The sequence below is a fragment of the Ornithodoros turicata genome, chromosome 8 (genome assembly GCF_037126465.1).
Source record: "Ornithodoros turicata isolate Travis chromosome 8, ASM3712646v1, whole genome shotgun sequence".
Lineage (NCBI taxonomy): Eukaryota > Metazoa > Arthropoda > Arachnida > Ixodida > Argasidae > Ornithodoros > Ornithodoros turicata.
Window position 1 is genome coordinate 19,102,282 of NC_088208.1, and position 124,160 is coordinate 19,226,441.

Sequence of the window (124,160 nt, forward strand, 5' to 3'; positions counted from 1 at the left end):
CTGCGTTCGTTCTCCGTCATGGCATGTACGAAAAACAAAGAGGAGCAACACAAATTAAAAGGTGCGGAGGCAGGGATTAAAACAAAATGGCAGGCAGAAAAATGCTGATTTCAATGAAAACTGTCTTTCTTCTCTATACGGATGTTTGTATATCCACACAACGTGTGCATGTACATAAGTAGGTCCGTGCAATGTCCAGACATCTCCACATGTAACATCCTGTGAGGACGAACGACGGATATATGTGGGAAGTCCGAACCGTGGCCAGTCGGAGATGTGGGGGACGTCCGTCGGAAAAATGTCTGTCTCCCAGGGAGATCCGAATTTCCGTCAAAGGATATCCGCAGAAACACCCCGGGAGGTTTTGTTCTGTTTGGGGAGGGGAACCCTCCTCTCCCATGTAAAGTCCATACAACCCCTGGTGAAACTGGTGTACTTCGAAATAAAGTGATTGAAACCAGAGTTGTGCCTAACTCGTTACAAGTAACTCATTACTTGGTAACAGTTAAGCTTTTGGTAACGAAGTAACGATTCAGTTACTTTTTAAAATATGGTAATAGTAACGGAATCAGTTACAAAAATTGGTAACTCGTTACTGACGTTACTCGTTCCTTTTGTTCATTTTGGCACTTGGCACATTTTGGCACTTTGTGTAGTGCAATGCGTGCAGATCTGACCTGCGTGACCCCCGACCATGTGCGACTCAAAGTATTATTGCAGTCCCTCGCTGGATGTGTTGTTGTCTTTTCTCTTGTTTCCGTAATCTCCGACCATCACTCCTTCCCAAAAATGGCCCTAAAGAAGAAGCCCTAAATTATGACGCAGCCCCTCGTCTGTTTTTTGGGAACCGTTGGTGAGCGGTGGCACGAAAACCGGTGTCTTTTCTTGTGTTTTCATAATCTCCGATCACCCCCACTTTGGAAAGAAGGGAGAAAGTCCGGCAAGCTGATATAGAATCATGGTAAGGGGCCCGAGAGACACGGAACACGAAGGACGGACGACAAATTCTCAGACTCGGGAAAAGGTTTATTACGGTCACCCAGACTATATACCCAAGACGCGACGCAGATGGGGAACAAGACAAAACGAAGGGTCACTAATCACGTTGCCACGTGTGGCGATCAGCTTCTTCTGAAGTGCATCTCCTTTGAGTTGAGGACAAGTGACGGCATGTTTGTTGGCTCCTCATACTATGCGGCGGTAACGTAAAAGTAACTCGCTACAAGTGAGTAACGAGAACTCGTTACTTTTGTGTGTTGGTAACGAGTAACGTATTTAGTTACTTTTTTCTGAGGTAAAGGGTGACGGTATTTAGTTCTTTTTTTTTTGTAACGGGCACAAGTCTGGTTGAAACCCCAGTTGCAAAACAGCCAACCCGTCCACGGGCAGGCCCTCCCTGGGGGCCTGTGCAGTGCTTTAGAATGCACATATTGCAGTAGCAATCTTGAGCATTCAAGCTCATCGTAGCATGCACTGGCAACACCTAAAAACAGTTTTTATGGCAAAATAAACGTTACTCTTTATTTCATAAGGTCTTTTCATTATGGAGGACTCCCTAAGGGAAGTAATGGCACTCCTGACAGAGTTTTGCAGATGAATGTGGTTGCTGTTTGCATCAGTGCAGACTTGTCAAAGTTTAACATCTGCGGCAGGCCTGCCGTAGAAGGTATGGTCCACTCATACTAAAGCTGATGCTGCTGACGGCAGGAACTGCCCTGCTGGTTTTCGTTCTGGGGATTTTCTCTCTGAGAGATCACATGCTTCCTCAGAACGATACGGATCGTTGAGGCAAATGCGGGTCTGACTACACTGTGCTCCACAACTGGCATATTGGTATTAAAAGGCACACCTCACATTTTTCACACCATAGTCCCTGGTCCCCGCAGGTGATGGTATAACAAAGACCAAAATCCAGCAAGTTCTGAATCTTTGCCTGGAACATGCTATGAAACAATATGTTAAGAGAGAGATAACAAGCAGGAGGAGCAACTTTGCAAGGCCTAAGCACTAAAACATACTTCAGTAGTCAATGATGAGTTACAACTCAGTTTTCATAAAAATAAACATTTCGTAATGGAAGACAGCGTTGACGTATATCGCAAGTGTGAAACATGTTTGAACGCACAAATTGCATGTGACATTCACTAAAATTCAACAGAAAACAAGAGTTGATTGGGCATTGATTGGGCTACGTTGGCCAAACTGCCTGCTGTGAACTCTAACAATCATGAGAGCTCTCGAACGTCAATCCACTCTAGCCATGCTCACATTGTTACATTAGTCATGAATAGAGCCTGAAGTTTTAGGGTTTTACCCGATTCTTCCCCGAATTTTCACCCCGAATTGAAGGTTGACTCTTTAGGGTGAAACCCGATTTTTACCCGGCAAATTCCCCTCACTGGGATGTCTGTAGGAATGCAGTAACATACTTGTTTGGCAGCAAATGCAGCTACATCACTGTTTGTACAAAGCCAGTACAGTTAGTTTGAGTAACTGAGCCGGATTTCTCCCCGAATTTAGCATACTGGACGTTTTTCCACCCTAATTCACATGAATTTAGAGCACATGTTTATTTGCCCGATTTTTACCCCCGAATTTAGAAAAAAATATTTCCCGAAAACTTCAGGCTCTAGTCATGAATGACACATACTTCAGCCACGTCAGTGATTCACTCTGTAATACCCCTGACACACGGACACTGTAAACGGCTTTCAGATGTGTAACACTGCTGATACACGGCAACAAAAAATCTCCTTTTGGATACCAGCCCTTTTCTAAAGAGGAGATCGACCACGTCCTCTCAAACTGACATGACTTAACTTGGCCTTGACCACCTGATTATTGACAGTTTATGATTATTTAAAGAAAACAAGTGTCCTTTTAAGATATGCATTAGTGGTTAAAACAGTTGCCTATACTTATAATAGTTTCATTATGTCTAGGACAAGTGATTTTTGATTCAACACTCTCGCACGAAGGTAATTGTATCTACTGTCAGACTGGAGACTTCATTACTGCCAATTTGTTGCTACCGGATCCAGTTTTCAGTTGCGCTTTCTTGCATCTTTTGCAAGTTATTGCTCCCAAATAGGCACCATAGCTGTCTCAGTGTTTGTATGAACATCGTAAAACGTGATGTTTCCAGCGATGCAGAATCAAAAATAATAAAGACAGTAAAGAGCATCAACTGTTTACTATAAATACATTAAAAACAAGACTTTCGTGCAGTAGGCTGTGCTTCTTCAGGTTTCAGGACCTCTTACAAGTGGTGAAGCATATCTTGTACCATGTGACTTGTTTTTTTTTATATATGATATAGGCAATGTGACACTGAGCACTTCAAAGTTGTAGAAGACCCAAAATCAAAAGGGGTTCTAGCTATCCCATGTGCTATAAGTATAATATGATTCATGAAATGAGAGGGACATAGTAGCTATTACAGCATTTCATAAAAAAGCCTCGGGCTGACAGATAGACATTGCATACATAACATATACTATGAACACGTCTTCTCACATATCAAGGCCTCCGGTCACTTCTAGAACGGACCCAGTAACGTACGAACTGCTCGGCAGACACAAGAATTTCACAACTTCGGCCACTTCCTCGGGCGTCCCCATTCTGTGCATGGGTATCTTTGGAAGGATCTTGGACAGAACCTTCTCGGGCACCGCGGTCGTCATCGGAGTTTCGATAAATCCAGGCATGACCGCGTTGCAACGAATGCCGTGCCGCGCCAGCTCACGGGCGATCGATTTCGTAAACCCGACGACGCCGGCTTTGGATGCCGCGTAGTTGCCCTGTCCCATGTTCCCAGTCTTGCCCACGATGCTCGATATGTTGACGATGGATCCCTCTGCCACTTTGTTCGTGACCATTTCGCGTGCAGCGGCTTGGGTGATGAGGAATGTGCCCTGAAAATGAAAGGGTGCAGTAGAACCTGAGTTGAGTTGATAAGAAAGGAAAAAAAAATTCTGAAATAGGCACTCGGAAAAAGGCGTTTATAGCAGTCAGACTAAACGCGGCAGCACGCAAGTCCCATATAGCGGTCAGGCTATACACGGACGGAGGCAGACTATAAATTCAAAATTCAAAATTAATTATTAAATATAAAAATTATAAATATATATCAAAATAAAAATATAATGAAATAAAACATAAAATAACGAACAGTAGAACCTCACTGTAATGAAGCTGGTCAAATTCCTAAAACCTTTCACTATATCAGTGTATTATTATATGAGTATTTCATTGTAGGGGTTTCAACACACTGGGACTTGTTTGTGCAACACACAAGAACACCACCAGAACAAACGGTGCAAACACATAGGAACAAAAAGCAAAATGCAGCACTGCGCATGACACTGAAAGGTGCACTTGCACCTCTAAAAAAGGCTGTTATGGCATCTAAAAATGTTCAAAAAGACTACAATTCAATAGAGTCGATAAAAAGGCAGGCAACCCTAAAAATGTCGCATTTAGGTGTTCGCAGGCAAATGCCTAAAATTCCACGCCCCGAATAATAATATAGCAGTCAAATAAAATGAAAGCAGCAAGGAGAAGAGGAGGAGGAGGAGGAAAATTAAACATTTTGGGGGCATACGAAAGGGACGGACATGTATTACTCTGTCGCCTCATGATTATAGATCAAGAACATTACAAATAACAAGGAAGTAAAGAATCTACAGCTTAGATACAGTGCGAGCGTATATAAATTTATGATGCCTCGTAAACCATCGAGAGCACCTTCTGCTCTCTAGCAATGTTGCGCTCTGACACTGTGTACCTAGGGTTCTTCGATTTCAGGTTTTATGATTTTTCAAATTTGGGAGGGAAAAATCGGGTGAAAAATGCTGTTTACACACGAGAATTGTGGGAGAAACCATGCGCTACAATCTCTGTTTGATATGTCACTGGGGAATTTTCGGGTGAAACAAAAGGCATATGAAACAAGCCACTGCTGTGACACTAGGATGCGAAACAAGGATCTTTATATTTCCGCTCGGATCTGGGGCAGTGAATGGTCACAGTACTCAAACACTTGTCCAGTTCCACCACAAAAGCTCGTCTCTGACTTGAGACTTGAAAGTCAAGCTCGTAAAGGATTTCAGGTAGATATCGGGTTTTACCCAAATTCTTGAAAACTTGTTCGGCGGGAACTATCGTGAAAAATCGGGTTTAACCCGAAAACAAAGAACCGTATGTGTACCTCATGTTACACTTAGCTTTTTACGTCCAACAGAAATCGTGCTCACCTTTAGGTTGATTTTTATGACATCATCAAACATAGCCTCGGTCATGTCAAGAAGAAAGGCATCGCGTATAATGCCGGCACTGTTCACAATGATGCTCGGTGGCATGGTGTATTGCTTTCGTATTGCCTCAAAGAGAGCTGCTACGGATTCTGCGCTTCCGACGTCAACTTGCATGCCCTGGTGCTCGTGGCTGCCTAGTGACATAAAAACAGGAATGAAAATGGATTGGGTAAAAACAATACTACAGCTTGTTGCAAAAGTGCATGCACAATATGCCTTGAGGATATACTAAACGATTGTGCCAAACATTTGAGGGGCTGGAATAATCACTTCCTAACAAAAAGTCAATAACATGCATTTATATGTACACTGTAAAAGCCGCCTTAATGACTGCCAGAAACATGTATTGTATTCAGTGAGCCATGCCTGCATTTATGTGTTGTCCAAAGAAAAAGAAAAAAAGAACTAGGTTTATACAACTGGCAAGTGGCAGCCATATATAAGCCAAAGACATAAAAATTGCAGCGGGCTATGATCAGTGGTTACAGACAGCAAGATACCCGACCCAAGACGTTTTACATTGCCTTTATTTAGGTGGCCAGAATATAGTTGTGTAATGCGACTGCACCTGTGACAAGTTTTTTGAGGTAGCAGAATTCGCTTGCGCGAATTCAACCTCCCTTTGTTATTTTAACAACCACCAACCAACCAACCAAGCTTTTTAGTGGATGCGTGTTAACTTATGTCAGTCAGCGTAATTTTCTTCATATGGGACCTCAAATTATCAAGTCACCGTTGTCCTTGTGAAGTACAGCAAGGGCACGCTGGGTGGCATATTACAAGATATGAAGAGAAGGTCAACGCATACCGGGTAAACATTTTGCTGTAAAAGCAGCAGCTTCTTTGCTGATGTCCGCTGCAATTATGCGGGCTCCTTCTAACGATAGGGCCTTGCATACTGCTCTGCCAATCCCGCTGCCACCACCTGTAACCACTGCCAGGCGACCCGCAAGCAGAACCCCAGCTGACGAAGAGGATGCCATTCCACAACTTCCCTCGGAGGGACACTGTCCGCGATTGAAAACGAATGAGCTCGACGGTACGAGGCTTAGCGTGTCCTTGGGAAGTTTTCCGCGATAGAAACGGTAGATTGGAAGTCGTAGTAATCAGGAAATACTTCGCCGGTAGCACACGGTGATTACATGCATGCTTTTTCCATGGAAGCTGCCATGATTGTCCAGCGTTGCCGGGAGCTTTCTGACTGCATCTACTAAAGGCAGCGCAAAGCGCAAACAGCGACAATGCCCAAGGTAAATGCCAGGAGAAGTGTCTGCTGGAAAGTATGGTGTATGGTGGGCTGGAAAAGCATTCCTTTTTGTTGAAACTTTTCTGGAACAATATATGAGGCAGTGGCGTAGCCAGACCTCCAAGGTAGGGGGGGCTCGATACGAAAACTCGCCCCCCACCCCCCGCTGATCCTGTGTCGACAACACACACATACTTGTGCACACTGCAAACTGAGGATTAAAAAAAGGAACGAAAAAAGTTGATTTAGACGTTCACAGTACGGTACATGTATAGGCTGTCACGACCAATGAGGTGGTGCCACGAGATTGGAAGTATTTTGAAAAGCTCATACTTTGAAAACCATTCAAGAGTGCTTCTTAGATAGACGCCATGAACTGCAAGAACTTTCGCGATCGTCGCACTGCCCCCCCCCCCCCCACACACATATATATTATGTTCTCGGATTTGCACGATTTGTGTGGGTCGGTCCGTGGCAGGTAGGGGGGCTCGAGCCCCCCCCCTAGCCCCCCCGTGGATACGCCACTGATGTAAGGCAACTCGATCTGAGTTCAATGCCCCAGACTAAATCGAAACGATGATCCTGTGAAACAGCGTTCGTTGAAACAGCTTTCTCTGAAATATCCCGTATTCCGCTCGGTAAAGCTTCTCAGTTTCATGTTAGCACTAAGCAACACCACAATGTTAATTGTTACCTAATTCTCTCATCCTAACTCTCACTTCTTCACCGTGTGTATTTCACTGTGTTCGAGTATAATGGGCAAATGCGTTCCAATTAAGTCTATCTGGGTTTATATAGTTTGGAAAGTTTTAGAAACTTCACGGTTTATATAAACCTGACCTCAACGCACACCCTCCCACGCAATCAGGGCGACTTGGGTCCAATCGCGAAGTGGCAGGCACAATATTTAGAGCTGAAAGTATGGGGAACTTTTTTGTGTGGGTAATTTTGACACCATATTTTTCTGGGCAAGGTAGCGTTTCAAATTCCTCATTAGGAATCGTGCTGGCTCCTGTGGCAGATGCAAGTGGGGGGCGATCGCCCCCCCCCCCCCCCAAGAAAAGTCAGATTATACATTTAATTTCCCTCTCTTCCCTCCACCACACGCGCTCCGACAAAGACCCCCCCCCCCCCTCCAAACCGAGGATCTGGGTTCGCCCCTGGCTGGCTGTTGTCAATATTTTGGTATTTGTTAGTTCCAACAGAAATTCCGAAATTCGGAGAGCAACATTCTGAAAATGGTGCTCCAGGCTTAGGAGAGCATACTATATACACAATATCACACACACACACAGTATATCAATTGTAGCATTCGGTGACGAACAGGCTACCCCCGGTGACAACAGAAATTGATGGGAGGGATGGTGTCATCGGGAATGAGCCGGTTGACAGCACAATGGAAGCAGCTCCTTCGTTTAGTAGACGGAGGAGTACTGCACCCACGACCTACTTAAGAGAACGACCAGTTCACTTGACCCCCCTTCCAGCGCCGGCTTTTCTGTTTCACATGTTTGCCGCAGGAGCATTGGTGGCGCTGCCGACATTCCCTACTTCAATGGGGGTTGTAGTGCTTATGCGGTAGCTTTCTACGGACTTCTTCGCATCCGCGTCAGATATTTGTGCCTTCTCTTTTTTTTTTTTTTTGCCAAACATATCGTAATCTTTACGCACCAAACCGCCACGAAGACCTCAGTTCACATGAGCATGGTTTATTCCGTAGTGCCTTTTTGCAAGGCAAGATGCCTCCTCGCGTGAAAAGCGAAAAAGTGTGCTGTCATCCATCTGGATATTTCTCCAAAACCTTGCAATTCAGCTGCGGTCACTTTTACTTTGCCCCTTAACATATTACTAACATTTCTTCCTTTTCTTTTTGAGCATGTAGAAGAGATTTCCTACAACAATTCACTTTGGAGATACCGAGTGTGTACATACAGACGCACTTGTTCAGTGCGTGATGGCACCAACTTTAAATTAATCTTAAATTTAAATAACGGCATACAGGAGCGTATCGCCACAGGAAGAGCAGCAGGAACTGCTCTTAACCTATGGCCCTTTTTTTACCAACAGTGGTTAACTTTGGACTAAGATCCAGCGTAGCGTGATCTGATGAATATTCCAGTGACAGTAACTTCCTTTAGTGTAGCATAGTTAAACGTTAAATTCAAGTTAAGGGACCGTTGTTCTCGGTTCAAATGTTAATTGGTGATGGTGAAACCGGGCCTTAGTCTATCACTGAAGGACTGGAACCGAAGCGGATATCGGTTTGGTTACGGTTCAGTGTCAGAACTCTGAAAGCTGTTACAGGTAGGAGGCTCGCCGTTTTAATGCTTGTGGTTACCGGTAACCAAGCAGTTGAACCGGTACTTTTTCGGTTTTCTCTAGGATGTATCTGCTGGCTGCGTGGATGTCGCAGAAGCACGTTCAACGCCACTAATCAGAGTTGCAAAGAAATATATATCGCATCCAAAGCTGATCGCGTTCACGCGTGAGCATATTCTTATGAACAGGTAACCGAAATCACATAATTCGGTTCAGGTTGCGGCTTTGGTTAGTGGCGAATGGTGGATTGCAGATGTGGATATGGAAGAAATTTGGGTCGAAAGTCGTCTTCGGTTTGGCCCCGGTTTCAGTCCCTGCGCGCACTTCCACGTGCCAGAGCATGATTGTCTCCACTGCTGGGTCGCCAATGATTTGATTGGACAGCGATATGGGGGTGGTGAAAGGGCTCACTGTTGTCTGCCTCACAGATGTGGGCAACGTCATGAGGAAAACGCGTCCTGGGGCAACTTCAAGGGAATTGTTCGGAGATATGTCTAAAAGTGTCTGATGAAAACCCACGAAAAAATCCACACTGCACATCCAGCTCCGGGACTCGAACCCCGGTACCTCCCAAGTTCTCCCAGGTATGGGGGAACTTGCTTTTCAAGGACGGCGTGGTATCAAATGAAGTACCTTGTACTGTGTACCAATATGTCATCGCACGAGAAAACAAAATAAACGGCGTCCATGTAAAGTATACCCCGACAAAACGAGCACAGGAGTCGATGTTGTACACTAGAAATCAATATGGACGTCGAAAAGATGTACACGAGTCAATACGAACACCATGTCGTCACATGTCCCAATGCGGAGCCCCCCTGTTTTAGGGAATGTGGGCAGCGCGCCAAGCGGGCGTTTCACCTGTGAGAGGAGGAAATTGCGAGGAGGTTCCGCGGACAGCCGCTCCATAGGGATTTGGGAAAGTGACCTGGTCGCTCTCTTATTAAGTAGGTCGTGACTGCACCGCTGAGAGGTGAGCGTCGTTCCATTCTTCGACGATTAATGGCACCCCTGGATGGGTCTCAGGTGGATCTCTCGCCCTCTTACCATGACAAATATTGCTTTGTCCATGGTCAAATTCAGTCCACCAGTGCTCTGCAAAGCAAAGCACTACCAACGTTTTTGGACAATGTAGGACCTCAGTACTCACTATGAGACTCGTCAACCAAATTACCAATGCGATGGGATCAGGGGTGGATCCAGACCCTCGGTTTGAGGGGGGGGGGCGGTTTCTTTGTCGGAGCGCGTAGTGGGGGAGGAGGGAGAGGGGAATTCAATGTATAAACTGACGTTTTGGGGGGCGATCGCCCCCCCCCCTTTTGGATCCGCCACTGGAAGGGATATAGTATCGCCCCTCTTGATGAAATACCTCAGTCATCACGTGCCCCTACCAGAGGCACATCCAGGACTTTCCACGCAGGAGAGGGGAATCTCGTGTAGGACAGCATGCTACAGGTATTGCCCGGAATAAAGGATTTCTTTTTTTTTTTCCAATAACAAGAATAATTTATGTTCAGTACTATATCCATGCCCATTCCGAGCGGGGTCAAGAAAGCGGCGTGGCCTCCTCTGGAGATCACAGCCTGTGGGAATTGCCCGCGGATTCCTTGCATATCATATGTTTCGACTGTCATGTTATTGTCCAAAATCCAGGGGCGGACCCAGGATTTTTCTGAGATAGTGGTCTTGGCTAGCATAGAGTCACTAAATAAGCTACGCTTCACAGTATCGACACCGAGTTCCAAGAGCGAGTATGCGCCATCTCGTTTCCGCGCCACGTTGCCCACGCGCACTTTAGGGAGCCTCCATGCGCGTCCCCTAGAAGCCCAGCAACCCATAGAGGCTCCCTAGCGCACTTCAGCGCATGATGCCATCTATCGTGCGCGAGTGAAATGTTCCTTTCTCTTGGAAGCAGCGCATCAAGGCTGACTGCCCTGAGCTCACCCTGACTATACCACGGGACGCTCCTGCTGACAATCAGTGGCGTATCTAGAGCTACCTGCGCCCATGGCAACATGGTTAACATGATGTCCTTGGGGATGCGTTTTCGTGTTGTCCGCACTAGGTTTCACACTATAACCTCTCTAATGGCGGGTGCTTTAGATCATTTATGAATGTGCCAGGTTGAGCACCCGACCTGGCACATTCACATCCGACCACATAATAGCGCCCCTGTTCACCTGGCGCCCATGGCACCTGTCCACACCTGCCACACCCTAGATACGCCACTGCTGACAATACATGGATTATCGCGCAACTATCATACACGCTTCTCTCTCCCACAGGGAGTATTATGTTAGCCGTCTTTGATCCTCAAATGGGGATGGTACCGGTGTGGTGCGGAAGCAAGACGGCGCTCCCTCTCTCCCCCGAAGCGAAGATTATTTAGTGAGTCTAGTCCAGCATGGTGGATACACGATCTAGGTCAACTAAACACTATGTGAAGACAGAAATTCAGGAGGGGGTCATCCTGACCCCCCTCTGGATCCTCCCTTGCCAGAGTCTATACAGGTTGCACACTTTGCCTCCCCTTTGGAAGCTCTTTGCCCTCCCCCGAAAAATATGCCGGAAATGGCCATGACCGTATAAGTTTTATTTCAGAAGACATAAACTACGTACGCGGGCATGCTCAAGTATGAATTTCACGGGAGTATTTTATTTTTGGACCTTTCGATATCAATGCCGAAACATACATCTCGATGTCATGTACAGGGTGTGTGCAGAAAAACATGACCCGCATTTAGGCACATGGCTTGTTGCCTACCTAACTAACGAACTTCCGGTGGCGCACGATGGCACATTTATGCCTGCGAAATCTGCAGAAAAATTGTGGAAGCCATACTCAGCTTAAAAAATGAACGGAACAACCAAAACGTCGCCTTCCGTGCATCAGAATAGGGCAACATGGTGGACAACAGGGTGTATGTGAAAGGGCACCATGGTGAACGTAGGAGAGTTGTGTTCAAGTCCCGCTAGGGGCGCTATCGGTGCCTAAATCGGAACGATGTCCCACATCATGGATGCTCATCGGCAGTACCTCTAGCGGTGCCTGCACATAACTCTCGTGAGACCGAAATGCACTACCATGCACTATCATGACCGCCCTATTCTAATGCATGGAAGCTCATGTTTTCGCGCTCTGTTTATTTTTGTACACTGAGTATGGCTTCCAGGATTTTTTTGTAGCTTTCGCACGCATAAATACAACATCGTGCGCCACCGGAAGTTCCTCGGCTAAGTAGACAACGAGTTACATGTAAAAATGCGGGTCATGTTTTTCTGCACACACCCTGTACAAATTTCACATCCGGTAAACGGACACAACTCATGCGTTCACGCCTCCAGCGACTTCTATCGCAGCTCCTGTGATATACGAACTCTTGGGCGACGCCAAGAAGAGACATACGCTGGCTATGTCTTCGGGTGTCCCTTCGCGCTGCAGAGCTGAACGCTTCACTAGAGCCTGAATGGTCTCTTCGTCCAGGGGAGACAGCAGCGGTGTGTGAGTGATGCCGGGCAGCACAATGTTGCAGCGGATGCCAAACTGGGCCAACTCTAACGCTGCGGATTTCGTGAAGCCGATGACTCCGGACTTGGCTGCGACGTAGCAGGACATTTTTCGGAATCCCGTGGTGCCGAGAACGGTGGAGATGTTGACGATGGAACACTCCTTGAGCTTGTCCTCGACCATTTCTTTGGCCGCTGCTTGCGTGATGAGGAATGTACCCTGAAACAGCACGGGGATTGTGTGAATCGTTGCAATTGACGGTGTTGGAAATGGAAGTTCTGGGAGCTGCTGAACGTACATTTTGAAGCAACTAAACTACGATTACGCGCACATACGGTTCATAGACCTCTACTCGAGTAACGTTATCATGACGTTGGTGGACAGACTGAAACCGAAACAATCGGAAGGGGAGGGCTGGGTTCCACGAATAGGCACTTGTTCGCTGCCGAAGGTCGCGTCCCTTTCAGGGACCATCGTAATCCCCTCAGGACCGTGGCTTTCGGGCGCGACCTTGTTCACCCCTAGCTTCCAGCGTAGTTCAACTCTACCAAATTGGTGACGCTGTCGAACACTATGACGTCATTTGTTTACAAACAGGGAGAGGTCTGTCACATAATGAACGAATGGGCCCCTTCCCGCGAAACGTCCTCGTGACGTAATCATGACATTGGTATAGATATCGTGAAACGGAAACAACGAGCACGGAGAACGTCGCCGTTTCAGTGTTGCTTCACATCCTCGATGACGTCACCTACTCCTAAAGAATCAGAAACTACGAAGTTTTGCGGCTTCATTCGGGAATTCGTGGAAACGCGTATTGTTCACCGACGGCATTAAAATTTTGTGTAATGATCGAGTCCTTGAGCGAAGTTGATTTCTAACACACAATAAAACAATAATCTTTCTTCTTTTTTTGTTTCTAGTGGCACTTTGAATGGACACTAAGGCGCAAGCGCTTTCCCTCCCTTTCTCAAGAAGCGCGACAATGCGGAGGTGCTTCGGATTGGTCTCTTCAAGCGATCTCCCGCGATGATTGGTCAAATAGTTTGAGGTGAACAATAAGAACCTGTTCCGCATTATCGGCCTTCTGGAAAGGAGAAGAACAGGGAGAGCATACACTGCGTTTTTTCTATCGATCATAAATCACGAACGACGCAACGGGTGGGCCCCGTACGTGCCTTTAACGTTGGTGTCAAGGTAACGACATTTTTCATTCCGCGAGCAGAAGCTCTTGCACGTTCGTCCCCCTCTCATGTGTCAGGTATAAACACACGAAACGCGAAGCGACGAGGGAAGGTAAGGGAAAAAAGAACGCCATTGCAGTTACACCCGCTATCTTGTGTAATGCTACTATGTTCTATAAAATATGCTTGCCTTGAGGTTCACGCGAACCATTTCGTCAAATGCGCTCTCTTCGGTGTTGAGCAAGAAACTGTGGCTCAAGCATCCGGCTGAATTGATGACCAGGGAAGGTGCGGAACTGTACAGGCGGCGAATTTCGCTGAAAAGCCGCTTCACCGACTTGGAATCGCCAACATCTACTTCGATGGCCTGGTGCTCATTCTCGTCTGCAATGAAAATGGCGGGTCACGTTTGGCAGAATTGTCGGCACAGTTCCCCCTGAAGTCGGCCCAGGACGCAAACTGAACCCCTGTCCCGCACGCCTTCCTGCTGTCCTCCCTCCATCTGTCCACGTCTGTACGCCACTCATAGCCACAGTTGCTTCGCGGCGTTAACACGGGATTTAAAAAAAAAGTGTCGGAATCCCAAACTCCTAACCCGACCTAACGTTGACCTAAAGCAGCGAGGTCCCGAGAAATCGACCTCTTCGAGCTTCCAGGGGGGGATGTTTGTGCTTTGGTAGCTGAGCATTCTCAAATATTTCAGTGGTGCTGCAAAAAGCAAGGGGTGTACACCCCCTGGGGAGTGCAGGGAAGTCCTTGCGCTAAAGGGAGTTTGAATGTTTTGATAGTGACACATAACATAACATAATGCACCCATTTCATCGCACTTACTAACCCATTAGCGCATTATTATCGCACCCATTAACGCTCCAACGCACGCACGCATTAACGTGAGCCGCTTTTTAAAATTTTCCTCTCGAATTTATATCGCCGGATTTTGACCTGTCTTACAGCTCGCGAAATTAATTCCGATTTTTGACCCCCCCCCCCCCCCCCCCAAATCATAAAGGTCTACTTGTATTGCACGCCAGCGTGCTGAGGAAGAAAACTAGTTTTCTTTGTGTCGTATATACGTCGTCGGCGTCAAGCTCTGACGTAAGGCCATCGAGAACAACGGTTATTCCCATTGGTAGCCGGGAGCACGTGACCTCGCTCGCACTGTTTCACTGACGGAGATGCATGAAGTCGGCCCAGGGCGCACATTTCCCCAGGGCGTCAGTAGTGACGTTGCCCACATACGTGAGGCCGACAACGGCAAGCCCTTTCAACATCACCACCACCACCACCACGGAGATGCATGCCGCGATGTCAGATGAATTCCGGCATTCTCAGTGCTGTCTTTTTTTTTTTTTTTTTCTCCGCGTCTATTTACCTCCCTTGCTGTGAAACTTGGAATGCATGTTTATACCCATGCAAATAATTGTATCAATGTCACTGCCAATGCCGACTCTCTCGCTCTCTATTTATTGTACGTCCCCATTCTCCTTTCATTTTGGTATTTTATTTTGCATTTAGTGCATTTTAGTGGTTTTTATTAGCGTTCGCGCACCAGCTTGTGGTGCGCGAACGCTCCGGCACAACTTCGCGCACGTGCGAGTTGAGTTTACGTTGTGCGCTCACGCACCTCCGTATCGTAGCACTTAGAGGTCATTCATGACTCCAGGGTATTTGTACTGTATGTGCCAGATAAACACACCAATAACGGCGACTCACAACAGCATACCAACGAAGTGCAGAACTGGAAATAACGAATGCGTCGTGGACTGCTAAAGAAGATTGTATTTTTCTCCTTGAACTTACTTGGCAGCGTCTTGAGCGTGTTGAGTGCCATCTGCTTGTTGACGTCGGCGATGACCACCCTGGCCCCGTCCATGGCCAATGCAGCGCAGACGGCTCTTCCAATGCCGCTGCCGCCGCCCGTCACCAGGCCCAACCGACCTCCTAACATGGTTCAGGAAAGGTCACTAGCTCGACCGCGGCAACAGAGCAAGCACGGTTGCCGTGTATGTCCCTATACAAAGTGCAAACAATCTCGCCGGCCGGCAGCAGATATGGCGCATGTATGGAGATAACAGGGAAGCCTTCGGAACTATGCGCATGAGTGTGGAAGAAGGAGTCGATCGGAGAGATAAGCGCGAACGCCTTAGAGCTATTTATAAATGTAGAGTATCTTATACATGGCTTCCGTTGCTATACGTTTAAAGGGACATGAAAGTGCAAAAAATGTTCACCTTCCCGAAATGAAAGATACAGTTACCTTGACACCAATGTAAAAGAAACGCGAATCATCGCTTGAGCCGTTCGTGATTTATGAGCCAAAGAAAGCACAATCTACGCTTTCCCTCTCCTTCTCATGAAGCGCTGGAGAGCCTTCCGATTGGTCTCCTCAAACGATCTCCCGCTACGATTGGACGAATCGTTTGAGGAGACCAATGAGAGACCGCTTCGCATTGTCGGCCTTCTTGAGAAGGAGAGGGAACACGGAACATTGCGGTTTCTTTCACCCATAAGTCACGAATGACGCAACCGAAGAATCCCGTTCTTTTTATGTTGATGTCAAGGTAACGGCATATTTCATTTCGGGAGGGGGGGGGAATCTATTTATTTTCGCAGGAAAAGTCTTTCATTTCGCGAGGAGCAGTTTTTGCACTTTAATGACCCTTTAATAGTTCGCGGTTGGCTGGTTGATTAATTTTCCGTATTTGGGGTTACCTAACTTTCTGGGGGTCAGTTTATAACAGTAATAATGACCAGTAACAGTTTTATGCATCATCGCCGACATAAGACCACCCTGGCAAGAGCCAGGTAAGAGCCAGCCTGGAAAGAACACCCTGGAAGGCAGGGGATGTTGTCACACATTTCGGGGTGTTAGGGGTTCCAGCAGGTCCTTGATAAATAACTGAATGTTAGACTCGAGGAATCTGTGATGTACTCGCAAAGACGGATCGAGGATATTTCTGAGGGGCCTTGGAATATTCACGAAATTGTTTTGTGGTAGTTCGAGAATCTTTTGAATGCTTTCCTTGAAATAGACCTATCCTAATAAACAAATGACATCACAGTGTTCGACAGCGCCACCAATTTGGTAGAGTTGAACTACGCTCGAAAGCTAGGCGCGAACAAGGTCGCGCTCGAAAGACACAGTCTTGACGGGATTACGATGGTCCCTGAAAGGTACGCGGCCTTCGGTCCCATTTTTCCGTCAATAGGAGGCAGCGAACAAGTGCCCATTCGTGGAACCCAGCCCTCCCTTTCTGGTGTATTTCGGTTTCAGTCTGTCCACTGTCCACCAACGTCATGATGACGCTTCGGGGATAGAGGCCTATTATAGTAGTATTTAGAAGAACTGGTAATAGTCAATGATGCAAAATACGTACAGGTTGGGACAAAAGTTTACGGAACACGCGAGCGACGTACTCTTTCACCGGTGCGACACCCTAGCGGCTGCCGGAAGCGAGTGAGTTCACTGTTTCGGAGGGGTGGAAGGGTGCGCTGTTAGCGACACACAGCGGTAACTTGTACTTCCCAGGCACGCATAAGCACGCATAAGCGACACTGGAACCTGGAACCACTGTGTGTCGCTAACAGCGCATCCGTCCACCCATTCGAAACAGTGGACTCACCCGATTCCGGCAGCCGCTAGGGTGTCGCACCGAAGAAAAAGTACGTGGCTCGCGTGTTCCGTAAACTTTTGTCCCAAGCTGTACGTTCTAAAAGTGTACCGATAGTGCCTGCTTCACTAATAATTTCCAAACATTTCTTTTCCAATATCTGAAATTTTCATACATCCATTAATTATTAGTAGTTAAAATTATATGAAAGAGAAATAATGGCCGTCCATGGCACGACACACAAGTTTCCTGTTACCCTGAAAACGAAACCGAAACCGGAGTACGGTATGAAACGTGAACACATGGAGCTCCAACAACATGGCTCCTTTCTATCTCGGAGGTTGATGCTGGCGGGCTACAAAAATGTCGTTTTCGTTTAACTTTGAGGTGCCAGGCGCCGAAAACGACACAGTTCAAACGCCAACTGATGTCGAGACACAACGTAAGGAACTTGTCACGTGCATCGCTAAGTTTGAAGAGGTGAAACCAAGCCCGGAGCATGAACATGTGAGCATAGACCGGCGGTCGAGGAACCAAAATGCTTATGGCAAAGTGCTTTTCAGGTTCACGACGAGCTTGAGAACAGCGTGCTCGACTTAGTTAGCCTGAAGGTTCAATTTCTAGTTGGGGGCCAAGTTGAACAACGTCTACAAGGCAGATTGGGTGATGCAGTACGAGAAAACCTGGACATCATACCCAGTGTTTACGAAGGTGTAGCATTTGTTTTGATCCCCGTTTTCACATGTTGTTCTTCTGTGAACACGACATTTTGTGCATGGCTGACACCATCTTGCCATTTTTTACTTGAAATGCAGGTGGAATGAAAGTGTGGGAAGGCTCTGTCGACCTAGCCGAATATGTCGAAGGAAATGTGACAGTTTGCTCGGATACGACGGTTCTTGAGGTGCGTAATTCATATTTTTGTGCTTTAAGTTTGTAGAATGTTCGGTAGCTGTACTTGCGTTGCACACTTTGAAGGAAACTATACAATGTGGGTGTGGTATAAAAATCCATAAAGTAAATCCGCAGTCTCCCAGACGTACTGAGATACTCTTACACATGTCTACACATACCTGATAGGGATAAACCCCAGAAGGAAATCAGCTGCAAGGTAGTAGATATGGGACTGAAATGCCATTCCAATTCTAACAGTTTCTGTTCTACACTGCACTACTATGAGTTTCTGCAAACCTTTACAAAACATTCACTTCGGAATAGCCACACATCTCCAAACAGATATTTTCATTCACGAATGAGTGCAGACTATCTAAGTGTAGTACTATCTCGGCCCATTTCTTCTCTGCAATATCACAATTTCTTTTAATAAGAAATCATTTTCTTTTTCATAGCTTGGCTGTGGTGCAGGATTGCCCGGTCTTGTCGCCGCATTACGAGGGGCAAGAGTAGACTTTCAGGACTATGTAAGATAATATTTTGTACTCTGTAAAGTGCTGCCCCCGCATGAAGCGCGTCGGTGCAACAACTCTTCGTCTGACCTAGGGGGTTGTCTGAGATACAGAGGAGTCCTCTGGGATGCACATACCAATCTGACTAATTTGATCAAACCGTTACAAAATTGACCCATTCGCTTCATTACTAACAATTACACGTGCCCATAAAACATTTCATCTCCAGACTTTCTGTTGGCATACCGGATCTTATTTTTGATATTATTTTTTGCATAAGGAAGCACCTTTTACTCTGTTTGTTTTTAAAGTTCTAGTCCCATTATTCCTACATTCGCCATAACTGCACTTGCACCGGCTCCCCTTGAAAATAAACCGTCTCCATTGTCGACACCGGCAGTACTCGTATTCTTCTTAATCCGGTTGTGTCTCTTGTTTGTTTGTTTTGCCGTACGCAGAATAGAGAAGTTCTGGAGCTGGTCACCGTGCCAAACGCGTTCGCAAACCTGGGCAAGGATACGTATCGACAGTGCCGTTTCTTTGCTGGGGACTGGTCAGATTTGCTCTGCCATTTGAAAGGCAAAAGGTAAGTGCGGAAAAAGAAACAATTTTTGTCTTTTTTTTTTTGTAGGGCCTAAGTGCACACATTAGAGCACTGCACGGGCTCGGGCTTACCCGAAAACCCGAGCCCGGCCCAGCCCGTGGACCGGGCATGCCTGGGCATAGGGCCTGGGCTGGGCTTCCTGAGGATCCATTCGTTGCCGCGAAAGACGGCTCTGTTGTCCTTGCGTTTGTCTTCGAAACGCCCCCCCCCCCGTGCCTCACTCCTTCCTGCTCTCCTCTCTCCACCTGCCCATGTCTGTACGCCACTCATAGCCAGAGGTTCTTTGCGGCACTGACTCTGAACTAAAAACAAAAGCAGTGGGGGGGGTCATACCATGGAGTGGCATTTGTTGCACTAGAACACATAGGAAGAAGCTCTGTATTTGTGGTACAGGATAGTGGGCATACCAAGAGAAATAATAAACCACATTCTCAGATGAGTTATATATAAAAAAGAAAATGAAGAAAAGATCTCGAGAAATTAAGTTGTTCTTCACATATCACTATGCCTGTGTTCAAGAGCTTGAATGCAATGGAACACCTGACAGTCTGCTTTGCTTGCCAGTTCTTCATCCATTTTTTCTTTTTTTTTGTAAGACAGCTACTTTGTCTTTGGTGGTCAAAGGGCCTTCAACCTAGCTCTTTGAGGCCCCTGCTTTGGAGAAAGGAAGGCTACAAGGAATTTGTCAGCATGACATCGCTCTGGGGGCACTCTTACAGGAAATCTACCTGCTATTTCAGACGGCATACATTTTGAGAAATCCGAGACTTTAATTTCTCAGTCAGTACTTTACACTCAAAAGGTACGTCGACGGGCTCCATTGGCCATGAGTGGTCAGACATGTCGGGTTGATTGGTATGTACAATGCGATTCACTCAAGCCACACAAATGCTGATTGCGCCAGAAATGTAAATGTCTCCGTTGTCACTGGTCCAGTTGCCTTCATTTGTTGTGTGTCCTCTTTTCACGGCGTTTTTACCTTAGCCATTGCGATGATGTGTCAGTGTTGTGTGTGACACTGTCATTCTTCGTTTCAACAGGTACGACCTGATACTCACCAGTGAGACCATCTACAATCCAGCAAACTATGGACAGTTGCTCGCGATATTTGCAGGCTGCCTAAAGAGCACCGGCAGTGTGTATCCTCTTCACGTTTGTTGTTCATGGTGAACTATAGTTGTCATATCAGATGAATCACAGCCAACTATTTGTATGGGGCAACATATTATCTTGGCATCAAACGGAGATTTGGAAGCAGTATGTTTGAACGCAGAAAGGATGATGTTGCAAAAATATTTTTTTTACGAGGGCCTTCAATTCGAGTGGTATGAAGTAAATTTCATGAGCTGAGTTCCAAAATGAGCCAGGTCATATTTTACATATAATATATATACGAGAAAATGACGATTGCACGGCCATGATTTGAAGGGACAGAGTCGCACCCAGAAAATCATCTACGAAACAGACACCACAATGTTCGACATCAGCCGACAACCTACTTGGCTAAATTTTTTGTCCGAAAAGTGCTTAGATATTAAGGAAACAAATTTTAAAGAACAGCGCTGCTCCCGTAGCCGCGGAGGCTCCAGCGACAACGAGATCAGTGTGATGTCACTCCCCGACAGGAGGAGTGAGAGGGCGTTGCTGAGACCATCATGGCGTTTCTCTTCTCAAGGCCGTGCTCTGATTGGTGGTGCAGAGAATTACATTTTTGCCTCTTTCCCGAGACGGGACTCAAGCATACCCTCATTATCCAACGTTTGCTCTTGTCACGTATTCCATTGAAAAGCAGCCAGACTGTGCCAATATTCCGCATGCGATTTTTGATACCCTGGTCACTGATCAGTGAAGAATAAAATGACGAGATAGCTTTGAAATCGACTGGAAGAGATGCGACCATCTCTCTAACTCATTCCCCCCAGAAACCTTGTCTTTTGTGCCGTAATTTTGTGTGGCAGTTTGTGAAACGTGGGGCACACAACGCTGGCTCTTGTGCACACTGTATTGAAAAGAATTTCAAACACTACAAAAAGTAGGGATGTGGAAATATTCACGTTTCTCAAATACCAAAGCTAAAAAGCACGTATCAGAAATTGTTATCGGAATTCCAAATGGATTACAGAATTCTATATTCACATTTTGAATCAAGTGAAGGTCTTCTTCAAACTGAGTACATTCGAATATGCATTTCCAAAACAGCACGTGTAAACCTGAAAGCACCACAAGAGAAAGCATGCAGCAACGCGAGAGCTGCTTCATACTTGTCCTTTTTATGCTGTTTCAGTGTAATGTCGCCCCAAACTCAGGGCCACGTCTACAATACAAATATTGCGATGCATATGTCAGATTTATATTCTCTATCTCCACGCGTACACTATATGTGGATTCTGCTCGGATGTACAATCAACCCTTGATTTATGAATGACGTACGCGACGTACTTGAGAAAAAATGTTCAGAAATCGAGGTTTGGGACTTGGAAGGGTGAAGTGTCTCGTGCAAGAGGGCACAGTTCATAAAGTGAGGAAATTCATGAATCGAGGTTTACCTGTATTTGCTAGCTATTTGCTTTGTAGTCACCTTGCTTTTAAAGTGATTGTTCACATGGTCCTAACAGAGAGTCTTAAAGTGTAAAAGTCAGGTTGCTAACGGTCGCAAAAAAACTGTTTATGAGTATGCATATACAAAATGAGTTTCTTTAACTGAAGTTGTCAGCCTCTTAGCAGCGAAAACTTGCTACTTTGGAGTGGGCGGCGGTACAAGAGAGTTCGAAGACCACGTGGTGAAGGAGGGAACCTTTCAGTCAAAAGTTGTTTTTGTCACGGACGTAGGTGTACAGCGTGAAATCTTAGAGTTACGACATAAAACATGATCTTGGTATGCCGAGTGTGGCTTGTAGTGTATATTTCTTCTTCTCTGTCTTGGGTGGGATGGAGTTATTATGTATCGTCTTCCAATTTTTGATTGGCAAATTTCCCATAGGTGTACCTTTTTTTTTGTTGTTGTGTAGATGAATTTTGTCCTTGGTATACTGCATTGTTTTGTATCTTAAAGGGTTCGTGACACATTTGCAGGGGGGGGGGGGGGGGAGGTCCCTCATTATAGGAGGGACGAGCAAAAGCTCAAAGGATTGGTAATAATAATCATAATAATAATAATAATAGTTATTATTATGGCAAGGCCAGTACAGCCTGACTTCAAGGGGGGTTTGCACACACCTTCATACACCCCAGCCCAGGTTATGCCGAATTAATTGAAAAGATATTAGAGTCGAAGTGCACCTGAAGTTCAAGCTTCACAGCAGAGGGGCGTAACAGGAGGAAACATACTTGGCTGTGGCAACACCACCTAGAAATGAAGCCCGATCGCTTGAGCAACGTGATATAACAATTAAAAGTCCGCCATTCACGAGGTTGCTTTCAGCGGCTGTAGCTATGGAAACAAGCCGCCATCAGCCGCATGGGCAGCCACTGCTAGCTGCAGAAAGCCTGGGTTTCAAAATCATCTGCAGCAACTGACCGACATCTTGGCCGGCTGCTGCAATTGGTGGACTTTATGTGGCTACGTGCGAAGGAGTGACAGAAGGCACCGAGCAGGCCTTCTATACCTAGGTGGCGTTGGCTGTGGCATCGTGGCAGGCGTCTCCACGAATGAGGCGACAGTGAGATAGGTCACATGCCTACAACAACGAATTGGAATGACCGAGGCTTTGTGCTTCTGTCACATCATAGCTGTACGCTCAGTGTTCGTTCAGGGCTGCGTATCTCGCCAACTACGGCACACGGAAATATAATATTCTTTTTTCCTGAATGTTGTGTCACGCAGTACAGTACAACCGAATGTACTAATGCGCTACAACCGGGGAAAGGTAACAGAACCTTGCGTTTCCGTTACCACCTCCGTCACCGACCCATATGTGTTTCCGTTTCAGTTTCCGTTACCACCATTGGGGTGTTTTCCGTTTCGGTACTGCACCACTCGGGCGGATCCAGACCCTCAGTTTGGAGGGGAGACGGTTTCTTTGTCGAAGCGCATAGTGGGGGAGGGGAGAGAGATGTTTTTTCTGGCGGCAATCACCCTACACTGTCCCACCTGGATCTGCCACTGGCTCCAACCTCTTGTTGTTTTCCTTCTTACTTTCTTTATTAAGCTTTGAGACCGTGACAAAACTATAATGCCTCTATGTATACATTCTGAAATCTATTTTAATGATTTTAGGTATGCACGCACACAACAGACCACATTTGTTCGGGTGTACATAATCGTGGTTTCTTTGAACAGCTCATACGAACATGGTTTTCACGAGTGTTATTCACGTTCGCAACTTGCATGTCGCCGTAAAAATTATGTTTCTCAGACTGTACATTATATATTTACTTACCCGAGCCCCATCATTCACTGTGATCGAAAGTTATTATACATGAAACGGAAATACTCTAGCTTGATAGTTTTATGTGAGTTTTAGTTCCTCGGTTACTTTTAGTTCGCTTTATTCAGTTCATGTCACAAAATTATCTAAATGTCACGGCAAAGGATTGTAATCATTCAGGTCCTGCCAAGGGAATATCCAGACCCTCATTTTCGGGGTAGAGTGGTGAGAGGGGGAAAAAGGCGATGTGTTATCTAACGTTTTGGGAGGAAGGCTGGGGGTGGGGGGGTGGGGCAATCGTCCAACCGCCATCCCTCTTGGATCTGCCACTGGGTCCTGCAGTATGCAAAATAATTACCGCAAAGTGTTTTCGTTTCCGTTTCAGGTGTTCCGAGTGTGCAGTATCTGTTTCTGTTGCAGTTACCTGCTATATTTCCAGTACATAATACTGTTTGTGTTTCTGGTACCTTTCTCCGTCTGCAGCTCCTTTTTCATGTTCATTGCTGCAGGAAATCGGGTAGGGTGTCACCAGCAGCAATGTAAAAAAACACTAATCATCATCATCATCAACATAATAAAGTTGTTGCTGTTCATTTTTATAGTCCTAGGATTTTTACATGACACAAGAGAGTACAAGAAGGTATTTTCATGCCGTAACCAAAAATATACCTCGATTATAAGAATGTTGAAGAAAGAAAAACTAATTGCTGCTAAAGGCTGAGTGCACGATGCAAATGGTCAGCTTGAAATGTAAAAGAAAAGTCTGTCCAAGTGGTTGATTTGCAGCCGATTTTAGTTCACGATGGCGCGTATAGTTGAGGAAGGTACACTCTACACGTTTTTGCTACCTAAATTTCAAACCTTTGCGCATAAAAAGTTAAGTCCACTAAAAGATAGATACACGACGAATTCTTCCTTCGTGACGTGGGTAACATATATTCCTAATTTGGGGAGAAGAAACAGTTCGCCCTTCCCCTTGTCTTCTCCCCAAACTCCAAGGATATGCTGCCCACGTCAAGTTCGCACCAGCTGGCTTGCAGAATCATTTTATGATCCCTTCGTGTCTTCGAGTTTCTCATGGCGAGATTCAGGCACGTTTGCTTGCTTGTACGTTCTCACAGTATACGTCCTAGGAGAATATCGAATAGAATATGCCGAGACGCAGGCAGTAAATGCTCGACTATTCTATGCTTTGTCACTATCTTTTGATGACCCATGGCATATCTAAATTGACATGCTTCCTGCCTCACATTTCATTTGTTACAGCAGCTCGGTTAGTGCTACTCCTTCTTTTTGATCAAAAACGCACAGCGTGCTTGAGAATTTCGTGCTTAAAAACTAAAACTATCACCCTTAACAGTGTGGAATCCAGCGAAACGAGTACCTCCCAAGAGCAGACGACACCCGCTGACGAAACAGGTTAGTCATCGGTCCACTAGCGCCGCCACTTGGTGACGTCATGCTAATGACATCACGCTTCTCTTGTCTGCTATTCGCTGAAGTTTCTCAGTCTGGCGTTTGCATGTTTGTTTCATCCTGCATCCCGCTCTGTAGTGTGAAGGCGAGGGGCAAGTTGTTGTTACAATCTTTCAGCGTTCCTCGTGTTTCAACCCTGGAGTGGCGGTGTGCGTGTTGAACTTGGTGAGAGTGCGGACAAGAAGTGTTTTTTTTGTATCAGTCCGCACGTCCGTGGCGGATAGACGTTGTGGAAAAATGTGCGCGGTAGCGGAAAGAGCCTGGCCGGCGTTTCGTGTGTTTACTGTGGTGTGTTTCTCCGTCTACCTGTTCGGTCGGACACGAGCCAATAATTTGGATATTGACCACCCAACCGTGTTCGAAGGAAATGCGGGGAGCTACTTTGGGTACACCGTAGCTCTTCTCAACAGTAGGAATACAACGTTGTAAGTAAACTTTCTTCATTTTTGTTCGAAACGGACGCGCCGGTCGTTTCGAGACCTTGAAATATCAAGTCACCGAAGACTGGTGGCCAGAAGTGCTCTGCGTTTGTCGTTTTTGTTGATTGATGTTGTTTAATATTGTCAGTATTCGACATGTCACGCCGTTTACGTGATGCTTTACTACTGTTTTATAATGAGTATCGAGTACGTTCTCAGTTCTTTACCGTAAGTCTCAGGAACCATCACCGGCGTCAGTTACTCGGTCATCATCCTGTGAATCATCTTTACTATGAGCATTAACACGTGCCATCTGAAACCGCGGCATGGTGCGTCGACAGTGAACGTCGCAGCTGTCTCACTCAAACGAAACGCGGTCAGCGACCTCTGGACAACATTCCTCGTATTTGCAGCTTTCATCGTAACTTTCGATTACTTCACACGAGCCGCTTTCACAACACCTGCTGGACGTGTTTTGTGTGTCAAGCCGCACTGTAAACTGACCCCGAGCTCCGTGACCTATTTCAACTTGGTCACAGGGACCGGTAGTCGACCAAGGTGATTCGCCCGTCCCTCGTTCCCTCCCTCCCTCCCTCGCGCGCGAAGTAAAAAAAAATCGCCCCGAAAAAAAAAAAGATTGTATCGGTGATATCATTCCCGTGAGGAGCCGTCTTGTGCAGGGTGTAGTCATGCTGCGGGGATTTTGGATTTGCCTCCTTTTTACTTTTGTAACTTGAAAGATGTGCGGCAAAGGTTCGTGACTACGTGATGCACGCAGACGATGGTTTTGTTGTAGGGTCGTGCGCAGCTCTTGAAAAGGTCAGGGCGTTCATCTGCTGTCAAGCGGCTTTCAAAAAACTTGGCGGCTGGGCGGAATTTACTGCCTGCGCTTGAGCTGCTGCTTTTCTTCTTTTCGGGGGCATTTTGACTTTCGAGCGTACCCCTCGTTTCATAGTCCTTCTTCACTTGCTTCCTTCATCATTAATTATGTTACTGTTAGAGGAGACACATGAAAGACCGAAACTCAGGTATGACACATGTTTATTCATGAACATTGTTTTGAGATCCGTCTGGCCGATGTCCTTCGATGCGAATTACGTTGAGAAGGCGAAGAGCTCATGGATACCTGTCTGTCGCCCACACTCAGGTTCCTCTCATCCTGGACCGAGTCGGCTATATTGCCTGCGTTTATGCTATCTTATTTGGCAAGAATTTCCGCATGCTTGGCAACGCAGACAGTCGTTCCACGTACATTCTCGCAATTGCAGGAGGGAGTTCAAAGTGTCGGTGTTGTATGCATTGTTCCCGTTCATGTTACACACACCCTGTGTGATGTCTGCGCGTATGTTTTATTTCGACTACTCTCTTCTCCAGTTCTATCAGCAGTTAACCAATCTGCTTTGAGGACATTTTTTATTCAATATTTCTACTGCGAAGCAATACCGAAGTGTCCACCTAGAAGTTTTACTTGCCAAAGGGAAATTGTGAAAGATTGCGCTTTTTATATTCCGATCACTATCGAGTAATGTCCGCCGCTCAGTATATGGTCAGTCCCTATCGTCGACCTTTCAAGATCGAAAACTTACGTCGTCTAATTGCGGAAAATTGCAGAACGTTTAGCAATCTGATTTGGAAGAGATGTTTCTATAAATAACCACCTTTATTTATTTCGGTGTGTAAAAAAAAAAAAAAAACGTTATGTGCATCCCCTTTTATAATTTTCACTGCGGTAGCTTTCTCAGTTGACATCACTGCCAAATATATTTAACGTAGAGTTCACCCCCTTCGTTTTCATTGCTACTGATAAATATTATCAGTATGCACTAATCTGCGGTAGATAGAAGCTGTCGACCAGCGCTGCCGTGTCCTACCTTACTCAATTCCCACTCTTGTTTACACGCATAGTAAGACATCCCCATTTGTAGTGTCGTTTTTCGCTCTTCTAGCGTGTGCCCAACATAACAGGAGGTCGCATTTCGCGGAAGAGTGCCGCCGTCAGAAGAGCCAAAGGATGTCGGCGCCGTAATTTCGGCCCGGGAGTACACCGGAGCTTCCTGCGGCTTGCGGAAGCTCGCAGGTGCGGTCGGTGTTGATGCACTGTCGGCAAATATACTGTCGCCGTCTGTATGTTACATGGCTCGGCGGCGTTTCGTGTGTCGCGTTGTTGTTTGTACGAATATTCAGTTCCGAATGAAGGCGACGTCTCTTTCAAACCGAATATGCTGTAAACCTCTTATCGTTCGCACGCTACTGATTTTCGCGGATTTTAAGGGCGCGCGAAAATTTCGGCACTTCAAAGACAACGATAGTTTCACATTGCGTCGCTATTGTAAGCATTTGAACTGCTTTGCAGCACGAGCGTGTGAAACGTCGTTTTGATTTGATATACAGTCAAACTCCTTTATAGCGAACTTCAGGAGACCGCAGAAAATCTTCGTTGTAAAGGTAACTTCGTTAAAATGGATGTTTCAAAGGAAAAATGCCTTATTCTTGTTTACTGGTGGAATTTCATTGCTCTGATCAAAACGCACCTCAGACATTTACCTAGAATACACATGGAACCTTATCTTTGTTTTGACCTTTTTACCCCCCTCGTTATTTCGGTACGTACGTTATAAAGGAATTCGTTTTAAATGCCCGAAGTATACATTGAATCCTATGGGCGCCTTACCAGACCGCGAAAAACTTTCGTTATAACGGTCTTTTCGTTATAAAGGCGTTCGTTGTAAAGGCATTTGACTGTAGTAAGACCAAATTACAGGCAGGTTTCACACTAACGCTTTTCTCGTCCGTGTTTTTCATGGAGCCAAAACGGACCCATTTGACACTGCGCGACATGGGTTGACCTTAGGTTCTATTTTTGAAACGAACGACGAAAACGTGTGTATGAAATGGGCCTAAGGGCGTATCACAAAATGGTATAGTGACCGTATATGTGTCCGGATCGATCATATCGCTATTCGCTTCATTTTCTAAACATTAGTATTCGAAAAACCCTTGTCATTTAGTTACAACTACAGTTACCACGTTCAAGTAATTCCGTTTCTTTACAGTTACTTTCTAAGAAAAAAAAGAAAGAAAAAAACACTAATGTGACTCCGAAATACTTCGTTTTAGTACTTGGCAAAGCATGCTAGATATTATCATAGTTGTCTCGCGCGCAGAGCCCATCATTCTGAAATTTCGTCATACGCATTACTTAGTAATTGGATTCCGGTCGATCTCTATCTACATCATAAGTCACGCAAGATTGTGTGCTTTATAATAAGCAGGGGGAATATCTTCTCGGGCGGAATGCTTCGCAGCAAAAGACGTTCCCATGACACTGAATGGGCTATCTCAGTGGCGTAGCCGTAGCTGTCGGAGTGCACTCATGCTTGAAGACGAGCAGGGTGAAAAGTATTGGGGGCTGTCAGAATAGGGGGGCGCAATTTCAGCGGTACCCGGTAAGCACAGGCAACGCGAGGTGGTTTTAGAACAGCGTTTCGTCGAAATAAAGTGATCGAGATCCGCGTTGCGAAATAAGCAGTGACCGCCCGCGGTGGCCCAATCGGTAGTGTCTCAGCCTGCTGATCCCGAGATCGCGGGTTCAAACCCGTCCGGGGAAGGTGGCATTTTGGTGGAAGGGTACAAGTTGCTCACACACGCCGTCTTGCGGGAGGGACGTTCAAGGGGCACTAAAATTCAAAAACAAGTTCACTTCAAATTACGTTACACGCTATGTTAATTTCGTACTTGTTATGATCATAATTCAAAACTTTGATTCCGTTACGAAGCTTCAACCAAAATTATACCGAACTCTTTCTTGCTTCGGCGCTAAGCAGTGAACGGCACATCAGCTCGTGCATCCGTGTTTTTAGCACGTCCTACTAGATTATAGCGACCACGTCATTATCGGTGAACTCGATGAGGAGCCCGTCCGCTAGGGGCGCTACTCATCGGCCCGCGAGATCTGCATCGCGATTGGACGATGGAAATTTGAATTTTGAACGCGCAGAAGCGGACGCGCGATTACCGTAGCAGACGACAGCAACAGTTCCTATGAAAACGCGTAGAATGATGATGATAATCAACTTTAGAACGAAGCATCTCTAGGGTGACATGCACCACTTGTACCAAAATACTAAGGTAAGCTAAAGTACAGAGTACTGTAGAAACTGAGGAAGAAATAACCGGGCCGATGAGTAGCGCCGCCGCTAGCTTCCAAATGCGGCGCTGGGAAGGAGTGCCTATGACATGGTCGCTATAATCTAGTAGGTCGTGGTTTTGAGTCGATTCTGCGCGTGACAAGACGGCGTATATGCATGCAAGCTGCAAGTTCACTTTTGTGCGAGTTTGGGAGACACGGGTTGGGTTCTCCTCTGGGCATGCGCAGTGACGGCCCCAAACCGCATCGACACCCTATAGTTTACTTTAGTTAAGCGTGATCCTGTACACGCAGCTTAGAAGATTGTATCGTCTCATTGAAGCTGAGCGACAGAGACTCAAGACAGAACATGGATGGCAAGACTCATAGAAGCCCGCTTGGGTTTCTTGCAACCTGATCGACGTCTGTATACTCGTACAATATTCCTTCGGTATCCAAGGCGTTGCTACGTGTTGTCTCGGCATGCCAGATAGGGCGCTGTATAATTCAGGTGTTTGCTCTGCACTCACAGATAAGTAACGCCCGAACTGACCTTTACGCTACGGAGCGCTTGTACACTCTCTCTTATCGTTTAGTCTTATCGGAGGCGGCTAGATATACTGCAGGAGTAAAGTTAAGTACATCGGGTCCTGAGAATGGCTCTCTGGATACTTCGCGAATACACTGTGACCCTGGTTTCAAAAACTCCGACTAACATTTGAACCCAGATCAACGGCCCCTTAACTCGAATCTAACACTGAATTCTGCTTCTCGAAATAGATTTATTGTCACTGAAACACTCATCGCGTCAGCAACTATCCTAAAAAAAAAAAAAAAAAACGAAGGAAAAAAAAAGTAGTGTTAACCTCATGTGTTAGCAATGCTCGATCTCAGTTCAGAGATAACCAGCTTTGGTGAAAACGGACCTATGTCATGTCCATGCAGTTGTGCCAAGCCAGCCAGCCGCTCATTTCTTGCTGGGATGTTTCATGGCAAAGACGTCACAGACACTACCGATTATTGATTTTTCGCTGACATTTCTGTACGCAGGTTGATAAAACGAATATTCGTAATATTCAGTGAAATATTACAATTATTTCTTAGTTGTTTATAGGTGCAGATAGCTTTTTCTCTTTTATACTTCGTTATAATAGTTATAAGGGGACATAGCCAACACATTGTTGCGGGCTTGTTAATACACTTCTGTCAGGTCTCACGTGTGATTATATGCAGGATGCTAATATCTTGTGTCTCGCTTATTAGATTACGCACTTATTCCATCGCTTCTTATACATATTAACAATTTGTTATGCAATAACGAATAAATGAAACGGAGACTGGACTAAAGCAATAGTAGTAATTTATCGAGAGAGAAAAGAGAACTACCTTGGCGACTTTTCGTGCCTGATCCAGACACTATTCCTAACTGATATGGCTTTAGACAATGCCTGGTTCTTTAACCCAAGTAATGGTTGATGTCACTACGGATTACCGGCCCGAAATCTAATGGCATTATATTATACTCACTACTTCTCCACAAGATGTAACGTATTAACATCACTCAGTGATGATATGCATCGCCTTACCGGTAATGCATTACTTTGCTTCAGTTACAATGCTTCGTTAGATAGGTTTAGTGCTTCGTGCGCTATCCCTTACGCACGCGGAGGTGATATCATATACGATGTACTGAAACTCTCTGATAGTGAGTTTTAGCAGTACGCTGTCGCCTTTGCGTACGTAAGGGATAGCGTGTCGGTTCTGCGCACGCGCCAAACGTAGAAATGCGTGTATTGCGCAGAACCACCAACGCTATCCCCTACGTACGCAAAGGTGATACCGTATGTAAGGTATGGCGTTGATGTGGTTCTGCGCACGCGCAAAACATAGAGCTGCGCGCATTGCGCAGAGCCATCAACACTATCCTCTGGGTACGCAAGGGCGCTAAAACTCTCTATTAGTGGCAAAGATGCAAAAAACGCTGCAAAGTGTTACAAAACGGACAGCGGAGGGACATGGAATACCAAGTAGCACAACGGTCTGCGTTATTTGACTTCGTCTCAATTAGTGAGTTTTAGTACTATATCGTACTCTGTCGCCTTTGCGTACGTAAGGGATAGCATGTTGGTTCTGCGCAATGCACAAAGCCCTGCTTGTGTCTGTGCGCAGAACCACCATCGCTATCCCTTACGTACGCAAAGGCGATATAGTACGATATATAAAACTCACTAATAGAGGGTTTCAGTAGATCGTACGCTATCCCTTACGTACGCAAAGGCGATATAGTACGATATAATAAAACTCACTAATAGAGGGTTTCTGTAGATCGTACGCTATCCCTTACGTACGCAAAGGCGATATAGTACGATATATAAAACTCACTATAATAGAGGGTTTCAGTAGATCGTACGCTATCCCTTACGTACGCAAAGGCGATATAGTACGATATATTAAAACTCACTAATAGAGGGTTTCAGTAGATCGTACGCTATCCCTTACGTACGCAAAGGCGATATAGTACGATATATAAAACTCACTATAATAGAGGGTTTCAGTAGATCGTACGCTATCCCTTACGTACGCAAAGGCGATATAGTACGATATAATAAAACTCACTAATAGAGGGTTTCTGTAGATCGTACGCTATCCCTTACGTACGCAAAGGCGATATAGTACGATATATAAAACTCACTAATAGAGGGTTTCAGTAGATCGTACGCTATCCCTTACGTACGCAAAGGCGATATAATACGATATATTAAAACTCACTAATAGAGGGTTTCAGTAGATCGTACGCTATCGCGTAAGGGATAGCGATGGTGGTTCTGCGCACGCCCATAAAAGAAAGCGAGCTTCGCGCATGCAGTGCGCGGAACCAGCAACGCTATCCGTTACGCACGCAAAGGCGATAGCGTGGTGGTTCTACGCAATGCGCGAAGCTCTCTCTTTGTTTTCTGCGAGCGCAGAAGCACCATCGCTATCCCATACGACACGATACTAAAACCCTCCATTGTTTCCCCAACTTCCATCGTTCGTGAAGTGCTCAACCTTGCATTGTTTATGGTTACCGTCCGAACGATGTACTAAAACACGCGCCGCGATGTTGCGCCGCCCTAATGACTGACGCGGGAGCACGTCGTCGAAAGAAAGCGTGTAACGACATAAAGTATTATTAATAGAAAGCGTCCTTGGTAGGTATACGAGCTGATATCGGTGCTACTTTTACCTCCCTATTGGTGTTGCAACTTACATTGCATCGCGTCATTTGCAGTCTCGGAGCGCTTGCTTGAAAGCCGTATAGTCTGTGTTATGTATGTTACGTCTGGCGGGTCTGTACTCGTTTCGAATGTCGCGTATATTCGTTACGCCGGTCAATTTGATCCCGTACGCGGCGCTTCGGTCACGTTTTAGAGGCACTTGCGACGAGCAACACGAGATGTCACGTTCCTCCAGGAAGTAAACATGAATTGGGACACCGCTGCACTGCCCTGACTCGTGCTGAGCAGTGTTCGTGTATATGCGCTGCAGTGATTTGTCCAACCTCCTCCCCCCAATCCAAGCACCCAACACGGGGATTTTCCTAGGATTTTCATCTTCTGGGGTGTGTTGGTGTTCCGTGGGGGGCGGGGGGGGGGGGGGGGCACGCATATGAACTACTTTTCTCGCAAATGGCGGAATCCTTTCCGATTGATTGATTGATTTGATGGAAAAATCGAGATTTCGGCTTCACTACCAGCAACTCCTTCACATCAATGACACCGCAGTTACATTGACGATGTCCGCTTGGGCATACAACTCACCTGCAGAAACTGCGTCCATGCTGCTGTCGTTGCTTTTTATATATAAAAGAAAAAACAACACAAAAACTAACGAACTAAAACTTTTTTTTCATTCTCATAGCTCTTTTAGTAGCATATATCGTATGCTGTAATATTACCTAAGTCCTAAGTGCTTTTCTGCTATTACATGAAATTTCAATTTGAATTAGAACATCGTTGCATAAATATAAAACCAACACACTGTATCAACCTGTTGCAACTTCGTAACAGGAACAATAACCCTCCCGAAATCCGCCCCACTTTTTATTTTATTTTTGCAGCACCGCAAGGCTATAGCGGTTGATTATGTGTAATCGAAGGCCACATCGTCCAGTGCTCTTATCGAAACGATAACTCCACAGAGCGCTGCGCTACGATACGACGCTACGCGTTCAACGAGGGCCGGGGCCTAAGTATACTCCTGCCCCCGTCAAAAGGACAGCTTCGAGGCAGAGAGTCGCCGGTTCAGCGATACTACTGAGGTTTTCGAAAGAATGCCCAATCACCTCTCTTTAAATAGAGCTCACAAAAAAAAAAAAAAAAAAAAAATGCGGATACCTGCACCGTCAGACGTGCCGCGTTACAGAATTCCAAAATACCAAAGCCTCTCTTTTCATGGATAAACACGGAAGGAATCTCCACATACTTCAGTTCTGTGCTTTGCCGTCTGCAAGGTGGTTGAGGCGGGGGGGGGGGGGGGGGGGGGGGTAAGCAGAGTTGTGCATCCTCCCGAGCGCAGATGAAAGTATAAGGTTGCTCTCACCCCCATGTCAAGGTGTGGCGATGAAAAGTTTGCACAAATAAGATTGCGGCGAAGTGAAACCTTTCGGAAAAAAGCAGACGACACAACAGGACCTGTCGTCTGTTACGGGAAACTACCTTGTGGCTGCACCGTCGAGGCGCTGCCTTTTTTTTTACCTCTTTAGGACCTAACGACGTGAAACATCGCACGACGTCATCTCTTTCATGAAAACTCAGAAAATCTTTCTGCGTACCGGAAGGAAAAGCGCTGCAGAAAACCGACAGTCCCGGCCTGCTTCCGGTGATTCTATTTCAAAAACATGTGGTATAAACGGAGACTGATGAAACGGATTAGATACGGACGGTATGAGTAATGCACGGACCTGTGGGTGTAAGAAGAAAACGGAAATATAGTAGAACGAGAGCTTGGGATGAATCATAGTGGCGGCCCTGGAGGCCAGTGAAGGGCTTCAGAAAAAGGTTTCATGGTCGAAAAAGCAATTCCGCGCTCATCACTAACGTTTCCGGAGAGCATCAGGTACTTAGTAAAATCGCGGCGTGACTTCAATCTGGCAGGAAGCGCAATGCGTAATTGACGGGAGATTCCCCAGAATGCTCCACCGGAAGATGCCAAAAATGTCACAGCTATTTGCTGCCGCGTGTGTGGTCAACCAGCTCAACGCAATGCATTTCGTAGCAGACGACAGGAAAAGATTGCGTCGCCAGGGGGAGGTCTGGGCGACGCAGCTCGTTTGGATCTGCTAGCAGTTGTATGTGCTCGTGGAAGCTAGATCATCCAGATTATTGAACCGGACCGTTAAGAACTTGACATGTGCGAAGCCTTAGCTATCGAGCTGAAGGTAAACGACGACGGAAACGTAACCGCAGATAATGCAGCGCAATGCATCTGATTTGCTGAACTTGTAGCTCTGGAACAGGTTGCTTTTTTTCGAGTCACAGCTAGTCCTTGCCCCGTGTTTTCCCGTTTCCTAATGCTGCCTCCAGAACGTCAACAAGAAATAGGACCTACATGCAGAATCGAAGGAATGCGTCTGCCGACGAGGCTGCAAAGTGTCGTCTGCTACGTTTCGCGTCGTCTGCTACGTGCGGAGTACGCCCCCGGCTGATGTTTTGGCACCGTGCGAACGCTGAACATAACACGCGGTGGAACTTTCGTTCCGTGAGAAGCTTTCTGCTCTCTTCCACCAGAATATTCCGTGGCATGCCGCGCTTGTGAGCGCACGGCATCTGGTCAGCGCCGCGCCCTGTCTGTAGCGGACCGCTGCATAGTCTTGACGTCACCGCAGAAGGATCGGAGCGCACGTTTCTGGTTTCGCCGCTTTGCGTATTCTGAATTTTCGTAACGTTTGTGTAGATTGGCTTGTAATTTTTATTGAATTGAATTGCAGTTCTAATTAAGCAGCGTTTCGAGCGATCCTAAGCGCAATTTCCTTGCTCCTTTAAAAATAATTTGGATGTTTATGCAATCTGCTACAATAACTCCGTCGTATCACGCGTGCACCCTTTGTATCTCAAGAGGAAGCCAGGGCGACGGGGAACGTCGACCACAAAACCGATGCGTGGGCCGCGATGAGGTTGCCCCCGGCCTTGACATCGGTGGCCATTGTGTAAGCGCGTCCTTGCACGCGACATACATGTATCGGATGAAAAGGGTGGGACGTGTGCGATACTGTTCAAGCGATGACGCGGATGGCAATGATTGGAGATCGAGATTAACACTCTGACCGGCAATACATGAAAGCTGCGAAAAACATAAAAATAGATAAAAAATAAAAATTACGTTTCATGCTCTGTTTCCGGTGTAACTTAGAGGAGTTGCGACACTTCCTCTCAAGTTATATTCCAGCTACAATTATCTGCATCGATGTGTGTGTGTGTGCGCGCTCTGCAAGTTTTGAAGCAAAGGGGGTAATGCCGAATACCGGAAGTCGTGCGACTCTGACGTCATGATGGGCGTCTCCGCCAACAAGGAAGCGCGCGAGGGAGATCACGTGCTTGGGACTACCAATGGGAATGGCCGGAGTTCTGATGTCACGAGCACGTGTGTTAATGGGTTTATATCTCGCCAAGTACGGACATGTAGCAAAATAATTGTTTTTTCCTCGATACTCTAGTGTGCAATACAATGTGTGCATGATGTAACGAAGTGTCACAATCCTTTTAGTACATCGTAATTGTATACAAAGATACACTATATGTTTAGTGTGTGACTTTCTCGGGTGAAATCTAGTCTACTCAGGTTGAAACTCGATTTCTCCCAGAATTCCAATCACGTTGTGTCACACTTATCACCTGGGCGCTATTTAATAGCAATCTATACGGACGTGTGATGTTAAATGTTAGTTGAGTGCAGCAATAAACTACGCGATGCACATTTGATATAACATGTTTGATCGATATACGCTACGGTTCGCGTGCTCGACACAAAGAACGAAAGAGCGAAAAGAACGAGAGAGAGAGAGAGAGAGGCAACCCGGTAACATATAAAAATTGCACCCTGTATTGCACCCGATTTCCACGCGTTGTGGTATACGTATATCACAACGAAGACCTCGAAATGGAGTCGCGCCAATTTACATAGGGCTCGATAGGCTTAGTTGGCCTACTTGTAGTAGTATGCTGTCCATTGTGCAAAAAAAAAAAAAAAAGTTTCAATATCAGCGAGACATAAATACACTGAAAGAGCTTGGACTATAGAGCACCGCGCGGGCCGCATACTTTGGCCAGTCCCGGCTCGAGCCTGGCCTTCCTTTTCTTTACCCGCCCGGCCCGACGGCTCCGGCTGGGCTCAGTACGGGCTCGGCCCCATAATGGTCAAACCCGGACCTATAGTAAAAAGAAGGCTGGCTCGTGCTTTCGGGCAAGCCCGAGCCCGCGCAGTACTCTAGCTTGGACCTCACAAAAATCGTCTATAAGTCGATGTGTCCGTGTGAACGAGGCACGACTGCATACGGGACTCTGCAAAGGCAGGTATTTGGAGAGTATATGAATTCCGTGATATATACAGTCAATCCTTGATTTATGAACGGGAACCGTTCCCGGAAGAGTATCGTTCATGAACGGAGGGATTCATAAATCGAGATTTGGGAATGAGGAAGTGGGACTGTCTTGTCACAAAGAGGACACCCTTCATAAAGCGAGGGAATTCATATACAGTCAACCCTCGATTTATGAACCTTCGATTTATAAATTCCCTCGTTTTATGAACACTAGCACGAGGAACCAAACTTTTTACATGCATTTTTCCCTCGTTTTATGAACCTCGATATTCGAATAATGAATGGAATTTCTGGGAGCAAACTAGGAGTTGCCCAGCGTTTTTGCCCTCAATTTATGAACGGGTCGTCCCGAGGCCAACAAAAACCTTCAAATGGATTTTCCGTGGTCTTATGAATGACGCCTGAACAGACAAAACGTTTTCCAGGTTCTTAACCCCTCGAAATCCGAACAACAAATGTGTTTTTGCAGTGCATTAACTTATTTGTTGTTGTTGTTGTTTGCAGAAGTGTTCCTGACCTCAATTCATGAATAAGGTGTCCGCTGTCACCCGGAGATTAATAAACATAGGTTAAAAACCCCAGAGGAAATCCGAGACCAGTTGAATCCGAATGTGCTGACATCTCCTCTCGAAAGCAAAATTACACAATATATTGCATTATAAGCACAATACCAACTCGGAAATACTGTTCCATTTGCTCGATAGTACTCACTTAACGGAATTTTTTCGATTTATGAATCCTTCGATTTATGAACGATTTTTCGAGGAACCGAGGGTGTTCATAAATCGAGGGTTGACTGTATATCGAGGAATACGCCTTGCCTTCTACCAACACCGGTGTTGTTTGCTCCTCCGCAAACCTTGTGTTTTGCAATGTCAAAGGTTCCAGTGTTTTCTGTCAAAGCATTTAATATGACATTTAGAAACTATATTTATTTTTTGAATCGAACCAGCACGAATTTCAGCGGGGACTTTCTACTGTTATTCAGTTGCTGGACAGCACCGACTTCTTTGCAAAAGCGATCAACTTCGAGGAGTCAAATTGACTTGATTTTTCTTTTTCTTTTTTACTTGTCAAAAGCGTTTGGTAAGGTTTGCCACACGAAGTTGTATATATTCAGATCGGTTATATCCGATTCTAAAATGTGTACATGGCTTGAGAGTTATTTACACACGCGACAACAGTTTGTACAGATTGGTGATGGTTGGCTTTTTTTTTTTCTATATAAAATCAAACTCAAAACAGATCGACCTCTGTTACTGTTAATTCAGGAGTTCCGCAGGGACCCGTACTAGGACAACTTTTGTTTCTACTCTATATTAATAATATACCTGGCAATATTGAGGTAAATTTCCGCGGATGACTGTATATTGTTCTCTGCAATTCGGAATAGCGAAGACCAACTTTTCTTAATGGATTGCTGAGCGAAAATACAGAAATGGTGTAGTGACTGGCAAATGGAATTGAACGTCAGGAAATGTGCCTATATGAACATAAGCAGGAAAAACAAAACAAAAATACGCTCGACAGTTTTTGTTATCATATTGGTGGTGAGCGTTTGCAAAAGGTTGGGTCTTTCAAATACCGGGGAGTTATCATTTCTATACTGATCTGTGCTGGAACAAACATATTGAATATATATCACAGAAAGCCTCATCGAAATTATGGTACTTACGTGGTAAGCTAAGCCACGCAACACGAAAAACAAAATTAACAGCCTACAGGACTTATACAGCGCGTTTGCTATAACGTGTCCGGAAATTATATTTAAAGCGAACGATAAAAGAAAAGCAAGTGGTACTTTTTTGCTATTTGAGTACGAAACAGGTACCGCTTCACTATAGTAGCGCCTGTTTCTTAGTCAAGTAGCTGAAAAGTAGCGCTCGTTTCTCTGTTATCGCTCGATTGAAACAAAATTTCTGGACACGTTAGAGCAAAAGCAAACACCCTGTATAAACCCTTTGCTTGTTTATGCTGACGTTTTGGGATCTCCACATACAGATCAACATAGATATAGGCTTGAGAAATTACAGAGGAAAGCACTACGCTTTATTTTTAATAAGTACAAAAGGGATGAGCCCCTATGTACAGTGTACACTAGATCAGGGCTAAGTAGAGAACTAGACGTAACATAAACCGATTTTTGTATCTTCTGGTCAACGGTAACTTAAAGATTATGGCTGAAGACTACGTCGCACCAATTACTGCGAGATTACTCGATTTACGTATAATCGCCAGTTTAGATGTGTTCCAGCCAGAATTGATTGTTTCAAACATTTTACTTTCGCACTGTCCAAAAGTGGAATAACTTACCGGAAGTTGTGCAATCTCCTATACCTGCAATTGCTTCGTTAAAACGTCACTAACGTTCTCTTGCGTGGTAATACATGAAATGTATGTATGTTGTATTTGTATTTGAGAATGTACCCAAATATGTACGCACGAGATGTATGTTGCACTAGTATTTTTGTACAATACTGCTGTTCAGTGTAGTTTGTAACTTCTCTATATTTTGTACTCTCCTACTTGGGCCTTCAAGTAGTATATATTTCTAAAACAGTAAATAAAGTAAAAAAAATGTGCGCCGTCATGCGACATTTTGAGATGGTGCCATTTGTATTTTCCTTGTTTCTTCCCCGTCTCGGGTTAGTTCTCTATATATCATCCGCGCAGTCGCTGTGGTGGGCGTTCCCAGTAACGTGACGAATTTTTTCTTTTTCGTCTTAATCCTTTTTTTTTTTCTAACACCTATACCTCCCTTAACGACAACCTGCTCAAATCCAGCGTTGACGGTGCATTGCCACGCGGAAAGCACCCGTCGCGAGGCGAGGCCCTGTCTGTCAGGATATACTCCGCCCGGAGAGCATTCAACTCCGCGTGAAGTCCAGAACAGATGCATTGCATTTCGGCTGTGCAACTCCGCACTTGACAGCAGCGAGTGACAACGCTCGAAAAGAAGCGAGACGCTAACCAAACGTGCAGCTAAACATTACTCTTTTCTTTCTTCTTTTTCGGGACGTTCCTTCTTTTGCAGCCCTCCCACATCGTCGTCTAGACAGAAAAAATACTATCACTTGCTCGTCTATAATGAAGCAGAAGTGTTCGTTAGATTGGGAGTACCTCGGCTTTTTCAGTCATTTTGTCACAGGCGTGCATATACGCACCGTGTTGGTCTTCGGGTATCATCATGCGTCTGCTGGTATGCGAAAAAATAAATAATATAAAAACATAATAATAATTGGGTGTTTACGTCGCGAGACAACTGAGATCAATATAAAAAAAAATTATAAAAAAAAACACAACAACGAGGATTAAAGGGACAGAAGAGTGAGATAATTTGTGCTCGCTCAGTGAAAGATGGCGTTACTTTGACATCAATGGAACAGGGTTCACCAGTCGCGTCGTTCGTGATTCGTGAGCGAATAATTCGATTCGATTATGGAATTGCCGATCGATAGAATTATCGATTTGTCGAATTACCGATCGATTGCCGAATTATCGATTTGTCGCATTACCTATCGATTTTTCGAATTAGCGATCGATCGAATTATCGATATCTTATTCTATGCATGAATCGAATACGGAATTCTATCTTCGAATCGAAGCGATGTTTCTTCCACCCCGAATACAGTTGAATAGTTCTGGACACAAATTTTGGTAGCCGAGTTTCATGGATTGAGCAGTCTCAGAAACTCCAGGGGGTGCTGTTGCAAGCAAATCCCTGGGTCCGAAACTGCTGCCCACGTAAGACCGAAAACTGCGGAAGAGAGGGCATAAAACAAGGTGGACGCTGTGCAAGTGTACCTTCCGGTTGTACCACTGTTCGCCTGGTATTTGCTTCGGTTTTAAAATAATTATTCTACTATAGAGCGTTATATCATGGACCTTTATGTCAGTTTATTCCTCCCAATCGAATTGCGAGACATGTTGACCATATAAGGACATGTTGCGAGTTCGTCTCGCAGCCTCTTCTGAGCTTCTTGGCTCGACACGGTGCCGTTGCGACACAGCCCTCGTGAAACATACGCGTCCGATGTCATCTGGGGGAAGAAATCATGCCCTTCCTATTTTTGATCGTTGCTCGCGGTGACAGCCGACCGGAAGCTTGTGCTATACGCGCGCTTGCCACCAAGGGCCTCTTCCAACCCATAGCGCGCAAACTCGCGTATAATATCTGCTTATCGGGGGCGCATATGGGGGTGTAGTTTCAACTGCTAGATAAATCGCGGTTAGTGCACCGTATCTATGACGCTATATACTAGACGACGATTCGCTGTCCGACGCAACAACCTTGTGCACACGCCCAATCACCGAATTAAATCTGCATCTTGCGTTGTAGTATAGCTGTATTCGCGAGTACAATTTTTCGCGATTTTTTAGCGGTCGCGAAAAATTAATATACATCGCGAATAAAAATGCGTTTACAGTATCTCCGGTATATCTTCGAGAAGTATTACGAACTGCTCGGTGCAAGCATAAATTATGTGCTGACAGTAGCTCTAATTGATAGAAATCAAAGCAACAGACTTGTAGTATCGGGTACGATTACTGGTACCACCTCAAAGAAAGAAGACTGGCTCGTTTGAGGGTGATGAGGATGGGCTAGTTGTAACTTCACAGTCGTTTGTGGATTTGTTGGTGAAGTTGGTTAAACTGATATCCCGTGTTGTTCTCAGCACACGAACGGATGCACAGAAATCAGGGCGCAAGAAAAAAAAAGTTCTTTACTCGCGATGTAGCAAAAGATTAGTACTGTTTTTCTAAATTTCGCAAACTTAACTAACCATATCCGAGCGAATGACGAAATTCAGCATGCTGCGGAAATACATTTATAATTCTGCAACATGCTGATCGAGTGAACGGTCAAATCGAAGTAATTTCTCTCCCGTTTTGACAATACGTCAGAGTTGCAACGTACAGGACACAATGCGAGCTGTCAAGGCAGCTACAGGAGCTCCTCCATATATTTTAATGATGGGCCATTGTTCCCCAGAGCCGCCCAAAATGTTCTGAATTTTAGAGTGGGACCATAGACCGTTATAGTTGCTAATACCGTGTATTCACACTAGCCACATTCCCCAGAATACTCCAGCGGAAGATGCGAAAAACGTCATAGCTCTCTGCTGTCACGTTCAATGTCGTGTCCTCACGTACGATGCTAAGCGTGGGGAATACCTTTCGACACAGTCACAAGATATTCCGTAGCAGACGACAGGAAAAGACGTTGACGGTGTCGTCTGCTAGCTGTCGTCCGCTAAGTGCGTACCCGCGTCTGCGTTAAATAGGGCGCGTTTTTTTGTTCAACTGGAATACTGAGCTCTGTATAAGTAGTAATTTTCGCGAAATTCGCGAGCGCTCTTTTCTTGGCGAATTTAAAGCTCCCTCAACATATTCGAACCAATGACAAAAAAATACGAGAAAGAAATATGCAAGAAATAAGGCCCCAAGACGCTGAGGTAACTTATGTACGCGGTTTATTGCACCATGCGTTGCCCCTTAAAGTGTTCAGTTCTCCATTGCAAGTGGTGATAGCAGTCCAGCCATCATAAATCTCACGCGGATTCCCGTGATTCCAGTTCCTTGTAAGTCAGGGTCATACAGCCAGCGTGTATGGTTTTAAGCACGCTGCCACGCAGGTGGGCCTTTGTAAAAGTTATAGGATGACTATCGCGTTCCATTCGTATTGTGTACCAGATACCAAGAAGACAAATGGAACGGGTTACTGTCCAGTTGTGATACATTTTGTACCGTTTGTTAACCTCTTCCCGAAAGTTCAGTGTTTCGAGCTCCTAAGACGTCTTGTGCAGGGTCGAAAACCGAGGTACCGCGAAATGAAGGTTCTGCGAATTATTGCTTTCCCCTGGCTATTCAAAAAGAATCGCGAATTATTGGGCCTGGGAATTTTTTCCACTTATACAGTATTTTGCAATACTCAGGCAAGGGTATACAGCACGTGGTTCCTATTCAACATAGCACGGGATGAACCCCCCATCCCCATTTTTTCTTTATCACATCATGGGACGAACCTTCGGCTGCCTGAGCACTGCTTATTACGCTTTTTTTTTTTCTTCCGCTAGAATCTTCCGTGAGAGTCACTCGTGTGAATCAACCCTCGATTTCGGAACAGCCTCAGTGAACGCGTTTTTGGGGAGTTGAGTTAGCTGTCCCACGTATTTTATGACCTCGATTATTAGACATTAATCTGCCACACAGATGTGATCAAAACACTGTGTGCCCCCGCCTGACCGAAGGCCAAACAACTTGCTACGCATGCAGGAGGTTGTTGGCAACGCGCTCCTGTCCTTTCTCCTTCCCTGTCTCGGGTTACCCGTCTTTGCATTGTACCAGCTCGCGCGTGCACCTTAGCCCTTTTGCCTGGGAAGAAGTGTCCACAAAAAACAATGCGTCGAAGCAGGTGGGGGTGAGCGCGTTGAGTGTCTATTGTGTAGCTGGAGAACAACACACTTTACGTATTGAGCTCACGCACGCACGCACACGGGCATCGTAGGCAATTAATAATAAACGTGACATCCCACTGCGCTTCACGAAGCAGAAATCTGTCTACATATGTATGTTTCTCCCCTCAAACGTAATCAGTTAAAAACATTTCCTTTGCGCGTTTGGGGTTGCCGATTTTATCTGTATATATGATACGTACTTTTATGTTTAAGTTTATGTTTATGTTATGTTACGCGTGTTCGTTTTGCGTTTTTGCTTTTACAATTTCTCTATTGCATTTAGAATTTCGTTTTTCATTTGTAGAAGCTCACGACGGTGCCCTCTCCAGATTTATTACCCCCCCCCCTTTCCATGTGACAGCATATATGTGACCGAAAAAAAAAAAAGCTATTACAAGCCCACCATTGTTGGAATCCTCAGACTTAACGTTGCTTCCGGATTCTCTCTCGCCTACGTACACCCCCGTGGAACGCCAGACTGTGCTTGACCTCGGCCGACACGCGCCGCGGAGCTTGGGTACTTTTCTTTTGTTGCCGGTCGGCTACTTCAAACGGCATTGAACTGAAAGGGATAGTATTCAGGAAATTCGGTTGCGTTGCTCAAGGGTGTACGGAGATTGCATCCACCACGTGCGTATGTGTGGATTCAAAATTGCGTCGTGTATTCTTGCGAGGCGTTCTTTTTCTTTGCGTTTTTGCTTTTCTGTTCAGACTCGACCTTTTCTTTTCTTTTTTCTTGCGTGTTAGCGCCGCGAAGCAACTGTGGCTATGAGCGGCGTATAGACGTGGACAGATGGAGAGAGAACAGCAGGAAGGAGTGGGGGACAGGGGGATTAGTATGCGTACAGGGCCGACTTCAGGGGCACCTGTGCCGAGACTTGAGTTTGATACACACGTAGTTTACACACACACACACACACACACACACACACACACACATACACACACATACACACACATACACACACACACACATACACACACACACACACACACACACACACACATACACACACACACACATACACACACACACACACACATACATACATACATACACACATACACACACACATACATACATACACACACACACACACACACACACATACACACACACACATACACACACACACATACACACACACATACATACACACACACATACACACACACATACATACACACACACATACATACATACATACATACATAAAAGAGAACATATGTCAAGCAGTGAAAACATTAAGCGCTCACATACACACAGCACATTTTTCTCTGCGAGCAAGAGCACGTATGAAATGTAGCATGCGATCGTGTCGGGCGGGTAGGTGGGTTAGTTTAGCTTCTGAAGCCCGAAAATCTTCACTCAAAGACCCGTATGTAGATACCACGCATGCACGTGCGTGTTGTATAAAAGGTGTTTTTTTTTTCTTAGCCTTTACAGATTTTAAATAAAAATATATATGAGAATGGCACAGGTGTCGTTTTCACCGTTGAGTTAAACGGGTAGGCGTTAAATACGCTCTCGAAGAGAGTATGCAACTACAAGATGACTAATTACCCAAATTGATTAATTACCGTATTTTCCGGTGTATAACGCGCACCGCAATGTTGCTACAAGCTTCTGTACTGCCACCACCATACACAATAAGCCAAGGTGGTGTATATTATATGCATATGCTTTATTTGAAACCTATTTAGTTTCGCGTCCCTTCCCAATCACGCCTGCCTTCTGAAATGAATTCAGGATTATTGACTGCTCAATAGCATCCCTAAGCAGCAGCATTAATTTTTATTAAGTCCAGCGCCCTTTCGCCGGCTTTGTCAACTGACCCTAAGCGATTTGTTAGAAACTCACAGCACCCCCCCCCCCCCCCCCCGGAAGCGACTAGAATTTGTACGACACCGACCAGAAACGCGCAGGTACCGTGTATAACGCGCAGTAACCCTTCAGAGCACTTGCTTTACTGTATAACGCGCGCGTTATACACCGGAAAATACGGCAACTCTTTAATTAAGAGATCCGGAAAAAGCGAGATAGCAGAACGGGAGACAATCCTTGTTGAAAGCCATCCCACTTTTTTTTTTTTTTAATCCTGAAGCGCGCACGTGCGTCGAAATATCCGTAGCCGAATTTTGATACGCCAATTAACTGAAACCGAAACCGCAGCGATCGGGAGCGCAGGTAATACCGCGCCCATTCTACGTCAGCGGGCCACGTGCTTTGAAGCGATGGAGATGATTGGCCCAGACAAGCCTCCGTCGACAAAGATGATTCGTTTCGGTTTCGGTTTCAGCTCACTTGCGTAGCGAAATTCAGCGATGGATACTTCACGACACGCGCACGTTGCAGTATTTTTACGAGATAGGATGGCATTCAACGATGACTGCCATAGTGCCATCTTGCTTTTGCCCGAAATTCCCTATTTCAAGAGCTAATTAATGAATTTTAAGTAATTAGTGATCTTGTAGTTGCAGACCCTCTTCGAGAGGATGTCCGCCTGGCCGTATACCTAAAAAAATGCAAAAACGACATCTATACTGCTCTCATAGCCTTTTTAAAATAAAAATTCAGAAAATGATAAAGAACAACGCCCTCTATACACTATTGGCAAAACCGTAATAAGTATCAATCTGTACATTCCTCGGCTGTACATAACGTCGGTATACTTTTTAAAAGAAGAAGAATAAAAAAAGAAAAACATACAAAAACGACATCTATACTGCTCTCATAGCCTTTTTGAAATAAAAATTCAGAACATGATAAAAGAAAAACGACCTGTATACACTATTGGCAAAACCGTAATAAGTATCAATCTGCACATACCTCGGCATTGTACATAACGTCGGTATACTTTTTAAAAGAAGAAGAATAAAAAAAGAAAAACCTACAAAAACGACATCTATACTGCTCTCATAGCCTTTTTAAAATAAAAAATCATAAAAGAAAAACGCCCTGTATACACTATTGGCAAAACCGTAATAAATATCAAGCTGCACATACCTCGGCATTGTACATAACGTCGGTATACAGTACTTTTTAAATGAAGAAGAATAAAAAAAGAAAAAAACCTACAAAAACATCTATACTGCTCTCATAGCCTTTTTGAAATAAAAATTCTGAAAATGATAAAGAAAAACGCCCTGTATACACTATTGGCAAAACCGTACCAAGCTGCACATACTTCGGCATTGTGCGTAATGTCGGTAAACTTTTTAAATGAAGAAGAATAAAAAGAAAAACTGTCTCACTTTCGAATATGGAACTGAAGTGCGAATGAATTGCCGGAGGTCGCATCGTAGATAATGTTTTTGCCCCGAATCGCTTCCAAATTACTTCGGCACTTCCGATGCAATCACTTCCCCTTTTAGGCGAAAACAACGTAGCAGCCGAAATCCACTCCTGACTACGTTACAGCGATGGACTATCGTTAACATAAGAGCACGAACGGTTTAAAATATACCAAAAAAAAGTGCTAGTGACACTGCATTCGTTTTGTTGTGCTAAGCATGAAAAGAAGGGGGGGGGGGGAAAGAAACAAGAACTCAAGATATCCATCGCGTCGCGCGCTGGTAAAACTTTCGCAGAAGTCGTCTTTACCAGCTCGCCGTGGCATAGTGGTCAGGATGATCGCTTTCCACGCCGAGACTGGGAGGTGACACGGGTTCGAATCCTGTCACCGGCTGTGCTGTCTGAGGTTTATTTTCCTGGGTTTCCAGACGAATGTCGGTACAGTTCCCCCTGAAGTCGGCCCAGGATGCATACTAACCCCCCGTCCCACTCCTTCCTGCTGTCCTCTCTCCATCTGTCCACGTCTGTACGTCCCGCTCATAGCCACAGTTGCTTCGCGGCGCTAACACGGAAATAATAATAATAATAATAATAATAAAAAGTTTGTGGAGAGCCCCTACTTAACGTAGTCAATATTATTTACGGAATCTTTTAAATGTTGATTCCCTTGCTACTGAGAAGTTGTAAAGCGCTAATCAAGTGTGTGTGTGTGTGTGTGTTCGATGTGGTGCCTCAGGGCTCAAGGTTATGGACCAGATATGTTTAAACATACGTGTTTTGGAGATGTTTGTCGGACGTATTCGTCATACATGTTTTTGAGGGAATGTTCGTGTATGGATCATGGGAGGGGGGGGGGGGGCAAGTATGGAATTTTTGCCTTTGCCTTTCTGGCAGGTATATCTGTGCGTGTGTGGTGGCGTGGGGGTTACTGGGAGAGTCTCTGCAATCAATTGCCGCAGAAGTGGCTTGTTCTTGTACACTCACAGGAGAGAAAAAAAAGAAACAGAGAAAAAATCGCCCGGAGACTAGTAAAAGTAAGAGTGCGTTGCGCGTTTGTATTGTGGCGCCCCCAAGCGTGCCCTGAAATAATTTTCGCGGCGCGTCTGCGCGGGTCTTTCGAATTTCGCGAGCCGCGTAGGACATGAACTTCATTGCAAACAACTGCATCCGTGGTTTCTGAAAGCGTTCTAGCATTATTAATTAATTAACTGATTAACTGATCAATTAACTCTGATTAGCCTCATTTATTTAATTTCGTGACAAAGTATTAAAGTTTCTTTATTTGTGTGCCATGACTGCCAGCAGTATGCAGCTGATTTCATATCGTATGGGATCAGCACGTATGATTCGGCATACCTATGCAGAAGCACGGATGGACTATGTTTAAAATGCGTGGATAAGCATCATGTATGTTGGCACCCGTATCAGAAAGTTGTTGGGGACCTATGTCACCTGCTGTGCCTTGTTTTTGCCTCTTCAGGAGCCTGTTGGCCAATGCCTATACGCTGGTGTTTTTTGCTCATCAACATCATCATAGCAATTTCTTGACAAACTTGCCATTTATAGAAAAGTGAAACAACTTTGGTTGCTTAATGCCTACTGAAACCCAAACACTTTGCACTTTTCTGCTGCTTCAGAAAATTCTACCAGCTACATGAATAACAGTGTGCATAAATGCTCCCGGAACGATGGACTTCACATACAGGGTGTTTCACCTAAAGTGAAAAAAAAAAATCTAATTGGTGACGTACGCGCTGGAGGATTGTGGGACGTTCTGCATTTACCTTCTGGGAGCTTTTGCTGCCATTTACGAAGGCTTTGGACAATTTTTAATTGAGGGAAATTTTTTTTTCAATGGAACTTTGTAAATTGCCAAGCGAGCCTCACTTTTTCTTACAGAAATATGAAGTCCTCCACAGATAACAACAGACCCAACAAAAACGATGCACAATATTGCAACAAAATAGTCTAAAAAATAGGTAAAAATTCCGCTTTAGCCCCGCCTGCTTGGTTGTCACAAAGAAGAGCGCACGGAAGGTGCGTGGAGAGGAGGAAGTGTTCCCGCCTCTTGTTTTACCTTTCTTTCCCCCGCTGTGACCTTGATGCTGGTGACAACCGTCTTATCACAAAGGAGGCAAAACAAATGAAGGCGGGAACACTTCTTCCTCTGGACGCACATTTCGCGCGCGCTCCTTTGCGAAAATCAAGCAGGCGAGGCTAAAGCGTACACTCTTAAAAATGAACTTCACCGCATAGCACGCTCCTAGCCAACCATAATCACGAATGATATCGTTATCTGCCCTGATTTGGTGAAAACGGGAGGCGTACGCCTTTTTTGTGACACTTATGCTGTTCATAATTGTCACAAAAAAGGGGCGTACGCCCACCGTTTTCAACAAATCAGGGCAGATAACGATATCATTCGTGATTATGGTTGGCTAGGAGCGTGCTATGCGGTGAAGTTCATTTTTAAGAGTGTAATATTTAGTAATTTTTTTTCCGACTATTTCTGTGCATTGCTTTTGTTGGGTCTGTTGGGTCGGTTATCTGTGGAGGACTTCATATTTCTGGAAAAAGAAACAAAAACGAAAAGTAAGGTTCGCTTGGCAATGTTCACAGTTCAATTAAAAAATAAAATTTCCGCAATTAAAAATTGTCCAAAGCCTTCCTTGATGGCGGCAAAAGTTTCCAGAACGTAATTGCCGAAAGTCCCACACTCGTCCAGCGAGTACGTCGACAGTTAGCATTTTTTATTACTTTTGGTGCAACACCCTGTATGCAGTACGAAGGGAGTTGCCACAGGACAGGAGCCCCCGATATTTCGAACAGAGACTGTTTTTCTTCTGGGCATCGTCTGGGCACCGTCAATGATGAGGACGGTGCCCGGAACGAGGGCAGTCTCTGTTCGAAATATCGGCGGCTCCTGTCCTGAGGCAACTCCCTTCGTACTTCTCTACCGGTTCGCTGGATTTCTACCCATCTACCCTGTATGCAGGGTGTCCAAGCTAAATGTGAACACATTTTTTAATATCTATATATATCACTTTTTCTGAGATGAAATCAATTGCGATATAGCATATGCTGAAGGGCACTCCTTCGGAGCGCATTTGCAAGCTCCTACGAAAATGTCTTAATTAATGAGAACATCTGTTCCTTTCGGTCACCTGATATCGTAGCCGTTTTCAGAAAAGAAAATCCGTTCGGTAGATCGTTCGAAAAAAATTCGTCGAGGAACACCGTTTTTTTCTTTATTTTGTTCATTGCGCATCTTTGGAGGCGCATATTTCCTTCATCCCCAATGTGAGAGGGGGCAAGAGCACACTATCGCCTCTTGCGTCCTGGAAAAAGATGAAAAGAAAACAGAAAATGCACCACAAGATAAGGGCAGCTCCGGTAGAGTCGCCCCATACATTTGCTTTTGTTTTGTTTCCGCAAGTTACAGCTCATCTTCGACGCATGAGGCGGCACTGTGCTCCTTCACCCTGAGCCTCTGCCTTCACCCTCTCACATTGGAGATGAAGGAAATACGCGTCTCCGAAGATGCGCAATGAACAAAATAAAGAAAAAAATGGTGTTCCTTCACAAATTTTTTGCGGACGATCTACCGAACGGATTTTTGTTCTGAAAATGACTACGATACTACATGACTGAAAGGAACAGATATTCCAAAAGGGACAACTTCGTAGCTTTTATAATTAAAAAGTTAATTATTGAAAGTTAATTAACACATTGCCTTAGGACTTCAGGACTTCAGCATTGCTAAGGAGTGCCCTTCAGCATATGCTATATTGCAATTGATTTCATCTTTGAAAAAGTGATATATATATATATATTTAAAAAATATGTTTACGCTTAGCTTGGACACCCTGTATGTATGTATCTTAACTCTAAATGTTCAAACTGTCCGTGCATTGATTAAGTTCTTACCGGTCTGTTTTCTCAGTTTTCATATTGTGCACACAAGTACAAAGGCTTATGCCGTTCATTGGCTCACAGAAATAGAGATTGAAATTGTTTCTCCTTGCTCCTTTCGCAGAGCACTTGTGTCAGCAATCAAAGACAACTCCACTTCCATGGTAGGGGTCATTCGACCCGGAGCGCTTCACAAATGCGTGCCGAATACGGGACTCTGCTATGAAGTTGGTATTGACACGAAAGGTGGGGAAATCTTTTCTGCTTTAATATTGGATGGTAATGCCCAAAAGGTTTTGCACAATTTCCGTACACTGTCACTTTTATCCAGTTTTATGTGTTGCGTTTGTTCAAACTGGATTGAGTTGAACTGGCAGTTTATTTAAATCAGGATCAGTGGTATAAATACCGAACACGTGCAGACCCATAGCAGTCTGCCAGTAATGGGTCACTATGAGTTACATAAACAATTTCAATTGCGAAAGCATGAAAAAAAGAAAAAGAAACTCAAGAACAGCGAAATAACTAAAAATCAATACAAACAATACATTGATACACTCTTATGAATAATAGATTACCTGATTTGGACAAATCTATTGAAGCCATTCGAAGCAGGGCCTAGTGAGGGCGGGCTCATAGTTATGCACTTTTTTTTATGTCTAGGGGAAGAGATTTCCGTATCTTAACTCCTGCGACCATGCACATTATTGATCTTCCGAAGTTATCAAAATCTCTGTCTCTGGTCGACCTCAATTTGGGAAGTGAACCGAAAAACGGAAAATTACGATTAACGGTACTATGCGTATCTAAAGCTGTACGTTGTTTAGCTGTGTAGTCAAAAGGGAGAAGTTTTGAATTTTGAAATAAGGTCAACGTGGGGGGCTGCAGTGGATATTAAAGGTCACTCGCAAGCATCTTTTCTGTATCACTGAGAATAGTTTCAACATGGGACTGGTAACTGTGGCCCCACGATTCTGTGCAGTATGAATGACCCAGCGTGAAATAGATACAGCATAGTACGCCAATAGGGAGCAGTTCTCCTGCAAGTAAGAGCGACAAACAGGATTTGGAAAGTTTTTGACAAAATTGAATTTTGTTCAGAAATTTGTATTTTATGGAATATAGACCCCCGCTTTTTTTAAAACTCAACAATGTAGCAGGGTTCCTGGGCCCTTGTCCTCCTTGTCCTCGTTACAAATTGGAGTGCACTTGACGTGCGGAAAACATGGTGCTTCAATCCACTTGTGCAGTGTGTGTGATTACAAAGAGAGAGGCATTGTTTGACCACTTTGAAGACACACTCTCCCTTCTGTTTTTTTTATCTGTAAAAATGTGAGGTATGTGAATCTGAGCACATGTGTTCACGAGCGAGGTCTTGTGTTGTGGGATTGAACCCGAATCGGACGGTGCAGGTAACGGATTCCGCGGTGGCAGCTCACAGAAAACCTACGTGGACCTCAAGGACGACATGGACTTGGGAATGAGCCTCAAAGTGCAAGGTGGAGATGACGGAAAGATTGTGGTAAGCTATTCATGATGAAGAAAAAAAAGTATAATTTGATGCCGATGGGTACAGCGTGGGTGTGTATTTTGCTTGCACGTCAGTTAGTTGCTTAGTTGCACTTCAGTATTGGCATGTGTACTCTGAGTGTTTTCACTGCGATGGCTAAAGGTCGTGAAAAAAAGAAAAGAACCGAACCGGTCCCATAATGTCATCCGTGCCTCAGGTGCATGCAACGTTCATGATAACAATTAAAAACAAAAAAGAAAACAAATCATGCAAGATTGATAGACAGAGCACAAAGCCGAAGGCAGAGTCTTCTTTTGGAGGAGTTGGCCCCTCAATACTCTTTCTGGTCGGGAAACTCTGGGGGAAGGTCTCTTAGGGTGCCCCGACGCCTCGATGGCGGTGCATCGGTTTTTCAGGGGGAGACACTTTCGCGTTGGTCATTACCTGTGCGTACGGCTTGCATGGTGTTTCTACTGGTGTTTGCAAGTGTACCCTTTTATCTCCTACTAATTATACCCAACTAATTATCCCGACTAATTATCTTCAGGTGTGTGCGCCAAAGTGGAGAAACCAGGAGAGCCGCGTCATCTTTGGCACCAACGGCCTCTGCTATGTGCTTAACAATGACCTCTCACCTCAAGAGCAGCTGAGGCCACTTTTGCAGAAGAGTAAGTGCATCCAGACTTTGTTCTTCAAGCTGATCCCATGTGGTTATGCTTTAAAAAGCATTTGACAATGATTGGAACACTTTACACTGAAGGTCATTCTCGTGTGTTAAGACTATATTTCAGTTACGCGTAAGCACTTTTGACACTTGAGATATTTTTCAGATCAGCAGACGAAGAAGACCATTAATCCAATCACTCATACCGTTGCTACAACTAACCACTACGCCGTCGGAGAGGCCGGCTTCTCAGTGACGTTTACTGCTGTGAGTATGCATGTGGGTGCGGTGATCAAAAGCTTTTAAGCACGTCGGATCACTGCTTAATACGTGCACTGTGCAGATTTCTGTACATTTGTTGGGGGAGGATATTTCTTTCATTTCTCTTACTTCTGCATTGGGGCGAAGAACAGTGGCATTGCCACTAAAGGGGGCACTAAACCGCAAAAAAGTTCTCTCTAAGGAATGAAATATGCTGTTACCTTGACACAAAAGGAACAGATGTCGTTTGTGATTTAAGCGAAAGTACCTGCAATTTATACTTTCTTCTCCTTCTCGAGAAGGCAGTCAGTGCGGGGCATGCTTCTAATGGTCTCAACCAGGGTTCCAGAGTGAACCGGAAAAAAAAAGGTAGTTTTGGGTGAACTGGAACGGAACAAAAAACAAAAGATTTTATGCTTCCAGGGGCAACTGAAAATATGTTTTCGGTTCTAATGGACAATTGAAGTATTTGGCCCTTAAGGGTATGTAAAGCAAGACCTCAAGTGCACAATACAGGGCACCCATCACGCAGCACTTCTCACCGGCGACTATATGACACAGGACGCATTGTGCACAGCAGTGCTTACCCGAAGCGCAGCCGAAGCTACTGAGGACACCGCCGAGGAATCCCCTCAGCACTCTCGCAAGCAGGCCCAACAACACTGAATATCCTCTGGATGTACGAATAATGTCCTAACGGATTGATACGTCCGATGGACATCTGAGAGATGTCCATCGGATGTACGGATTCCTTAGGACATTATGCGCACCTCCAGCGGATATTCAGTGTTGTTGGGGGAGGCCCAGATATTCCTTATCAAACGTGCGAGCCACTTGCTGCCATTAGCTACACATTATATTGAGTGTTATAAAGTACTAAGTAGACCATAAAAAGCGAATTTGTTTTGGACATACATATATCATTCTATGGGTTGGATTTACCCATTTTCGTTTTTTTTAAGCTTAGAGAGAACAAACGGACGTTCCACCTTTAGAAGTTGCGGAATAACATGTGTGCGACTTTGAATCATTTCAGGATGATGAGTTAATCCTCGGAGCGCCAGGGTTGCTTGACTGGACAGGTAACGATTTCAGATTTTGCTAACTGTCACTTCTCTACGTGCATCTAAGATTTGTTCTTTCTGGACTAAAGGAAATCTGGTCAAGTACATAAAAGATGAAAAGACATCAACACTGCGTGGTTTTGTTGGGCAAGATGGCCTCGTCAGGCAGAGAATATCGCAATACATAGGTAAGAAGGTCTAGGTTTTTCTTTTCACGTGACTGTACACAGTCATTAAGGGTCGATTCACACGATGCAACTTTAGTTGCGCGCAACCAGGTTGCGCCACCAAGTTGCACTGTGTGAACGCGAAGCTCTGGTTGCGCAACTCGAGTTGCAGGAGTTGCAGAGCCGATCGCTTCACGAGCGATTTCTCCTGCAACTCTAGCTGCAACCTGTCAATCACACGGCTCCGCCTTGCAAGCGCGACCAATCAGGAAGCCTTCCATGTGTCAGTTATTGCAGCGGCAGTACGCGAGACGATGAAATTATCTCTAACCAGTGGAAATTATGCAAAATTATCAAACTCGCAACGGATCGAACTCGTAACGAGCAGAAGTCGCAGTGCGATTGGACGAAAATGATGACAATGATGTTTTTCGCGCCATCTGGCGAGCTCGATGACAACTACGGCATTCCGAGTTGCTCGCCGTATGAAAGGGACCTTTTTGGTGCAACTTCGGTTGCGTGCAACTATAGCGGAAACCGAGTTGCAGCAAAAAGTTGCATCGTGTGAATCGACCCTAAAATGAATGACACTGCCGTGCCAATACCCTGTGCTGTCCGGAGACGCATTACAGTCTGCTGCAGGAATTTGATTTTCTTACATTTATTTTCATTCGACCAGGATACTCTGTAACTTCTGGAAGGTTCACGGAGGCACTTGGAAACTCAATAGCAGCCAGTGCTCCTAGGGATACAGCCGACTGTCGCGGTGCAGTAAGTTGTTGTGTACTTTAATTTTACCCTGTGGGTACTTCTTGTGCAAATATATATTCAAAGGATTGTAAACCTAAGTTCTACTCCCCCTGTTTTCTGTATTTGTTTTTTTTAGCCATTCCTTGCTGCTTTAAAAGTTCGTTTGAAAACATGACATCTTCGTTTGTGATTTGTTTACCATTGACTATGAATAATCTCGTACTGTCTCTAGGTGTACATACTTGGGCAGCAGACAGGAAGGGCTGAAGCGTTTATTCTGCAAGTGCAGATGATGAAAGAAGGTGAACAGGTAACAAAATTCTGTAGTTACTCGTGCACATTTCTTACCCCAAAAACATGGCGCCACTGATGGTATGCGTTCAGTCCACAGGGGAAAATTGGAACCCGACACTTAAGTACTTTAAGTACTTTTTTAAGTACGACTTACGACTTTAGTACGACTTTAGTACGACTTTAGTATGACTTTAGTATGACTTTAGTACGACTTTAAGTACAACACTTAAGTACACCCGTACTTTATCTCCCATTTATTCAGATGTCCGCGGCGATCTCCCCGGAATCGAACGTCGCCGTTCTGCCTCAGCGTCGCGATTTATTCCGAGATACCTGCGCGATATCTCCGGAATCGAACGCGTGATTGATCGATTGTTCCTCATTGTCGTGATTCTCCCACACCAAATCTTCTTTCGTTCCATCGAGCACGGACAAAATACTTCCCTATGTCTGTCACACTCGTCGTTCATCACCTCGGCGCCTGGTACTCCTTCTCGTTGACTACTCGGTACGAGTGGTCGTGCGAGCACGATGTGCTGGCTGGCGCTGTGTGACTCGACCCGGCTGTGCTACTAAAGCCAGGGTTTTAACCCTTGAAGGGTGCACCAATGTGTCCGAAGGTCTCCGTTTGAATTTTCATGCCCTCTCTTTTATGGTGCTGCAGCGCTGCTTTGAGAGTGATCTTTGGCTGCTTGAAGCTTCCCCGGGGAACCAAGGCGCCATTTGTGGGCTACAAGTGTACTGGAGTATAATATCGCTGGGGGGTGAGAATTGCCCGTACTGCGAACAGCGGTGCAGGGAAGCATAACGTGCAGAAGGCACTTGTTCTGAGCTAGCAGACAATGCAGCACAGTCAGCTACGGAAAGACACCAAATTAATAAAGCGTTGCGTATGACAAAGGCAGCCGTCTAAAGACATGACTTCAAATTGTACCACGCTCTTGTGGACCTTTGCGGACAAGTAGACAAACACAAAACATGCTCTGTTATGCATAACCAAAGTGCAAATATAAGCAATATAACTAACAAAGGCTTGTGGAATATTCGTAGGAGAACTCAATAAATATAGCTTTCCACAATTCATCAGGTGTGTACATTGTTTATGAAGCCTTACCTTTTTTGGCACACAGTTGAAATTTTCGCCCGCCCCTGAAAGGGTCCGCGTGCGGGGAACAAAAAAGTACCAGTATTTTAGCACTCGTGTTTGTAGGTGCATTCAGTATGCGGGTGGGTACGGTACACAAAGAAAGAGTGCACCATTTTGCGATATGTATAACAAAAAGGTGAACCAACGAATGATGTCGAAAATTTTGCGTGATATGTCTCCGCTTGTTCCAGCGACTATCCACGTACCACACAAAAGTGAGCGTGAATTTTATGGCACTACGTAAGATTCTCATTGTGAGGTTGACCTCCTTTCCCCCCTGCAGATGGGCTCCTATTTTGGTGCTGCTGTTTTGGCCCTGGATTTAACTCAGAATGGTTTCTCTGACCTCCTTGTTGGAGCTCCAATGTACTCGCTTCGTGATGATGGTCCAGGCGATGAGGGGAAGCTTTATGTCTACAGGAGCAACGGAGCCGTAAGTTGATGCCTGGTCTGGTATCCGTAACCCTCTGTGTAGCGTTTATGGCTTGTGTGTGTGTGTATTTAATTTGAGTAACTGGATGTGAGATGCGAGCTCTAAATTGAGTTAATGTAGACATCACACCTCCTGCAATATGGCTGCGGCCTTTACTCAGGACCAACTGCGGCATAGAAGAAAAATAGATTATAAATTGCGCGATACGATTTCTTCTGAAATATTTTGAACGGTGGTTGTGAGGAGTATTCGTAATCTTAAGACGGAGATTCCCAGACCCATGTTTTCGACCGGACTTTAAGGCGCAGCAACTTTAATCTTCCTTTTTTGGGAGACGTTGATAGAGAGGAACAAATTTAGTTTAATTGTTTGGCCAGCCAGGATGACGGGATTCTTTTGCTTCTAGGTGTAAAATAAATCTTGCTCGCAGTCTGTATCTAGGGGCCTTGGTCATGTGCATTTTCTTTTCTTTCCTGGTTGTTAAAATATATTGGCTTAATTAAAAAAAAAAAAAAAAAACTAAGTTTTTCAGTTCCTGTTCTGTCTATTCACTGCAATATGCACTTTCTTCAGAGCTTGCAATTGCAAGATGGAACCATCATGGGTGCAACTGTGGCTGGTGCACGGTTTGCTTCTGCCATTGTACACGCAGGGGACCTCAACATGGATGGTTACCCAGGTACGCACACATTACCTTCATGAGCATTTGGTTATTTCCTTCTTTAAGTTTGGATCACAAAGAAGTGCAACTATCCTTGGTGCCTTAGTTTAGCATTTTTCGAGAGGATTTTATTGACGTTAATTATTGGGGGTTAATTGCTTCAGATGTTGCCATTGGAGCACCTTATGAAAATGGTCACGGTGCAGTTTACATATACAACGGGGGCAGCGACGGCCTGAAGACAAAATATGCGCAGGTATTTACCTTTTGGGACTGTAACCTTGTATGTAATGAAAATTTTCTGAGTAGGCAAGCCTATTATTTTCAGAGAATTGAGGCTCGCAGGATCACTGGGGCTCCTATGGGCTTTGGCATGGGGATATCGGATGGAGTTGACATGGACAACAACTATTACCCAGGTAAAGTTCATGGCAGTTCAGTGGTCATGTAATGGCAACGAAAGGAAAGTTAGGTAGCAAGCGAGCTGGTGGTGACGATCCATGACTTGAAAACTCGAGACGAGGTAGGGACGATAACAGACAAACACAAACACAGTCTCAAACTCAGCTCAAACTCGGCTCTTTTTGAGCCGAGTTTGAGACGGTGTTTGTGTTTGTCTGTTATCGTCCCTACCTCGTCTCGGGTCTTCAAGTCATGAATGTAATGGCATTCTATGGGCTCTTCTTAGAGCTTCCACAAGGTGAACTTCTATCTGCCTGGAAAGCACAAGATTGCCCATTAATAGTATGGGGAAAAAAATTGGCAGTGAAATTTAAATACGTGCCCTCCATGTTTTGGTGGATGCCCATCTCTTGATTTAGCTCACTTCATCTAGTTGCTATACATGTGTGTCCGAAATTTGCATTAACTCCTAGAACACTGCACAGGGTATTTTTAGGCCCAGGCCTGGCCCAAGCCTGGCCTTCCTTTTGTTTGCCACATGGGCCCAGCCTGAAGAAGTTCTGTGTTTCTAGAACTGTGTTTTTTTCATATAACACTGAGGGTTTTTGTTTACAGCTGTTTTCTGCGATCAAAAAGTTTAATAAGAATGTCTGATTTTCCTGTTTCATTCTGTAGAACCCATCTTACCGCAGAGGCTTGAATTTTACTTCGTTTTCTTCCAGATCTCCTCATTGGTGCATACGACTCTGACAAGGCTTACCTCTTCAGGTAAGTGCTGACTTGCCACTAACGCGGTCCCACTTTGCGCTAACAGTATTCGAAAATAAAATAAATGAAAGAATTCAATTGTACAGTGCTGGACAAAAATTTACGGAACACTCTCCGGCGCGTTCATTCCTCATAGTGACATGCTAGCAGCGAATGGGAACGTATGGACTTGCAGACATGTGCTGTGGTAACCCAGCCACCTGTTTGCGGATGTTTGTCATGTGTTCCATGAAGTTTTGTTCAGCACCGTACGTGAAAATTCTGGGACCTATTGTGCCAAGTGCTTTTGTGTGAGAAGAACATGTCTCTTACCATTCAGGGCAGTGCCAGTGGTCCACACAAATGCCTGGGTGGAGATCGAGACGGAGCGATTTGCTTCAAGAAACCCAAACTGTAACTACAGAGGAAGGGAGTTTATCTGCGTGACGATAACGCCGTGCATCTCCTATGATGGCAAACACGTACCTAACCAAATAGGTTAGTCTTCTGAGCATGCAAATAAGCCTTCCCTTGCAGCAGAAGGCATACTAACGGCCCTGCAGGATTCCCTGGTCAGTGTCCCCACTCTGTCGGCTTCCATTCCCCTTTTGTTGGAGGAGCTCGAGTATGGGAGGGCCAGGAGAATAATCGTGATGGCATCGTTTATTGCAGCTGAACCTGTATACTGGGATTGATTGTATGCTTTGAACAAAACATTGTTGTTAGACAGTGAACAGAGTACTGCCAGTTAACTCTGCATTCCAAGCATGCCATGTTTGCACCTTGTTGCAGTAACAGATTTGCTTCTATTCCAGCGTTCTTTTCGTGTTTTGAGCATGTACAGATGCATGCTTTCAAAATTCCTTCTCATTACTGACGTGCAAATATTAAGGTCTGGGTGCACATCAAATATGCATACATGGCCCATTTGTCATCCGTGAAAATAATAATAGCCTTGAAAATAATGTCTTAGATGGCCAGCGTCATGTGACTTATTAGATTAGTACACAGATTTTTCCTATTACAACGCTTGATAGCACTGCTGGCACAACCACGTGAACATGTTTATCGAGCCGAAATCGAAGTTCCCATCAGCATTGTAGCAAGCTTTAGGCTACACTATTGTATTTGTATGCATGTGAGGAAAGGAGCCTGTCTGCCCCATTTACACACATGCATGCCCTGTATCTTACCCTCCTGTAGAGGGCCGATAAATTGCAATACAATCTTAAATTTTCTTTGGCGGGTGCATATTGCTCTGTAGATGTCATTGCAGCAAAAATACTAAAAAAGGGACAAGTCGACTTATCCCCTTATTGCATACAGAGGTTCAGTTGTCTGCGTCTGAAACTTGTATTAACGTAACATATTAATGTTACGTAACTAGTAATGTAACGTATTACCCACGACCCAGGAAACTTACTATCGCTGTACCCGAGCAAATGCTTAGATTGTGAAGGGGTTCATTATTTCATTCCTCGCATCACCACCAGCAATGAGGTAGTGTATCGCCCCCCTGCCCAAAATGCAAATGTCATTGTATGACATCCCATAGATATCCTGTGGATGTCCAGACGTTGTAGGGATGTCCCTGGGATATTAATGGTTTGCTGGGTGGCGATGAAACTCCCCATTCATTATCTCACCATAAAGTTGTTGTTGTTGTTAAGACACTTCTCCGACGATCGCCCAAGCGAAGTTTTCTCTATATGCATTTCAGTGAGCGAGATGATGGGAATCGAGTATTGGATCATGGTATCAGAGTTATCATTATATTGCTGATCGTAATAAACGGGCTCGGCTGTGTCTACATTTTGCTTACAGCCAGTGTGCATGAGCGTCATGTGTGACACTTCATATACATTCACAATAGAATTCCAATACACTCTGGAAATGGACACAAGGAAAAATATATCTCGCCGTGGTTTCCTGGAAGGCCCTGCAGAGCTTGCCGAGGTTACGGACTTCAAGGTGCTTCAAAGAGGGAAGGAGAACTGCTTTGTGCAAAAGGCATACATCTATGTGAGTCAGCAAACATTGAGTTAATTTTCTAGATCGTACTCCAGACACATGGGCACCGTGAAGGCATTTTAAGCGAAGGACACTGTTCCAAATGACATAGCAATCTCCTTCTGCTACCGGTCCCATATACTGAAGAGGGCATTGATAATCTCCTTTGTGAGCGAAAAAGAGTAGACTGGAACATGTGACCAGCTTACAGTGAACATTTCTCACATTCGCGTTGTATCCTAGCGACTTTGCAGCGAACTACGCTCTGCGTGCGCCAGAACAAACCTATGTGGATAGTATAAGGACCAAAACTGGTCTTGGAGTGGGAACGACATGTTTGCTTGCTGTCCCCACTGGTCCCAGTCCTGTTGTTCCCATCCAGCACCACCTATTGAACAGAGAGATAACCTTGTCCGGCGCACTCAATGTCTTCGCGCATGTGCATCTTCAGTTGTGGAAAAAGTGGATTTGTAAAATTTTTGCAAACATGTAGCCAAACACAAGATGGTCGCAATTCATGTGTTGCGTCGCAGAATCTACAGTTTAGGATTTCACTCTCTTTCTCAAGAAGTGCGGCAATGCAGAGAGGCCTCTGATAGGTCTCCTTAGATGGTCTTTCGTGATGGTTGGACACATTGTTTGAGGGGACCAATGAGAGACTGCTCCGCATTGTTGGGCTTCTTGAGAGCAAGAGGGTAAGCATAAATTGCAGTGTCTTTCGCACATAAATGAATCATGAATCTAGTTCCTTTTGTTTTGGTGTCAAGTCAGCAGTATCTTTCATTTCATGTGAGGAGAAATTTTTGCACTCGCACACCCCCTTTAAAATTCGCTGATCACCTAGAGCCACATTTGTGGTGGTGTCCCCTGAGAGAATAAACCGTCCATGCTGTATCGTATGCCATATCGTATCATGTGCCATATCATATCATATGCCATATTGTATCTTATGCCATATCATTCCGTACATTCCTACCCATAAGGAGTCCCTCAAAGGCGTTGTAGCTTGCCCATGTGTTGGGGGCATGAGAGTTTTTTTGGAGTGCTTATAAGATTGTGTGTTTGCTTTCTTATGTCCAGCCTGATGTCAAAGATATCGTGACTCCGTTTGAGTTCAAGCTTTCATATGGGATAAGCCGAGCAAGGCGACAAGCCTTCTGCAAGGAGTGTGTTGCAATCGACAGTGGTTCACAGACAGTGATCACAAACAGGGTAGGTATGAAGTCCTCATTGTAGATTTGTGCGTCACATAGGATGTACTGCACAGGGGTGCTGTTTCTTGTATAATTAGGGCCCCAAGTTTTCGGGTAAAACCCGATAAAACCCGTTTGTACCCCCGGATTTACATCAGAATAGTTCGGGTTTAACCCGATAAAACCCGTAAACCGGGCTTGCGAAAGTGAAAACCAAGGACTGGATCCGCACATGAGTGAACTACGGCAATCGCCCGACTTGCTCCCGACTTGCTCCCGACTTGCTCCCGACTTGCTCCCGACTTGCTCCCGACTCAACAGCTACAGAATGCATGGCACTGCATACTCGGCATGATTGTTCCACATCTTGTGTCCACATCTCCTTAAGACTCCTAAACGTCTTAAGACTCCTTAGATAAAACCCGATTTTTAGCCCCTGCTCTTCAAGAAAACATAAAACCGAAAAGCACAAGGCCTTATGTGTGCTCCAAAAGTCTTGTTGAGCGGACAAGAAGGAAAAAGGGGGAGAGTGAGCGGTTTCATTGCGTTTGGGCCGCCGTGTCAATTTTGTCGCTCTGTGTCCTATGCCTAATTACTGTAGCATGTACCATTCACTCTGCAGACTGCCTTCAAGTTGGAGTGCGGCGACAACAACATATGTATTGCTGACGTGATGCTGACGGCCAAAATTGCAGGACATGAGTAAGCCTCCCTTTTCAATCTCGTTCATTCTGTAATAGTGAAATAGTGCAACCATAGCTAGTCAAACTAGTTTAAAGGAGCACTGATGCACCCACCACAAGTTCATTTCGAATTAATTTAAAGGCTTTGTTAATTTTGTAGTGGTGTTATAAGTCACCATACAATTACAAAGTTACTTGATCAGAATTGTGCTATGTACTGTGGAGTAACTGTGTGGAAATACTTATCGAGAGAAATACTGCTCGTTAAAGCGTACTTGGTGGGAGCACACAGAAAAAACGGAAGAGGAGATTACCACAGATGAAGGATAAACATAAGAACTTATTTGTGCTGAATGACAGAGACCTCAACTTTGTTTGCTGCCGAGGCAGCCCGCCATCCATAATGGCAGCTTAAAATGGGACATGCAGGACATTTAGGACAGGATATGCAGTGCGTACCCATTGTGCACGTGCAGCTAAATGGGGATAACTTACAACAGCACAAAAAGCCCCTACTTCTATTTTAACAAACGAAAATGCTACCACTGCCAGAACTGTGCAACCGATGGGTGCAGGGGCACCCCTGGCAGGCCCCTTAGCAACGAGGGCCCACCACATGTGTGTCGGTGATGTGGCATACGTAGTTACATTCCAAATGCGTGGACTTATATGCACGGGACATATTTCCTAATTCTGCTTCCCCACTGGCTTCCACCTTTCCTGCTTCTTCGGCATCTCGTTGGCCACCACCAACACTGGCATTGTTTGGTGGGCGGTTTCGATCGTGTTTTCGTGACAAACAGGAGCAAGTAAATTAATTATGGTTGTATAGTGCTCATTGCAACTACAACTTTCATCAGAGAACAAGTTGTCTTTGTGCTGTAGTGCTTCTCTAAACTGAGGTATTGAGGTTGCCGTTTGCTTTGCAGGGAAGTTCACTTGTACTGGAAAATTGCGGAACCTATTGGTCTTGGAGGTTTTGTGTGAGAGAAACATGTCTAAAAGCAGTCCAGTGCTTGGAATAGTCGTGTTTAATTAGTAATATGCTTACCTTGCGCATTAAAAATTACCTAAGAGCAAAAATTGTGATGCTGATTTTTTTTTTGTGCACACGCGCGCTCTTTTACGCTTTGCCAGGAGTGGTGCACCTCTGGTCGTTGGAAGAGACAATGTGGTGACCCTCAACATTAACGTCAAGAATGCTGAAGACAAGCAAGCTGCCTACCTGACCTACGTAACCGTAGAGCTGCCTGAGAGCGCTGACATAGTCAACCTAGCGACATGCGTGCTGAAGAACAACAACGATACGCTCGAATGTGATATTGGAAATCCCCTTCGTGCTGGTGAACAGGTAAGGTGTGCTGTTCAAATCCTCTGCTCTCCTTTTATTCCTATGGTATTGAATAAGACGGACACCTACATCTTGCATCTTGCATTGACCTTGTGCAACAAGATGGGGCATCTGTTATGCATATTAGGAGATGACAGTTGATCGTAGTTACTGTCGTATTAACACTGTCTCTTTTTCTTTTCTTTTTTTTTATGAAGGTATCGCTGTCCATAAAGCTGGGCGTGGCAAAAATCAAGGGAGAGGTCAAGATCAGAGTCACGGCAAAAACAGACAGTAAAGATTCCAATCCTGCAAATAATGTGGAAAACATAGCGCTCCCTGTCATCTATAATGGAGATGTTGGCATCGAAGGGTAAGCAGGATGCGATGGTTCAAGCGCTGTCGACTTGTTCACGGAAGGACTTGAAAAAGAAAGAGTTAGTAGTGGGAATAGAAATTGGAAACTCTCTGCAACCTTAACTTGAACGATGTTGTGACAGGCAGAGCAGGAACAGACACCTCAGGGGGATTCAGCTGAACTATTGGGAGAGAGCATTTCGGAACAATCATCTGTCACATTTACCTGGGACAACCTGGGCTGAAATGTTGCAGCTCTTTTAATAGTTCTTGTGTGTAGCGTTTCTGTTTTGCACGTGAGACGACACGCCCGGTACATGTACGATGTTATGAAACTGAAAGAAGATTCAGCAACCGAACTTACAAGAGGACTTCTCTCCACAGGGCCGCCACAGTCAGCCAGTACGTCTACAATGAAACGAGTGACCTTGTGCCAGTGGTGCACACCTTCACGGTAAGTGTATTGCACGTACCATGAGCTTCTAAAATGGTTTGGTGTCTTGCCGGATGTAGTGCCTCAGGGTCGACAAAGATTGGTGAAACGCATTTCGGTGGAATTTTATGTTACTGAGCTCTAAGGCTCTGTAAAGTGCTTGGGTCTTGGAGGACGGCCCAGTAGGAGGCACTTCCTCCTCCTGCACTCATCAATTACATTAGAAAGGAAAATTTTACGAAAATGACATGAACAGACATGAAGAAAAATTTTGGAACATTGAATGCCTAGTGGAACAGTCATAGTCTGTCTGTAGTATAACTTTATTTAAATGGAACATTAAATGAGGAATGAACTTTGTGAAATTTCTGAAAATTTTTATTGACATTTTTTTGGGAAGAGTCAGTCTGCCTGTAGTATGACTTCATTGAAATGCAACATTAAGCACGGAGTCACGCTTTGGGAAATTTTTGGGAAATTTTTTTAGGAACAGTCATTTAAATTTTTGGAAAATTTTAATGTGAATTTTTTGGGAACAGTCACAGGCTGTCTGTAGTATGACTTCATTGAAATGCAACAGTAAACAAGGAGGTCTCCTTGTTTTCGACGTGATGGCAAAACAATGTCCTTAAATGTCCTTAGTACCTTTAAGGACACTGTTTATAATGCATATGTATTGTGCAAGTTATGAACAAAAACAAAAAAAAAGCAGTACATAATGGCATGCTGCAATGTATCTACACAGGTGACAGTTGCTTAGCATGTGGCAACTACATGCATTCTGTCAGTTTTACTGGATTCCATTCCCTGTGAGGTGGAACATTGCATTTGAGATATTCCTTTGTTTGCTTCCAGGTGGTGAAATATTTTGCTACTCCAATAAACAGAGTCAATCTGCTCGTAAGGATTCCCACAAGAATATTGGGGGAGAAGGATTCGTTCCTAGATTTGCAGAGCATAAGGGTATGTAACCAGGAAGTTTGAGTCAAATCAGTACTGATGCTCAATGTTGTGTCTCAAATGAAACTTCAAAGTGTAGCAGCATCTTAGCAATTGGTACAGCAGCAGAATTCCACAGCAGTGCTTTTATGAAATGTATTCCCATTAAACAAATCAGAAACATTTGCCAATATTACCGCATCATCAACTACCCTGGCTTATCCCAGTTGTGAACATTTGCCAATTTTGATTATGAAGCAGAATTTGATGACTTGTACTGGTGGCACTCCTGAGACCTTAGGCAGAAATTGGTGTTTTGTATGACTCATTTGTGCCGAATGTATATTTTTGAAGTTTCGTTATTTGAGTCACTTTTCATTTAGATGACTTTGTTAAATACTAGTGCAGATAGGGCTGATTCCTGAATGAGGAACGTCCCATTCAAAATGCAACTGTATTTGTTGCTTTTTTTCAATCAGTACTTTACATTTTCTTTCCTGTCATTCAGTTGGAGGACCAGTCAAGGGCTAGAGTCGGTGGAAGCTGTAACTTTTCATCAAATTTCAAGAAACGGTCTTCACAGCACGAGGGACGCAGAGCTTCGAAAGTGAGACGGTCCGCGAATCCTGCACCCCTCATGAGCAGCCACATTTCCAAGACTCAGGTTAAAATGTTGAAGCTGGTAGGTAGAACACGATATTGGTTAACACCTGGGGAATGGTCTAGTCAAAATGCGTGTCAAATGTTTCATAAGGTGACCCCTTGTGCACGAGCGACCATAAGGCATGGCTTGCTCTTTTGGGGGAGCTGCTACGGGTCGCCAACTCTCCCCCTTTGTAATTATATTGATCTCTTTCACCCTTTGTCTCTCTCTCCAAGACTTGAGAGACCATCCATCACACTGCCACATATTTAAGATGGTATCGTAAATTAACTTGCACTGTGATGATATGATAAGCTATTTTATAATACAGTCGCTGACCGATTTTTTGGACATGCTCGATTATTCGGACTCGTTCGCGGAATGGCTGCGGGTTCCATAGAGTCGATATAGAAGAACGTCCAAAATTTAGGACACTGTGCGGCTCCGTTGCACGATATTTCGGACTCTGTTTGGAGAATATTGGTACCATCTGAATTTCGTATCAGAAGAAATCAACCAACTAAAATACTGAGACAAAAAAATAGACAATGATGATTGTTTTTTTTTTCATTCCTCAGAGTAGAAGAGGTCTGTCGTAGTGCTTTTGCGTCTTCGTTTTTGGCCAACGAAACAGCACGTGCTGTCCACCGGCAAGTCGCGCGACGGCGCTGTAGAGCGAGCTTCACCTAAAGCACGCGTGCGTTAGGCGAAGCCGACTTGATGACTGCGGTGCCTCTGACAGTGTACACTGACGAAATGTCGCTTCGGGAAATAGAAGCCGATGTTATCAGGCACAGATAGAAGCGCGTTAGACAAACATCGACACATTTTTCCAGCCTACTAGGGCCTAGTAAAGTTTATTTTGAAGTCTTTTGATTGTTTGGAATGTTAAGTAGCCTACCCTTTAGTACAATGAAATCCTGTTAATTAATTAATTATTTCGGTTCAGACTCTCATATAGTTCGAACTGATGGTCCCATCAAAACCATGTACAGTGGCCGACCGATTTTTCGGATTTCTAAATGCCACAAAATCGGTCAAAATTATCGAGCAGTCAGAATTTTCAGTCAGTGTCACAAATCTCTTGAACCGTACCTGCGAAAAAACGGTCTGAACTTTCGGACGTCAAAGTACATTGGCTCAATGGGGCGTCTGATAAAGCTGCAACTTTTGTCCCAAACATTGCAAAGTCCAAATTTTTGGAGCCCGAAAAATCGGTCGACCACTGCATCGGTCGCACAGGCTCAATGGGGGCAAATGCTCGTGGCTGCGCGGCAGCTGGCATGTCAGGGGCACATTTATTTCTTGAGTCTTAAGCCTACTTACCGTATTTACTCGTGTAATTTGCGCACCCCCACTTTTTCACTAAAAAAGTTGTGAAAATAAAAACTCTCATAACTTGCGCACTCCTACTTTCGTGCACAACAGAGGTCGTTCCCCCCTGACGCTCTTGTGTCACGGGGCGCATGCTGCTCCTTCTTTTGAAAAAGGAGGGGGATCCTCACCACGAATTCCCTACATCATGTTGCGTAGTGCAAGCAATGACTTTCCCTTGGTGGAGGAGATAAGATCAAAGGGATTACCCGGTATGGAATCTTATCTCTGTTTTGACCTTTTATCCCCTCACTACAATAAACCGCGAACCTGTGTGACATCGCGCTGGCTTAGGAAAGAACGACCAGAACACGTGGAGGGAACATATCAGGAAAACTTCTGGCGGCAACATACGCGTCAGCATTCCGCAAGTTGGCTTCACCTAACGCTTGCGTGCTTTAGGAGAAGCTCGCTTCAGGAAAAGCGTGGAGAGCACGTGCTGGGCCTTTTTGAATCATCTCGCAAATTTTTACAGCATTGGCCAAAAACGAAGAGAGAAAATCCTTACGACCGACTTCTTTCACTGACAGTTATAGAAAATGAACAGTCACTGTCTATTTTCTTGCCTAAATTTTTATTTTGGTGTAATTTTTTTAATACGAATTTCGGACTACACGAATGTCTTCCGCTACCCCGTGAGATTCCTATCACCGAGATTGTATTGTATTTTTCACCTAAAGGAACATCTTTTAACAGATTTTGCAAATTTTTCAAGTCTGCTTGTTAATGCCTCGCGTAATTTGCGCACCCCCAACCTTCGCGTCATTTTTCGGTAAAAAAAGTGCGCAGATTATGCGAGTAAATACTTCTAAGACCTAAGCAAGTAGCAATAAGAATGCTAACGCCTTTGCTGTTTCATTGTAGGACTGCAGTGAAGCAGAATGTACGGCGTTTGAGTGCCAAGTTGGACCATTCACAGACCCCAAGAAAGTCGCCAGGATAACCATCGGGATGGTTATTAATGTCACGAGGATAATGGATCAAGTGGTATGTTCAAAGTATTGCGTTTTATAGGTGAAACCTTCTCTCTTTAAATCTCATCTTTCCACTGCCACGTTCAACTGCTGTAATATTGTGCCTGTGTTTGTTTATAACAGGGCATGCCGGACACTGTGGATGTTGTTTCATCTGCTGCAATCACTATCCTGGACAAAACTGTCTTTACGCACCTCGTTAAGCCTCGACCAAAGCAGACTGAGGTAATGATTTTTTTGTAGTCTTAATGAACTACTCATTAAGCTTGCAGAAATAATGCAATTAATTGAGAGCAGCGTAACGCAATAATGAATGTACCTGGGTATTGAAGTGCAGCCCCAGGGTGCGTTCTCAGCATCTTTAGTGCGTGTCTTGTTGCATATGTAATGATCTATCATGAGGCTCAAAACAATACCCTGCATTATTCGTAATTTAAAAGGGAAAAAATCTCTGTGCAGTCATTTAAAAACTGAATTTGGACACAAAGTGTGCGCATTAGATCTTGTGTGCCCATGTCCTGTATTTAAACAATGGCTCAGTCGATAGCGTGTTCACCTTTTGATCCCGAGATCGCGGGTTCGAACCCGGTTGAGGACGCCAGCAACTTGGTGGCAGGGTACAAGTTGCTTAGACACGCCGTCTTCCGCGAGGGACGTTAAATACGGGCTGCCGTGTATATGAGCTCTCGTCGTACGTTAAAGTGCCCTCAGGTGGACAAAAGCAATCCACAGACTGACCACTGTTGCGTCGCTCATGATCTCAAGTTGTGTCGCGACGTAAACCCCCAGTTATTTACAGTGGACTTCTCTTAAACGGAACTCCAAGGGAATGGAAATATTGTTCCATTTATCAGAAGTTCCATTTAAGCAAAGTACACAGATTTCATGAAATTCAACTTTATTTCAAGATAATCAACTTCCACTACTGTAGGTAGCAAGGAAAAAAAGAACTAACAGCTGTTCTCTTTGCATTTTTTTTTATTTGTTTACAAAATATACGTGCTTGAAAAAAGCTTCATGCGCATCTCAATCGTCTACAATGAGGTTTAGCTTTCTGTTCTGTCGGGCAAACTGCGCATCCTCTTCCCGCATCCGGGTTTCCGATATTACCTGTCGGTATCATGTGGCATCATCCACATCACCCTTCAATGCACGGCCTGCTATGACGACAGCGTTGACTTTGGCATATCAGATTTCGCGGTTTCTATTTTTAATTTGCTCTCGCGATCATGTCCCCGAATTATCCGCAACTTCTTGACAGACTTCATGGAAACACATGTGGACGCGAGCTAAGCCTAACCTAACATTGTATGAGTGAGTGACTGATGGATTGGATTGCACCGGCTATGACTTCCGCCCGGGTTGCCAGACGTGAATGGTAATCTTCCAGGTTCGGCGGCATCTCAGTACCCCCCACTTCGTTCCGTTTATCCGTAATTTCCGTTTAACCGAGTTTCGTTTAGTGGGAGTCCACTGTAATTTAACTTTATTCCGAGATGATGAATGGGGGTGTTTCATTTAACTTTCAGATTGTTACATCACTAGTTAAAGAAGGTCCTCCGGCCCCGTACCAGCTGCCCTGGTGGGCATACCTCCTTATAGTCTTGTTTGGAATAGCGCTTCTGCTTCTCATTGTGTTCTGCCTGTACAAGGTAAGGCCCCTTTCTTTTGCACTTCAGTGCCCCTTTGTGGAAACGCTGGAAAGCTTTGTAAGCGTTGTATGCTCGTGATTAGTATTGAAGTTGAATGTAGAGAGCGTAAATTTAACGTAACCGTCTATTCAACATAGCACAGCCGCAAACCGATTTTTCGGACTTCTAGCAGCTGCAAAATCGGCCTGATTTTTAATGATTTGCATAAATCCGCTTTATTTCAAAAACCTTCACCCGGGACATTCAAACTGACTTCAAAAAAATAATCTATAAATGTCTACTTCCCTGCATGAACTCGTAACAACATATGACAGCAAATTTTGGCGAATGCTTCGTCAGTGCAGTGATTGCCTCCTGTGGACGGGGGTGCATCAACGACATGCTCATTGCTGCCATCGTTTTTACCTTTTTTTATGTGGTCTGTAACGAAGACGATGTTGATGCTAACACTGCTGAAGTGTCAAATACCAAGTGTCACGTTATCTCGACCGTCACTGAATTTGTGCCTTCGCCTCCACTAAACACGTCTGTCATAGAGACATCATTGACATCCTCACTTGAAGTTGAGGTCAGCATTTCCGATACTGAAAGATACTTGCTGTCGAATAAGACAAGCGCATTGAAAGATAAGGTCCTGAAACACGTCTGACGCAGAGCATTCGGTTTTGTTCGCGCATAAATACGATCTGCCTTCCCACGTGTGCGCTGTGCATCTACGCTTTTTTATGTCTGGAATGTCCTTCGTGTCGTAAAAGCATTGCCGCGGAAGTCCATTTCTCTGCCAGATTTCTGGCGCTCTGGAGGGGGCTGTAAATCCTAAAAAACTGGGCACGTTTGATGAGAGATCAGTATGAATGATCAAGCACGTCTTTCAAGGAGTGGTCTGAATTATTGAATGCGGAAATACATGGGTTCTTTGTAGGGCTGCGCGAATAGTGATTTTTTTGGTTCGAATCAAATATGAATCAAATGGTAAAATCTTCGAATGGTAGCGAATCGAATAATGTCGAATGCCACGCAAAGGTATGTGCTTATCGCTGAATAGTAAGCAAAAGTCTGCATTGAAACCAGATGCTCTGTTGTAGTTTATGAGACTGCAAACTATGTCCTGGCTAGCTTTGCTACACCAGGAAAGTCAAACTTTCCATCACTTGTAAGGGCAAAAGTTTGCAGACCCCCTCTAAATGTTGCCTTTAATTTGTTTCACATATTTCATTGATGAATACCTTTGGTTTGAATCTCGTACCCAGGCATAACTTAGTCGACAATGTGATGGAATCCCTTTTTGTATGGTGATCCAACTAAAGCTCAAAATAATTAAACTAATTCAAGTTTGTTGCCAACATTTGCTAAAATACCTCTAAAAAGTGGCAATTTTCAGTGATCCCTCATATCGCACTTTTAAACCATGCCTGCAACCCGGGAGAAGTGTAAACTAGCCTTCGCCTGACGCTCGGAGACATGAGGCGAAGCCAACTTGCAGGATATGTTCAAGTCCGCACGCGCAAAAGTGTAAAGTAAGCTTCACCTAACACTCAGAGGCATGAGGTGAAGCCACCTTGCAGGATAGATTTGAGTCGCAAAAATGTAAAGTAGGCTTCACCCAACGCTCAGAGGCATGAGTTGAAGCCAACCTGCAGAATTTCGAATATATTCGAGTATTCGATAAAATGTTATTCGGTTCGCATACGAATAGCACGGTACCGTTATTCGGTACGAGTATAGAATATTTCGAATATTCGCACAGCCCTAGTTCTTTGGGTTTGTTTGACGGTGCCACCAGTTTTGTTCAAAAAACTGGAAAGCCCGAACTTATTTAGACCAAGTTATCGGTCAGAAACTGTATTAGATGTTGCAGATACAAGACCAGTGGATTTCTGAGCTCAGTTTAACGAAATCTCTGTTCAGTGTATGCTCCTTAATGAGCCACGAAGACAGCAGAAACCTGTTCTGTCGCAGTGCTGCACCTGTCATTCCCCATCGCCCCTGCGAAGGAGAGAGGCAGCCTCACAACATGTTTTTATTGTTTATGGACCTTGTTAGAGTGAATAATGTAATTGGCAGATTGGGCATCCGTCACTTTTGCTGTAGAATCTATGTGGTCTTGCGTCACTTTGGTCTTCTGTTTTCTGTGAAGAGTTCTGTAAGTTTGTGAAAGACTTGTGGAAATCGATGCATTCTCTAAGAGTGAAAGGAAAGAGGATGTTGCTGTCTGCAGTAGCAGATAGCAACATCCTTTTTCTAGCAGGACACAGTAGTGTCCTGCCGAATGCACTGTACACAATGACAAAGGGCAAGGAAAGTCATCTGAAAGTTACGGGAAAGCCAACAGTGATCAGTAAAACGAATTGACGGCTGTCACGTATCGCAACGTGGACGAAGCCTCCTTAAAGTACTCTATGGACGTAACAACCGAGAGCATCCCGGTCAGCGGTGTAGTTACACATGATTTGATTTAACCAGCTTCTCTGCTCAATCGAACTGTAGTGGGACGATCATTTACGGCTTTGTTACCCGGAGGCTGAACCGTATTTTTGAAGCTCTCGTGACACGCTTTTCTTTGCACATCCAGTGCGGCTTCTTCCGGCGCAAGGAAAAGGAAGAATTAGAGGAGGAGAAACGGAAGTCCCTCGCCGTTCCTCCAAGCCCCGGAAACTCTCCGTCCGACGACAGCGAAGTTCGACGAAGCCTCCTGGCTGTAGATGTTACGGACGACTGAAGCCTCTGTTTGACCGCCGTGTTCGACCAGCGTGCTCAAGGATAGTTTAAACGTGCTAGTCACAGTCTTTTTCTTTTTTTTCAAATTGGACTATTTTACGTTCTTAGCGCCATCAGATGAACGTTCTTCTAGGATAACACGTACACGTTACGCCACTGCCTACGCGAAACACTGATTGAGAAGTGCTGTGGTCTAAATATTGATCGCACGAAAGTTGTATTATACAGGGGCTACTCTCCTAGACGTTGAGAGACTCGGGAGAAAAACGAAATGGTGATCTCATCAGTGGTTTGTATTTTTTAAAGATTGATTTCTTTTGGCTGTCATCATACATTTTAGGAGTGTCTTATGTACTGACGGAAGTACTCGTGGTTAGGAAAGTTGTTGTTTTATGAAGTGCACGACGTGTGCGCTTTTGCGGAGTTGTGACTCGTAATTTGTGCTAGGTATACTGGGACGCCAGGGCAAATGTGTCACGCGTAAAAGACAAGTGTGCCTAAGGGTATATTTATGTAAAATGTTATACAGGGTGTCTCTTTTTTTTTTTTTTTTTTTTTTCTGTACAGATTTTTAAGGGCTATAGGAATTAAGGGCTATAGTCATCCTGTTTTCACTTCTATCATCTCTGGGCCGGCGGACGTTCTTGGCCATCTGTTGCCCAACCGTCGCATGACTAATTACCTAAAAATCGTTAATTAACTTTTTAATTATAAAATGTCGTCCCAATGAAAACATCTGGTCCCTTTGGTCACCTAATACGGTTACAGTTTTCAGAACCAAAAGTCCATCGATAGACCGCCCGCAACAAATTCGTGAAAGAACAAATTTTTTTTTCTTTATTTCGTTCATTGCGCATCTTCGGAGATGCGTCTTTCCTTCACCCCCAGTGTGAGAGGGTGAAGGAGCACAGTGCCGCCTCATGCGTCGAAGATGAGCTCAAACTTGCGGAAACAAAACAAAAAATGTATCTGGTGACGCTATCCGAACTGTGCTTATCTTGGGTTGCATTTTCTGTTTTCTTTTAACCTTTTTCCAGGACGCAAGAGACTATAGTCTGCTCTTTCACCCTCTCACATTAGGGGTGAAGCAAAGACTCGCCTCCGAAGATGCGCAATGAACACAATAAAGAAGGAAGATGTTCTTTCACGAATTTTTTGCGGGCGATCGATCTAACGGATTTTTGTTCTGAAAACGGCTACGATATCGGGTGACCGAAAAGAACAGATGTTTTCATTGGGACAACTTCGTAGCTTTTATAATTCAAAAGTTAATTAAGGATTTTCAGGTACTTAGTCATTCGACGGTTGAGCAACAGATAGCCAGAATGTCCGCCGGCTCAGAAATGAAAACAGTGAAACAAGTGAAAACAGCATGTCTATAGCCCTTATAGCTTTTTAATGAAAAATCTGTATCGGAAAAGAAGACTCCCTGTATTTATGTAAAATATTATATATCTTTATCATCAACATCATTTTTGTTCATTGTAGAATACTTAGAACATCAGTTTAATTACAGAGCGGTGTGCTGCCAGCAGCATTTCTTTTAGTGCATTTTGGGTCTGCAGCAAATGTAGTATATATGTTGATCATTTTTGCCATCTTTTAATCATACACCTATTACATGATATTTGAGCTGTGATTTTTTTTACTGGTTTTAGAGATGTTTCTACATCTTGTTGCATTTTCAGACCACTGTACCATTCCAAACCAGTGTTAGTGTCTATGACAAAACACCATTGCAGTGTATGCAACACTCAGGCCTTGAGTAATGTGCTGTTATGTTTTTGTGCAATGTGCCTCGCTATAATGCTTGGAATCTGTGCCTTAAATCAGACACTGAACAAGTTCTACTTAGATGCGTATACGATCGTGCGGGTGTGCAGGTCGTCTCGTTGCTCAGACAAGTCCGGGGCAGAAGCATTTTTTGTAGTATTTATGATGGCCCAAGTTGTGGCATGCAATAAATTATTGCGTACATTACTGGGCGTTTTCTGTTGAGGTTGCCTTTTTCTTACTCTGGGATGAGAGATCAAATTTCTGACAACCTGTCTAATAACGGAGCACTGCACATGGTGCAAACAAATTTAAAAAACAACAAAAAAAAAACACAAAAAGGGTTTTGTTTTAAAAACCAAAAAAATTATGGCTTACGGCTCTAGAGGCATGAGGGGCACACAGAAAGTAAGATTGGTTGGCTATTAAAAACAGGAACCCTTGTTTTCAAACTGCTTTATTTTCACTGAGTTCCATGTCCTTAATCCAGTAGTTTATACATAGAGTCCCAAGTGTGGGGTGTTTATTACGTCGTAACAGCTTAACGTATCATTATCAACCACGTGCCTAAAGCTGAAATACGACGAGGTAAAAAAGTTAGGGGGTCTTGCCAAATGGAGGGGGGGGGGGGGTCAGGGCAAATCAATGCCTTATATAATAATATATGCAAATATATGCCCTATATAAACTCCATTGCTATACAGCTTACACCATTATTGAGGAGCTTGTTAATGAAGCATCAGCTGTCGCATCTCTACATTGTAGAATGGCTTTATGAAACTAATGCACGGTGGCGCGGAGTCATCGTTTTCATCTGTATGCTTAAAATGACGAATATGAAACTGTTCCGTATGCTGCATGTAGAAAATACGAGAGGCAGAGTGCTTCCCTATTGCCTGAAATTGGAGGTGTGCGAATTTTCGAAATTTCAAATACGAATAGAGCATTTCCGATATTCAATCCGTATTCGAAAATCGATTTTTTTTTTGTCTTTCGGATATTACACCAGTTTACTACCAAGCCGTTGCGTGTTGCACACTTGAATTTATACGTTGCAGTAACAGCGACGAAGATCTATAGTACAACAGCTACAAAGCGACGCGCTGATCTTTCAGGTTTGTTACGCTTATCTGCGAGTTCCACGTCCGCTAACCGAAACCGAAACAAGAACAAAGTTGTGCACATGGAACGCAACGCAGGAGAAAACGAAGTCATGCGCCAAGGGAAAGCCCACATGTCCTAGAAACTGACGTCGTCATCTTTCTGTGCGCGAATTTTAAACCGTTTGGATTCCAGTGGTTTATGACGACACTGGAAAATTACAGCGCTCGACCCAAACCAGCAGTCTCCGTGCGCTCCTTAGCCTCGTTCCCACCGACGACACAACATGGGTGGACTTCCAAAATCGCTCTTCGCATTGGGATGAATACTGGCGGCCGCCGTTTTTAATGAGTACGGCTGACGATAACGTAACACTCTGTGTAACTAGTCATCCAGTAAACGTCTGAGGAGCGTATCGGTGTTCGAAAGGTCAAGGAAAAAGAAGATTGCTTGCTTCCGCGTGCAGTATACACAGTGGTTCACGTGAGGAGTGCTGGCCGATGCGATATCTTTTCTACACCGGTTCCCGAGCGGGAGAAAATAACCAGGCACGAAATGAACACAAACGAACACGAAAATAAACAAAAACACGCACGGGAAAATGAAGGAACTCTGCAAACGGCAGTCCACACGTGCACAGTTCCTGTGTCTACCACGGGGTGTCAGCACTAATGGCGGCGCCCGTTCCTTGAATCGAGTTTTTGTGTGCTGAACAAACAATGAAAAGAAAAAGTCGCGCATTTGCGAGTCTGCAAACGACTTGACTAACTAACAAAACTACTTGAGAACGTTCCTGACACCCCATCCTGGCAAATATCGTGTTTTTAACTCAAGCTACTGTCTATAATGTGATTACTTGTTAAATGAAGTAGTAATCCCAAAAATTTTACCCGGTTGCTTACGCTATGCCACTAGGGGTTACCTGTCCCAGATGTGTCCGAAAAATAACGCGCGCTTGCTCCTTTCTTTTTACATCTACCAGATGTCCCAGGGATATAGAAAGTAAGACACTTTTCAAAGTCACATTGTGGACGTTCAGGTAACGTCGCCTAGACGTGGCGGACATATATGCGACGTGTGCGACCTTTGTGGGACGTACCTGGGATATTTCTGGTTTACTGGGGAGTTTTACAGTGACACAAGAACGCGATTCAAGGAATGGGCGCCGCCACTAGTGCTGCCACCACGTGGTGGTCACAGGAACTGTGCACGTGTGGACCACGACTGCAGTTTGCCGAGTTCCTTCATTTTCCCCGTGTGTGTTTTCGTTCATTTTCTCTCGCTCGGGAACCGATATAGAAAAGATATCGCATCGGCCAGCACTCCCCACACATATCGCACGCGGAAGCAAGTAATCTTCCTTTTTCTTGATCTTTCGAGCGTTGATACGCTAGTCAGATGTTTACTGGATGACTAGTTCCAGTCATACTCGTTAAAGACGGCGGCCACCAGTATACATCCCAATGCGAAGAGAGATTTTCGTAGTCCATCCCTGTTGCGTCGTCACTGGGAACGACGATCAGGAGCGCACGGATACTGGTGGTTTGAGAGCAACGCGGCAAGGTCTATACAGTGCAGGTTGTGAGGTGCACGGTTTATAGCTCCACGTTGAGGTGCAGGAAATAATGTTTCCGGAAAGAGCGTTTAGCCAATGCAACACAATTGTGCATTTTCTCGTACACATGGTACGCTGGATCACACCCTGCGCCATTGCCCGGAGGACATTTTTTTTCCGCCTATGGCTGCTCGCAGCCAGTCTCCCGGGAACATTTATTCCGGGGCCGTTTTTTCCGGATCCATTCGTGACTGCTTGAGAAAGAGCGTGCTTCATTTGAGATCAGTGTGAGTCTTCGAAGAAACCGGGAGATGCCGTAGTGCCATTAGAACTTTGAAAGCCAGCCGAAATGATCGCATCGTCGGTAGTCTCAACGAACAATATAACGGCTGTCTTTGTGGACTGCGTCGACAGGTGGCACACTCGTGTTGGTGAGTAAACGGGAATCTTTTATTTTTATTTCTTGTCATTGTGGATATCTCCCTGTGTAAAATGCCAGGTTACCATAAGCCTTGTTGTTGCTGTTTCAGCACACACGACCAGTGTGCTGTATCAAATTTCGACATTCGGTTATTCGACAACTAAAGTATGGCTCGGCAATGTGAACAGCTTGCATCGTTCACACTTCTTGTTTTTGGATGTTATGACTAAGTGGAAGTTCCATACATGTTTCACGCCGTGGAGTAGACAGAAAAAGAAAAGATGCATCGACTTGTGATGCATGAACGACGAGCCTGCAGAGACGCCAGCGCCGCTTGGCGTTGAAGCTGGGTTCGATGCATTGGGTCTCTGCGCCTAATGTCTCGCACCCAGCGTCAATGCTTGGCGGCGCTGACGCCTGTGCGGGCCACGCTATCACGCGTTACGATTAAGTGTGGCGATGGCTTTACAACACGGACCGTGCTTTACAGTAAGAGAGCGGTAAGTAGCGGAAAAGAGCGTTATCGCGTTGAACAGCTAGTCTTGTAGCTGCGGCATAGTATTGAGCTGTTGTTAAGTGGGGTAGCGGTATTCTCTTTCGAGCACAACACCGAGCAAAATACACTCTTACAACCACTGGGAACAGCAATGACAGCACCTCTTCAGAGTTCATATTTATTGTCATTCAAAGAGGAACAACAGGGAGTCGTCTTCCGGTAATTTATTCACGAAGCGATGCATCTTCCGATATATAAGGATCAATAAGGATTCCATATCTTCATCAATTCCCAGCTAATAAATTGTAATAAACTTGGCCAGTAATGCAGCTTGATTACCTGAAGAGAGAATGGATAACATAACTGCAGGGTCACCGTGTATCTCAAGCGTGGTAATGTGTACAGTGTTTTGGCTAAGACGTGAGGAAACAAGAGGTACACGGACAGCGTTCAACCTCATATCGCGTCCCCCTTCAGGTCATTAGTGAGTTTCAGTGCATCGTACGCCTTTGCGTACGTAAGAGATAGTGTTGGTGGCTTTGCGCAATCGCAAAGCATAGAGAGCTTCGCGCATTGCGCAGAAACACCACGCTATCCCTTGCGTACGCAAAGGCGATAGTGGACATGCGCTAAGGAGAAGTCAAAGAGTCTTTCTGAGGGTTGTGACCGAAGGGCTATACGCTTTACCGGTCAAACGCGATGGAGCAATCGTATCTTCGGCGACGCTTAGAAGCAGTTAGCATGTAGTAAGACATCATGATTATTCGGACGTTTTTCCAGCGTCGTACCCTAGCGGCTCTCCCGCGAACCACGCTCGGCGCGCGCCAAAGGAAATCCACGTGAGTAGCACAAAGGACCGAAACCGGTGGTCCGCAGTGGGACCGACGAGGTCGCGCGGTCTCCCTCCTGGTATCCACTTCTGTCGTCTACATACTGCGCCATCTAGTGAAGAGGGAGATAACACTCTCCTGCGCCTCAAGGTCATGCGCATGCGCCTAGGCCGTGGTGTAAAAGGCGCATTCCTTAGCCTTGTTCCGCCAGGCAGTCTGTAGTTTTAACTTGATCCGTTGGAACTGCACTTGGTCTTTTAAGTCCTTAATCTTCCTTACTATAAGTCCTAGGCACGGGATCACTATGATAATATAAACATTAGACGGACAGAAAAGACATCCAGGGTGCCTGCCATCTTTATAAGTTTGTCCACATGATGTCACTGGGGAGCGCCAGCATACTAGATTTGCTGCCATGGTACAGATCCGGATTGAACAGGTTTTCACCTTCATGGTGTTCAGCGTTTATCTGGTGCTGTTATTGTACCATACCACTGGCGTTGCTATTGCACCATTATTTGTACCGTAGCTCAGTAATTTTCATGTTTTCAAAGTTGATAGTCACGTCAAGTTGCTTTATGCGGCTTTTTTTCGTGGCTGCGACCATTGTACAATGGTAAATAAACGAATTTGAATTTGAAATAGTCCACATATGGCAGTGAATGAAAACCGAAACCAAACCTCACGGGACCAAGGTCATGGCTGCTGTCTCGTTTTTTTCGAAGCTAGCGCCCTCTAGAGAGCTGGCGTCAGTGAATAAACACTTAGCGTCCCATGAGGCAGCGGTATACGTACCAGTGAGCGTAAGCGTCGTCTTCCGCGCGTGGCCTAGGCATATAGTCAAAAGGCCGGAGCGGCTGATGGTACCAGTCCAACTCCGCAGGCAAGTGGTACCGCGTTAAAGTCGTGATCAGCATTATCGGTCGTGACCGACTGCTAGGCGTACCCTGAAAACAGAGCAGGAACGCCTCGTCTTAGAACAAGTATATTGTACTCACTCGAACTCACCGGAAGATTAATCGCTCTGACCTCTTCCGGAATGTAAGCTGGTCCATAATAGGTCTGAAGACCGTCATTTGATGTCACGAGTCCCTGGATTAAAATGACGTCTTGAACTGCGTCATCAAGGGCAAACTCCGCGGCGCAGTAGAGGTTCGGCATTATGCCAGATTCGAGAAACCGTCTTAGCTTATCGTTTGTCCAGTCCTGTAATGTAAGCACAATCCATTCACCCGCACTTTGAAAGCAGAACGTCACCACATAACAAGATCAAGGCTAGCCGCTGCGCGGACTACGCAGTTTTTGAGTAGGGTACCCAAGCTCTTTGGGACACCGTAGTAGTAAGGGGCCGTCACTGCGCGAGCACAGAACGCAGATCGCGTGTCAATATGCGCAATGCACAATAACGACTTCGTATTTCTCTGCGGCTTTGAAGAGCTTGGATAAACCATATTCTGAAACTACAACACAGCAACAGCAACTTTATTTGAATGATTGTGAGTGGGGAGTTTCATCGCCAGGGGCGCTAATCTACAAAATTGCTGGCGGCAATGTAGTAAAAAAGGAACAATGAGTCACCTCAGAGTAAGGACCGAAGTCCTATGCGGTGTCCAAAAACTTGCTTGAAAGGACAACGGAAGGGAAATTTGTCAATTGCAAGAAAGGGTCTGAACAAGGTATAAATGTTACGTAGAGTTATGGTGCCACCAGTATTTTGCGAGTACGGTGTACGGATGGGCATATTTTTGACGATTACGATCGCTCTGGGTCGCCCGCCCGCTGTCGCAAAGCATTGCGGGAGAATCTAAGGAGCGCGTGACATAAGATGTTCCTTGGGCGGCTGCCAGGTGAAATGGATAAACCCGGCGGATTACGAACAACACCTACGTGTTCCAGCCTCAGAACGTCAATCGTCTCATGATCAACACGCAACATGTTCGATTCGGAGATCTTGTGGAAGTCTGAAGGCGATATCTCACATGAGAGATGCGTTCGTACCTATGTTCCTTCGTTTTATTTTTCCTGCAACGGGAATCAGACATACGTCGTAATGCCAAGTGGAGATGACGATTTCTGCGTTCCAGTTTTGTGAAAATACAGAAGGTACCACTCCTCCTTTCAGTCTGATGTACTTCGTTGACAAACCAAGGCTAATCAGCACCTCCAGATTTGTTTTGAACCATCGTGTCTTGTTTCACCTGTCTCCAAGTAGGCATAAATGGATTCGCGGCACCTTACTGTTTTTACAGTTTTTTGTACAGTTTAAGTACTGTTTTGCGGAATAATTAAAATATGACAGTTATCGAAAAAGTCAGACATCGGCGGTATTTGGACTACGCATCTCCCGATTACTGGTCAACACCAATGTCCAATTTGACTATGGAAACAGCAACAGACTAGCAGAGCGTGTTAGTTCTGAAACATTTTGACTGAACGCAAGGTGAGACAGCCAACAATGTGAGCAGGAAGACTCTCGCCCCTAGAGAGAATGAGGTCACCTTCCTTTGGAAGGATTTTTGGGTCAACCTCAGTATAGGGTAGTCTTTGTAATAAACGTCAGTTGATGTTTCATGCTGCGTTTGTGCTGCCTGTCTGCCGTCTGTCGTTCGTCCAAGGAACACTGTCCTCGCGTTGCCGAAAAGAAGTTGGCAACACGCTGTAGCACAGCCAGGAAACACTTCACTAGCGCATAAAATATTTCTTGTCGCGAAAATCAACCTCCGATCGCCAAACAACCGCGAAATGAACGTCAGGAACGCCAACAGGAGAAAGAAGATGCGTCAGTTCCGTGGTCTGCTACGGCAGCCCAGCAACGCTCACCAGGGGCTTCGAGCGCTCCGCGACAGAATTTTATATCACGATTATAGCGACATATCAACGAATATAAGTAAATCCCAGTCGAATTCTGCATTGTTTTGATACACCACACAACAGGAGGTAAACAGCTTTGCAGCTTGTTTTCGCTTCTGCCTTCCTTTAGAAGTGCTTTTAAGGCAGAGCAACGGTGGACTGGATTTGGAATCGGATGAATTAATGCAGCGTCTTGACGAGATGTGTTTCGGGGTATCCGGAAAGTGAGTCTCGGATCAACTCATGCAAACATAGATGGAGGGGGGACATTAGTGTCAATTGGCGGGAAGCTAGGGGTGCCGCTAGACGTCGAAGAATGGAACGACAGTGTTCGGGACGGTGTCCTTTCAGTAGTGCAACACTCGTTCGTCTCCTAGATGAGAGAGCTGTTTCTGTGGCGCTGTCATCCTGTTCATTCGCCACGACACCACAATGGGCAGGAACCCACTGCAGAACTAGCCTGTGTCGTGCTGCTGTCGGAGCACTAGCCTGTGTAAAACTTTACTAATACCGCTCTTACTCATGACTTGGTGAAAGCGTGAGGCATGCGCCGCTTTGTGAAAGCCAATGTTACAGTCAACACTTAACGTAACATCATAATTTCCACAAAAGGTATACGCCTCTCGTTTTCAACAAATCAAGGAAAGAACGGCGTCATTCTCGATGATGGTTGACTAGGATTGCCCATGCCATGTACTAGCCGAATAACAGTTCCGTCTCTGGCAATAGAAATACAATGTTCAGAAACCTGACAGCCCAAATTCCCACAGTGTGTTACCTGGTAGCGCTTCTGGTTGACCAACATGGCCATGCTAATTCGCACTGCCACAGCGAACCACATACGGTAGATGACAGTCGGAGGGTCGGGGTGATGTTCCACGATGCGCTCCATTACCTCCATCGGAATGGAACAGCACTGTAACAAGCTATCTCATTAGTGCTGTGCCGTGCAGAGCAAGATTGTACGACGTTCTTCTGCGCAGAGCGCATAAAAGCGTATCTAATTGCCAGAGCCGCTTACAGAGAGTGTTTGGCTTTCTCTGATCTTTTGCCGCTTTGTCGTCAGAGTCCTCGTTGCTCATCGCTTCTCATCGCTTCTCAGTCCAGGGCAGAGGGTAACGTTACGCCTTTTCGTGGAATTTACATCCAAATTGTCACAAAAAAGGCGTGGGTCTCTCGTTATTAACAAGTCAGGAAAAAAAGACGCCATCATTATGAATAACAGCTGGTTCTGAGTATGTTATCGCGGTGAGGTTCTGATTTAGAGGGCATAGGTAACCTTTGGTCTTCCAAACATGCGTCAGTAACACAAAGCCCTACTGATACTTGTTCCAGGGGCTACTCTCGTCGCCACTGTTACCTGTACTTCTGTCTCGCAGACCGCTTGGCACACAGAGAGACCGTGCGTCAGGAACCCAATGATGCCGACAGCGTCGGGAGCCACCAGATAATCTTTAAAAGCGGTCTCCGTAGTGTAATACTGGTTAGAGTCTGAGTTCTCCAGGACGGCGCTTACGTTGCGTTCTCCCACTGCCTCTCTTGCGAATACCTGTCATGAAATATTCGTGCGTATATTCGCAACTACCTTGATTACTCGATTTCTAGTACGCAGTCCTTGAATGTACGACAGCGCACACTACTGTGTCGTGCGTTAGGCAAAACGGTGGCGGGGTGGCGATGCCGCACCGATCCCGATTCTAGCACCGCGAACCAGCCGTGACTTTAGAGAGGTGTACAGACGCACCCCTACACAGTTAAAGTGCCACTACGAACGAAATCTCGTGTCTTCAGAATCCCACCAGAGTTATGTTGCTGAAATCTTCTTGTCTCACTTTACATTCCTGCAAAATATCTTTGCTCTATGTGGCGCGAAAGCTAGAGAAAAGTAATTTTTATTTTTGAGAACTGTGACGTCATGTTAGGCTCCGACGGAGCGCCCGGCTGTCATCTGACAAAGTTGTTGCCCTTGGCGTCTTCCAGGGGGCTCACTTTTTGCACTCCGTAAGCGGAGCCCCACGTGATATATCCTCCGACCTTCGAGAAAACACAAGGAGGGAGAAGACATCTCTCCCATTTTCGCTCCTTTTGATCAGCGTCACGTGACTTCTCCACCACGTGACCCTCCTCGGACGCCGGCGTCGTGGCTAGGAGAAGAGTACCCTCTCCAGAACACGGCATCATCGCAATTTGTGGGCTTATGATTACGTCACCCACTCCTGGCGTCATCGAAACTGGTGGAGGATCAGCAGATCCTCAAAATTTGAAAGAAATGCACAGCGTTCGCAGACAGGATTGAAATTTCGCGCATAGAATCATTGAGGCACCTCCTTTTGGTGGACTAAATAAAACAAACGCTGTTTTCCGTGTCCCGAGTGGCACTACCCCACGAAAGATTGTAATCTCCGCGAAAAGAGGATAAAAGTGTTAGTTGAGGACACTATGTAAGTAGGTCCTTCTTTCCCTGCTTGTGAAGGCCCATACTCTCATTGGCTACACGCTTCAAATAAGGCAGGAGTACCGAACTCATTTGTGTCCGTGGGCGGCGTTGAGCCATGGAGGACCTGCACGGGCCGCATACCACGGGTTTGGAGTAGCCTCTTCCTGATATATATGACACAACACAGAACTTACAACGACACAAAACATATATATTTGCGTTACATAGCCTTGCTCTACCACATGGTACAGTGATCCTTTTTATTTGCTGAGGAAACTTTGCACATCTTGTTTTTACTTACTGCATGAACATCGGGCGAAAGTGATTGCGCAGTTGCGTTGAGGTGTTCGTTTGTGAGTTGTGAGCGTAACTTATTCAGGTTAATCACAGAAAACACCTGCTTGCAGACGTATGTTGACACAGTTGTTTGCGGCATACCACGAATTACTGAAGAATCTTTGCTCGAATTCACTCGGGGGATCACTGAACCAGCGACTGCACCGGTCCGTTTCTGATGGCATTAAAGGCACCAATATTACAGATCGGCCATGTAGGGTTTTCTCAGAGATTTTGGTAGGAATGTACTAGTAATATCAATCAAGTAAAAATGAGCCACGCAAGGGCTGGCTCACCGAAGACGACGGAAGTAAGAGAGACCCAGACGGGGAACGTCGAACTTCCAACCTTTAGTTATATAAGGTTGATTATGATTAAAGGTTGAAAGTTCGACGTTCCCTGTCTGTCTCTGTGTCACTTTCGTCGTCTTCGCTGTTGTAATATACCCCGTTCGTCTCTGATTTAGAATCATCGGCTGTGTACAGGTGAGTAGCTTTCATGGCGTTCATGAAGCTTGGGACGAATATTTTTCTTCTTTTTTGCTCGGAGGCCACACCGGCCACATGCAGCCCGCGGGTCCCCACTTCGGCACCCCTGAAATACAGGGAAAACAAGTTCCAGGTGGACCGTGCACGTTCTAGCATGGTCTCAGCAGATGCGCCGAAAGGAGACTTACTTTATAAACTCATATACCCGAACAACAACCACGTGCTTGGCGCGTTGAATCCTTATTTAAGCAGCCACGTGACCTCTTTCTGTTTACTTCATTTCATGCGCAGAGACGCACACTGCCATAGCGTACATCCACAGCTAGGCGAGATATGGATGTCGCATGTGCATACTTTCAACACTCAAGTGAATATCCTACATAAGGGTTAGTGTGCACTCTGGGCAGACTTCAGGGGGAACTGTGCCGGCTTTCGTCTTGAAAGTCAGCCAGGAAAGCCGGAGGAACAGCACTGCAGGGCCACTACCTTTTATAGTCTTCAGCATCACTTGGGAGCTATCACCAATGTTCCACAATGTGGCCACACAGACGAACATCGGGAGTTACCTTGACGATTCCGGAGCAGATGATAGAAACGGTTTCGTGTTCGTGTCCCGCAAATACTATGATGCTACCTTTCTTCTGAGACACGTAGAATGACTGCAAGAGAAAGACCCATACACAACGCATTGAAGACTACAAGGATGGGTTGCGGACTTGCCTGCAGGAGGTTAGGTACGATCTCGTTTGGCAGCCATGGGACGCTGAGCAGTATGCAGAGCAGCGTGTCGCCAACCATGATGTCCCTAGGCATACCGTCTACAGTGTGGATCGTCCATGTGAGGTCCTGCCACGAAAAACAGAGATTGTACTGCCCATCTGTTGTTCTGCTACGATTCTGGCAAGGCATATGCGTAGGCCTTTGACGCATGCTAGCTGTCTCCTCATCCTTAACTGGAACGGGTCATAAGTGACGGGTGCGCAAGCCCAGAGCGACCAGGGCACTCCAGCCGAACCATTCGGGACAGTCGAAAGCGCCAAAGCACGTAATCGGTATTTCTACCATTTGAAGTGCACATAGTAAGTTGCGGTGAGTGCGGGTAAGTAAACTTGTAGCTGTACCCACAGGTACTAGCCGTAGTACTACCCGTAGACGCGGTGCAGTTACACGGTAACGGCAAGGGAAAGCCCTGCAATAGAGTGCTCTTCAAGAATCAGAGAGGACCCCTCGAAGAGAAACTAACGATGTATAGGGGTTCTCGGAAGGCGAAGCGAGTAGGAGGGGAGGGCCCCTTGAACCATGCTATGTTGTACGGGGACCTCTGAGGGCGAAACGAGAATACGATCCTAGGTTTCTATACAAGCAACTCGCGACATTGCGCGATTACCTGTTGATAACGGCGGACATACCATCACCCGCGATCTTTCGCACATTGGTGTCAGTATTATACTCGTCCTTACGTCGTCTCTTATCGCCGTATTCTGTTACATGCTTCGTACGATGAAAGATGTTGTTCCAGCCTCAGAACATCAGTTTTCTCATGCTTCGTACGTTCGTTAAAGGGTACTAAAGTGCAAAAAATTTTCCTCGCAGAATAAAAGATGCCGTTACCCTGACAGTAATGTGAAAGGAACGGGATTCGTCCTTTGCGTTGCTCCTTTTGTATTGCTATCAATGTTACGGAGTCTTTCATCTTTCACTTCAGTGCCCCTTAAAAGGAAGAAGAGATAACGATCTTGTCGGATGACCTTGTAACCTCTTTCCTACGAGACACTCAATCCCCAAGCAGCACAATGTACTGAAAGTCGAGTGCAATAGGGGTGGACGGTATGTGTCTTATCAATGTTCGTTAGCTCCACGACTCTGTTCAAGGCCTTCCACCTACCCGTCCACCCCTATTGCATTCGACTTTCAGTACATTGTGCTGCTAGGGTCAAATCATTATTCCATGAAACGACTGTACTCAATCAGAACAATGTACTCAAAGCCTGTGTGCATGGGGGTGGCCTGGATGCTCAAGACTGTTTATCTTCTGGTGCTACACTGAGAAGACACCTGACAGCCACCCCTATGTACCCTCAGTACATTGTCCTGCTTGGGTAGTTCTGCTTCCGTGCACACCTTCTACTAGGTCTGGTGGGTTTTTCTGCTTCCTTGCGTTCCTTGGGGCTTCGCAGAGAATACAACGTGCTCCTACAGCAGTCTGAGTTCTTATGTCGACTAGAAGGTCATCATTCTGCAACCTTGTATTTTGGAAAATCCACGTCAACGACACGCCTGACTCTTCGTCCTTGAGGTCAGTGCAATGATTCCTCACCTCATACAGCATGGCATATTGCCTGTCTTCCAACAGTCCTCCTTCTTGCAGTTGGCGAAGGCCGTCCATAGCTTTATTCAGGACTCGTCGGGCTGCCTGACGTGTCTTGGTTGCCACTTCGATATTGGGATACTTCTGCTGAATGTCGATGACATTCTTCAGCGTCTGAGACGGAAGAGCAGACAAGGAATTCACTGCTCCAAAATAACATGATGTAAAGGGAACTTGTTTATTAATAGAGCGGGGTTTTCAGCAATCCTAAACTTATGTCATTGCACCTTTAACAAGGGTATGTGGAAACGGACGTCCCTAGCTGTGAGGTCCAAGCAGACCGCCTGCTGGATTACTTCTTACAAACGATTATGGGAACCAGAAATAACGTTCCTGTGCGAAGTAACATCCCAAGCGACGCACCCCATGTTCTTTGCTGGAAACCCAGTGATATGGCTAATATACCTCTAGCTTGTTCCTCCGGCAGGTGTCCCTTATCTTCTTGGCCATGACCACAGAGTGGACATGGCGAGCCACCCGTGCCATGGCCTCATCTTCCGCAGTGATGTAGGACCAGCTGACGTCATAAGCGTAGAACAACTTCCGGTTCAGCAGCCCGTCCATCATGTCCCACAGCCACACGTACATCACCTACTGGTATCACAGCGGCATCAGTTCTAGACAGGCAGTTTCCAGGCTACGACAGATGACTACGCGTGCCCCTCCCCCCCGCGTCATTCAAGGTGCCTCACTATATTAAAGGGACACCAAATTCCAAAACGTTCTCCTTTTAATGGAATATGCAATTACCTTGATGGCAGTACACAAGGAATGGGGTTAGTCCGTTGCGTCGTTCACGATTCATACACACACGAAACCGCTCTCTACGTTTTCCGTATTTTCCCTATGGTCACGCGTGACAATGTAGACCGGCTTGCCGTTGGTCTCATAGAGAGAGTTGCCCAATCATCGTAGGGTTCGTTTGACGCGTTTCTTGAGAGGCAGAGATGAGGGAAAGCATCGAATGCGATTTAGTTCGTGCACAAATCACGAACGATGCATCGGATTAAACCCGTTGCCTTTGCACTGCTCTCAAGGTAACGGCACCATTCACTCAACGAGGAGAAATTTTTGCACCGTAGAATAACAAGTCGAGCCTCTTCTATATTCCTCCTAATGGCCCGATTCTCTTTTAATACACGGCACTAGACTCCAGAACGAGTTATATGGCGAAGTTCTGTTTCAATGTCTGTAGCAGTTTGAAGGCCGGCGAGCATGGTGCGTGTTTCTGTGAATTTCGCGCTGCATAAAACTCCGCGTGGCCACGCACCGTGAAAAAATGCGCCTGTCAAACCGCATGCACTCTTAGAAATGAACTTCACCGCATAGCACGCTCCTAGCCACCCATCATCTCGAATGATATCGTTATCTGCCCTGATTTGTCGAAGGCGCCCACGAACTGACTTACGCGTGAAATATCAAGCCTGCTCTGATGCAGTGAATCACGCGCTGCGAGAAGCTGCGACGTACAAAATTTCGCGCTGGGCGTGAAAACTCAGCTTTTACGCAAGAAAAACGCACCGTGCGTGCAGGTCTTAAACCAGTTTAGACTACAGTCACTAAATAGGGAGCAGAGTAGCAACACTGAGCCACGCCGGCGAGCGAGACCGCCATCTTGTGTCTGGCGTGGCTGCGTCGCCAAACAATGGGACGCCAATCTCCCCCTTCTCCGCCGGGGAACAGCGCGTAGTCGAGCCATCTCGCAACTGAGGAAACCTGTTTTGGATGGAGGGGACTCAACATGGACGGCGCGTTCTTGGAAGGAGAAACCACGTGACACGATCGGCCCAATCGCGGACACCGAACGGCGGCCCCAGCGTGGAAAAGGAATGCGATACTCTGTACCCCTATTTAGTGACTCTAGTTTAAACGTGCTCAACCACAGGGGTGGCATCCAATGTATTGCTCCGTAGACGAAAGCGTGCTGGGCGAACGCAATGCATCCTGGACAGGTCCTGGTCGCACGTCACAGCAAACGTCAAGGCACACGTGACCTTAAAGATGGCGGCGCCCGTGATCGGTGGCCAAACCGTTTGTAAACAATGCGGTTGTTGTTTCAGGACGACGTTTTGGATGTTTTTTTATCACGGTAATTATTTTTATCCGATAATCCCGCAGTAAAACGCCCAATTTTACACATAAAGTCTCGTATTGTTGACAGCTTCCAAAGATGTGATGACGACCGCGCGTTAAGACTTACCGAACCGATGCGATGTATGTAAACTGAGGTGAAATGGGCTACCATGTTGAGGGAGAAGCACCGCATAGTTTACGCTGGCAAAATATGGTCATCTCTTGGTCTTATGACGGTGAAAATATGTCTGTAAGCGGCAAAACGACACTTAGACAAAGCATGACCTCAAAATGACGTTTTCTATGACGTGCGACCAGGACAAGATGGAAGTTTTGCCAAAAGCACCCGCTTGAGGGTAGTTACAACAATGGCGGGTTTGTGTCACCCCTGTGTGCTCAACGCACCCCGATCCCTTTTTGAACGTTGGCCCGTCTAGAAACCAGAAACCGCCCACACCGTGTCAACGCTTTGGGAAAATAAGACGCCACGTACGACTCTCTTCTGCAGCGTCTTGATGGTGCGACAACCGGCGAGCATGATGAAACTCCACAGTATGAAGAGGGTGTAGCCACTCTTGTCCGTGGAGGCGCTCGCGAAGCTGGCGAGAACGAACTCCAATACGGTCAGGGCGAATATGATGAAATCTAGTTTGCGCCAAATGTCGCCCGAACGGAACACACCCACTGTGTACACCTGGAACGTAGGAAGATCATTTGAGACACCCTTCTGCCTCGATGGGACTCGCCATACATTTTCAAAATCGGGTATAGCGAACGCAGCTTGGAGTGATTTGCAAACCAGATATGTTTCGGCTGGTAGATTTAAATGATTTCTGGTTGATAACTAGCGAGGCTAGATTTTCGGTGCGGACATTAGAAACTTTTCTAGTGCGCTCAGAAGATTAAAAAGCAATGGCGTATAATGAACTTCGGAAGGAGTGGATGCGGTGTTAGGTGCTATATAGACTTGTTGCGAAGCACATAGTATATATATAACTGCTGAACATGCATACTTTATTACTTTACTGGAAACGGGAGGAGCACGCCTTTTTCTGAAACTTGACAGACAGACACACATACGGCTTTTAATGCAACGGCATTAAGAAAAGGTCATAGCTGAAATATGGCCTTAAACCCTGGGAGGCCGCCAGACGGTATCCGTAAAGGCGTTTTGCCGGTGATGTCTACACCGATAAACACATCTTGAACGTTGAATGAAAGTAGTCAAATCACATTAGTTCTCACTGTGAGCACTCGAAAACAACGTTTGGTTTGCACTTGGCCGATTTGAAAAACAGGAAACGGTATTTGTTTTGAAGGAATTTCGATATTTGTTGTACGCGCACAATTTTGGATGCAGACGACACGGGGTGCAGTGATTCGAGGGCATCCCCGCGAACTGGCCAGATATAATGAGACGCAAAGGGCGTTGAGCACGAAAGAAGTTTGCAGAACATTGCGTCTCATAAAAACATGTTATTTCAAATGGAAGGAAATCTGCGCCATCTTGTTCATGGGCGTTTGGTAACGAGTCCTGGATAATTTCGGGGGAATGCCGTAAACTGTCTTGCGGGAGCTCCGTTGCCCTTACGCCTGAGTTTTGTCGCAACGGCCGCATAACTGACCGGCAGGGTTGTACTTGGGTTGTGGGGGATGTACTAGTACCAGTTACGTAAAAATCAGGCGCAAGGACAGGTTTAGAGTGTCATCAGCGAAGACGACGAAAGCAGCGCACAGACATGCAGAGAACAGCGATCTTTCAACATTTTACCATATGATTAAAGGTTCATTATGAATCATAATGAATTTTCAACCTTTAATCATATTTTATGATTACAGGTTGAAAATTCGGCATTCCCTGGCTGTCTTTGTGCTTAGTGTCCTTTTCGGGCAAAAAGTCTCGGCGGTCCTTGAAAGAATGGATACCTTGGAAAATAAGGTGGAATCACCATCTCGAAAGCACGAGGACATCGTTCGTCGTGTCAACGGTAATTCAGGCACATTAAGAGAGGTGTCAGCATGCACTTCAGAGTATCATATCACAGAAGGATGAAGAAATCGCCACACTAAAATCACAGGTCAATGATATCGAGCAGTACACGAGGCGGAACAACCTTGAGATTCGTGGGATTTCTGCGAACGCGAAGGAAGACATGCTTGAAGTTCTGAATCATGTCACGTCTAAACTGAAAGTTGCCCCACTAGCATCGTCGGATGTTGAAGCCGCGCACAGACTCCCGTCAAATAATGACACACCTCCCTTTTTGCTCCTGACATCTGCCAACCGGCCCCGCTCGTCCATTAGAGGGTCATCGGCTGTTAAGGGTCGATGGCAACACTTTTCTATCGTTAACGCAAGATAAACTGTACGAGTACAGAGTCCAATGATAACGCCACGGCCGTTCATGAAGCTCGGGTAAAATATTTTTAATTGTTTTGCTCGGGGGTCACGCGTGCCGCCACTTCGGCACCCCTGTCTTAGAGAGTACGTAGAATGTGTTCTGTGAGTACGTATACAGCAATGCTATCGACAGAAGTGAGAGAACATTCGTAGTGACGTCATCGAACATCCAGCCAGTGAAGTGGTCTTCAGTAATGCTAGGTGGCTCTTTGTTGCTCCTTTAACACGAGGACTCTATCGGGTATAAGAGATATGAAATCTTACAACTAGAAAGATCTCCACGGCATAGAGGACAACGTAGACTCCCTGGACCGAAGTGACCAGCGAGAAAATTTGGTCGGTGGAGCGGTACATATAGAGAATTGTGAGACCAGACAGAAGCAGCACGAATCCCGTGGCGATAAACCCGACGAGGACGTGGTACCAGCCCTGGCTGATAGTCATCGTGAGGATATCCACATCCCCGTAGGACGTGTCGAAGTCCTCCATGCGTGTCGATAAGACGCGGGTGCTACGGCGGTGTTCAATGGCTTCCGTGCCGGCGTATCTTTGAAGAAGGTTTTTCTGCGCAAGGAGAGGCGTATGGAATTAGGGTGCAGTGGCGTATCTAGGGTGTGGCAGGTGTGGACAGGTGCCATGGGCGCCAGGTGAACAGGGGCGCCATTATGTGGTCGTGTGTGAATGTGCCAGGTCGGGCACTCAACCTGGCACATTCATAAATGATCTAAAGCACCCGCCATTAGAGAGTTTGTAGCGTGAAACCAAGTGCGGACCACACGAAAACGTATCCCCAAGGACATCATGTTAACCATGTTGCCATGGGCGCATCTAGCTCTAGATACGCCACTGTTAGGGTGCGCTGTACTTGTTTATCAGACCTATTCATGCACTCACGATCCGGTAGAGTGGGTAAAGCTTGGACAATACAGCAAGTGTGAGTGCGAGTACAAAAGCAATTGTCACCATAACCATGAAATTCATGCAATGACACGGCAACCGGTGGTACGGCTTGGGACAAAAATTTACGAAACACGGCACTGGCGTATTGATGCATCGGAGCGGGCCCCGGCTAGGTATCAGGAAGAGATCCAATAAGAAACGGGTGTCCGGCTATTCTATCCATCAGTGTGTGTGTCTACTCCAGTTTCCTGCTAGAACTTCGCTCAAATGGAGAAATGTGACACCCCGGTGTTCCGTAAACTTTTGTCCCAAGCTGTACTAGTTAACTACATTTCACCGAAGGTCTAGAAACAGTAGCACCTCGCGAAAGGCGCCAGTCTTCTTTACACTACGCTGCATATCAAGTATGAGCAAGCACGTGAGTAGTATAGACACAGGTCCAAACAGCAACACTCTGCCAAGTGCTACAATTGCACATAAGTACATAGCTTGCACAGTGTAAAGCTCAAAACGCGTGGAACGTTTTCTCAGCATCAAAACGTTGCGCGACCTTGCACGCGCGGCGAAGAAACAACAGCGAGACGACCGCAAATACTGGCGAGTGACGAATGGTGCCACGTTTGTCGTCCACAAACGTTTGTTAGAATGTGCTGATGCAGTTGTTTTCTACAGTTTGTGCGTCAGTTGGTTCCAGATATCAAAATGTAGAAATAAATTGAGTGTGGTGGATATTGTTCCAAAACTTTGTGCGCGCTACTGATGCATCGTGTGCCGCGTGGTGGCATTTACTCTGTCCACTCCTCAGAAAATTCGCGCGGACGCGCACGAATATCCATGTCAGCCGGACTCCTGCGTATACTCTCCGTATGTTGGAAAACTGTTTCGCGTGCGTGTGCCGTCAAATAGTCGGAAAAAAACCTCCATGTGTTTCGGGCTGAACACCGGTTCATTGAATTGATTTCAGTTTGGACAATCAATATTTTTGTTCTTTGTAATGACTGTGTTTGTCTACTCACTAGAGTAGCAAAAAATAGTGCATGTGGCATAACGGTACTTGCTTTTAACAAAGTAAAACTAACCAGCCTAGATTTTAACCTTGTTTAATGGTAATTAATTAACTGAGATTGGTCTCCTCAAACGATGTTCCACATTGATTTGACAAATCGTGTCCCACGGTGATTGGACAAATTTGAAGAGATCATGAGAGGGAAAGGAGAGAGAAGTGTAAATTCCAGTCTTTTTCGTTCGTAAATTAGGAACGATGCAAGAGATAAATCTTTTTCCTTTAGTGTTGATGTCAAGGCAACAGCATATTCCATCCAACCAGGAGAAACTTTTGCAAATTTCTTGCTCCTTTGAGAGAGAGCTAGTATTTTTACACTCAGAGGGCTAAAGTGGCTTGATGTGTATATCATGAATGGGTCACTTACTAATGAATAGATCCATTTTGGCACAGTAATATAAGGCATCACCATGTCGACTGTGAGGTACCTGCATTTGAAATAGGTTACAATGTGTTACTTTCTCTCACCTCTCTTCATAAAATGATAACTTCTACAGAAATATGTGAGATACTCTTAGTTGAGTCAAAGTTTTAAGCCATGTGTCCAGTTAGTGAGTGCATTCGGTGGAAAGTACTCGTGACAGCACCTTTAACAATTAGCAAACAAGTGCAAGTAATTAAGCAGTGTAAGTAAAGTTCAGTGCACATGAAGCCAGTAATTGGATGCTTTTAATTTAATTGAAGAATAAAAATAGATTTTATGATGTAGGTGCATGCTTGTTGTCTTGCCGTTTTGTCTTTTAATCCTGTTGTTTGTACGTCTACTGCTGCGCAATATGCAAACTATAAACACAATAAATGAAGGAATATGATAGTTTTCGTAACCAGAATGATATTTATGATCATGTAGCGTCTCTTAACTGCTTAACTGCCGTATCGCGTTTGGCGTCCTTCCATTGCTGCTGAGAAATATCTCACAAATAGGGACGTCCGAATACACGGAGGGTTCTTCAGTTCTAGCCTCAGCACAGCAAGCCACTAATACATCCCTGGGATATCCCTACAAGGTCGTGAACATGAGATACTTTTCAGTGACTTTCATCTTTCAAGGTCGTGAACGTTCTGAATATCTGGACATCCACTGAATATATACGGGATATCTCCCAATGATATTGGCATTTGGTCTTATTCAAATAAACAGATGTCCCAGGTACATATGCAGGATATCGTGTTTTGGATGCTTAATATCCCATAGGAAGCAGCCTGCAGACCACATGGTGGTCCGCGAGAGCAGGATTTAGGCACTGATTGAACATCGCACGAACGTCATCAGGATGTTGTCTAGAGATATACAGATGAATGTGGGATGTTTAAAAAATCTTTTTTCGAATGTTAATTTAATGGTATTTTGTTTCATAATTCTGGTAGCAAGCAAAACAAACTTGTTTGAGCGTGAGACACAATGTGAGCAAGTAAAAGATTGTAAGAAATTAGTTATAGCAATATTTATGTAGCACTCCTCAAGCTACCTATTGGCTATTACAGATCCACTCAGCAGGTAATCACGTTATAGAGACGATAACCTGAATCAAAAACACAATATTTGACAGGAAGAGGACAGGCCCGCTGTAGGCCGACCTCGCAGCAAGTACGTCAAGGAAAATATGAAGGGCTTTCCCTAGTAACCTTATGTTCACCCAAGCAATTATACTGCGCGAGTGCCGGTTCTGCAGAGGAAGCCATTTCGGTGTATCCCCATGTGGTTGTTACAGACCAAACTTCTTCAGTACCAAAGTGCCTCTTTCCGGACTTGTGCGTCAGTTCCTATGCTATTGACACCTCAGCGTATGTGGGCATATGTATGATAAGAAAAGATCTGTGGTCATATTGTATGGTGTCACCCTCACTTTTCTCTTTCAAGGGGGTATTGCAGCAAAGCCAGGATCGTTGTGGTGGATCCCTTAAGAGCCATCCCTTCTTCGTACTGCTTATTGTAGCATACCTACGGAATAAGAGGAAGGGTTCAAACAGATGATGGGGTGCTTTACTTAACATGTAAAAAGTGCGAACGGTGCTGTCAATGATATGATATGTAATTGCAGCCTCGTAACAAAATATTCTTGCAGCATATCTTTATAGCTTGGTTCTCCAGAATGCACCACCGAATGACTTACTTAGTGGGGGGACTTTCTTCTGTAAGAAATAAGACTTTCAACCGCGTTCTACTGGCACTATAATATATCTTATGTAATGGCACACGATGCGAATATTGAGAGCTTCTAGCAATTCCGTAATCAAAATTAGTGCCTTGCATCACGGACTAAGGCAGAGGTCTTTGAATAACTTTGGATAGCATTAGATCCTGTAGGTATAAGGAGCAGCCAAAGCAAGGAAAAAATGGACAGACAAGGAGCTGCTGTTTGTGTTCTTCTGTGTTCTGTGTTTCGATGGCTCCTGATACCTTGAGCTATCACGTATTTACAGTGCCCTGCTTGAGGCACGGGAAAAAGAAGAGCCGGGTATATGTTGTTCTAGGATACTGTTCCACATTCAGCCTTCCCCATAATTTGCCTTTCACCGCCATCTGATTCGCATTATACTGTCGCTGCCAGGTGGTGAGTTCCCAGAGCGCCTTCTCGCCAAAGAGGACAGAGCTGCACACGCAATGCAACGACCACCACAAAAGTAATTAGCAAGGTACCTGAGTACGATACTTGAGAAGGTACTAAGTGAATGCAAACTATATCGGGATCGTATCCGTTGATGGCAAGTCTTGACGAGCAACATGATTCCTATACGTGGTCTGAGAGACACAGAGTAAATGACGGTGTGACTATTGCAAGGTCTCTCACCTTCTGAAGACGCAGGATGTTGCGATTAGCACTCCGCTGGGCTTGCTCTTGGATAACGTCACTTCTCCTTCGCCTAATGCTCAGGCCTGATAGCCGGGCCTACGGAAGAAAGCAACAGAAGTCGTGGTTGCCGTACGCTGGCGGTGGCATAGATCACAAACGTAGGGAAGTGCAAACATTCGAAATTAAGCGCTGAAGTCGATGTGAAACGAAGTCCATGAAACAGAACGTTTGATATGTTGAGACTTCACGATTCACAGTATTCGGCGCATTTCAGCATCGCCGACTTTTTATTTCGTGCGCCCTTTGAAATCTCAGCAGTGTGTTGCACCTAGTGTTGCGAGATGAACCCAGTAAAACAGATATCCCAGGGACGTCCCAACTTGTGTTCATTTACTTTAGTCGAGGGGCTTTCTCTTGCAAACCAGGTGCTCAGGCAGAACAGACACAGTTCTAAAGTAATATATTTCCCGCATTACCAGTGTATTACAATACAGCACAAATATTACGCTTACAATACGCTACCTCAAAAGTACCTTAGTATCACACGCATTTTCATCCACACTCTTAAAAATGAACTTCACCGCATAGCACGGTCCTAGCCAACCATTATCTCGAATGATATCGTTATCTGCCCTGATTTGTTGAAAACGGGAGGCGTACGCCTTTTATGTGACAATTATGAACAGCATAAGTGTCGCAGAAAAGGCGTACGCCTCCCGTTTTCAACAAATCAGGGCAGATAACGATATCATTCGAGATGATGGTTGGCTAGGAGCATGCTATGTGGTGAAGTTCATTTTTAAGAGTGTGCATTATTATCATAAATTATTACTGCCCACCCCTGGTACATATTACGTAGTAAATCGGTGTATGTACCCTTGACGCAGCAAGTGCAATGGTAGCATAAGGGTTGTCAATGTAGGTGTGAAGCTGTATCCACTTCCAGTCTGCTCCGCTGAACTTTTTCTCTCGTCGCTGAGCATTTGTAGACGCCGATGCTGTCTTCCGCAATGCATTCACAACCACTGCCATGTTCGTCGTTTCCGCCTCTGACAACTGGCCCAAATCTGAAAGAAGATGATATTGACCGCGCGGACAGAAAAGGCGTGGTATCGGATTAATAGAATTGATCTCCCTTTCATTCCAATACATATACAATGCAATTAGGAAGTAGGAACTCAGAGGACTGAGAACATGCGTTACCAATACTTGTCAATACATGGGTAGGAAAGGTATAGAGGCTACTTGATATCTACAGATGACCTGGCATATGCGTCGAGAGCTTCCTGCTTGTGTTTAGAAAAAAAAAGAGAGAGAGAAAAATGCACATAGGATGCAAGTTATATCGAATTGACGACGGCAACACCAGCTCCGGTGGCGCAGCGTAACGCGTGCGCTTGGAGACTGGGAGGTCCGCGGCTCGAATCCGCGGGCCGGCTGTACCGTCTGGGGTTTTTCCTGGGTTTCCCTCAGATGTCTAATAGGCGTATGCCAGCACAGTTCCCCTGAAGTCGGCCCATGGACGCAGCTATCCTCCCCCCGAGCGGATTGCGCTCGGTCTTCCACTTCACCCTTTCCTCTTCTCCTCTCCACCACCTATCCCTTCCCGAGAAACATGCCGCCTAATCAGGCAGGCAGACCTCTCGGTTCCTCCCAACGACACTCCTCCTCCTCCTCCTCCACGACGGCAACAGGGTTGCTTATCTCAGCTCGTCTGTCGAATTGAGTGGAGCTGAGTCGATGCATTCGCTTGTGCAGCGCGATGTGCCCGAGGGCTCCTCCGGAGACGTCTAGTTCATAGACCGGAATATAATGAAGCCAACACCACAGCCAACTTGACTCTTCTTCTTCTTCTCTTCCTCTTCTGCGTATCTCTTGTCATCTTTTCTTCGTTTCTTCTCTTCTGTATTTTGCGATGGGACACATGGGGCAAGACCTTCACGAAATTGAGCCATAAACAGATGTCGCTGTAAAACAGGAAAGAGAAGCCTTGCAGAGCTCAATGCCCCCTTCGGTAGCTAAGTCGGTAACGTGTTGGCTTGTTGGGCTCGAGATCAAACCCGGCCGGGGACGGTTTACACTGTGAGGGAGGTAAACGCTGCTTCCAGCGCCGTGTGTCGGAGATTTCTGGCGCATGTAAAAAGAACTCCAGGAGGTTGAAATTACCTGCAGTCCTACCCTGCTACATGTGCAACATGTTGCCACACTACATACTACAGGCAGACAAACCTCACGTGTAACATCACGACAGCATTATTATTATTATTATTAGGGCGCTTTCGGCAGTGCCAATCAAGCATCTATAGTATGTAGAAGGCGTTCTGAGGGCATGCATACGACAATATTTGACAGTGAAACACAGAATACACGCACCGAGAGAATTCATCGAAGACCTGCGTCCCGTGAGTTGCATATAAAGTCACCGAACCGCTGACCAATTACATTAACCTCCGTAGTACAGTGACCACGCGGGGAAGCAAGAGTGAAAGACGAGAGAGCAAGTAGAGAGAATAAGGTAGGATCAGGAGAGTACTTGCGCCGTTGAAGAAGGCTCTGTTTCTGCTTCGTGTGAGGGAGGAAGTGTTGCTACAGCTCACTGTGTTAAGCTAGTTCGTAACACTAATGGTCTTAGAGTGACCTTTCAACTGGTATAGGGAACATGAAGTAGCAGCTCCAGAGCGCGCTCCTTTCTAGTAAACGGCACTGTAAACTGAGAAACACCCTTATGGGTGTAAATGGCTTGTCCTATAACTGACACCCCTTTTTACACCATATGGTCTTAGAACACCCTTTTCAGAGGGTGTATTCTGTGTAAGACACCCTTTGAAAGGGTGCTTTTCCTTGAAAATGCTTTCTTTTGCACCCTTTAAACACCCTTCTAGGAGGGTGTAAAGTTGTTAAACACCCTCCTAAAAGGGTGTTTAAAGGGTGCAAAAGAAGGCATTTTCAAGGAAAAGCACCCTTTCAAAGGGTGTCTTACACAGAATACACCCTCTGAAAAGGGTGTTCTAAGACCATATGGTGTAAAAAAAGGTGTCAGTTATAGGACAAGCCATTTACACCCATAAGGATGTTTTTCAGTTTACAGTGTGACTCCTTTTCCGGAGCATGGCGTGCTTTTGGTGAACTCTCACGCTCGAACTTCACGGTCGGAGCGCACGTAAGTGTTGCTTCTGCTCTGCAGCTTATGAATGGGGATGGGGAGGTGGGAACACCAATGAGCCACCTTGGTAACTTCGCGCTCGTGGCCCTGAAAGACCGTTTAGTAGACGAGAGGAGCACGTAGTCTAGTACACTCTTAAAAATGAACTTCACCGCATAGCACGATCCTAGCCAACCATTATCTCGAATGACATCGTTATCTGCACGGGTTAGTTGAAAACTGGAGGCGTACGCCTTTTCTGTGACACTTATGCTGTTCATAATTGTCACAGAAAAGGCGTACGCCTCCCGTTTTCAACGAATCAGTGCAGATAACGATATCATTCGAGATAATGGTTGGCTTGGAGCATGCTATGCGGTGAAGTTCATTTTTAAGAGTGTAGGAGCACGAGGGACAAAGTACACAGAGCGCGTTTGGTAGAGTCGTTAGTTAACGCCAGAGGGCCGTCGCGAGGAGAGTTTGCATCTGGGACAGGGTAAACGTAAAGCGCCCCCATCTCACTGCCGTCAGAAGCTCTGTAAAGAAATCTGCATAAAATAACTTTTTGAAGACGAAAAAAAAAAAAAAAGAGCAACAAAAGCGATAGGAAAGGACCTTACCTAAGCTCCATACGAGACGAGGAAGGGTGGTTGTATTAATGACCTGCACAAGAAACAAGACTCCCAGACGGATGGCTTCCTCCTGCTCGGGATAAATACGTAGAAAGTATGAGTATGAGCTTCCATTTCGGATTGAATTGTCTTGGGAAGAGCGTAAACAAGAACTCTGCGGAAAGTACTTTTCTGCAGAGTTTTTCGGTGGACCGCGAATATGAAAAAGTTAGTGCATCAATTCAATGACAGCGACAGAGCTGTTTATGTGCCTGTGGCGTTTCTTTCGAAGTCAAGGCACACGCGCATTGGTTGATCCTGTCTGTCAATGAGCTTTTAGGACAGCAGTTCGCTCCGTTCACAATCCCGTCGGAGTCATTGAGGTTGCAAGTGATCAACGAGAGAAGAGCTGTTGCTGTAAAATATCTCGCCATATTTGTCATTTCGTTTCTTGGTGCATCTCGCTGGGTTTTCGCCGATGCGGCGTACAGGACAGGATCTTCACGAAATCAAGCCCTTAACATCTTTTTTCTGTAAAATCTACCTTGCTTCTCGCTGTTTACGCCTATAGCATCAGCACCGGTCCAGTGAAACTAAAGATACAATAGCTGTCTAACCTTGAGAGCCAAGCTGACGTCGATGTCTGTGAGCCATTTGGAAAGCGAAATGCCCATCATGAAAGCACCCTTGAAATTAACCCAGAACATGACAGTGCACTGTTTCCACGTCAGCTGGTAACCAGTGGAGCAGACGATTGGATACAGCAGCACTATCATCACGCCCCTGGAAAAGAGCATCACAACAAACAGCTGAAAACGTGTTTTCTACTTTGTCTCTTCTTGTGGTCGTGAAATCACTTTCTTCTGCGTAATTATGAATAGTGGGCAGCGTGACCATTAATTTACGATTGCATGTTGATTCAATTGTTTACCTCACGATTATTTTAGCCAGGTAGCTGTGCACGATAGTATTGATGTCGTCTAGGTCGATGTAGCTATTGGAATCGCGTCCCACTTTGAACGAAGCCAGGTAGATGAGGACCACACTGTATGTGTACCGAAATAGACCCCAGAACCTGAAACCAACAAGCGGTACATCATTTTTTAGAGGTCTCTCTCAGAAACGCATTAACATGGCCGCATTGAATGAGGCGCAGCACTGAATATAGTCACTTGAAAATACAAATCACGGAAATCGTGCGCTTCCTGCCACGATACAATTGGAGTCTTCATCTTTTCGGGTCTATTGCTTTTGTTGTAAATCGGGGGTAAATATCACGTGACAGAATGGCGTAGATGCAGGCTAGCTGGTGGACGAATTCCATGATAGGCAAGCCTGAGCGATGGGCAGGACACGTAAACAAACACAAACACGAAGCCTCAAAAGCTTCGCCTTCAGGCTCAAAGCCTCAAGGCTCAAAGGCTCAAAAGCCTTTGAGCCTTCGTGTTTGTGTTTGTTTACGTGTCCTGCCCATCGCTCAGGCTTGCCTATCATAAATATCACATGTTAATTTGGGGACCGTAAAACAGATAAAATCGGGAGATATCAGTTGGAGATATGGCAGTCGTCGGAAAAGCCTTTTCGAGGACTGCCGTATTTCAACTGTTCTGTCCCCAGGCAACTTGAGGCTTCTGTTGTGGTTATCCCTCTGTCAACAAAAAGCTCCCTGTATGTTCTAGCTTCAGAACAATTAGGGTGGTGTACGTCTTTTTGTGGCAATTATCGTATATCCAAATTTCCACAACAAAGAAGCGTATACCCCCCTCTATCTTCGAATCAGAAACGATAACCCTATCATGCGTGGCAATGGTTGGCGCAAAGCGTGCTATGCGGCGAAGTTCTGTTTGTAAAGTGGAGTGCCTTGCGTTCCCCAGTGCCAATATTGGTAGCTGAATTGGCACTTTGTGATGTTAGTTTTTGAGGGTTTTCGGGGTTTCTCGTAACTGACGATGATTCAAAATGAGGAAAAACGGATCTTCTTGTGTTTAACCACAGAACACAAGGCCCTAAATATATTGAACACCTAGTGGACGATTAGTGTAGCGTGACAAACCCTGCTGAGGAAGCCAGAAAAGATGATGCCAAAGGAGGTGCAGAGGACGAGGAGAGATTAACCGCAAACCTACCTCTGGGGGGGGGGGGGGGGTAGCGTTTCTTATGATAATTGTTAAGTGGAACCGCAACTGTTATCATCCTTGTCAGTACAGGCGTCGCCATCCTTAACCGTAGCGCGTGGCCTGCTTGCATGCCAGCGCCGCCTTGTGTCGATGACGGGGCGTGCTGGGGTGGAGACTCTGGGGCCCTGGTGCACAAGCGCCCCCTCTCGACAGGGGCAGGGCAAGCACGCACGGATCACCTACTCGGTTAGCTATCTGCAGACACTTCAGCGATAAGAAAATCAGTATACGAGCAAAAATATCAGTGTTTCTTTGGCATATTTGCATCCACACAAGCACGTTACCAAATCTTTCCTCAGCACCATGAAACAAACAAAAAAAAATCTGTGATAACACATATCATAGTGAACAGAACACTCAGAGCAAACATGGGTGAGCCTACAGTGCTTGCATATGTCTCAAACTTATTTCAGAATATTGTGCCCCTCAAGCTCGCACTTCCGCAAACCGGCATTTAGATAAAGCGTGGTAGATAACGCACACGCGCGGTTATTGTGCCTGTTTTGCGAGGGCGTAAGGTGATACTATACAGCAGGTGATCCATTGGTACCATGCCGATTACCCGAGCTCAACCGATCGAGAGGGGGCGCTCGTGTACCATGGTCTTAGAGCCTCCACTCCAGCATCGACGCAAGGCGGCGCTGGCATGCAAGCAGGCCACGCGCTCTCGCGCTACGGTTAAGGGTGGCGACGCCTGTACGACTGAGTTATAAGCAGTACAAGTGGGTGCTAAACTTCAAAGGGCATGTGTGGCACACAACTTGTATGTACACGAACCGGGTGATTGGCTAACAACCCTCATTGTTTTTGTATTATGACACTCACAAGTGTGCAATGCTCGTCAAGTGCCGCTACATATGAGCTCACAAAATGTCCATAGCCTATCAAGTACATCAGAAAGCCATATTGCATGCAAATAACACTATGTCTAAATTGAAACAGGTTGGCTACGTGTCAGCTACATGGCCATCACGTTCAACAACATAGAACACACTTTCCACAGACAGTCAGAATTTTGCCACATAGTGCACTCATAGCCAATCAAAGAATCTTCAACTCAGAATGATATTCTGTTTTGCTGACTTATTGAAAATGAGAGACTTACACCTTTTTTACGCTTGTATTTGTGTGAATGGTCAGGAAGAAGCACGTCCATGCAACTCCTTACTCAAATGAGAAGTGGCAACGGTTTTGGGCTATCAGTAATGGTATCGGTCGATATGGCTCACGATATCATAAGGTCGGCGTTTAGCGTGGTACAAGTCCCGACAAAAGTTTACGGAACACGCAAGCAGTGTATCTTCTTCTCGGAGCGACGCCCTAACGGCAAGTGGAAGCGGGCTTGTTTACTCGTTTAGAGGGGTGGGGGAGTCAGAGCCATTTATAGAGAGAGTTTGGCCATTCTTTGATCTTTTGCCGCCTCGTGGGTGGAGCCTATTTCGACGTCAGAGTCGTCGTTGCGCCGCCCAAAAAGACTGAATCCAAGCAGAATCCGCTTATCAGCCATCTGGTGCGCGCCATATTGATGCTGTCTGTCAGCTTTGTTGTCGTAATGAATGCAATCTACAGGAATAACCGGCTTATGACCCACAGCCGCCTGTGATAAGAGGGGGGGGGTTCTTTGTTGCCAAACTGAAAGAGTTCAAGGACGAAGGGCTTTCGAAGGACAATGTACGCACGTGTCTGGCCGCCTTGCATCGTAAACAACCACCAGCATCAATATGGCGTCGGCGACCGGCTGACAACGGGACAACAATAGAGCACGGCAAGGGAGGTGGCTTAGCCGTGACGTCGCACTCTGGGGGGAGTCAGAGCCGTTTATAGAGAGAGTTTGGCCATTTTTGGCCATTGGGAGGAGCCTAACTGAAAGCGCGTCATGCGACGTCACGGCTGAACGACCTCCCTCGTCGTTCTCTACTGTTATCCAGCCGTCAACAGGTCGCAGACGCCATACTGATGGTGATCGTTCTTTACAATCCAAGGAGAGAAGACGCGTGCGTACTTCTTGCTTCGAAAGCCTTTCGAACCTTGAACTCTTTGTTTGGCAACAAAGCCCCACTTATCACTGGCGCCAGTGGGTCATAAGCCGATTATGTCTGTAGACTGCATTGAACACGGCCACGAAGGAGTCGACCAGCTGGCGGACAGCATCAATATGGCGCGGACTAGATGGCTGATAAGCGGATTCCGCTCGGATTCAGGCTTTTTGGGCGGCGCAACGACGACTCTGACGTCGAAAATAAGCTCCTCCCATGAGGCGGCAAAAGATCAAAGAATGGCCAAACTCTCCCTATAAATGGATCTGGGGGGAGTTCGCCGGCAGCGACACCAAGTCAAACCACCTTTCGAGCATATCCAAGCCATACCGAAACCACCGCAGTATGTCGCTACCAGCGCACTCGTTCACTCATCTGAACGTGCAAACGAGCACATTACCGCTCGCCGGTAGGGTGTCGCACCGAGGGAAAAATACACCACTCGCATATTCCATAAACTTTAGTCTGGACCTCTATGTGTTGAAGATTTTGTTTTACGGTGCGGCTGCTTTGACCAATCCTAATCTTCACAGGGAATAGATATGGCTTCGTAAGCTTCATTGTGCAGCTGTACAGCCGAATCGCTTTCTGTGCAGTCGTCGCCTAGCATTCGCCATCTAGTCCACGGCAGGGGCGGATCCAGGGGGGGGCCCTGGGCCCCCCCCCAGACATACCCCTACCCCCCCATTCCGGCAGGTTTTCCTGCCGCACGCTCCGTTTTCCGCACACGCCGCACGGCGGCGTTCCTTTACAGCTTGCTGAGCTTCGCAACATGTAGATCATAAATAAAGTTCTGGTGTGAAATGAAAGCGCAGCAGCTCGCCGTCTTACATGGCAAACCCCCCCCCGTCTTCTCTCTTTTTTTAGTGCCCCCCCGCCGAGGATCTTCCCTGGATCCGCCCCTGGTCCACGGTATCTTGCTCCGCTTCCCACATTTCCCACATTCCCGCTTCCCACATTCCTTTACAGCTTGCTAAGCTTCGCAACATGTAGATCATAAATAAAGTTCTGGTGTGAAATGAAAGCGCAGCAGCTCGCCGTCTTACATGGCAAACCCCCCCCCCCCGTCTTCTCTCTTTTTTTAGTGCCCCCCCGCCGAGGATCTTCCCTGGATCCGCCCCTGGTCCACGGTATCTTGCTCCGCTTCCCACATTTGTACGCTTACTTTCGCAAGATGGCGGGGTCCATAATAGTGGAGGCACAATGTGCCGCTGTAGTGACGCCCAAAGCGATGACAGCTGTGACACCAGATCCCATGAGCAGCAACTCGGACGTCAGATAGGTCATGTAGACGGCAGAGATGGACACTAGGTAAGTAATGGACACGTCCTGCAGGAAGAAGCCAATACAGTGACGGACATTAAAAACTCGTACGGTATTTATCAGGAGAGAGACATTTATATTTGGCCCATGTGGGCAAAGTAAATACACAGACCGACCAATGGGCGTTGTCGCTTATGATCATAGTTGTCTACCGGTGTAAAAAACAGGACATTTTCGAGGGGAAACAGGGAAACTAGTCACCGCAGTCAAACGTAAATGGAAGAACAAGCTGAGAGAGGAGGAAAAACCCAGTGGAAAGCAGGCGTGCCATCTTGCTGCTCAAAGGAAGACGCGAATAACAACAACAACAACTTTTTTTAATAGTGATGGTTGGAATATGCAATCGCCTCATTCGACACACTACCCCATTGCGGAGGCATGACACCATGTTAACAATGTACCGTACCCGGCAAATAACTGATAACTAAAAGCCGTGCTTATGCATAAGCTGTGTGTCCCAGCCAGTGCTCTAGGACATGACATCATGTCAAGAGCATCTGCCACAGGTACCGAGCGTACTGTACGCGTTCCAATACTACTCTCGATTGTGACAGCTATAAAAGCTTTCTTGTACAAACCATAAAAAAAAAGAGGTATAAACAGTCCTGGTCATTGCTTACACCTTTTGTTGCCGCACGGAACGCGGAATACATTTCTGCTTTCGTATTTACTGCGGGCTGCAAACCTTAGAAAACCGCCATATCATACAGTGGCGCTGCCGATTCTACACTCTTAAAAATGAACTTCACCACATAGCACGCTCCTAGCCAACCATCACTCCGAATGACAACGTTCTCGCCCTGGATTTGTTGAAAACGTGAGGAGGAGCCTATTTTGTGCCGTGCATAATTGCACAAAATAGGCTTCTCCTCCCGTTTTCAGCAAGTCAGGGGCGAGAACGTTGTCATTCGGGGTGATGGTTGGCTAGGAGCGTGCTATGTGGTGAAGTTCATTTTTAAGAGTGTAGTACCGCGCGCGGTTTCCGAACTCCCTCACTCGACGCAGACACAGTCTTCGACGTTGGACAGAACGTCGCTTTAGTTAGCGCCCTAAGATAATCGAAATTTATGCGGCAGGAGCAATCCGCTCTCATGTACGGCCGCTGGAAACCGTTGCATTGCCAAGCTTATCTGTTCTTTGACGCGGGAGCATGCAGAGCGGGCATCTGGATCCACAGCGAAGAGAGAGCCTCGCATCCGCTCGCGTCACTTGTACTCAGGGGTGGTCGCGTGAGAGCAAAGATGACAGTCAACAGGAGGCCACGAGGCCGCCCCCGATGTCTGGCTTCGCCTGCACTCTTAAAAATGAACTTCACCACATAGCACGCTCCTAGCCAACCATCATCTCGAATGATATCGTTATCTGCCCTGATTTGCTGAAAACGGGAGGCGTACGCCTTTTTTGTGACAATTATGAACAGCATAAGTGTCACAAAAAAGGCGTACGCCCCCGTTTTGAACAAATCAGGGCAGATAACGATATCATTTGAGATTATGGTTGGCTAGGAGCGTGCTGTGCGGTGAAGTTCATTTTTAAGAGTGTGGCCTGGCGACGGGTGGGAACGCCCTGGTGGTGTCAGTGTTATCACCTGACGTCACGCGTACGTCTCTACGCACTAGAATTTCAAAGAGCGTGGATTCCAGTGCTTTGCGATGTCGATGCAAAATTATACCGTACAACTTCACACAAAGTAACGCAGAAACTTTCACCGCAACCTTGTAGGAAATGCACCATCATTTCTGACAAAAACATATGATGTGATCCGTCAAGAGAGAACTGTCTGCTTATATTTCTGGGCACTAATAAATAAATAAAATAAAATAAAATAAATAAATAAATAAATAGCGACAACTGTATAGGATCATCCATCGTTTAGATCGGTACGTGTGTTTACAACACCACGTGACATCACGTGGTCGCCAGTGTTTTCGGTACGCTGATTGATTGGTTGGTGCAAAAAACAAAACAAAACAAATCATATGGCCCTATGAAGCTACCCTGTTGTAAAGCGTTTGGTACAATGTTCAGACATACAGTCAGTTTTTTCTCTGCTCTATCATCGCCAAAAGCAGGGCGACGACCCTGCGTTTTTATGCGGAAAGCCACCATATATGATATAATTAGTTTCTTAATGATCGGCCCGCAACAGTGTCAGAAACAACATGGCGTCGATTGCTTCTCCGCAGTCATGACTAATATGTTTAGACGATGCTTCAATGATCGGTCTCATGTAAACTGCAACATACATTACACGGCTAGAAGATGTAGAGCAGGTATGGTTGTTGACATGTTGGAACACAGACCGATGCACAGAAGACAGTCATTCAAGAGCCAGTAGTGAGTACAAAATGTGTATATATTTTATGTCTAACTGTAAATAAACCTCGCTCGCTCATTCAATATAGATCCCGTCAGTGAACATTACGCGGTCCTACGAATTTTCGAAAGAAGCCGCGACACTTCATAGTTTCCGATTCACTAAGATTAGGCGACGTCATCGAGAGTTGGCGGCTCTCTCCTACATTCTTAAAAATGTACCTCACCGCATAGCACGCTCCTACACTCTTAAAAATGAGCTTCACCTCATAGCACGCTCCTAGCCATTCATATAATCTCGAATGATACCGTTATCTGACCTGATTGGTTGAAAACGGGAGGCGTACGCCTTTTTTTTGTGACAATTATGAACAGCATAAGTGTCACAAAAAAGGCGTACGCCTCCCGTTTTCAACAAATCAGGGCAGATAACGACATCATTCGAGATTATGGTTGACTAATAGCGTGCTATGCGGTGAAGTTCATTTCTAAGAGTGTAGCCGACCACAATCTAGAATGATATTGTTATCTGCCCTTATTTGTTGAAAACGGGAGGCGTACGCCTACTTTGTGACACTTATGCTGTTCATAATTGTCACAAAAAAGGCGTACACCTCCTGTTTTCAACAAATCAGGACAGGTAACGATATCATTGAGAGATAATGGTTGGCTAGGAGCGTGCTATGCGGTGAAGTTCATTTTTAAGAGTGTAGAAACAGTGTGGGCGTCTTCATCACACAACGTTAGAAGGCCCAGCCGTTCTGAGGAAACGGAAACCGACTTTAGTTAGGTGGACAATATTGCCAGATGCATGCTTGCAGATCGCGCACTCTACGGCGTCATACTTCTCGAAACTAGAGGTTAGTTTTAATATGCTTCCGTTTCACACCAGAGACACAACGTTTGAAAGGCACGAATTGCAATGACACAAATTCGGTAAGATACGGTAGACTCGAGATGAAATCCCTAGTGGCACTTCAACTTTTAACAGGATTCTGCTTGTTCTATCACATGCAGAAAGATCTATTCCTCAAGGTATGGTGTCAAGACTAATATGCCTCAGCGTACCTGTGAGAGAGAAATTAGCATGTAGGCGAGAAGGTGACCCACCAATTTCCCCAGGCATGGCCCAAATAGTGTTGTAGTCAGGAGCCTCATACCTAGACCTGCAACACATGTGCATGAAAGTCTATCATGGACGAAGCACGCCTGAATTTCAATCGACGTTGCGAAATTCCCTCTGTGCTTCACTGCGCTCTGGGCACGAGCCACTCGTGTCACTTGCGCTAAGAGAACAGCAGCTCCAGCTTGCCACGACAACGCTTACAGCCCAGTCCCACGGGCATTCTTCAATGATCATTGAAACCATCAATTGCCTTTGAAAATTCATAGCGCGATCAAGCGTGCAACGTATAGCGACTTCTCAAAGAGCACTGGATCAATCCTCCCTGCGAGGTTGACATGCTACACGGTCGGTGGCACCAAGCACATGTTCAATGATGAGCCGTATATGAGCCGTAGACCTGGACATCCGAAATGCTCCCAGCACCGGGGTAGTAGTTCTGGCAATCGCCGCTTGGCTATGGGATTTGGCGTTAGCTCGCACTATTCGTTACCACGTGACTTGTCGAAACCGCGGCGATGTATGGTAGGCTGTGTTGACAACGACGAAGCAGTATAAGAGAGATAATAGCGCGTGCTTAGCAACAGCCTGTGTATCCTTGCGTAACAGACTAAAGGCGGTGGCAAGGGTGATTCCCTCTCCCCAATAATGCTATGTGGCGCTTGCGGCGGTCACTAACGTAACTAACCCGTGACCCGTCTCTCCCATAGGGGATCGCCAGCTGTCCAGGTCTCTAGTATAGAGTAGGTCGTGGTTGCACCGCCCGAAAAGCCTGAATCCAAGTGGAATCCGCTTATCAACTAGCATGTGAGCGCCATTGTGATGCAGTGCGCTAGCCAGTCGACACATGCTTTGTCACGCTCAACGTAATCTACTCAGAATCTCAGCCGACTTATGACCCACAGCCGCCTGTGATATGGGAAGCTTTGTTCCCAAACTGAAAGAATGCAAGGACTAAGGGCTCTTGAAGGACGCATAAACAGCGTTCTGCATCGACATGGCGTCGGCGACACAATACAGCACCGCGAGGGAGGTCGTTCAGCCGTGATTTAGCGCTTCAGGTTACGGTCCTCCTAATGGCCAAACTCTTTTCATATACGGCTCTGGTGCAATGGGCATTGATAACAATGACTACTGGAGACTGCTCGTAAGAAAGGTGGGTTAATACGTCACACATCGAACTTTCTTGTTTCGTGCCTCGAGTTCCACGGTCGGAATGGCCTGCCTGCCATTGCCATTACTGTTCTCCTGACCTGTATGACACGAGTCTGTCACGCCCAGAAGCCAGTGGGACACGGAGGGAATCCCACAACATCAAATACAGTATCGAGTGCGTCTTAGAAAAAAAAAAGAAAAAAAAAGTCTCCACATCAGGTTCGCTCTCTGGACAGAACAAACCTAATGCGTAGAATGTACTAGGGAGCAGATGCTATGGATGATAGATAAGTATTGTACGCACCAATATTGGTATGATAAAATTAGGATTAGACGTCAGGCTACTGCCACGCCTTTCGTGTGGGCCCCTTGGGGCTACGTTCTCCCCCTATATGTTGCATGTCATAGTCAGTGAAGGGGAATCCTCCATATGTGGTTTTCGAGAGCAAAGCATCACGTGTATATGCTCCAAAATGATTCTTTACCCATTTTCTTGTGCTTTGGAAAGCCTACTTTCTCGATTTGCTACGTGTGCTATGTATACCACGCAAGAGTATAGGGGAGAGAATGATGTCATTCGGGATTATGGTTGGCTAGGAGCGTGCTATTCAGTGAAGTTCATTTTTAAGAGTGTACGAGGCGTCGTTTGCTCATCTACGTATTTCCTTTTAACGATAATAAACGGATAACACGCATTACCGTTGTCCACGAACGCTTTAAACGCCGATCATAGGCGCCGTCATTCCTAACTACAGCATCAAGTACACTGTTAGAACAGAACTTCAACTTGACCACATAGCACGCTCCTAGCCAACCGTCATTCCGAATGATATCATTCTGTGTCCTTATTTGCTGAAAATGGAAGGAGGCGCCTTGCTGGGACACATTATATGCTTGTCCGAGATAGGCTCCTCCCCCTGTTTTGAACAAATCATGACACAGAATGATATCATTCGGTATGGTGGTTGGCTAAGAGCGTGCTATGTGGTGAAGTTCTGTTTTAACAATGTAGTAGTGAGCAGGACCTGTCTAGAACGCACAGCATTCACCTTGTACATATATGCGTGGTAAGTCATTCCTCGAATTCCCTTGTAACAGCTGTGGGTACGCGCTTCCTGCACTCTTAAAAATGAACTTCACCGCATAGCACGCTCCTAGCCAACCATAATCTCGAATGATATCGTTATCTGCCCTGGTTGGTTGAAAACAGGAGGCGTACGCCTTTTTGTGACAATTATGAACAGCATAAGTGTCACAAAAAAGGCGTACGCCTCCCGTTTTCAACAAATCAGGGCAGATAACAATATCATTCGAGATTATGGTTGGCTAGGAGCGTGCTATGCGGTGAAGTTCATTTTTAAGAGTGTGTATTTGAAGTCGCGGAACATTGAGGGAAGGGTGGATGCGACTACGACGCGAGTTGTACATCTATGAAAGCCGCACCCTTGGGATATGAGGAACGTCTAGTAAGTTGCAGACTCCCTTACCTGATAGGGTGAACGGCGCGATCATAATATGATGTACGAACCAGAGCACGGATGCCGCGATGAGTGACTCGCCCAGCAGAAGTGTTTCCATGATGTGAGATTTCGCTGGACAAACACAATTTGGACCTTAGTACTTCTGGAGGAAAATGAGGTCAACTCTGGGGACTGGCCTTATGATAACTCTGAGGCGTTATGCTCACAAGCATGTTGGACCATTATTGGGTATAGACGAATGTACGACAAACCGTATGAAATGTGCTACGAAAAAAAAAAAGCGAACAAAAAGAAAAGCAAAAGTGTGAAAAGGTTCCAGCAGAGGTGCTGCCCCCGGGGGAACCTAACAGTGCCATTTCTGTAAACAACCTCGGGCAGTCGCCTTTCGCACATGACGTTGATTGTGTTCAGCGTTGATGGTGCCAGAACAAGACTATTGTACGAAACTTGATCCTACTCACTGGACGGCTTGTTCTCCCTGGAGACTCTACACATCGTATCGGCTGAGTCTGTCCTAGAAGCACAACCTTTACCGCTTCTTCGCAAACGACAGACGGTACAGGCCAGTATTTGGGAAAATTTTTGCTAAAAAGGGTAACTACGCCAGGACACTATGCCCCGTGGCCGCGAGGGCCAGGGGTTCGTCACCAGATAACGGACGGCGCATTCCTTATGGTGAGTTATAAACTTTAACTTTAGGCTAACATTATAATGCTTGCGTTAACCGAGCCAGCGAAGGCCCTCTCCACATATATATATATTTTTTTTTTCGTTTCTGGCAGGAGCGTTTTGTTGCGCAGCAGTGGTGGTCCTACGGCTGACCCTCTAGAGAGTTCTCTCTCCTCTCTGCTTCAGAGCGGACATGCATACCTATTGAGCAAAACGATAAGTCCTTGAGGTAGAGAGGGTCGGGGGAACAGATGAGGATGCTGACCATCACGGAGACAACGGGGCTGCTGTTCATGCCCATAAGGTCCATGTAAACCACAAACAGAAAGCAGCTCACAACTGGAAAATAAAATGATGCAAGCTTTTTTTTATTATTTGTTTAAGCCTTTTGTAGGAATCATTCAGTACGAGTCATCACATATTCATGTGCTTCCACCGTGCGCCAAGCACTAGTGAATGGATCGGACAACTATAGTTTACAAGCGGACTTCCAAGTTCGTGTCAAAACGAGTACGTAGCTTAATTACAATGTCCACGGCTGGATGAAGGCCACATGGAGCCAACGAAGAAGTGAAAGAGTCTGTGTAACATGATGGGAATTGATGTTCTGAGGCTGGAACACATAGAAGGGACAAATACATACAAAGCCTCAAGTGGCAAAGAAATTAATGATGAAAGAAGGAAGTCACGGAAAAGGTTAGCCAGCTGCAAGGTAAGAGCTCTGGACCGGTAATACAGAAGGTGTGGGTTCTTGTCCTTACAGCTGGCTATCCTTTTCAGCCACTTCCTTCTTTCACCATTAGAATCTGTGTATAGATTACCGTTGATCAACCTGGTTTTCAAATATAATGTATACTGATAAGGTTACGGCACGACTACTTCAGATCTGGATCTCCCATAAAACTGATGATCTCCGTTACACGGCAAGTATACGTATAAGGCAGCACACTTCCGCACAGTTCCGTCACGTGCTAAATCTCAGATACAATTCTACCACATTAAATTTATATAATTGCAATATCCGTGTCGTCAATGGTAATCTACTAAAATTTTGTTTGTCTATTATTTCTAGTTACGTGAAGTATGACGTCGAGGGCTGGTCAACCTGCCACGCGTCTGCCAACATTGTTCCTCGAAGGTCGATTCCTGCCTTGTCACCGCAACGGCTGCCAGATTTGGTACAACGTGGTGCGCTGTTGCTAGGTGACAGACGTTAGAGATCCCGGTGACGTCATCTGTACTCTTGGAGAATCCGGAACTACGCAGTCTTGCAGGGTTTTGGAAAGTTCGTGGGAGAGCGTAACTCACTGTGACAACGTCTATTTTATTGCATTTATTTATAATTAGTTGCTTCACGAATCTGTCGAGGTTCAAATTTGCGAACGTTCACGAAATTTGAAGTTTCATTGGGAAAATTCGAAAAATTTCGTCGACGTTCGACAGCATTGCGCATGTGCCTCTGTCCCTTCCCCGGATGCGGAATGATGTGTTTTGTGACTCGAGAAGCTTCCACGTATTGATGATATGTATTATTTTTTGATGATTTAAGTTAATTTAATAAGTCAAAGTGTGTTTATATGAGCTTGTGCGAGACACATGGAAAACCTGGAAAATATCACTTATGGGCACAACCACACAGGGAGCTCTATTTTCGCGGCGCAACAAAGACGTTGCACATACAAACGTCTTTTAAATATTCCTGCGCGTGTTGTACATTAATAGCAACGATTTCGAACTCACTATCTTCAGTTATAAAGCTAGGCTACATCAATAACCGTAGTTTTAACTTTTGATTAGAAGTATCAAGTCCGTGTGAACCTTGGAGAACCTGTACAGAAACGCGAACGAAGTTCGTACCGCGAAGTTCGTCGAACCGCACGAGCCAAATGAGCAAAGTGGAAATAGAGTATAATTTTCTATTCTGTAGTGAAACTACGTGAATAAGTACTAACGCCTCGAGTAAGATCTTTGAAATCGTCGCCAGAAATTCAATGAACCGTGCATAATGTAAAACCCCCGAGACTAGGGAACGCGAAGGGACAGACACAGCTGAAAACTTTACTTCACAGACCACAAATATATACTCAACAGAGGGTAAGAAAAACACACAGTTGAGGACAAAATAAGAAGTCAGTTCGGGAGAACGAGCAAGTCTGCAGATCTTCAAGAAGCAGAAGCATCTTGAGCAGACAGCTCGTTTTCCCGAATTGACCTCTTATTTTGTCCTCAACTGTATGTTTTTCTTTCCCTCTGTTTGTGTACATATTTGTGGCCTGTGAAGTAAAGTTTTCAGCTGTGTTGGACACTTTGTGTTGTGTCTGTCCCTTCGTGTTCCCTACACTCTTAGAAATGAACTCCACCGCATAGCACGCTCTAGTCAGCCATCATCTCGAACGATATTGCTATATGCCGTGATTTGTTGAAAACGGGAGGCGTACGCCTTTTTTGTGACAATTATGAACATCATAAGTGTCACAAAAGAGGCGTACGCCTCCCGTTTTCAATGAATCAGGGGAGATATCGATATCATTCGAGATAATGATTGACTACGAGCGCGCTATGCGGTGAAGTTCATTTTTAAGAGTGTAGTCTCGGGGTTTTACATTATGCATCAGCTTCACCAGCTCCCTTGCTTCTTAGCCATCTTTTCATTGCCAATGAACCAACTTAGGTCGACATCCGTCACTCACGAAGTCCGACGCATCCCAGAATGCAGCACTGCCAAAAGCATTTCCGGAACATATGGTATCGGGTACTGAAGGAAACCGTGAACACGAGCACAGGCATGTACAGGATGAGAAGCTCGTTGATGTGGTAGTCTGTGATGGCAAGCATTTGTTCTTTCAGATGGTAACGATCCACCGCCATTCCAGAGAAGAAGCCGCTCACAACAATCACAGCAATCACTGGGATATTCACCATGCGCAGGGAGACGCGCAGCAGTGCTGAAGAAACAAATAAAAATATTTATTTCAGGCACTTTTCATCTGACAATACAGCTGCATATACGAACAACAGAACTTCACCGCATACATACTTGAGTGGAAACTGCAGCAACACTCTTAAAAATGAACTTCACCACATAGCACGCTCCTAGCCAACCATCACCCCGAATGACAACGTTCTCGCTCCAGATTTGTTGAAAACGGGAGGAGGAGCCTATTTTGTGCCGTGCATAATGGGCACAAAATAGGCTCCTCCTCCCGTTTTCAGCAAATCTAGCGCGAGAACGTTGTCATTCGGGGTGATGGTTGGCTAGGAGCGTGCTATGTGGTGAAGTTCATTTCTAAGAGTGAAGGGACGTGAACAAGCAGGATAATACATGACATTCTCTGAGAAACATAAACAAGCCTCGCCACAACTTCCGGTGCCACGGAGACTTCCGGTCCTTCCGCGACTAAGGACGCTCGGAACCAGCCGCCATGCAGAATTATATCTTTCGCCTGATTTGTTGAAAACAGAAGGCGTACGCCTCTATGTGATAATTATGATTAGAGAGCGGATTTTTCGGTAGTAACGCATAGTGCGCGGTATGCCAATCATCATCGAAGGTGATATCGATGTGTCTCCCGATAACCTGAGAAAAGGGGGCTGACACTTTTTATGCATCAACTTTCCTTCCAATCGGAAGATAAAACGATACGATTCTCAAGGTTGGTTAGACAAGAATAATTTATGCGACGAAGAGCGCTACCTGTTTGTGCCTAAAAATCCGCTCGCTAATTATGTATACATATTACCACAAAAGGCGTACGCCCCCCCCCCCCCCTCTTCGAATCAGAAGCCACTACCCAATCATTCGTGGCAACGGTTGGCGCACAGCGTGCTATGCGGTGAAGTTACGTATTTAGAGTGTAGAGGCTTTGTTTTGCCCGAAGATTCTACACTCTAAAAACATATAACTTCACCGCAGAGCACTGTCCTTGTTTTCACGAACAGAAATAAAAAAGAAACATCAAATTGAGATTACAAAAATCTTTAAATAAGAATATTTCGAACAGAATACTGCTGTCCTGCAAGAATAGTTTTTTGGTTCGAACTACACTCTTAAAACTGAACTTCACCGCATAGCACGCTCCTAGCCAACCGTCATCTCGAATGATATCGTTATCCGTCCTGATTTGTTGAAAACGGGAGGCGTACGCCTTTTTTGTGACAATTATGAACAGCATAAGTGTCACAAAAAAGGCGTACGCCCCCCGTTTTTAACAAATCGGGGCAGGTAACAATATCATTCGAGATGACGGTTGGCTTGGAGCGTGCTATGCCGTGAAGTTCATTTCTAAGAGTGTACACTGTTAGAACAGAACTTCACCACATAGCGCGCTCCTAACCAACCATCATACCAAATGATATTCTGTGCCATGATTTGTTCAAAACAGGGGGGAGGCGCCTATCTGGGACAAGATAATCTGTCCCAGATAGGCGCCTCCTCTCATTTTCAACAAATCATTGCACAGAATGATATCATTCGGAATGATGGTTGGCTAGGAGCGTGCTATGTGGTGAAGTTCTGTTTTATCAGTGTACCCGCGCCCACCCACAGTCTAGATTGTTCCCTCCACATTTTGTTGCATGGGACTGCAACTTTTCAGAAGTTTTCATGATTTTTATTTTTATGAGCACGCTGGTATAACGTTATCAAAGGTGCACTAAAGTGCAACCATTTCACCAAGGGGAGATGACGTCACACTGACATTAGCACAAAAGGAACAACGCGGAGCCGGCTCTCATTGGTCATCTGAACCGATCTCCCGCGACGATTCGCTTGAGGACACCAATGACAACCCGTTCCGCACTGTCGGCCATCTTAGGAAGGAGAGGAAGAGAGAAAGCGTAAATTGCGGTTTCATTCGCTGACAAATCACGAACGGCGCGACGCCGCTCATTTTGCGTTTGAACCCAATCTGTGTCGACATTTATGAGCTTTAGTGTATCGTACGCTATCGCCTTTGCGTGCGTAAGGGATAAGGAATGTTCTCACATACAACGCTCTGCTCCATACCGCTATAAAAGAGCGCTTAAAACTTAAATCTTAGCGCTATTTTCTGTCTTTGCGTTCTCACTTGCACAGTGGAGCGTACAGCGGTCTTCTTGTCTCCCACTCACGTCACGCTACATATCGTGGCAACGTGATGCACCGGCATCTAAGTGCTGGCCATTTCCACGCCGCCACCACGATACGGAGGAATCCGGAAGAACAGAATCCAGAGCTTCCACAACGTCATAGCAAACGGAGCCTCTTGATTAGCCAACGAAAACTAGCGCTGGAAATAGTGCTGAAAAAGTTCGCAAGAGCTCAGCATCGGCAAGCGCTGTCTTCTATCGCTTCTTAGCAGCCCGAGGTGGAAAAAATAGCGCTGCTTTATGGCGCTACAGAGCAAAGGGAGCTGTAGGAACTAGCCCATAGCGTGCGCGAAGCTCGCATAACCACCGTGCCGGCGTGTGCATGGCCACCAACGCTATTCCCTGCGTACGCAAAGGTGATAGCGTACACTCTCAGAAAAAAAGGTGCGAAAAGGTGGTAACCTCTATAGTTACCACCTAGGTCAACATAGCGTCTGATAAAGGGTGTAAAAGGATGGTAAAAGCAATTATCATATTATCTAAATTGTTACAAAAGGGCGTACGCCCCCATCGCTCACCGAATCAGAAGCGGTAACTCATTCGTATGTAGCAGGTAGAACTTTGCAACCTTTTAGGCACAACATATGCGACAACTATTACCTCCTGAAAGGTATAACTGTTCCACCCTTTTTTCTGAGAGTGTAGATGCTGTAAAGCACACTACTATCTGTGTTGAAGAAGGAACGTGGCGCGTCCTTAGGACCCTCGAAACCTTGGACTGCTATCAGAGTTTCGATATGTGGTTACCTGAGAGGATGACCACCAAGAGTATAATCAGCACTCCGACCTGGCTACCAAGGTCATCCATCCTGCGTCCAAATGGCACGACCTGCTAAAGAAAAATGTGTTATGGTCACCTTTCGTTGTGGTTCAGTTTCGTTAAGCAACGAAGACGAGTGATAATTGAAATTCAAAAGAACAACATAGTTTTATCCGCCTCATATTCAGACCAGAACAGCTCACACCTCGTTAACCTAACAAAAACAAAACGGAAACAGTTCTACTACAACTTCCTCTTCTTCCCCGTTTCCTCCTCCTCGTCCTCCAATCATTCATTACCAACAAATTCCCCCCACCCCCACCCCAAACTGACGGAGTCATTTTATATACTGGTCACCTCCAAGGGAAACCGCAACCGGACCGGACTCTTTAGGGTAACTCCGCCTGGCAGTCTGAGCATGCACGAGCTGACGCTACCGTCCCGTCCGTTAAAACACTTTTCCACTCTTGCCACCTTCCACTGTTGGCGTGGATCGAAACTTTCCTGTATAGGAAGACTGTGCTGCTGCCTTTTTGAGTTCTGCCAAATATTCTTTCTCTAGAAGATGGTTAGAATTCTTCGACGTTTTGGATGTTTTTCGATCGCGGTTATCATTGTTATCCGATAATCTCGCAGTAAAACGCGCAGTTTTGCACGTAAGGCCCCGTACTGTTGACGACATCCAAAGATCTGATGACTGCGCGTTAAGACTCACTGAGCCGATGCCATGTAGTTACTAAGGAAAAATGCGCTACCATGTTGCGGAAGAAGCACCGCGTAGTTTACGCTGGCGAAATATGTTCATCTCTTGGCTTTATCACGACGGAGATATGTCGGTAAGCGGCAAGACGACATGTAAACAAAATCACATGACCTCAAAATGAAGTTTTCTGTGACGTGTGACCAGGACAAGATGGCAGTTTTGCCAAAGTCACCCGTCAACAATGGCGGCTTTGTGTCTCCCCTGTGCCTCTGGGCGAGTAAACGAGCCCATTTCCGCTCGCCGGTATAGCTGGGGTGCATTTGCGTAAGTCGGATCACCAGAAAGAGTGAAAAGAAGCACGCGTATGTAGGCAGGGTGCGCCGGTTCACCAGAAAGAGGGAAAAAGCACGGGTAAAGCTATGGTGTGACGTCATATGCACGCCACCTATAGGGTGTCGCACCGACGCGAAAATACATCGCTCGTGTGTTCCGTAAACTTTTATCGGGACGTGTACGCCTCGTAGGCTGGCTGAGCTGTCGTCGCTTAGCACGAGCAATCCAATCTCACAAGAGGCACTGGAATAGCACAGTTTTTCCCCCGTGACGGACAGGCGGTGCTCTGTTGGGGACGCAAGTTAGGGTTTGAATACTAGCTTCCCCTACAGAGGGAAGTAGTATTGAGGCACCCTAGACCACGACCTACTAGATTATAACGACCATGTCAGGCGCACCCCTTCTATGCGCCGCATTTTTGGAAGCTAGCGGTGGCGCTTCTCATCGTCCCAGTTATTGCTTCCTCAGCTTCTACAATACCTTGTACTTCAGCTTACCTTAGTACGTCTGTACAAGCGGTGGATGTTCCACAGATGTTTCATTCTGAGGTTGATTATCATCATCATTCTACGCGTTTTCATAGGGGCTATCGGGCTATCGCTGTCGTCTGCTACGGTAGTCGTACACACGCTTCTGCGCGTTCAGAATTCAAATTTCCATCGTCCAATCCTGTTGTGCCGATCAGTAGCGCCCCTGGCGGATCGTGCGGACAGGCTCCTCATAGGGTTTTCTGATTGTGACATGGTCGTTATAATCTGGTAGGTCGTGCCCTAGACACAAGCCCGTGCGACATCGCTGGGAGTAGGCAGTGCTCCCGCACAACTGGTGGGATAAAAGCTTGCTTTCTCCGCCATGAACACCGCAACATTGATTGTGACGTGACAGATACGCACGTTACCTTTTAGCTTTTCTCTCTGTGGCGAAACTGTGGTGATGACGTGATAGCCTCCAATTCCGTCTCTCTTACCAGCTATGAAGCACACAAGCAGCAGCAGAACGTAATAGGACGCTCAAGTTTCTCTTTGGCGCGTGTAAATGAACATAACAAAAGGGATTACTTATAGGCTTCTTCGTCGTTCAGGGACAATTTGACTTCCTCGATCTCGAGTACCTTTGGTAGTATCTTTCGCATTTTCAACTCTTAAAATTTGAAAAACATTTTAGGGACTGTGCACGTTCAAAACGTTCCAGGTTTCGGGCGTAGAATTTACCTTGTAGACTTTTAATGGGATTAGATTAATTAGTTTCATTTTATAAGTGATTCAAATTAAAGCAACACTAGTCTGATTCCTTTAATCCTGCACCAACATAAAACGAACAGGGTCCACCCGTTGGGTCATTCGCGATTTATGAGGGAAAGGGGCCGCAACTGACCCATTCCCTCAACTTTAAAAGAGCGACAATGCAGAGTGAGCTCCCACTGATTTCCTCGCGGCTGCTCGTGTTTCAGGAAGCCACTAATCGGAGGCCCCTCTGCATTACTGCGCTTCTTCTTTTTTTTTTCTTCACGTTCTACGACTTCTTCAGAAGGAGGTGACTGGCGTAAAAACTCTTTTGCTCGTTACTTACCCTGGTAAGTGTCAGACAAATAAAGAAATCGGGCAGATGTCTTAAATTTTGCGTCAAAAAAGGACCAGATCCAGACCCTCGGTTTGGGAGGGGGCGGTTACTTTGTCGGAGCGCGTTGTGGGGGAGGGGGCAGAGAGAAATCCAATGTATAAACTGACGTTTTTTTTAGGGAAGCGGCATCGCCCCCCCCCCCCCCCCTGGATTTGCCACTGGTGAAACGTGGATACGCTTCGAACACATCCTCAATTTTGTGCTCCTAAGTCTATTTGCAGCATTTCGCTCAAGAGCATATAGAGGGTAGAGACGAACCCCGAACTTCCGTGGACTTTACAAACTTTTTTGCTCTTATAGATTTCCTTTTTGTCTCCAACTTCATCCTGTGACGTTTACCTAGATATTAGGTGGCTGCTCTAACAATACCTTTGAACGGAAACTTCACGTTCATGAGTCATCAGAGACTGATGTCCCTATTAGACAGCCTTGCTAGCAAACATGAACGTTCCGGAAGTCATTGAATGCAGGAGGTGACGCACGCTCTATGCAAGCACACAACTCGATGTCTGCTTGCCCACCTACTACGTTCAAAAGTTGCGGTTGATGAACATGCACCCAGCAGTGGGCGGCCTCAAGTACTATGCACTTTGTCGTACCACACTCCCCTTTGCTGTTACGGTGTTTCGGCCCGTAACAGTACGTTCCCAAATGGGCGACTCGCTCATATATAGGGTTCGTGGTTTTCGTCATTTTCCGAAAAATGCCGGAAAACACCCCCCGAATGATTTTTTTCAGATTCGGAATATTCCGAAAAAATACGAATTTCTCTTATCCTGACAGCTGCCATTCCTGGAACCGCAAAGGGAAATCCCCTTGGAATCTCCCTTTGCCGACTATTTCTCGAGCGTGCCATTATCTTCGGGCTGTGCCCTTGTTTCGTTGTGCGTAAGCGCTTATAGGAGGATGACCTCGGCTCTGTTGATGAATCTCGTATGGATGATATAAAGCGCGAGTTTTTCGAATATGCTGTATGCCCTGCCCCTCAGGTGGATATATCTCCTATTCAGTTTTGGACGACCCGTTCCAGCACATGACCTTTGTTATCGCAGTGCGCCTTAAGCATACTGGCTATTCCTGTTTCTAACGCTAATGTTGAGCGCGCGTTCTCTAAACTGCGTGTTATTAATCGCAAGGAGCGAGTCGCTATGACAGATGCGAGCATGATGATGTACGCTTGCATCTATTACAACAAGAGGTAGTCTCATTGTTTGCTGGTTTGGCACAGGCAATAAAAGACATTGTAAATGAAACCATGAATCAATTCAGTTCTTTTTAGTTCGTTGTTACTTCGCCCACAAAATAGGCTCTCCTTCATGCGAAATAAATAGATGCCCGTATTCGGGCATTTATTTTTTGGGTGGAATATAGATGCCGAAAAAATCCGATTTATAGTCCCCAATATAAATGCCGATAAGCACCCCCCAAATTGGGTTGAAAATAAATGCCGAAAACCACAAACCCTACATACGAATGTAAGCTGTCTGAACTGTTTAAGTTTGTACGACTTAGATAAGAGAACATTATAGAGAGCTAATCTTAAATAGCAATATGCCGCAAGCGGTGACCCGAAAGTCGCGTCGTATTCACTTTTTTTCGGGGGTACCTTTCCATGTCGATGAAAGCCTTTTGAAATTTTGAACGTGCAGAAGTGGACGCACGATTAGCGTAGCAGACGACAGCAACAGTTCCTATGAAAACGCGTACAATGACGATGATAATCAACTTCAGAAGGAAGCATTTCTCGTGGGACATCTACCGCTTGTTAAAAAATACTAAGGTAAGCTAAAGTACAGAGTAGTGTAGAAATTGAGGAAGTAATAACTGGGCCGATGAGTAGCGCCACCGCTAGCCTCCAAATGCGGCGCTGGGAAGGGGTCCGTATGACATTGTCGCTGTAATCTCGTGGGCCGTGACACGGACAGGCGACGCAGGCACATCGTTCGTTCCATCCGTACGAATTGTCGCGTTTCCTAGTCATGCATCTGTATAACCAACACTCTCTCCTTGTTATGTCATCATGGATGTATTCTCATCAAGTAAGATACCTATACTAGATGTATTGTCGTTAGCTAGCACTACCTATAAATGGATTGTCATCAAGTAGATGAGCTGCCTTTGTATGTACGTGTTGTCATCACGTAGACTATACACCTATGGATGCATTGTACTCGCATAACAGAATTGACTATGGACGTATTGTCACCAAGAAGAACTCCCAATGTACGCGGTTCTGTTTCAAGAGTGCACTGCGTAGTTGGTACATTCACGTTACGTACGATGCGCTTGAGGGTGTGTAATCAAACATTTCCAACGTTGACAGCAAAGAATAGCTTGCAAAAGTTTTACTCCCTTGGCAAAAAAACAAACAAAAAAACAAAAAAGAAACAAGAAACAGAAAAAAACATAAAATAGAATTTCTGAAATAGAACGGTTACTCGTGTTACAAATCATAATTGTACACTT

The 124,160-nt window shown here is 45.6% G+C and overlaps 5 protein-coding genes across 6 annotated transcripts; 2 read left to right on the forward strand and 3 right to left on the reverse strand.

Annotated features, from left to right (window-relative positions):
* Positions 1 to 1,493: 1,493 nt before the first annotated feature.
* LOC135366030 (estradiol 17-beta-dehydrogenase 8-like) lies at positions 1,494 to 6,493 on the reverse strand. Its single transcript, XM_064598683.1, has 3 exons — positions 6,124 to 6,493; positions 5,256 to 5,449; positions 1,494 to 3,914 (listed from the first exon to the last, which is right to left on the reverse strand). Exons 1-3 carry the CDS (start codon positions 6,296 to 6,298, stop codon positions 3,513 to 3,515), a joined length of 771 nt encoding a protein of 256 aa, XP_064454753.1. The 5' UTR covers positions 6,299 to 6,493; the 3' UTR covers positions 1,494 to 3,512.
* Positions 6,494 to 11,516: 5,023 nt separating this feature from the next.
* On the reverse strand, positions 11,517 to 15,636 carry LOC135366602 (estradiol 17-beta-dehydrogenase 8-like). 2 transcript variants are annotated; one of them, XM_064599382.1, is made up of 4 exons: positions 15,373 to 15,636; positions 13,763 to 13,956; positions 12,172 to 12,607; positions 11,517 to 11,585 (listed from the first exon to the last, which is right to left on the reverse strand). In XM_064599382.1, the coding sequence occupies exons 1-3, from the start codon at positions 15,518 to 15,520 to the stop codon at positions 12,206 to 12,208; spliced, it is 744 nt and encodes a 247-aa protein (XP_064455452.1). In that variant the 5' UTR covers positions 15,521 to 15,636; the 3' UTR covers positions 11,517 to 11,585; positions 12,172 to 12,205. The 2 variants fall into 2 exon arrangements, with proteins under 2 accessions (XP_064455452.1, XP_064455451.1); XM_064599381.1 differs by having other exon boundaries at positions 11,517 to 12,607.
* Positions 15,637 to 17,495: 1,859 nt separating this feature from the next.
* Positions 17,496 to 22,077, forward strand: LOC135366031 (histidine protein methyltransferase 1 homolog). The gene is made up of 7 exons (XM_064598685.1): positions 17,496 to 17,690; positions 17,747 to 17,894; positions 17,999 to 18,087; positions 18,533 to 18,604; positions 19,048 to 19,175; positions 20,234 to 20,332; positions 21,907 to 22,077. The coding sequence occupies exons 1-7, from the start codon at positions 17,547 to 17,549 to the stop codon at positions 22,061 to 22,063; spliced, it is 837 nt and encodes a 278-aa protein (XP_064454755.1). The 5' UTR covers positions 17,496 to 17,546; the 3' UTR covers positions 22,064 to 22,077.
* Positions 22,078 to 25,052: 2,975 nt separating this feature from the next.
* Positions 25,053 to 75,211, forward strand: LOC135366603 (integrin alpha-9-like). The gene is made up of 27 exons (XM_064599383.1): positions 25,053 to 25,461; positions 50,950 to 51,071; positions 52,238 to 52,347; positions 52,883 to 53,003; positions 53,166 to 53,266; positions 54,297 to 54,342; positions 54,414 to 54,512; positions 55,171 to 55,262; positions 55,474 to 55,551; positions 56,966 to 57,115; positions 57,689 to 57,794; positions 57,941 to 58,032; positions 58,105 to 58,195; positions 58,901 to 58,946; positions 59,266 to 59,423; positions 60,799 to 60,947; positions 62,016 to 62,147; positions 62,751 to 62,830; positions 63,949 to 64,162; positions 64,360 to 64,514; positions 64,883 to 64,952; positions 65,787 to 65,894; positions 66,379 to 66,552; positions 68,752 to 68,874; positions 68,985 to 69,086; positions 70,391 to 70,513; positions 73,086 to 75,211. Exons 1-27 carry the CDS (start codon positions 25,274 to 25,276, stop codon positions 73,230 to 73,232), a joined length of 3,177 nt encoding a protein of 1,058 aa, XP_064455453.1. The 5' UTR covers positions 25,053 to 25,273; the 3' UTR covers positions 73,233 to 75,211.
* A 3,575-nt stretch (positions 75,212 to 78,786) lies between these two features.
* On the reverse strand, positions 78,787 to 121,212 carry LOC135366604 (sperm-specific sodium:proton exchanger-like). The gene is made up of 25 exons (XM_064599384.1): positions 120,973 to 121,212; positions 119,026 to 119,107; positions 115,842 to 116,096; positions 113,353 to 113,490; positions 112,489 to 112,593; positions 109,792 to 109,889; positions 106,250 to 106,413; positions 101,803 to 101,946; positions 101,489 to 101,654; positions 100,881 to 100,962; positions 97,995 to 98,185; positions 97,116 to 97,214; positions 96,171 to 96,265; positions 94,691 to 94,751; positions 92,625 to 92,924; positions 90,453 to 90,653; positions 88,292 to 88,477; positions 87,836 to 88,000; positions 86,239 to 86,364; positions 86,085 to 86,177; positions 83,618 to 83,806; positions 83,036 to 83,173; positions 80,416 to 80,613; positions 80,203 to 80,354; positions 78,787 to 78,916 (listed from the first exon to the last, which is right to left on the reverse strand). Exons 2-25 carry the CDS (start codon positions 119,084 to 119,086, stop codon positions 78,913 to 78,915), a joined length of 3,411 nt encoding a protein of 1,136 aa, XP_064455454.1. The 5' UTR covers positions 119,087 to 119,107; positions 120,973 to 121,212; the 3' UTR covers positions 78,787 to 78,912.
* Between the last annotated feature and the right edge of the window lie 2,948 nt (positions 121,213 to 124,160).

Coding starts and splice junctions, on each gene's coding strand:
- LOC135366604 (XM_064599384.1), bottom strand. CDS start 119,086: ATGGATGACCTTGGTAGCCAGGTCGGAGTGCTGATTATACTCTTGGTG. Junction 86,365..87,835: donor AATATGCCATGCTGTATGAG/GTGAGGAATCAT, acceptor TTTTCGTGGCAG/GACCTCACATGGACGATCCA. Junction 80,614..83,035: donor TCAACCAGAAGCGCTACCAG/GTAACACACTGT, acceptor CTTACATTACAG/GACTGGACAAACGATAAGCT.
- LOC135366031 (XM_064598685.1), top strand. CDS start 17,547: ATGTCGTTTTCGTTTAACTTTGAGGTGCCAGGCGCCGAAAACGACACA. Junction 18,605..19,047: donor GAGTAGACTTTCAGGACTAT/GTAAGATAATAT, acceptor TGCCGTACGCAG/AATAGAGAAGTTCTGGAGCT. Junction 20,333..21,906: donor CTAAAGAGCACCGGCAGTGT/GTATCCTCTTCA, acceptor TGAAGTTGTCAG/CCTCTTAGCAGCGAAAACTT.
- LOC135366603 (XM_064599383.1), top strand. CDS start 25,274: ATGTGCGCGGTAGCGGAAAGAGCCTGGCCGGCGTTTCGTGTGTTTACT. Junction 62,148..62,750: donor AGACAGTGATCACAAACAGG/GTAGGTATGAAG, acceptor TTCACTCTGCAG/ACTGCCTTCAAGTTGGAGTG. Junction 66,553..68,751: donor AGGTTAAAATGTTGAAGCTG/GTAGGTAGAACA, acceptor GTTTCATTGTAG/GACTGCAGTGAAGCAGAATG.
- LOC135366030 (XM_064598683.1), bottom strand. CDS start 6,298: ATGGCATCCTCTTCGTCAGCTGGGGTTCTGCTTGCGGGTCGCCTGGCA. Junction 5,450..6,123: donor TACAGCAAAATGTTTACCCG/GTATGCGTTGAC, acceptor TTATGTCACTAG/GCAGCCACGAGCACCAGGGC. Junction 3,915..5,255: donor TCATAAAAATCAACCTAAAG/GTGAGCACGATT, acceptor TTTCATTTTCAG/GGCACATTCCTCATCACCCA.
- LOC135366602 (XM_064599382.1), bottom strand. CDS start 15,520: ATGTTAGGAGGTCGGTTGGGCCTGGTGACGGGCGGCGGCAGCGGCATT. Junction 13,957..15,372: donor CACGCTCAAGACGCTGCCAA/GTAAGTTCAAGG, acceptor TTTTCATTGCAG/ACGAGAATGAGCACCAGGCC. Junction 12,608..13,762: donor TGGTTCGCGTGAACCTCAAG/GCAAGCATATTT, acceptor GTGCTGTTTCAG/GGTACATTCCTCATCACGCA.